Below are 144,179 nucleotides of genomic sequence, written 5' to 3'. Positions count from 1 at the left end.
AAGCAAAAAGTTCATAAAAAAGGGTGTTTGAGCTTTAAATGGGTAGTCATAAGTTATAATTACACTATGGGGTCCTATTTATCATACTGTGTAAATAATTAGCAGATAAAGTCCAATTGCCATTGTATTCATGATTTAAATATTTGATTGCAGCTCCCACTAAACTTGTCCACTTTGCAGGACTAACACATCGGCTTGATAGTAAACTCTGTGGAGGAGCGCAAATAACAGGGAAACTCCTGGTACAGAATTTCCAGTTACAGTATGTGAAGTGCTCAATGTAAGAGTGCTAATAGACAGTGTGTGTACAAGTGACCACACTACTAATCAAAGTTATTAAAAATTCTCACACAGAGCTACTAGTTTACACCCAAATGTTTCAGTCTCTCTTCTATTTTAATGGGAAGAGGGGTTATTTTACATACCTAGGTCCACTGCAGGCCTGCCATTTATTTTCATGGCTGCCATTTGATTTACTGGAAAATCAGCATACTGTAGATATTGGCAGTGTGTACTAAAATTGGTAAAGCAATAATTAGGTGGTGTTGGCAAAGATATTAAATAGTTGAATGTAGCATGTAGAAGGGTTATAGATTCCTCATGTTCATAGTGCTACTCTTATATACAATGAAATGGTATTCTGGAAAGAATGAGTAATTTTGGAGCCTGGGGTCCCTAGTGGTAAAGCCCAGAGCAATGGATATGCAGAAACCTAAAGGTTTTGAGTAAATGCTTATTTATTACTCAAGTGCCTGGATTATTGTAGTGCCAGTGGTTTCATTGTTTAGAAGTTTTCAGATGTTAAACTGTGGGCATATTCATTTAAAATCCAAATTGCAGCTTTACAACTCAAGTAATTATACACTACACTTTGAGTGGATTAGAGATCTAACATTAAACATTTAGTAATATACAGCAAAAAAGAATATGGCTTCACTTTCACTGGAAATGTAAAACCAGAATTTAGTTCTCCATCTGCAGTTAAACTGACACTCTTTATTTCCCCAATATACTCTTTGTAAACCTTCTCTTAGGGGGCCATTTATTAACATTTGGATTTTCATGGATTTAGAATTTAATTTTAAACCATGACTAAACTCATTTCCACGAATGTCCGAATGTCAGTCATTTATCAAAAGATTCAAATTAAAAAAGGAAGGGGGGCAGAAAGCTGCAAACAGAGCCCCCAACAACAATGTGATGTGATGGAACCATTTTCACTTACTCTTTGCTCAGAAACACTAGTGAGACTAGCAAGAAGCCCTGCCTGAATCCCTTTTCTATACGCTGAGTGACTGGTAGAAGTAATATTTGGCTACTATATGTAAATGGACCAAAAAGAAATCATGAGTTTGTCTAAGCCACATTATAGCATTGGCTAGTGTACAGGAATCCTCTCTCGGCTGGCTGGCCAGACTAGTAAGAAAGCTATCAGTGCTGCTCTTAATTCTTAGGCTCAATTCAAGTGCATTGCACCCCAGGTTTCCTCCTACACCAGTGATCCCCAACCAGTGCCTCAGGGGCAACATGTTGCTCTCAGTGCCCCCAAACCAGGTTATTTTTGAATTCCTGATTTAGGGGCAAGTTTTGATTGAATAAAAACAAGATTTATAGAGGCTGCCTAATAGCCAATCTTAGCCCTTATTTGGCTCCTCCATGAACTTTTATGGTGCTTGTGTTGCTCTCCAAGTATTTTTACATTTGACTGTGGCTCACGAGTAAGAAAGGTTGGGGACCCCTGTCCTACACTCTGCATGACCTTAAGTTTTGAAGTCCTTTGGAATGACAGTTAACTATGGGGATGAGATTGCTGTCTTTTCTCATGAGCATGAGTGGACTTCTATCCAGGGTGCCAAGAAACTGATGGAGAAACGTTTTTTGCCACCACCCTTACCCCCTCGCCACACTTACCTTTGGAGCATGGGAGGGTGTCTAGGGGGACTGCATCACTAGTGCAGAGTGTGCAATTGCTCTCCCTGCACTGGAAGAGCCAAATTTCTGGTATAAAAACCAGAAAATTGCCCCTGGTAAATGATGGGGTGCTGCAGCGTGAGGCATGTTTCTCAACTCTATTCATGGCAGCAGCGCCACTGTGGTTGACAGAACAATAATCTGACCCTTTCACTTGAGTCCATACTAATCATAAAAATTGTATTTCTCTCTTCCTTTCCTTTCCTTTTTTCCCTAGTTTATAAATTCAATTTATCCAAAGGTATAAAAGCACTTTTTAAATATATTTTGAGCTCCTGGTGTCTCAGAATGTAAATTAAAGGACATGTAAAGCCTACATTTGCCTACAATGTATACCAGTTGGGCATGTGTCCCCCACCCAAATGGCATTATTTGTACTGCATATACCCCCTCCATTTTCTAGCACCATCACATCTTCCTAAAGAAAATAGCAGCTTTCACATTTAAATCTGCAAACAGCATACACACACACAGACCCTTATTCAGCATATATTTCATCAAGAATACAGGCTCACACAGGCACAACTGTCTTTGACAAAAGTTCTGCTTTGTTTGAGCTGAGTTCAGGAGAGTTGGTTGGGAGAAAAAAATTGAAGCAGGCAGCTAGAGCTGAGTTTCTATGGGAACCAGCAATGCCATCTCTTCACTGGCTGCTAGACTGGAGGGCGTGTTTAATAATCTGAGCTTAGAACAACTGAGCATGCCCACAAGCCAACAGCCAAAGCAAATTCCTGAGGGTGGGGGCTGAGTGAGTTACAGGAGAAGAATCAAATCTAAGTGATTAAGGGGATGTTGCAGCCTTACTATTAACCTCTGGGCAACCAGTGTGGCAGGTATTGAAAGATTTCAAATAGGCTGTTCACTGATTACATTTTTGAGTGTGAGGTTTACATGTCCTTTTAAAGGATTTAAAAATAGGCATAAAAATAAAAAAGCCAGTTTGTTAGCAAAATTATTATTTGCTTTTAAATGGAAAATAGTTGAGGTAAGTATTAATTTAAAATATAAAGGCCACATTTATTTATGGAGCTTACAATCTAAAGTCCCTATCACATTGACACACAGCAGGGGCAATTTTATCAGGAACTAGTTAACCTGTCTGTATGTTTTTGTAGTTTGAGAGAAAACTGGAGTACCCTGAGGAAACCCACAAAGATACAGAGAGAACATACAAACTGCTTGCAAATACAGCCTTGGCTGGAATAAACAGCAGTGTTAGGTGAGAGGAGCATGTTAAGAACGATCTTATGATTTTTCATGGGATTTATAGAACAATAGTAATTCCAGTCATGTATGAGTAAAAATAAATCCTAAAATTACTAATCTTAAAAATATTCCAAGAAGAAGAAAAAGCAATAAATTGATAAACTTATGCAGAAGACCAGAAGCAACTGGTGTCGGTCACCAAAGAAACTTTGGTTTAATGTACAAGCTAATTGAGGCTACTGGCACATGGGGCAGTATTTCCACAGTGTATTTTAGCTGGCAGAGAAATGCTTAAAGCCACCCTAAATTATTGGGAGGTATATATAGACTAAAGTTTATAAGAGCACAAGTCACATGGCTGTGGAAAGTAAGGAAATGGCTAGCCCCATGTCAAATTTCAAGAAATTAAATATAAAGGAAATCACTTTGCTCTTTTAAAAAATGAAATTCAATGCAGGATTCTGCTGGAAAAGCACTATTAACTGATGGCATTTTGAAAAAAAAAACAAAACACATTTTCCCACAACAGTATTCCCTTAAATATTTACCTTAAGGTATAGAAATCCAAATTAAAAAAACACTCCCTATCCAGAATGACCCAGGTCCCAAGGATTCTGGATAACAGGTTCCATACCGCTAATATAAAACTTTCACTAGTGATCAAGATTTTTGGCTGTATAAATGGATACAGACAGCAAGAACATTATGAATAAAGCATTCATTCCTCAGAGTTAGTAATGGAATGCAGGGTTTAGTTACCTATGTTCATATACTATTGTCTACTTCAGAAGGAGACTTGTGAAAGTAATGAAAAAAAGACCTGTTTTAGAAAAAAAATTTGGGATGGTCACACATAGGTGCTAAATTACAGAAGTGCACATGCCAGTAGTAACCAATTACCAAGTTAGAAAATGAAAGAACATGCCTGATTGGTTGCTACTAGCCCCATACCTACACATTAGGGCTTATTTATGTAGACCAGCAAAATTCTTTCTAACTGTATCTGGCTGTACTCTCAGTACCTCTTATTGACCCTGATGCATCTGTTGCCGCTCCCTAACAAGTGGATAGGTGCATCTAAAGGACATTTAAGCTACGCCATGGGTGCCTTTCTTGCCCCTCATGGATACAGTGCTGCCAAACACAGACAGAGCTTTATATACAGTAGGTAGCCACAGGTTTCTGTGGAGCACACAATTTATTTAAGTTTAGAGTATTAAACATATAGTTAAAAGAAATAGGTTTATAACAGTTGCAAATGTACACATAGCTCTGGCTGAGATATTTAATGCCAGAGCTAGGTGTGGGTTAATCAAATTATATCCATTATGTTCATTATGTTGTATCAGATTTTGCAGTTCGCTCATTGCACTTGCTTTAGGAAACAAGCAGGTAATTAAGTGTAACCCAAAGTATACATTTCACATATCTACTCTGTTTTTCCATTTCACCTCTATTAAAGCTGATACAAGAAACCTTTTAATGCAAAGAACATTTTTTAATTGTGTATATGCTAATGAGAAAAAGGCATTTGCGTGTTAGTGCTCATTTATATGTTAACAAATTTATACTCTGTGAGTAATTTGCTTATTTACATTGCTAGGACTAATGTAATTTTGTATAAGCAAAAGTCATATGTGAGTGAAATTTAAACTTATTGTGTACATGGCCTCTTCTGCTGTCTGTTTTGAGATGTGCAAATTATTGGCTTCCAAATGAGGAAGGGCTGCCTTGCCGCCAGCATCTCTGAGCTCTGTGCCAGATTTTTAACCTGATGTGAGGTGCAGACTGAAACAAGTTCCCTTAGTGGTGTTGCATTAGTAAATGACTAGAGTAGGGTTAAAGGTCTTCCAAAAGAAAACTGAAATGTAAGTGGAATGGACATATACAGTGGCTTGCAAAAGTAATTGGCCCCCTTGAACTTTTCCATATTTTGTCACATTACAGCCACAAACATGAATCAATTTTATTGGAATTCCACGTGAAAGACCAATACAAAGTGGTGTACACGTGAGGAGTGGAACGAAAATCACCTGTGTGTAATCTAATGTCAGTACAAATACAGCTGCTCTGTGACGGCCTCAGAGGTTGTCTAAGAGAATATTGGGAGCAACAACACCATGAAGTCCAAAGAACACACCAGACAGGCCAGGGATAAAATTATTGAGAAATTTAAAGCAGGCTTAGGCTACAAAAAGATTTCCAAAGCCTTGAACATCCCACGGAGCACTGTTCCACCGATCATTCAGAAATGGAAGGAGTATGGCACAACTGTAAACCTACCAAGACAAGGCCATCCACCTAAACTCACAGGCCGAACAAGGAGAGCGCTGATCAGAAATGCAGCCAAGAGGCCCATGGTGACTCTGGACGAGCTTCAGAGATCTACAGCTCAGGTGGGGGAATCTGTCCATAGGACAACTATTAGTCGTGCACTGCACAAAGTTGGCCTTTATGGAAGAGTGGCAAGAAGAAAGCCATTGTTAACAGAAAACCATAAGAAGTCCCGTTTGCAGTTTGCCACAAGCCATGTGGGGGACACAGCAAACATGTGGAAGAAGGTGCTCTGGTCAGATGAGACCAAAATGGAACTTTTTGGCCAAAATGCAAAACGCTATGTGTGGCGGAAAACTAACACTGCACATCACTCTGAACACACCATCCCCACTGTCAAATATCGTGTTGGCAGCATCATGCTCTGGGGGTGCTTCTCTTCAGCAGGGACAGGGAAGCTGGTCAGAGTTGATGGGAAGATGGATGGAGCCAAATACAAGGCAATCTTGGAAGAAAACCTCTTGGAGTCTGCAAAAGACTTGAGACTGGGGTGGAGGTTCACCTTCCAGCAGGACAACGACCCTAAACATAAAGCCAGGGCAACAATGGAATGGTTTAAAACAAAACATATCCATGTGTTAGAATGGCCCAGTCAAAGTCCAGATCTAAATCCAATGGAGAATCTGTGGCAAGATCTGAAAACTGCTGTTCACAAACGCTGTCCATCTAATCTGACTGAGCTGGAGCTGTTTTGCAAAGAAGAATGGGCAAGGATTTCAGTCTCTAGATGTGCAAAGCTGGTAGAGACATACCCTAAAAGACTGGCAGCTGGAATTGCAGCAAAAGGTGGTTCTACAAAGTATTGACTCAGGGGGCTGAATAATTACTTACACCCCACTTTGCAGTTATTTATTTGTAAAAAATGTTTGGAATCATGTATGATTTTCGTTCCACTTCTCACGTGTACACCACTTTGTATTGGTCTTTCACGTGGAATTCCAATAAAATTGATTCATGTTTGTGGCTGTAATGTGACAAAATGTGGAAAAGTTCAAGGGGGCCGAATACTTTTGCAAGCCACTGTATTAGGATGTAATGTAAACTGAACCACCAACATTGCTCTTCACTGGTCCCCAGATGGGAAGCGAAGGAGAGGTCAGTCTAAAGTGTCATGGTGACATACAGTTGAGGCAGAACTCAAGAACTTGCAACAAACATGAGCCAAACTAACAAAAATTGCCAAAGAAAGAAAAAGGTGGAAATTCTTAGTTGCTACCTTGCATGCCAGTGGGTGATGAATTTGATTAGTAAATGGCATCACACCAAAGTAAATCAAGTAATTAAAGTTTGTCTCTGGCAAGCTTTATTAGTAAACCCTTGGGCTACTGAATATCCAGAGACCCTGCATTTGTCATTGCCCTAAAGCTACTGACTATGCGGCACATACCTCACCTTAGTATTCTCATATCATTTTGATAATTAGATGTGAAATCGTCACTAGGTTACTCTTACACCTTCTGCTACTGTTTTGAAAAATGCTATCTAAAAAAAAAATTAAATAATCTACATTATAAGCAGCTCCTGTTTTTTTTACTAATTCTCCACAATTTATAAAGCCATTTTCTGAATAAATGCAACACCAGTACGGAATAATTAGAACAGTGTCAGTAGCTGGAGTCATTATGTACTGATGCCAATTCCTTTCAACAACAGCGAAATCATTTAACAGAGAAATCCCCATAGGAACCAGAGATTTCCGCTCAGTAATCTATTAATTGCTCTGACAAATAAGGCAACAATATGAAAAAAAGGTTCTGTAACCGTCTGAAGTGAATGCAAGCACAACAACACAAATAACTAGCGTGCATTTTATGATTTCTGTTTTCGAGGGGTTAGTCATTCCCCCACTGCTCCAGCAGCTTTCTTTTCTTTCTTCATATTTTTCAGATTCCAGCTCATTTAATGCTCTTCTATAATTTGCCTTTTTGGTTTAAGAATTAAATTCTGTCAATACCTAGGAGGGGTTATAATATTTATCACACTACTTGTCATTCTGCTTGAAAAAGTTAATTACATTTTTTGGAAAGCTGTTACAATAGCTTTTTCTCTGTCATTTATTCAATGTAATTGATTGTTCTTCTCTTCAATGCATCAAAGTTGCAAATAGATGAACATCATTAAAGGGATAAAAACAAAAAAGGGGGTTTGTCTGTCCATCCATCTGGTTTTTTTAATCTCTCTAGGCACGCATAAACAGGGACAAATGAATTTAATTTTTCATAAATCATTAATTCATTGCACATCCTGTAACCTACTAGTGGATGACACAATGCCAGAAACATCTTACAATCTATCTACTGACCACTAAAAAGCCTGTTCATCACTGCAAAGCCTGATAATTTCATAAACACACATGAATAAACAAACTTCATAGCTATCACACATATGGCCAAATATTGCTGAAGTAGTACTGACCTAGGCAACACTGTAACCAGGAAAACCTTAAGGAAGCCCTTAAGTGTGCTTGCCTCTCTATTTATAATTACATATTTGCCCTGGAAAGCTTGTCCAGAGTCTAGAATTTCAGTCCAATCAACTTAGCCCTGCCTTCTTACTAAGTCTATAGCTAGGAGGGGTTTATCTTTATGCTATTTAGTCCTTAATAAATGGAACAGATGAGAAAATAATTGTTCTCTATCTGCTGGAGTTCAAAAGAACACTTTCAACAGTCCTAACATGGTGTTAACATTCCTTAAACACTCACTCTGGCCCACTTTTAGGCCTAATGGACGATAATGGTTGCATAATCAATTGCACTGGGGAACAGAACTACAATTACTGTTATTAACAGCTCTTTATAATTGAAGAGGTGTGGTAACGCTTCTGGATGTACTGATCAAAAACCCTACTTAGATACTAAATAAATGTTATGTAATGCATTTAATAATCAATAAGGGGTAGTGTTGATCACCTAATGACTAGAATAGATAATGATCCTCTAAGCACATTCATCTAGGTATTGTGTATGGGAATATTATCATCTTCATCATCATCTTTAAACATTGGAACCATAAGAGGGAACACAAAAGTGCACCTGGTTCTGTAAAACAAACTTTTGTTCTTTGACAATTATAAAATTAGAGCAATTATTGAAGCCAATGAATACAATAAAATGGCTTCCCATACCACTATGGATCCGCCAGAAAATGTAATGGTACATAATGCATTACTGAAAGCATGCTTTAGCTTTATCTAAGAATAAACATGTCCAGATCTAGAACAAAATTGGTAAAAGAGAACTCATATTAAGTTTATCATTAAGTAGATGATATTAAGTTTATGCACCTTTGTATCTTGTCCTTTGAGTGATGTCCAGACAGCAGTCCTAAAGCAGTAATAAACAGCTTTGTGACACTTACACTTGGGTGTGTGTGCCCTAAGGGACACAGATGGAATGACTGGAAAGTGCAGGTACTTGTAATTGGAGTTTTATTGACCACAATTCCTCAGTTAATTTTTTTGAATAATATAGTTTTTATGCAACATATGCGGACATTGCTGTGAACAAAGATTAGCAAGGTCTTTGGTAGACCAATGGTTTGTCAGCAATACAACATAATGCAGGGCCTGAATATATACAAGGCACAAAATCAGGTTATCAAAGAGTATCATGGCAGTGATGTTACATAGACCCCCCTTATGTAATAAAAGGCACTTAGATTGCCAAGTAGCAGTAACCCATAGCAACTAGTGATGAGCGAATCTGTCCCGGTTCACTTCGCCATAAAATTCATGAAATGGCAAGAAAATTCACGAACGCGACCAATTTCAATGCGACCGCGCCCAATTTTTATGGCTTTTTTTTTACGTGACCGCGCAACAAAAAAATTATGTGCAACATTTTCCTGCGGCGAATTTTCACAGAAGTTTTGTGAAACAATTCACCAATGGCGAAATGCGGAAATTCGCTGCGAATCCATGCCAGGTGAAAAAATTAGCTCATCACTAATTATAATAAAATGTTTGCTTTTAAACAGGTGACCAGTAAATTCTACCTGCTGATTGGTTACTGTGGGTTACTTCTCATGGGTAAACTTAGTACCGTTTTTTACATAACGCCAAGAGGGTTTAAGAAATGGGAGCAATAAAATGGCCCTTTCTCTATGTTGGCAGTTGTCTTAAAACTTTAGGGATACAAAAACATACAGTAGTGTCCAGGGGATTTTTGATTACTGTATTTCAGTCCTTTTTGAAAAATTCAATTATACATTGTTATCTTGTTTAATTCCCACTTATGATGACAGAATCTGAATGCATTTAAATGGTAAAAAGTATATAAGTGGTAAAGTGGTAAGAGAACAGGAAAAATCTCTTTTTAAAACTTTTAAACCTTGGAATTTGAGATTCATATTCATTTAACTCGATTGATTAACTTGAAAGGTTTCATTTTTATTAAGCTGTACAGAACACAGGACCTGGGCTCGATGCCAGACACTCGTCAGCAGCTCTTTTAATCATTTTATATTGTAAGGAAAGTTTCTAAAAATTAAACACTTTACTTATCAATATATTAATAAATAAAAATCACATTTTACATATACTACTGCAAAATATTACTAGGGATGGCACAGCAGAAATTGTAATGTTTAATAGTTGCTAAGCAAATGTGCTAGTTACTAAGAAACGTGTTGTACTTTTATGGGTTTCATTAAAAAAAAATCAGAGCACTTTTTCATGACTTTTCTATTTGAATAAACTACAGTATATATATAAATGAATCATAATCATCTAGTTGAGAACATTATGCAATGAAGCGACTTCAAGTAAGAGCACTACATTTGTATATAGAGATGCCTCTCTGCATGCCATTATCACGGCTGAGTACTTCTTAAGACTTTATTGCCTATGTTATATATGAAGGGGATTACAGATTTGCCCTTCTTGCAAGCCTTTGCTAGATTAATATTTTCTATATTTGACCATGATGACGCTTTTAATTTTTCTCCTTCTCTTTAATGTTTAATTAGCATATCAGATTTTCAAGGTAATGGCAAATTATGTGCAAATGAGAAAAACTTTAGAAATATGCACTTTTAGTTGCTGTACTGAACTAAACACAGGCTTTTTCACACTGAGAAAGTTAATATTTTATTCATTTTATTTTTTTTACAATTATGAAATTAGCAACCAAATAAGATAAGGCAAAACTTGTAAACTAATATAATTCTCCAACAAAATAGGGGGGTCAGGAGACTCTTATCCCAAGAGATACAAACATGCAGGGAAGTGCTGGCCTATGAAAAAATATGAAAGTAGGTTAATAGTAGCGATAAGCACATTTTTTCGCCAGAAATGGATTGGCTTGAAATAAAAATTGGCTGCAAAAAAATTTGTAAAGTGACGAAAGTCATGGGGCGTCAAAAAAGTAAGTCACAGTTGCATTAAATAAGTTGCGGTCACAGCATTTCAAGAATTTTTCAGCAGTTTCACAATCTTTTTGGTAATATAAAACGGAACAGTTAAAGGGATTCTGTCATGATTTTTATGGTGTACTTTTTATTTAAATTACACTGTTTACATAGCAAATTATTGACTCTACCATTTAAAATCGTGTTCTTAAACCAACAAATGTATTTTTTTAGTTAGTAATATTGGTGTAGGCAGCCATCTCAGTGCATTGTGCCTGAGTCTGAGCTTTCAAAGGGAGCCAGCGCTACACATTAGAACTGCTTTCAGGTAACCTATTGTTTCTCCCCCTCCCATGTAACTGGAGGAGTCACAAGCCGGACTTGGATTTCTTACTATTGCTATTACTAGTGCTATTCTTAACTCTACTGGGAGCTGCTATCTTGCTCCCTTCCCATTGTGTGACTGAAGGTTATCAGAGCACAGGTCACATGGCTGTGGCACCCTGGGAAATGAAGAATATGACTAGTCTCATGTGAAATTTCAAAATTAAATATAAAAAAATCTGTTTGTGTTTTTGAAAAATAGATATCAGGATTGCAGGATTCTGCTGGAGAAGCTCTATTAACGGATGTGTTTTGAAATAATTTTTTTTTCCCATTCCTTTAATAGATATGACCACCAAATGGGGTTTTCTTAGACATGGTATGGAGGCTTTCCAGTTTAATGATCATAACTTTGTAACTAAAACCCCTTTTTAAAAGTATATGCACTTGCATAGATACTAAATTACTAATGAAACTGGGATCAGGGAATGCGCATTAATCAACCCCCCTCTATTGTATGCTTGTAACATAATTCCTAAAATACTAGTGCTATAGGCCTCTTTAATTAATTGGGATAGTGTTTAAAAATAACTGAACAATACATTAAATCGTTAAATCAAGTTGTGTTGAAGAACAAACTAACTATTGCACTATTAAAATATATAACTGTATATATGCCTGAATATCTATGCGACAGAGTAAAACAAGTAGCATTAGCTGTCCTTTTAAGCAGAAAAATAAGTTAAACTAGAACACAAAGTGAACTTTACCTTTGAAGGGCTATGAACACATTTTTTCATACAATGTGGTTTAAAATGTTGAACTAAAACCCAATACATTCCATTTGTAAAATGTACTTTCTCCTATAACAGTAATGAGCTACAAGGTGATAAGCAGAGACTTTAAGTTTTGCTATTTAGAAATATTTTGAACCACACAAGACTGAATATGATAATGGTTCGTGTTTTGCAGGACCTACAAGTTAATTAATGCTTTTGGAGGTCTTGTTTACGAGAAAGAATGTAGCTTGAGCATAAAGCACACTAATTATCACACAATCCCTGTTTCCCATGGAGAACCTTGTATGTATATAGAACAACACTTATATTTATGGGTAATATTTGTGCAACATGCAACAATCATGCTGTTGTAGGATATAAAACATTTCTTTTAGGGTATATATATATGTATATATATACTGTATATATATATATATACACACAGTATATATATATATATATATATATTTATATAGTCTACATTTCAGTTAGTATTTGTAACCTTTCTTAAAACTGAAAATATGTTTTAAATATAGCTAACACAAATGCATTATGTTTCCACTACATGAAAATGGTTTAGTATTTACCTTACACATTTAAATTTAACACAAAATACATGTCAGGTTTCTAACACAAACTAGTTAAATGCATGGTTCACAGGTGCTGACAGATTTGGAGAAAAGAAAGGAAAGTGCATCAGCCTAATGGGGACAAGACAAAATAGAAGGTAGGACTCACCATTTACCCAGAGCAGTTCTGTCAGTCCATGTGAACAATTGCATTAAAACCAATGTACCACATTACAGATAGATTACAGCTTTACAATTCACATCTCCACATAGGGGCTGTCACATGATCAATTGCTATGTATTTATGTATTTAAAAGGAATTAACCTATATGCCATCTCTAGAGTTTTGCTGATGTTTAATCCTGATAAGCTGTACTAATAGCAGATCTATGTGCATCTATCCTAAATCTTAACATTAAGTTAACACAGGAAAAAGAACAAATAGAAAAGGAGTCACAGTACAAGTAATTTTTCTTTTGAATTTTTGATATGTTTGTTGGTGCACACAACTGTTACATGGAGACAAATTAGCTAATATGGCAAATAAAGGATATTTATCTGATCAAAGCTCAGTACAAGACTTACATGTGTATCATTAAACTGGGTCACTTTTGATCAGCAAATTATGAAAATATTGTCCTCTATTATATCCCAACAAAGGAGGATCAGGACACATTTTAGCGAATTTTCCATTAGCAGTAATGATTTTCCAGTTGCTGTGTATAATTCAATGAAACCTCTCAAATGCCTCATTATATTTAGATGTTAATATTAAAGGGTCCATTTGGATTGCTCATACATTATGGACTCTGGCTTGGTGTAAACGCAATTCAAGTCCTGTTGATTACATTCTCATAAGAAAAATCTCTCTTGCTTATCAAGTAATAGTTCTTTACAAGTTTATTTAGGTATTCCATGCATTCAGGCAATTGCTCTTTAATATAAAAAAAAACAAAAACCTGTGTGCAGAAATTTAAAATTTATTCCAGTGCTGCACAGATGGAGCAGTAGCCGAGAGGTCTGTCAGATGCAGAGACATATTAATGTTTATCATTCTGTTCATAAAATGTAAAACACATAGATTTTTAAAAAAGTAAGTATTATTCTCTACAATTTATTAGACTAGTCATATTTTATTTTAAGTTTGCTGTTACCAAAGCTAAATAAGCACAATCTACTACATTGATACTTATAAAACAGCAGCACCCCAAAAATCAGACTATTTCCCTGAGTTCAGCAGGAAAAGGACAAGAATCAATACAGAAACTTTTAATAATGATAAAGAGCCAAAAAAGGAATACTATGGGGCACATTCATCAAAGTACAATTGTTTTTGAATACAAAAAATTTCAAATACAAAAAAGTTTTCGTAATGTGCGAATTTTTGCAACTTTTTTGTTAATTTGCGCAACTTTTTCGTACTTTGCGACAATTTGTGCGACATCGCATTTGTCGCAACGAGTACGAAAGTTTCGGATTCATTCAAGCTTCGTTATCGTGACTTTCCTTGGGCCAGGTTGGAGCTGCAGAATGCCATTGAGTCCTATGGGAGACTTTCCTTGGGCCAGGTTGGAGCTGCAGAGTGCCATTGAGCCCTATGGGAGACTTTCCTTGGGCCAGGTTGGAGCTGCAGAGTGCCATTGAGTCCTATGGGAGAGCTTTCTTGGGCCAGGTTGGAGCTGCAGAGTGCCATTGAGTCCTATGGGAGGCTTCCAAAAAAATGCACAGAAGGATCAAAGTCAGAACGTTCGGATACGAAAATTGTGACTTTTGGAACGCCATTACGATATTATCGTGACTATTATGATTTTTTCGTAAGCATTTTCGTGACATTTCCAATCATCAGAAATTATCGTATTTAATCTGAATTTTACCCATTTTGGGATTCGAACTTGTACTTTGATAAATCTGCCCCTATATGTATATAGAGTTTGGGACACAGTAATAAAACTGTCTCTGCAAGGGCCAATCAGATATTTTCTGCTTGAAACTGTGATTTTGTACACAGTTTATAAATGTTTTGGTTTTGTTCTGAATGGAGATTTAAAAACTGGCTTGTTAAATAAGAAATACAAAATGTTGATTATTTTTAATTATACTAGTCTTTGTCCCAGAAAAATGTAAACTATTGTAGTATTGGCAGGCTTCTGGTTACGGTTTGTTGATGACCCCCAAGTCACAGAAGAATTTTATATAATTGGTCAGATTTTCTTAGCAGCCCTTGGATATATCCCCTGTGTTTGTTTTGTCAGAAACCTCTGTTGAATCACATATTTTCAGCTTATATTTCAATTCAATTTATAGCATTTTCTCAAATCATTCAAATTCTAAAGAATCCATATAAATTGGTGTTAATTGTCCTTGAGTTATTAAAGGGGAACTCCACCCAAACACAACTTTAGGTTTTTGAAAAGGAAACAATTTCAAGCAACTTTGCAATATACATCAATTAAATATGCAGCCTTTTATGACTTTTAATGTAATAATATGGTTTGGAACAGTTACCAAAGCCTGGACCCTGTTCTGCTGCTGATCTGGCTGGCTAGTTTGAGACTTAAATAAATAAAATAAGAAAACTGTTTAGAAAGTAAGGTTGCTTTTGTTATTTGTGTCATTCTCTGTGCAATCCTTGGTTTGCTCAATATGCTTTCCACCTTCCAAAATATACCTCTGACAATGACTGTGTAGAGATGTGACCTCTGCCTGCTTTAGTACCATTTCATTACTAGAACATCTAACCCTAAGGATTTGCTTTATTGTAGCCTCAATAGTTATTCTTCTCCATGGTCAGTTTTATCCAGAGTGTTCCTTCTGCAAATACATTTTACTTGAACCTGCGCTTTCTCAGATAATTGCAAGCAGACACATTCGTCTTCAAATCTTCTGTTGAAGTTGCACAAGGGAAAAAAAACTGCTAATGTAAATTTTCAAAATGGAATCAAACACCTTGGGGAATTCTACATTGGAAATCTTTTATACATAAAATGAGCAACATAAGCCTGGACATGACTGCATGAGGATAGTTCTTTTGTGTCCCAGTGCCTGCACATACCAGTGTGAATTGATTTGTGCAATGAAGACAATTGATTGATCAGTAGAGAGGTTTTCTAAAGCAATATGGCACTATTTGTATTTCTGCTAATTGCAGCCAAGCATAAGCATCACCAATGAGAAGGAGAAAGAAAAGGCCATACTATTTCACAGCAGTCAAGCGAAAATGTTTGTAAAGATTTTGAGGTCAGTAGTGGGGTAAGTGGTGATATTTATGAAGGAAATTACATAATGATTTTGACAGTTAACAAAAATGTTGCACTATATGAGAAATTACTGCCTCAGACATTGGAATTACTTTTTATTTGGTCTGGCAAGTAATGTTAAGGATACATTATAAAACTGGAACCTTGATAAAATAAACAGCAAGAGGTCCTCTGGACGCATTATCAATATATACCGGATATTCAGGATAAGACATTCTGTGCATTAAGCTATAAAAATAGCATAAACAGGGATTGTTTGTCCATATATTGCAATGTACTTCAAGATGGCAAACTATGTAAAAATCATCTCCCGTCTGGCCAGTACTACACTCACTTGTATCTGCTTCACTGAGAATTCCACTGCTTCAACATACATTTAACAAAGGGACAGAATGTCATAATGTCCTATATATATTTATAATGGGCAAGTGCAGAGCATCTCTTGTTGTTGTCTGTATGTATTTTGTGGTCACAGCCTCATTGCACCCCTGCCTAATGGTTTCAAATTTTGTGGTGAGCACAACTTTCCCTTTCCTTAATAAAATAAGTCATGTTCCTTTACTCAGTGAAAAGGATAGCAAAGGAACCCTTATTTACAACACTTGCTGGTAGCATTAGTGGGCCTGGGACTCATGTTGGGGCTAGAAGATTTGATTATGGAGGTGGTAGTGAGTGTGATGTATAAATAATTGTATTTATGCATGTCTTTAATGTATGTATGCAGTCAAATGACAGAATTATCTTATCTATAAGATTTGTGTCTAAAGTCTAAAAGTTTTTGGCTGCTGTGAAAAAAATCAAGAGTTTTAGTTATTTGTAAATGTAATTGCTTTTGAAAGCAGCATCTGTCCCTGCTATTCCCTGCACCAGTGCACCAGACTAGATGTACCATTGAAACAATGTACCAAGGAAGTGGAATGTATTGGAAGTGACATCATGTGCAGATAAGCACGTGGCGTCACTTCCGCCACCTGGGGGACTGTCACGTCTGGGGCCTAGGGTGGCACCTAAATACAGCCCTGGTTTTATGAGCAACTCATTGAGAGGAAATATGCAAGTTGATCACTGCCTCTGCAGACGTTAAATGAGCATGCCCTTATGTGTATCAGTAATTTGCCCAGTGCATTTTGCTTCCTAATCATAACTGTATATTGATTCTACTGATTCTTTAACTGTACTTCATTCACAACTTTGTTACTCTCCTTCAGATACTCAAATATTTCCATCCCATCTTCCGCTTTATCTGCAAAACAATACCCATTAGCCATATGAGCTTTTCACACTGAGATTTATGTTTTAAGCTGAATATTTGCAATCATGAAAATTCAGAGTTTCATAAATTCTTACTGAACAGCAAGTCCTCTTTAAGTCTGCTCAGTGGACTAATTAATAGCATATAATCACACTAAGCTCTGCAATCTGGTGTCACCTTCACTTTTACAGAAAAGGGACTTTTCACTGAGTGCTAATGCATTCACATTAGTGTGTGGGAACTTCATCTTCCAAATGATAACACATAACTTGATTAATTTCCCTTTCCTAACTTTGGAAGTGTTTTTTTGAAGGAAAAATGATACCAAGAATATAATTATAGAGGAAGTCTGGTTTGTTCATATGTTATTACTTCATCACATATGGAAGGTAATAGCTGAACCCTTCAGCATCTCATAGCTGAACTTTTTTTCAGTAATCTCAATAATTTGTTCTCACACATCTCTTCTTATATTTATGATTACAGATTTCAATGTCACTATACTTTCATGCTGAGCTAAACTGAGGCACCCCATGCTATCCGTTATAAGGTGCTTGCTGACAATTCATTGCCATGTGAAACAGCCTTAACGTAGCAGAAAATGGTTGTGTGTCAAATCAAGAGTCTGTATTTCTGAAGAGTGAGGCTGTCTCTTGTATATTTTTTAATATTGTATCTTGGATGGATGTTACTTACAGTATATTAGCAATGCTTACTATAGCACACACATTAATCTGAAGTTTAGGAAAAGAAAAACAAATGTAAAAAGCAATGAATGAATAAGTGATTCAGAAAAGCACTAAAATAAAAGTAGACACGTTATAAATGAGCTATGAATACACATTTGGTAACACACTATTAGAACTAGAGGTGTGTTCCTTTGGCAAAATGATCCAAAAAGTAAATAATCAATATTGCTATAGTTCTGAAGAATAGTACTGAAGAATACAGTTCCAAAGAACATTTAGTAACACAGTGTAACACCTATTTGGCCTATTTAAGGACAAATCCAGGCTAGTAGCATAATGGAGAGCATGGGTTACATGCGACACTTAATACAAAGGAGTGAGCCTCCGCTAAATGGGAGAATTAGGATGGAGCGAGGGTGTAGTTGAACTACAACTAGCTGAGGTGTGTGGTGCGACTAGTAAAAGATGGACGCCAGAGGATTCTTTATAGTTAACTATAGTACAAGTTTATTGGACAAGGCACAACTTAATAGTGCAGCAGGGATTATACTCACAGACACAGCAGATGTAATGGTCACAGAGAATAACAGCAGATGTGACACTTTAGGAACAGTATAACCCACTTGAAGGATATGCAGAGTATTAGTTGTGAGCCCAGGAATGGATGCCCTTTACTGGAACGGATCCCCTCCAGCCAACTATGGTTCAGGGTAAGGTACTGCCTGAAACCTACGTCTTAACTGTGGTCCCTCCAGCAAGGCATACAAAGCCTGGGTTAGACTAAACCCTTACAGTCTCCTTTGATGGGGCTAGTGCTGCCCTTACTAAATAAGCTGACTATGCTCACCACTCCTAGAGGGTGCTATTAAGTATAACTGACTGTGCTGGCTTGATCTCATTCACGGGGCCCTGTCCCCGACTTACAAATTGGCAGGTTCTCCTTACTGGGGCCTAATGCCTCAGGCTCAGTGACGTGAAGCCTTGAGACAACAGCAGCCAAAGAGGAAGACACTTCCTTGTGCAAGACACTATATAGTCTGCCAAGGGGAGTGGTCAACCTGGCTAAACCTATAGGGGGTAGCCTAAGAACTGTAATCTGAGTGTAGAGGGCTCTGCCCTATAACAGCACAGATAAGGGAAAGATAAGGGATAACACCATAGGGAGCTTAACCCTATGGGTCCCTACAACAGTGATTTTATGTCCTTTTGCAGCTGGTTTGGTGCACTTGTTTGTTTTTCAGTAATACAGTAGTTCCTGTCCTTGTTCCTTTCAATGATATGACTTGCATCAGTATCCTACATATAAGGAGAGGTTTTGTTCTTTAAAAATCAATTTTACCCACTCCTCTAGGCCAGCATCACTGGGATTCACTGATACACATAAGTGTATAATAGCTCACTGGCTTATAAGAGAGTAGTGCCAGTGTGTAAAAGGGGATACCCTTGTATTTTTTATCTGCTACTTTCCCAACTGCAAAGTACCATTTTTTTTTAAATTTCCTAAGAGATCAGATCCGTACCCCATTGTGGCTTGCATTGTTTGCTATTCCCTAACAGGAAATTGGGGGGTAGATAGGGGGATGCCTATGTGCCACCTCCCTCCTGCCCCTTGTGAATACAGTAGGGAGTATTAATCAAATCCCTGAGCATAAGTGCAAGACCATTAAGGGGTGCAAGAGCCTGAATGCCTCACCACACCCACCCTTCTTGAATTGAGTGCTGCATAAAACAAGCAGTACTGAATTTAAGATGCATGCCACAGGTCTCTGCTCTCCGAAGTGGAGTGCAGTAATCTACGGCTATCTGCATAATGCCCTATGCAGTGGGCAAAGTGTGAAAAAAGCCTGACTGCTGCTTTTTTTGCACACTTCATGTGCCATTGTAAATGGCCCCTAGAACACAGGCAGCATTGTATTCATGGAGATTGTTGCAGGTCTCTGCCACTTTTTTGCATTTTTTTACTGCCATTCTGATAATAAATGACCCCTTGGGCCTATAAAAACCCCAGTAAACAGACAGCCCAATGGCTGGTCTGTTTTCTTTGTTTATGTTTAACTTATTATAATATCCGGAAATAAATAAAAATAAAATAATAACCGTCTGACTTATTAATACTCCTGCTTCAATTCCCAAATGACAAGATTCTGTGCAGCAATTGATCAAGCTTTGTTTAATAGGTTGTTTTAAATACTGGGAACATTTTCAACATAGTTATAATTAGAAAACATTCTTTATACAGATCTCAGATTTGCAATTTGCTGCAGGTCTTACATAAAGTCTGCTATATTTAAGTTGTAATTTATTTCATTGCTTCATATGCACCTGTACAAAATTCTAAGAAAAAGAATATTTCTGTCTCTGATACATTTTGCAGATAAGGAAAAAAAACCTGAGAATTACCATTGGTATTGACTTCTACATGTCTACAGAAAATATGCTGCAGATTAAGTTCAAAGAAAATGAGATGCAAAACAGAATTGTGGATTTATATCCAACGTATAGCTGACGTGGAGATGTTACAGTGCAACAGCACAAAATACGGGGAGGATGAGTTTGCAAAGGCAGAAAGGAGATTATGAAGGTGATAGAGGTATAGATGTCTGAATTCTGAAATACAGTCCATAACAGTGCTGCAGATAGAAAAAGATGAGCTGATATTCACCCAAGCCAGTCTGTGGGACATCTCAGCTTGAGTCCCAACCACCATGCTTCTGCCATACAAAAGGGTAGGTCGCCTTTAACTTAGTATGATGTAGTGATAGTCTTACAATTTGTCATTGGTCTTAATTTTTTATGTTTTCTGATTAATTTAACATTTGTTCACCAGCTCTTTCGCTGGTTACTAGGATGCCACTTCAGAGTGCAGTCAGCATTTTAATATGGAAAAATTTTAGAATATTTTGTGAAAACGATAACAGATACTACATTTGGGACTAACTAAACCCCAAATCATTAACAGGAGTAGGTTTACTGGTATTTCACCAACCTAGTTAGGGATAGGGCTGGTATTATAAACTTACCAGCAATGTACTTGCCAGTTAATTTGTAATTACAACTCCTTCCCTGACCTGCTCCGACACCCAACTTGCTAATTTATGGCCAACATCTTACTTCTTTAACATGAAGTTCACCACCTGTCCCAAACTGCCCTTTCTTGTCAGATACTTATTTAACATTTTGGATGATACTGTTGAGGTGACATTCAGTGAAGCATTATTTTATTCACAACTTGCTAATGTTAAAAGCACAACTGCCAATTCACATGCCAAAACCAGTGAGAAAGTGGCTGTTACCACTATTGGGGTAATGTAGTAAAACATCTAGACATTTGCCGACAACTAATACCCCATAGCAGTGAATATAACTATTTTCAAACAGCTGACTAGTAACTGCTGCCTACTGATAGAGACACTGTTAAGTTAACTTTTTCACAGCATAGGTGTATAAAACAAATAAAAACATATGCCACAGAAAGTTTGCTTTTGTAACCAAATCACCCAATCAGATTATGCATACTGCACTATACATTTAAAATCTAATGGAAAGGTTTCTGAAATAATCACCAATTAAAATTTTAATGAACTCTTCCTTGATTTAAATCATAAAAAGCTTATAATACATTTAACAACTGAACTGAATCAACTGCTAGAAGCAGTCTATGGGCTGTTATCTTTTGAGCTTGGGAAAACACTGACAGTATTTGTGCTCAAGACTATCCTGATGAAGAGATGGCTGGAATGTGTGATTGCAGAGACATTATAAGAATTTTACAGGCATGCTGGCCCAGGCTAAATCCTATGTCTGCCACAGCTGCATGAAATGGTCATGTAACTCAATTAATAAGAATTCATTGTTAAGTTGGTGAAATCATTCTTATTCATTTTATCTACTGTATATTGAGTTAGGCATTGTTAGTACTGTCTCTTTTTTGGTAATAATAAATTGTGCAAATAGAATCAGTTAAGATGTCCTACACAGTGAAAACAGCTTCTTGTAGCTCCAGGTGTATGCTGTACCCTCTGCCTGGGTAGGTAAGTACAAAATCATGTTCTGCTGTTTTCATCATTTTGATAATAAATTGTGCAAAACTAAGTTACATGCAATATGCTGCCACTTTGCAGAACAATCTGACTAAACTGGAAAGCAACAAACTGATAAATGTGTTTCAATGTTGATAAGTGCAAGGTTATGCTTTTTGGTAGAATTAACATAAATGGAGTAATACAAATGGTAGTGGGTTGAGGGTATCTTTAATTGAGGTAGATGTGGGGATTTTTGTGGATAACAAGCTGTGTAACTCTAGTTAGGTGTCATTCAGTGGCTACTAAAATATAGCACTGTCTTGCATAAAAAGTATATTATGAAAACTGAATTTTGCATTTTTATAGGTCCCTCATAACCCCTCATCTTGAATTTGCAGTGCAGTTTTGGGTTTGCGTCCTTAAGACGGATATAAATAATCTATAACGAGTGCAGAAATGCTCAACTAGACTAGTAAAAGGAATGAAAGGTTTTATGTACGAGGGTAGACTGCCAAGGTTGGGGGAAATTATTACTCTTTACAAGTACATTAGTGGGGTATCTGTTTTTCCATAGAAAAGATCAACACACCAGGGGCCACCCCTTTAGACTACAGGAATAAAACCTTCATTTGAAACAGCATTGGTGCTTATTCTGTCAGTGGAATGCTCTACTGGGTGGTTTAATAGCAGATTCTATTAATGCCTTTAAGTGGGGCTTGGATGATTTCTTGAACAAGCATAGTATCCAAGGCTATTGTGATCTCAGTTAGTATAGGTATTGAAATATATATATATAGTTTAATTATGTGAGTCTATAGAAATGTCTATATAAATGTACACTGGGGTTTATTTGGAGGGGTTGAATTGTTGGAGTTTAGTCTTTTCAACCCATGTTAAAAACGTAACCAATATTTAGTAAATAAGTCTTTACTTAGGAATTAAATATCATACTGACTATACTGGATGATAGGAATTATGCTTTATAGCTGATTTGAACTCCTTAAATTTATCTCTTCAAACAAATAATTTTAAAAAATATAAATAACATAATACCTAGAAGCACTTCTAAGGTCATATCACTATCATATTGCTTCTTTCAGGGTAAAACAGCACACAGCATATTAACAAATCAAATCAAATAATCATCCTTATTTACAACATCGTTGAATGTCAAGGCTAGATGCATTTTTAAATCGATCTACAAGTAAATTGCAGAGTGGGCCATAAATGTGTTGTGGGGGTTGTGGTAACATAAGAAACATTTTTAGAAAAAGAAAAATACACACAAAGCCTTGAATCTAGGGTTCAACCTACAGCAAAAATAAAAGCACACAGAAACTGACACAGACATCTCTAAACTAGCGACAGCAGTGGATTCTTGACATTTGCATATCTATGAGTTCAGCTCTCAGCATAATCAGTGTCAAAGCAAAGCAGATCCCAAAGGCATTGCACCAGATTCATTACTAACCTATGCCTGGAGAACACAGAGCACAGTGTACAGGGAAGTGCTACAGGCTTGATATATCTGCATCCAGGAATGTTTTTATGCAAGGGTAATTTTGTAGATTGTTCCTATCATACTAGGATAATGTACTGTTACCTTTCACTGGTACATACAGCATGTTTGCTTTACAAGTCTAAAGGTAGAGTTTAAATAAATGAGCTAAATTCAACGTGTTTTTTATCCACTTTCAAAAGATTTGTGAAACGGCAAAATTGTCGTGCGAACCAAAAAAAATATTTTTTTTTTACGCATCATTTCTTTGCTTGCGCGCCAAATTTTTCAGTCCCAAATTTTGGCACCCGTTGCACAAAAAATCCGCCAGTGGCAAAACATGGAAATTTGCCACAAATCCATGCCTGGCAACAAATTTTGCCCATCACTAGCAAGAACCCTTTAGACAGTAGATCACTAGTTTTTTTTTACAGTATTTTTAAATGTTGTACACATATGGGACTTGTTATCCAGAATGCTTGGAAGATGGCGTTTTCAGGATAAGGGATCATTCCATAATTTGTATCGCCATACCTTGTCTACTAAAATATAATTTAAACATTAATGTAACCAATATGATTGGTTTGCCTCCAATTAGGATTAATTATATTTTAGTTGGAATTAAGTACTGTAATGTGTTATTATAGAAAAAAATGAAATTACAGAGAAAAATGTAATTTGTGCTTAAAAAAAATTTCAATTATTTGATTAAAATAGATTCTATGGGAAATGGGCTTCCTGTAATTCGGAGCTTTCTGGAAAATGTGTTTTCGGATACCAGGTCCCATACTTGTATATATTTTTATATTTATATATATTTATAATAAATGTACATCTTGAATGGTTTAAATCCACCTTAAACCAAATTAATGAATGCTTTCCACCAACAACAAAAATCTGGATGTCTGTATAAGTTATTATTGATATACTGTTTAAAATGGCCTTTGGTGATAGACTGGATCAGTAAATAAGATGGCAATAATATTTTACTTGAGGACAAGTGATACCCACACGGAAAAAATAATTTTCAAAATATGAATGTACATGAGAAGTTCCCTATAGTTCATGTTGATACATTTTTTACTGATAGGGCTGCTTTTGTAAAAAAAAATTGTTACTTGAAATCCCTAAACCTGACTGTTTTGCCAGCCTGACTGTCCCTTCTCAGCCTGTCAGTTACAGCTTCTAATGCTAACAGCCTACTGCTGCACAAATATGGCAGCCCCTTCATAGAGGGACACGGGGGATCAGATAAGGAATGTAAAAGCATCAGGAAGTACTTGTGTGGCAAAATAAATAGTTAATGTTAATTAAAAAGTTAACATTAAAAAGTTAATGCAAAGACAATGTAATGATATATTTAAAAGCAGTTTAATTTCAGGTGCCACTATCACTTTAAGGTTGCACCCTATAGGCCAGGGGTTGGGAACCTATGGCTCATGAGCCAGATGTGGCTCTTTTGATGGCTGCATCTGGCTCGCTGCCAAATCTTTAATAAAAAAATAACGGGGGGCGTGACCTGCGCTCGGCGCATAGAAGACGTGTTCTAAGACTTAGAACACGTCCTCTATCTGCCGAGTGCAGGCCACGCCCTCCTCCACATCACATCTGCATCTGGCATCCTAGGGACCCACCCTACCTTACCCCTGCACTCGGCAGATAGAAGACGTGTTCTAAGCCTTAGAACGAGTCTTCCATCTGCCGAGCACAGGCCACGCCCTCCTCTGCATCGCATCCGCATCCTTGGGACCCACCCTACCTTGCCCCGCAGCATCCATGGCCAAACATATTGTATGGCTCTCATGGAATTACATTTTAAAATATGTGGTGTTTATGGCTCTCTCAGCCAAAATGGTTCCCGACCCCTGCTATAGGCAGTTCTTAATGGAGCATCTCTCCATTTCTGATGAGCGTGTTTGTCGATAAACAAAAGACATACGTGTCATGAACGAGTGTTTACATATGTTCTCCCCCATCATTAATCTTAATGTAATTATAAAGGCATAGAAACCTGGTTAGGGGCAGGCATTCTGCTGCTACTGTTTCTTAATTACAATTGTAATTTAGGTTCTTGAAAACAACTATGTAGTGGTGCAATGTATTTTAAAGGGGTTGTTCACCTTTAAATTAATTTTTATAGAATGTTTGTTATAGAATGTCCTATTCCTAGCAACTTTATAATTGGTCTTCATTGTTTGTTTTTTATAGTTTTTGAATAATTTGCTTTCGTCTTCAACAACGTTCCAGCTTTCAAATGGGGGTCACTGACCTCAGCGGCCAAAAACTATTGATTTGTGAGCTTACAATTTTATTACTACTTTTTATTTCTTATATTTCTATTAGCTTTCAGGCTCTCTCCTATTCATATTCCAGTCTCACATGCAAACCGCTGCCTGGGTGCTAAGGTAGACAAGACCCTAGCAACCAGATAGCTCCTGAAATTGCTAACGGGAGAGCTTCTGAATAGTGATGAGCGAATCTGTCCCATTTACCTTTGCAGTAAAATTAGAGAAACTATGGAACAATTTGCGTAACAGTGGAAAATTTGCGAAACACGGGTGTCACACTATCTTTTTGACGGAACTGTACCCATTCTGAGGTGCACACCACATTTTTCCGCTGTGAATTTTCCCTGAAGTTCCCTAAACAATTCGCTAATGTCGAAATGCGGAAATTCGCTGCAAATCTATGCCTGACGAAAAAAAAATTGCTCATCCCTACTGCTGAACAAAAAGCTAAATAATTGAACACAAATACAAAAAATATAAAATGAAGACCAACTGCAAGTTGTGTCAGAGTATCATTGTCCACTTCATACTGTACTTAAAGGTAGTTTTTAAAGAGAAACAACCTCTTTAACTGTACAGCACTAGGCAAGGGAGGGCTTATTTACCAAAGCACTGGATTGCAAATTTTGGATGAACATGTACAATGTAACTGTCTATAGAGTATTAATCATTGTGAAACGCACATTTTTTATTTATACATTTGTTCCCCTTTTATTACATTTATCCCCAAAAGTCTTTATTCCTTCAACACATGATGCAGCACAACACATGAATTTAGAATTTCAACAGAGAAAGTTCAAGCTATACTTATCACTGAATCCCGGAGTCGGTTCGGGATTTGACCGAATCTCCGTTTTTTTTTTCCCGGCCAAACTGAATCTGAATTCTAATTAGCATATGCTAATTATAATTCGGAAAGGGTTCAATGGGCAGTGAAAAAAAATCACTGCGCATGCTGATTTTTAACCCCTTCCGATCCTAATCAGCATATGCTAATTAGGATTCCGATTCGGTTCGGGATTCGCCGGAATCCTGCTGGGTGGGTTTGGGCGAACCCAAAAAAGTGGGTCTGGTGTATCCCTAATACTTATTAACTAAAATGCTTCACACTGTATGGTTCCAGAACTGCACTGGAATCTGGCTGAAAGCAAGCAGCAATAAGGACCCCAGTGCATATTTGTCTAAAGGGAAGCTCAATGCCCCCCATATTCAATTTCCCAACCTACCAGGTTCAGTAAAGAATGGGGGCTCTGGTACCAGTACTGCTTGCTTATGTTCTGATGGGTTTGTCTTACAGCATGCAGTTAGTCTGCATAAGGAATAGCTTGCAAAGATAAAAAAGTCAAACTGAATTTGTCATTTGTCTGTTTAATGGCTGTTTAATACGTGTACCAGAAATGTAATTTAAAAAGGTGCATTCTTTCAGTGCATGCTAATAGGCATTTGCTGCCTTTGGTGGTGTGCTCTAAACATAAGTTTAGATAGCAATTATGGAGAGTTATAGAAAAAGAACATAAGGCTCATTAATGAACACAGTGGCTCCAATTGTTGAGTTTGTCGATACTATTTATTAAAGGTCCTGCGCCTAAACAGGCTCCTCCCACTTGTGTGTCTCTACAACACCTTGAAGGTGTCAGTAATTAAACGGTTTCCACTACAGGCTGCCTCAATAGGTGCAGCACACTTGTGCCAAAAGAATCATATGCAAACATCACTTTAAAGCCAAGCACTGGAAATGATGTAATCATCACAAAAAAAACAAAACAAAAAAAAAACACACAAGCACAATTGCATATGTTGTAATGCATCAGACAGAATTACACTGAGTACATATCAGCACACAGATGCAACAATTCTGGAATTGCAGGAAAAACTGCATTATGGGTACAAAACATGGTGCATTGCATCCAAAATTGCACTTTGCACACTGCACTTGACTTTGTAAATGAGCCCTCTTAATTAATTCCAAAAGTTGCTTAATTCTTGCTACCAAAATCTTCTGCTCAAGTACTCAAACAATAACCTTGCTGTTAGAAAAAAAACTCTGATGACCTATACTAGTTCTAATGGTTTCAATATTCCACTAAAAGGTATTCACACATAGGTATGAATGTTTATTTCAAAGAAAAATCCAAAGCTTTGAGTGACCTCTAGTGATCATTTGATTGCAATGCATATCTGTAAAACCAGCAAAATCTGCTTTGCGGTCAAATTAAAGTGACTATCTGGGAGATCCTCCTTTTAAGGTAATAAACGTTAAGTGTTGGTATACATGATATTTAAATGTCACAGTCTAGAAGCTTTTACTTTACATATATTTCCATGGTAGTCTGTAGCTACCGACATATAAAGTTCAAATGTGTAAATATAGCTCACTTGGAAAGAATTTTTGTATATATATATATAGATGGCAATAGAATAGATATTTCTAAATGAAAATGTTTATTCAGAAAAAGTTTTAATTATTACTTTTTTTTTGGTATGTAAGAGTGGTCATATACAGTGCCCCATGCAGTTTGCAAAGGCCCCTAAGGGCAGGGCTAAGCTGTGCATCCTGATGCTAAGCACCACATTTTTCATCTGGTGTCAAGTGCAGAGCGCAGTGTCAAGTGCGGCCATTAGTGCTCTTGCACCTTCCTGGTGTCTTTGTTTTGCAGAATTGATGCTTATATACCCTACGAATACTACTGACTGGGTGTCAGGACTGGCCACTGGTGAGTGACCAGCAGGTTGGAGCACATGTGCTGAATAACCCCAGAAACACTTAAAAGGTTGAAGAGTGAGCAAAGGCCAAGTGAGATGAAGCAAATAGATTTAATGGGCCAATAAGGAAAATAAAAAACAGATCAGAAGTGGAACAAAAATAAGATTCAAGATACAGGCCTGTGGTGAGGCAAAGATAAAACGGAGTCCGGTAACAGGCAAGGGAATCCACAGAAGACAGGTATTAGGTGGGGACAGGAGAACGGGAACAAGGAACAAGGCAGGGAACACAGGAATCATGGGAAAACAGGCTCAGGAACAACGATGATCAAGCAACTGTCTGTTGTAAAGAGCTAGCTTATAAAGCCCCTTAATTGCTCGACCAACACTTGTGATTAACAAGATGGGTGGAGACATGAGAGAAACAGGTAGAGATGCCGAATGCACATCAGGGCAACATGCCAAGCTCTGCTCAAAAAGCCTCCTGAGGCTCAGTAGGTTAATGCAGACACAAAGTTCTATTTCCCACAGATCCTGACACTGGGTAATTTATCATTTGATGTTCCATTGTGTTATCTGAAGGGGTTATGTATAAAGGATTTCCAGCAGAACCTCAGTTGTTAGAGTAAAAGTTACAGATATCCATGTGGGTATATAATATAAGTCTAGATCTGTCCCTAGCAGCAGGTCTCTGTGTTCCAAAATGGCCTGCAGCTATTTGCGCACACCCAAACACAGTTTGCAAAGCGCAACAGAATGGCAGATTGTGGCCTTTTTTTGCAGGATGCATTTAGGTTTGCAAATGAGTCCCCTTATCTCTAGGATTCAGTAGAGATAAAGATATTAGCAGTAACTGAGGAGTTAAGTGACCTGTATAAAAGCACAAGGCCGCAGGGGGTACACTATTCATTATAATCAGTTAAATGTATATAGGTCAAACCAACTTTCTCTCTTAGATATAGAATTATGGTAGCTACAAATATAGCATATAGCATCATTTTCCATGTGCTGTCACTCACTGTGGGTGAAGTCTGTTACAATTTGTTCTTTTAACTGTACCCTAATGCAGTTGTTGCAATCACATCCTGTCTTTAGAGCTGTCTGCTATTAAAGGAACAGTAACACCAAAAAATGAAAGTGTATAAAAGTAACTAAAATATAATGTGCTGCTGCCCTGCACTGGTAAAAGTTGTGTGTTTACTTCAGAAAGTCTACTATAATTTATATAAATAAGCTGCTGTGTAGCCATGGGGGCAGCCATTCAAAGGAGAAAAGGCACAGGCACATAGCAGATAACAGATAAAACACTATTGTATTCTACACAACTTATCTGTTATCTGCTATGTAACCTGTGCCTTTTCTCCTTTTTTCCAGCTTGAATGGCTGCCCCCATGGCTACACAGCAGCCTATTATATAAATTATAGTAGTGTTACTGTAGCAAACACACCAGTTTTACCAGTGCAGGGCAACAGTGCATTATATTTTTATTACTTTAAAGCTCTTTTATTTTTTGGTGTTACTGTTCCTTTAAACCTCTGTCACATTATTTTTTCATACCAAGAACACTAGGGGGCACATTTACTTATTCACGAACGTCCGAAAATCGTCCGAATGCGTTTTTTTCGTAATGATCGGTATTTTGCAATTTTTTCGTAAATTGCCGCGGCTTTTTCGTAGCGTTACGACTTGCGCGAATTGTCGCGACTTTTTCGTAGCCGAGTACGAAAGTTTCGGATTCATTCAAGCTTCAGTATCGTGACTTTCCTTGGGCCAGGTTGGAGCTGCAGAGTGCCATTGAGTCCTATGGGAGGCTTCCAAAATCATGCAAAGTCTGAAAGTTTTGCCCGCCGTTTACGAGCGCTCAATACGAAAAAGTTACAATTCGCGCAAGTCGTAACGGCGACGAAAAAGTCGCGATAATTTACGAAAAAGTCGTAACGGCGATGAAAAAATCGCAAAAAATATGAAAAGGTCGCAAAACGTTAGTTTCCAATTCGAATTTTTCCCATTCGGATTCGTGGATTAGTAAATGTGCCCCTTGCTGTCGTCTCGCACCAGTTTGTCTTGCACTCGCACAGTTAAATAACTTTATTTTTTTCTGTCACATGCTAAAGCAGGAGGGGTGGGCGCACTGGGGAAGGAAGTGATGCTGGATAGAAAGCATCAATACATTGGGAAAGGAAGTTGGGTGAGACATGCAGAGACATGGATGTGTGTCTTTTTATGTTATAAATGTCAGAACGGGCAGTTCATAAGGATATCATTTACTGTTTGGTCCCATAGGGAAATGATCAAACTGTAGATTACATATATATGATACTGGAAGAGAAACTGAAGGATTGAACAGTCTTTTTTCCAGCTCAGATTAACTATGTAATTATTACATTATTACATTATTACTATTTTTCACTTAAATGTGCAGTAAATATTATTTTTCTATAACGACAGACTGAAATATAGTCATGCAAATAATGAGTATTGGGAGATTTTTATTACCAAAAAGCTTGTGCAGACATATCAACTGATGATGATGGGTACCTAATTTTTTCCTATTTCAATAAAATGATCTATTCAAGCCCTGTTCTTACTGTTTCTCAGCATTTATTTATCCTTCTGTACATAGGCAGACTTTTGAATTCTATTTTTATGCCACTATTCAATCACAGTCATGATCTGTTTGTAACATTCATCATATTTATGTCGTTTCTGTAGAAAAATGTATTTGGTTTTCATTGTCACATTTATGCAATAAAGGTTTCATTTTCCCCTCTGGACTCGTAATAATTACCATACTTGCTTATTTCTCCAAGGCAATAGTAAAATCGTCTCTGTGCAACATGTTCACGCCTTAAAATGAAAATGTGTCCAAATTCATGCTGTGTCAAAGTATTATTTTGTTAAATTAGAAACACTGACGTGGTTTAGTTTTTTTAACAACTTTTTATGCAGTCAAAGCATAAAGGGTTAAATCAATATATGCAGGACACGGTGCATGTTTTTTGCACTTTTGCACCATGTCCTGCAAATTGTACCATAGCTGCAGGTCTCTGTGCTCCGGGTGTAGGGAGCCCTGTACTTACTGTCTGCCATATGGAGTACAGGTATGGGACCTGTTATCCAGAATGCTTGGGACCTGGGGTTTTGCGGATAAGGGATCTTTCCATGATTTGGAATTTAAGTCTTCTAAAAATCATTTAAATACTGAATAAACCCAATAGGGCTGTTCTGCCCCCAATAAGGATTAATTATATCTTAGTTGGGATCAAGTACAAGGTACTGTTTATTACAGAGAAAAAGGAAATAATTTTTAAAAATTAGAATTATTTGCTTATAATGGATTCTATGGGAGATGGTCTTTCCATAGTTCAGAACTTTCTGGACAAGGGGTTTCTGCATAAGGGATCCCATACCTGTACAAATGATTCTACAATGATCAAAGTTAATTGAATTTCAAAGCTTGAGATGTATCACCTCTGTACAAAAAAAGTTGGCACAAGAATACCTGTGTTGTTAACATGATGAGATGGTACAAATTACTATTACTATAAATACTCAATCTATTACCCAGAAATTATCTATAGTGTGGAGACCCAAGTTTAACTCTGTCAAATATTTAAACATAGCAAAATCCCAATCCCCAAAGAGAAAAAAGCAAGAGCAGACTGCACACCACTGACAGTCTTTTGTTGGCTCTAAACGCCAGCCATGATTCCAGCACCCTTTGCTCCCAAGCCAAAGCTTTACTTTTTACTTTCAAGAAACAAGGCTGTTTGTTGACCTTCAAATTAACTTTCAGGATGTTGTAGAGAGTACTATTCTGAAACACTTTGCAATTGGTCTTTTTTTCCCCCATGCTTTTTAATAATTTAGCTTATATATTCAGCAACTCTCCAGTTTGGAGTTTCAGCAGCTGTATGGTTGTTAGGGTCCAACTAGACAACTAGACCAGATAACTAGATAACTAGACCAGAAACTGGACTATGGATAGGAGAGAGTTTGAATAGAAAGTACTTTGCTAAAAAAAAAGTAACAATAACAATAAATTGTAGCCTCAAGAACAATAGTTTTTTTGGCTGCTGTGATCAGCGACCCCCTTTTGATAGCTGGAAAGAGTCAGAAGAAAAAGAAAAAATGAAGATCAGTTGAAAAGTTGCTAAGAACTAGCCATTCCATAGCATACTAAAAGTTAAAGCGGACCTGTCACCTTAAGAAATAATTTCAAATTGTTTTCTGTTGTGTTTGGCAAGCAAAATAAACTTTACTTACACTGTATAAATTATTTTAATTTTATTTTCTTCATCCTTGGAATTCACAGCAATTGCAGCAAGCAGGCAGGGGCCATTTTGTGGACACTGTTATCAAAGCAGGCATTGCATCCTGCCGAAATCTTGTTTCTGTGCCAGTATGGGGGGACCTGATGCCCATGTCCATGCACTGGTTACACAATTACATGGTGAGGAGGGAGGGGCAATGTGTGGAGGGCAACAACATCTAAGAAGTTCTGAATTGAAAGTGAAAGTAACTGTCTGCCCCACCTCTATGCCTAAGGCATAGAGGCTGGGCAGGCATTATATGATTGACAGCTGGGATTTTAAAATGCTTTTATAATGGGTATGGATGTGGTAATAAAAAAATTATTTTGGGTTTCATGTTTAATTTGAAAAGGACTTTTATTATACAACTTTTTATGTCTGGGTGACAGGTCCACTTTAACTTACTGTAAAAGTGAACCACCCCTTTAAATTACTCTCTTCCAACAGTATGGTGTCAATGGCATTAACCTCTGCATAAAACAAAATAAATGCTTTATTATGACCTGTGAAGGATCTATTCCCCCCTTGCTGTAATAAACTGTTACTTCTGTAGATGCACAAATAAAGAATGCAGCCCTCTGTATTTTTGTTGTATTTCCACAGTGTTGTTGGAGAGACTGCCCAAATCTGATGTAGACTTCTCACATGTAGAATTACTAACAGAGGTTCTCTCACCAAGTACAAGACTCCCAGTGCACATACAGAGTCAGCAGCAGTTTAACTTATCTTAACTTGTGCTGAAAAAGCAAGTAAAAGGTAGAAATAAAATGTATATCAACCTAAATTGAGGTTGTGTGTGCTGGGTTTACTTGGAAGGGTTGAACTTGATGGACTCTGGTCTTTTTTCAACCCTATGTAACTATGTAAATTAATACTCATTAATTTTGACATAACTATTTTTTTAACCACCATTGCTTACAAATCTAATGAGCAGTTAAAGGCAGTATGCTTTTCTACGGGAGAAACTGGCAATCAGCAGGCTGTATCGCGGCTTACTCTCAGGCTTAAATCTCAGGATTTTAAAGGCTTCTAAAAGGAAAAAGATTCTAAAAATCTTTTTAGCAGTAATTTATTTTCAGTGTTATGGAGTAAACATGTTTTCTGGCTGGAGTACTTTTAGTATGTTCCCCTCTTTACCAGGCATAATCTGATAATGGATAGTACCCAATACCTCATTAATAAATATCTAAGATGATGATTCCTGACAGAAAATCAATTCTTTCATTTATGTGTGCACTGAGCTCACACATATTAAGCAATCAATATTGCTGCATAAAAATGTATGTGACATTTTTGTCTATTCCCTAAGCAATATATATTTGAAGGTACATCAGAAACTTCTGTCTTATTTCATCTCTGCATTCCCAAACTCATCAGATTTTATGAATGTTCAAACTTGGCATTTTTCTTTGAACAGCCTCATTCTTTCACCAAGAAGCCTGATATTTAACCAATGCTAAAGGAACAGTAACACCAAAAAGTGTTTTAAAGTAATTAAAATATAATGTACTGTTGCACTGCACTGGTAAAAGTTATACATTTGCCTCAGAAATACTGCTAAAGTTTATTTAGAAATAAGCTGCTGTGTAGTCATGGGGGTCCATTCAAGCTACATACATTTTCATTCATTGGTGTTACTGTTTCTTTAAACTACTTGTTGGTCCTTTACACAAAGAGACATATTGGAAGTTGGGGCTTAAGTAGAGGAGCGCATCCACTTAACAAGGGCCCTGCAGTTTACACAGTATAAAGAGTGCCCGATGACGCTCCTCTCTTCTTTGGTACCGCGTCCAAAATAGTGGCGCCATTGATGTGGGTCCTATGCCCGAATTTAGAACTTTTCCCGTAAGTTCCTTGGTGCATCCTAAAATTGATTTCCTGGTTCCTGACTTTCCTGCTTGATTCTGACTACTCTGAATGCTGCCTGCCTCGGCTAAAGCCTGAACTTCAACCACAGCTTTTAACACTTTGGATACCGTGTATTGAACTATTCTTGTTGCCTCAACGCTGCTTCCTCCTTGGTTCTGACTTCAACACCGGTAAGGGCCGACCAGGCCTTAACACAGTATGTTCCTTTAAATTGAAATAACTATCCTATATGGAGATTAAATAAATATGTATATATATAAATATGAATATATATATATAAACTTTTTCCCTTCAATTTAACTGCCTGACCATGGATAAACAGGGCCCATAATGTATCAATCTGGCTGGCTATTGTTTCAATAAACTGTTAAATGTAAATACATTTTTTGACTAAAATCTTGTTTCTGGAAAAAGGGGATGAGGGAACCATTTTTGTGAAGTTCTAAAATCCATAACATTAGGGCCATTTGGGGGCTCCTGAACTTTTTAAAAAAAACTGAAGCCGCAATAACTGCAATTTTGTAGTAAATGTAAATGATGTGGTGCTTATCAGTTATCAGCTAAATGACTATACAGGTATGGGATCTATTCAGAATGCCTGGGACCTGGGGATCTTTTCATATTCTGAACCAGCAAATCTTTAGTCTGCTAAACAAAAATTTGAACATCAAACCCAATAGGATGTTTTGCCACCAATATGGATTCATGCAGCTTAGTTGGGATCAAGTGTAAGCTACTATTTTATCATTACACAGAAAAAGATCTTTTTTAAAAATTTTAATTATTTGCTTTAGATGGACAGTGTGGGAGATGGCCTTCCTGTAATTTGGATCTTTCTGAATAACAGGTTTCCAAATATCAGATCCCATACCTTACATAGGGTTAAAAAAAGAACAGTCGATCAAGTTCTACCCTTCCAAGTGAACCCAGCATACACAAACTTATACTGATACATATTCATATATACCAACATCAATACTAACTGAAGATTTTAGTATCACAATAGCCTGGGATATTATGTTTGTTCAATAACTTATCTAAGCCCCTCTTTTAGGCATTAACAGAATCTGCCATTACAACATCACTAGGAAAGGCATTCCCCAACCTCACTGTGAAAAACCACCTACGCTGCTTCAAATGAAAGATCTGTTCCTCTAATACAGGGATCCCCAACTTTTCTTTCTTGTGAGCCACAGTCAAATGTAAAAAGACTTGGGGAGCAACACAAGCATCATAAAAGTTCATGGAGGAGCCAAATAAGGGCTAAGATTGGCTATTAGGTATCTCTATGCACACTATCTACTATTTGGTAGTAAATCTTGTTTTTATTTAACCAAAACTTGCCACCAAGTCTGGAATAAAAAAATAATGAGCATGAGGTTCAGATCAATCTAAAATTGCTTTTGGTGGTTAATAATTTTCTGTCTTTAGGAGGGAAATATTTTTCAAATAACAAGCTGAACATGACAATTTCTCCACTTCAATTAACTACTGTATGTTTATCCCCTTACTGATTCTAATGCATACCCAATAAGCTTGAGCATATATTTCATGTATTGATTATAAAACCCTGTAAGCATAAAACATGGCAATCAATGGTTCTTGCAATATGCACTCCAAAAATACCTTTTAATATTTGCTAAATACTCATAACAATAAATACAATTTGACAAAATATAAGGTTTTCTATTTTTATGGAAGTACTGATTACTTTACACCGTAGATAATATTTCACTAGCTGAGTCTTTGCCTTTTTTGCTCTCGGCCTGGTCGATATCAATTACATGAACTGTTCCCGATTTTAAGATTAAATCTTCAGCATCAGCTTGGCTTCTGCAATCGTCAACCTCTATATATTTTCCTTTCGTCTTCTGTGTTGCCTTTGTAATTGCTTCTTTTAAATGTTGTTTGAGATCATTGTCCGGACAATAGATATAGTCATAAACAGTTGCAGCACAGACTGCTCCAATGATTGGTCCAACCCAATAAATCTAAAATTGATAAAAAGTTAAAAAACAGTAAGCTACCAATGAAATGCTAATAAGTGGATGTGCACAAACAATGTGGGTGTTTAAATGTATATATACATATATCCTTAGGATATATTTACATTTTCACCTGAAAATTTTAAAGCACTTTAGACTCTAATGACCGGTCTCACAAGCTCCTCCCTTCAGGCTTTTGACTTAGCACTTGCTTTTAAATCTATGGGGCAGATTTATCAAAACACAAGTTCGAATCCCGAATGGGAAAAATTCGGATTGGAAACGAAAATTTCTAAAGATGGCAAATATCACGAAAATGCTTACGAAATAATTCTATTAGTCACGATAATATCGTATTGGTGATCCGAAAGTAACAAAATTTTCATACCAAACGATTGTAAGCAGCGGCAGAACCGATCCGATAAAAATACGTAAAAGTCGCGGAAGCGTTGTAAAAGTCGTGAAAGCGGCGAAAAAGTCGTCCAAGCATCGGAAAAGTCGCGCAAGGTACAAAAAAGTCGCGCAAGCGTTGAAAAAGTAGCGAAAGTCGCGCAAGCGCCGGAAAAGTTGCGGAAGATGCGATTGGACCAATCGAACGAACGCTCGGAGCGTTTGTGGATAAGTAAATGTGCCCCATAATCTCATCCAAGATGAGCTTCTTTTTTTGAAACTAGAACTACAGCTTCCCTTAGCCCCCCCCACCCCCTCCATCACCAAGGCAGGGCTTGCAACTCCTATGGAAGCCGCACTTAGCAAGCATTCATGAAGTCATCACTGGGAGAAAGAAAAAGTCTATGATATGCAGCAGGTGAAATGAAGCCATTGATCCAAAAAACTTCATCACCATGTATATTTAAAAGTAAAACCAATATGTTTCTACTAAAAAACTAAAATTGGCATTTTCTAACTTTCACTTCTCTCATATTAATGCAGTATAATAAATGAATAAATACCCAGTGACTTTTCCAGTTCCAGAGAATAACAGCAGGTCCGAGAGATCTTGCAGGGTTCATGCTGGCTCCTGTGTAGTTTATCTATAAAAAATGAATAACCCCTTACTATGTGGATGTGCAGGGCTCAAATACCAAAAAGGTGCAAATTTGTACCAGTCCAACTGCAAGTTGCAACCAGCAATTAGTTTTAATCAGTCTAATACAAGTTCTGAAGTAAAAGAATGGAGCTGATTGGTAGCTATGGGCTACTGAATAGGTGCTATTAAGCACCCATGTTTATAAATTAGCATATCATGACATTTTAGACATTCTGCTAGGGTGTTTGAATAATGTATGGCTGAGCATAACCTGCAGGTAAAATCCTGAACAGATAATTAAAGTGCTGAAACATTCACATAAGAAGCCTAACTTATGACTACATCAACAATTTTGGATGCTAAATGGCTTGGTTTTTGGCCCACAATGCAGCATTTTTTTGCGGATTAGCTGCGTTCACTTCATGTGGCAAAACCGAATTAGGTTCAAGTTGCAGTTAACATTTTCCGAGTTGGGATTTCATAATATCTGACTTTAATGTGTGATTCTTTTAGTTCAGCTGCTGTGGGAACCCTGGAATTACTGCTACATTCAGGGTGGTGGTAGCTCCAGGATTCCCCAGTGTCAATAGATGTCAATAAGCGCAATGCACGCCATTCATCACAGCAGACTGGGTTGGCCCATTGGTGTTTAGTGCAATTATACAGACATGTTTGGACACAAATACCTTAAATGTGTTACAGCTTTAGAACGTAATCCATACACCAAGTATATATATATATATATATATAACACACACTCATCGATACCATGAACAGGCAAAAAAGAAAATACCTTTATTGCAAAAGCATGTTAGGTACAAATGCCCTATGCACTATAGTGCACTTAATCACAGGCTTTGTAGAATATAACAACTTGGGCATATTTATTTATAAGACTGTGTGTCCACCACAGCAAGGCAATGTCAAGCAATAATACACAGACCCAAGCCCCATCATTATGTCTGTCCTGATCTTATCAATACATTTGTGGCAAGAAATTGATTTTGTAGGTCTAACGAAAAATGTGAATATGCCCAACTGCAGGAGAGTGATAAATCTGTACAACGGGCTATACAAAAGAAGTGTCAGACGAATCTCGTTGAGGAATTGATGGGTTGGAGCCCATATGCTGGATAACTCTGGTAGAATGGACAAGTGGAAGGCTACGGCAAAATCCAGAACATACGCAAGTGGACTAGGCACAGGGCAGAATCCAATTTACAAGCCACAGGTCTGGACTTATAGCAGCAAGTGTGCTTTGTCAAATCAGGTGGGTGCAGAGAGAGCTTGTAAAACAGCAAGTAGATCCAGAATGCCCACTAGGTAAGCTAAACCAGTTAACGTGAGACACCAGAAGCTGAGTCTGGGTTCAATCAAAAATAGAATGCTATTGTTATTTTAACAGCTAATACAAAGGACCCTGGCACCTCGCCAACTTGAAATTTGGGAAGATCCCCAAAGCACGAAACAAATGCATTTTAGGAGAGGAGCTGATTATTTTAGGTTTAAAGATTATATACATTAATAGAAATGTAAAGTTTAGGTGGATATTTAATATAAAGATCCTATATCCCTTTTCACCTATTTAGGGGTTTGCCCTTAGAAATAAAAAACTTCACCCATTCCCCACTGGATAGTTTTGTAAATTCAGCCTGAAATCTGGCATTGTCTACATAAGTGTGAAGGTTTAAATATGGTTATACCATCAATATCCAGTTCAGTTTTATTCATTACATTTCAAGGAGCATACTAAATAATCATTCCTAAGTTCAATCACAATGAAAATATGCTACTTTTTAACACCAAAAGAGCATTTTTATATAATTAATAACATAATAACATAATTAATCGATTGCAAGCCCTTTGTGGAAGGGATCGCATTCTAATTATGCTTTGAAAATCATAGCACTTTATTATTATTATTTGTATCCTTGTTTGTGTACACCCCTTGTAAAGAAATGTGTATATTGGTAATGTTATATACATACAATACAGTACAATACAATATTTTCATATATAAGCCTCTAAGTCATAAAATCTATCAAGCTCATTATATTAATACTTACTGCAAACAGGTGTCCTATTATAACTGAAATGCCAATTGCTATAGGAGGGTATTTGTCTTTGTATTTTGGATCACAACTTGCGCTAATGCAAAATACCAGCTGGAATGTAATTAAAATTTCTACAAGAAGTCCATGACCAAGTGATAGTCTTTCATTAACCTAAGAAAATGAAATACACTTGCATGTAATAAGTATATAAATACAATATCCTGCATGCAGAACTTACACCTATAACATATCACTGTAATAACATGAACAACATAAAATGCAAGAAAAAGGAGCTTTGCTTACAAATGAATCAAAGACTGAGATACACTGATTTCGTACTAAGCAGAAGTAAAGTAGCGATCCTGCAGATAATGTCATCAATATAGTGAGGGAGAACTTATGAACTGATTGAAAAATGATTTTATTCAGAGATGTGCAACTTAAATGGAGAAAGGCATGGAACTATCAAAATATGAGTCTCCACTGTTAAGGTCGGGGTAGTCTTCTCTAAAGAAAAGGAGCTTGCAAGGAGACATGATTATTCTCTATGTATATTCTTCATGTATATAGAGATCACCCTTTAGGCCTTTAGAGCTAAAATTTCATTTGAAGCAGCATAGGGGGTTCCTCATGGTGAGGGCAGTGAGGTTGTGGAATGCCCTTCCAATGATGTGATTGTAGATTCTATTAAATGCCTTTAAGAATGGCTTTGGTTACTTCTTGGACAAGTACAATATCCAAAGCTATGGACTTTTTAATTTAGTATAGGTTTTATTTATGTAAGTGGTAGGCCTATATATATGTGCCCTCAAGCAAGGGAAGCAGAATACCCAAGCCAAAGTGGGCCTTGGAAGTGGATATGTTTTAATAACAAAATAGGAAAACAAAAAAAGTGAAAATTCACTCTTTTATAAGGAATTTATGTTGTGCTTTTCCATGGGATTATAATAGGGAGCTCCCATTTCATAAGGATTTTTCAGTCAAAAGTTTTAGCAGATGAAAACTGTGATGGTGGGCACCTTGTATTGGAAAAGGCAAATGCCCCTTTTGCCTTGAGTTTATGATGTGGAAGATAACTTGTAGACTAAACTAGCAATATCTCTTTTGTTAACAATTTGATGAACTTTTGTAACAACACCCTATGTTCTTGCATATGCAATATCTATTATTTTTACATCACAACTGATTAAAGGAGAACTAAAGCTGAACTAAAGAAATAGGCTAGAAATGTTTTACATTATGCTTTGGGCTTCTGTACAAGCTCAAGACAACCACAGCCCTTTAGCAGGGAAGATCTGTGCTCCCAAAGTGTCCCAGTAGCTCCCCATCTTCTTTTTTTTTGCTGATTCACTGCACATGCTCTGTGCTGCTGTCACTTACTGAGCTTAGGGACCAAATCACATTATACTGCATAAATAGAGTATAAATGTAACAGTATAAGGCTGATTAGTAATTCATTCAGATTCACAGTACATGACAGATCTAAAACCAGGGCAATTGCATCAGAATTGAATTATCAGCCCTGTAGCATCAGTTTATGACAGGCCTGTCTAAAGGTCCCCATACACGGGCCGACTATAGCTGCCGATATCGGTCCCTTGGACCGATTCGGCAGCTAATCGGCCCGTGTATGGGGAGAGCAGAGCGGCCTGGCCGACCGAGATCTGGCCTGAAATTGGCCAGATCTCGATCGGCCAGGTTAGAAAATCTGGTCGGATCGGGGACCGCATCGGCTCGTTGATGCGGTCCCCGATCCGACTGCCCCATTGCCGCCCACATAATCCCTGGGGCCAAACGATCGGATTATTTTTTTTTTTAACCTAAATGCTCCCCGATATCGCCCACCCGTAGGTGGGGATATCGGGGGAAGATCCGCTCGCTTGGCGACATCGCCAAGCGAGCGGATCTGCTCGTGTATGCCCACCTTTTTTTCCTGCTTGATAATTTGCAATGACCCCAAAGCTTATCTTCTGAGCAGCTGTTTAGAGCCCACTGAGCATGGGCACTGTCCCAGTTAGTTCTAACAGAATCCAAGATGAGAAGCTCCTGTGACAACTGTAAAGACCTATTTCATTACTACTAGAGAGATGCTAAAACTTTAAGCCAGTGCAGTCAGTTTATTATATAAATTATAGCATTTCTAGCCATATTCATTTTTAGGGTTTAGTTCTCCTTTAACAGATCAACAAAACTAATGATTGCTTCATAATAAAACTAATTTGCCAAAATTAACAAAACATAATAGTTACCATTGTCACTCCTAAGTTTCCAATCAAATTGAAAGGTGTAATTATGTATAGAAGTCCTGCCCCTGAGATGGCTCCCAGGCATTGTGCTATGATGTAGAATAATGATTTGGCAAGAGTAATTCTTCTGGTGCACACAAATGCAATTGTGACAGCTGGATTAAGATGGGCACCACTGATGTGTCCAAAACAATGCACCATTGTGACAATGCTTAAGCCAAAACAAAGTGAAATGCGTAAAAGATCTGCAGGCTGAGGGCTGTCCCCTACCCCCCAGCTGATCGTTGAACCAAGTCCAAGAAGAACAAAAATAAGCATGGCTATAAATTCACCAGAGACAGATCTCCAAAATGGTTGGGTCCAAACTCCCTTAAATGCTACCATGGTGATTTTCTATTTCTTTATTTCCTGGCAAAAAGAAAATTAGACATTACTGAGAAGCACAGTTCTAACATTTTAACTGGTAACATCTGTTAAAAAGTGAAAAACTCAATTGCGTCAAGCTTATCAGTTAATAGATATATTAATAACATTGCTTAAATTCCACAGAATCACTGTAGGTCCAGAACATCAGTATAGTCTCTTCATAGAAATGTGCTGCCCATGCATGGAATTCAAAAGAAATGTTTGCACTGTTTTTTTGACAGTGCTTAACTTTCTATATTTACAAACAGAAGGTATAAGAAAAATCAAAAGGGCACATGTATGTCCACAAGTGAAGTAACCATGATGCCATGATGCCTCATTAAGCTTGCAAGAAGATGATGCACTTGGCATAATTGTGCTGCATCTACCTCACCAGATCCACCAAAATTATACCAACTACATGCACATTTCAGTTTCATGAAAATCTGCCTGATGTCATTTCTGGTGTTTGGCTTGCGAGTTAAATCTCTGCCTAATGCTTCAGGTACAAGTGAGCTGCACCAATTGACACTGGCTTGACCACTGCGAACCCTGGAGCTACCTTCTGGTCAGGAGGTTGTGGTGGCTCCGGGGTTCCCTGTGTCATTAGGCACATCGAGATTTAGATTCAGAAAGAAAGATAGGAAGAACTGAGTGGTGGAGCGTGAAACTATATGGGTATTTCATGGGCCAAAGCAAGCCCTTCTCTATTTTTTTTTTTATCTGAGTGCAAGGAAAACCACACAAACTATCATGGAAGCCCATCTGTCTAGTGTACTCTACATGATGGCAAAAGGGTCCTCCCCAAATCCCTCTGTGATTTTCCTTGCTGTCAGCTAATAAATGGAAGGGAATCTCAACCAACAATGATTTTATGTGGTCCATCTTCTTTGTAGTACTCTAGATAGTATTTGCATCAAAATCACTTCATAGTGAATGTGAACAGTGAGCACAGGAAATTATTGGGATGTATGCTGGGGAGCTCCAGAATTTTGCAGATAAGGGGTATTCAGGTCTGGAACTAGAGGTAGGGAAAAGAGACACATACCTAGGGCACAAGTTGGGGGGGGTGCTAGGATCCTAGGCATGTAACTCTGCTGCCTTGCCTAACTCCAGCTCTGCAAAGCAGAATCTACAGGCAAGTGGCTGGCAGGGGGCAAAGTTGCCAGTGAAGTGAGAGAGGTTGGAGAGTTGCAGAGCAGGGCAAGATGATTGCAAACAAACAGGTAGAGCGTAGTGAACAGTGAGCACAAGGGGGGTGGCAGATGGCGCAATGCGCAGCATGGATGACAGCTGGGGCTCACCTAGGATGCACTGAGGTTTTGGCCCTGGCTCTGGGGGCACTCATCACCATATCTTAAAGGACTTGTAAAGTATGTTTTCCTGTGGGGGTGCCCAGTATGCGCAGAATGCCATGTGCCAAGCAATACGAAAGTAAGGTAGATGCTGGCGTGGCGCTCAGAGAGTTTTTTCCCACAGGCTGGTGCGGTTCTCTCCTAACAGGAGCACCATTCTGGGAAAAAAGTAGCAATCTATTTCGCTGGGGAGTGCTTAACATATTTGTACACATATTTTAATAGAATTAAACAAAAATCATTCATTTGCTTAAAATGGACTTTATAAGAGACGGCTTTCTTGTAATTTGGAGATTTTTGGATATTGGGTTTCTGGACAAGTGATCCCATACCCGTATTAACTTTCCCAGCATGACCACTGTGATAATGTATCCTCTATGCTAACGTGCCTTGCTCATCATAATATATTTCTATAAAATGACTCTAGTCACTATTTCTGGCATCTAAAACATTATTTTAGATGAATTACCTACATTATTGTTCAACATATATTTATGTATTTACTTTGCTTTTGTTTTTAACACTTAAATATTCAAATTATTACCATACAGTACAAAGTATAAATTAGCCCCAAATGTTTTGTAATTAATCGGGATTCTTAATTATTTTACACAAATTATTGTTTGTTATTTAGAAAAGCATTCCTCAGTTTCAAAACAGTTTTACTAAGTACTCAACACATACTACAATTTCAACCTGCCATTTACTAATAATACATCAAAACCTAGCTAAGCTAGATTTAAATCACAATTTTACATTAAAAGGATTCAGTATTTTATTAATTTACTAGATGGTGACAGTTTATAACTCAAACAAAAGTAAGGCTGTTGAGATATTTACCGTGTATCTTCTGAATGTCTCGTCCATTAAAAAATCATCTCTGCTTTCTAATAATACAAATGAAAACACTGTCATATTATGCCATGGTCCCTCCCACTGGTGATCCAAGCAACTGCTGTCATTAACTCCACTTCTACCTTCCGCCCAAGCTCCATAACTCACATTCCTAGTAACTGATCTCGATACCCTGAATGGCCCAGGGCAAAGTTACTACCTGTTACTGTTTCATGTTTAGCATTTTTTTTAATTTAAGTGAGCAGAATTTAATATAAAGAACACATGTTATTGCCTTGTACAATTGAGCATCTTAGCATGACTGGTTTCCTCTGGTTACTATGGAAGATGACTTGTATAGGAACTGACAGGCTCCCCATGGAATACATAGCTATAATTATTTCAGCAAAGGTAAAAACAGGTAGCAGCTATTACATATGCAGTTACCTTTGCATTTCTCATCTACAGGCAATAGAGGAAGCTTAAAAAATAGAAAGAAATGACTTAATAGAAAGGTTTAGCAGTAAGGTGGGATGGAAACAATGCTTAGGTTGTAATATTCTTTTTAGTTTTAGCTATTTGCACTACTAAACATAACAAATATTTGCACTACTAAGCAAAACAGCTTTGTCTGTGATGAACAGACATGTCACATGTTTTGTCTATAATGGTACATAATCTTTATTATCTGGAAGGTACAGTACCTTTTTAGGTAGGGTTTCAGCACTTTTCCTATTCACCCAAGTCTCTCTGCATTTAGTACCACATCAGCAATCTCAATTTTAGTCATTACACAAAGTTTCTTGTAACCTGCAAAATTTCTAGAAATAGAACCAGTTGGCACCTATAGCAGCCAATCAGCAGATACTTTACCCAGGTTGTAACAGTTAGTTAAGAAAGCAAATAGCACCATATACTATTTATCATTGCCTACAAACTGATGGTGATTTCTCATTTTTAACATCCAAAAATAAAATACCTAATGAAATAAGCAGTTAGAAAAGTCAGAACCAGTAGTACAGAACCATATTTTTGAATTATGATTTCTCAGGACTTAAGGGGTTGTTCACCTTTGCGTATGATGTACTAACTTTCAGTATGATGTAGAGAGTAATATTCTGTGACAATTTCAAATTGGTCTTCATTTATTATCTGTAGTTTTTTAATTATTTCACTTTTTCTTCTTTTGTTTTCGAGTTTAGAGTTTCTGCAGCTATCTGGTTGCTAGGGTTTAAATGACCTTAGAAACTAGCTAGTGGCTTGAATGAGAAACTAATATACGAATAACAGAAGACCTGAATAGAAAAATAAGTAGCAATAACAATACAATTGTAGTCTCAGCAAGTAATAGCTTTTTAACTGCTGGGTCAGTGAGCCCCATTTGAAAGCTAAAAAGAGTCAGAAGAATAAGGCAAATAATTAAAAATGAATTACAAATTAAAATATGCAACAGATTGGGTGATATCAGCACCTTCTTTTCTGAGAGACCATTCCCTGCGACATTGTTGTACTGTAGAGAATGCAATCAGTGGGCTGTCCACACCCTTATAAGTGTGGGGGGGAGGCACAAGCGCAAAAGGGGGTTGCAAAGAAACATGGGCGTTTCTTGCCTGTTTACACTTCCAAGACATAAGATAATGGATGAGACCATAGGGGTGATTAATTATTGCTCAATACATTTTACCAACAATTTGTTCTATAGCAGCATATAAAGGATTTATTTGACTTAAAGGAGAATGCAAGTCAAATTTTAAAAAGCATACTGCCCAATAGTCCTCCTATTGTTTAGTAAAAACGCCACACTTTTGGCTCACCTAATCAAATATTTACTCAGTCACACTTACTTCACATTTTCTAGAACAGGCAGCCATCTCTAAAAAGGTATTCTCCCTTCCTTTCCCTCCTTGCTTCTTACTGCACATGTGTTTCATTCCCTCCCCCCCTCCCCTCTGCCAGATATGCTTCTGATTGGCTGGTGGGCATGTGTAGCTCAGAACAGCAGACAGGATCAAGTTACACACATGCTCAGAGAATAGGAAGGCTGCCGCTGGCACTTACAGGAAGGGGAGAGAGATTTCAGTGATGTCACTGTAGTCTTCACACTGCTGTAGGCTGCCAGCACCATATCTCAGAGAAGCAAGCAGGGATCTGGGAATTTAGATATGCAGTAAGTACTTAAACAGAATGCCTTTAAACTTACTTTTAATTTGTACTAACCTTTTATTGTCCTTTAAAGGGGACCTGTCACTCTAAGAAATAATTCCTAATGCTTTTTTTTAACATGTAAGGTAAGCAAAATAACCTTTGCTTACACTATACAAATTATTTATATTTTGTTTCCTTCCCTCCTGGAATTCACAATCACAGCAAGCAGGCAGTCGCCATTTTTTGGGTACTGGTATTAAAGGAGAAGGAAAGGCAAAATCTATTAAGCACACTATTAAAAAGTACTACTATTGCTGTGTAAAATCGCTATATTCCTGGCTTGCCTAATGAAAGATTTACAAAGATACACATGCTAGAACTTACATGCTTGTTTCAGTGAACGACGCCGCCATCTTATCCAGCATGTCTGAATGGGCTGAAAAGTACAAGCCGGCTCCCTGCTCCTGTTAGAAAGTTTCTGCAGCTCCACAAATTCCCCCTCCATAAACAATCTCCCTGGCAGCAGCCCGCCCTCCCCCCTGCTTGTGAGGAAAAAAAAAAAAACGGAGCTCTCTGCTGTGCACTGAGCATGTCTGTGTCCGGGACAATCTGTGTTCAGTGAGACAGGAAGCTGCACAGGCTTAGAGCAGGTACTGTATTTACTGACAAGACTTTTCCATGTCAGAGCTAGATTAAGCAACAGCACGGTGAGTTCAGGAAATATGTTAAGGACTGTGTTAAGGCTAAGTTATTGAGCTCATGTTGTTTTTAGACTTTCCTTCTCCTTTAAGGCAAGTTTTGTATCAAGCCAAAATCATGTGTATGCACCAGAATGGGGGACCCAAACCCAAGCTACACAATTATATAGCATGAGCAGGAAAGGGAAATGCGAGGAAGTGCTGAATGACTTCCTCGCATAGAAGAATAGAAATAAAAATGTTGTAATAGAAATAAAAATGTTGTACATTCTTATTGTCTATGGATCATTGTTGTATAAATGAGACTAGCAATAAACATTAGAATATCCAAGTCAGGCCATGACTCCTCCAATTACACTAAGTAGGAGAAACAATTGCTTATCTGAAAGCAGGTCTATAGTGTAGTGCTGGCCCTTTCTGAAAGCACAGAATCAGGCTCAATGACCTGAGATGGCTGCCTACACACCAATAAACAACAATAAATGATTTAATAATACAGTTTTAAAAAGTAGAATTTTTAATGTACACAGTGTAATTTAATAAAATATACTATAACATAGAAATCATTTCAATTTCCTTTAAGGACCACTTAATGTTTTTATCAAACTATGACAGAATATCTTCCTAGGGTGTATCTTTTGGTCTCTTAAAATGTGGTGAGCCAGTATACATGTGCTTCTAGGCTTACCTGATAGATACCCACATTAGTATACACTCTCAAAAATGTCTATGCAGATTCTCATTCATCTGGGTCATGATATACAGTATCTAGTAGAATTCTAAAAACAACTGGACTTTTCTGAGTTTTTTTCCTTGAAAACGTTTCACCACTCATCAAATGACATTTATCATTTGAACTGAAGAAGCCACTCGGATGAGTGGTGAAACATTTTCAAGGAAAAAACTTTTAATTCTACTAGATACTCTCAAAAATACGAACAATTCTGCAACTATAGCAAAAACAGTCCTAAAATTAGAGGTTCTGTCAGGATCAACCAGGACTCGTACACTAGCTCGTGTGTTTCTGGCTATGTGCATCTACTTTCTGAGCCACTGGAAGCGCTTTGGGCTAGCCCTGACCAATTCTCCTGTCACTCTTCTTGTATTCTCTCTGCCTGTTCCCTTTCCTCTGCCCACCTCATTATCCTCATGTGCTTCCCATCTCGCAATCACGAACCTTTATAAGCCTGTCCCTGACCATTGTACCTTGCTTGGTCATTGAGTTTCTTAACCTGTTTCTGTTACCTTGCCTGATTACCATGCTCCTTGTTCCTGAATTATTGATCTTGTGACCCCCTTCTGGTTCCAAGCTCCTGATTCCGTGTCCTTTTCAAGCTCCCTGCCTTGTTCCAGTTCTCTGGTGCTTTTCCTTGTCCTCTTCTCAGATTTCCAGGTTCTGACCCTTGGCCTGTCCTCGACTCCGTTTGTTGCTGCCTGCACAGACTTTTGGCCTGATTCTGGATGGTGTCTCTGCCTGCTGTTTTCAACTATTCAAGTCTGTATATCCATAGTTTGCACTGTTACTTGTTTTCACTTCATTACAGTTATTATAAGTTTTCTTTCATCGATCATCATGGCCTCTGACATCAGTTCCGCGAATATGGTTACACTCCGGGTTACCCAGTCTTTAGGCTCCCAACTTCCAGGTACTCCACAGCATCTCCTCAGGGAGATTGTGACAGGTTCCTCTATATAAGATCTTACATTTTTGGGTAACTTTGTAACCTATTTCCATCTATAGTAAATGTTTATCTTTAGTCTGAGTCACTTCATCCCCAAGTCTTGATTTTTTCTGCTCACTTTTTATTCCTCATAGTTCTGCCACAGTTGTATTCCTAGGCACAACCCACTCAGTCTTTCTCAGTTTTGGTCCTTAATTTTCTGCTTTCCTAAGATTCTACCTGGTCTTTTGAGTTTTAGCTATTTTTTGTACTAATACTTTGTATTAGTCTGATGCTACTCTGCACGCCATGGATGATAAACCTTAGTGACGCTGTCACTTCACTTGTGCCTGAAGCCTTGTTGCTACCCTCAAAAGATAAGGTGCAACTGTAGTTAAAAAGCAATAGAGGAAGGGTAACAGTTTCAGATGGGTGACAGCATGTTTCTTCTCTTTTAAATGTAACAATAAAATCAAATAGGTCAAAGAACTGCTTTAGGGCTTTGGCACACGGGGAGATTAATCGCCCGCGACAAATCTCCCTGGTCACGGGCGACTAATCTCCCTGAACTACCATCCCACCGGCAAACATGTAAGTCGCCGGTGGGATGGTACACGCTGCGCAGGCGATTTCGGCAAATTCGCGAAGTTGCCTCGCGAGGCATTTTCGCCGATTTGCCGAAATCGTGCCAAATCAAATAGGTCAAAGAACTGCTTTAGGGCTTTGGCACACGGGGAGATTAGTCGCCCACGACAAATCTCCCTGGTCACGGGTGACTAATCTCCCCGAACTACCATCCCACCGGCGAACATGTAAGTCGCCGGTGGGATGGTACACGTTGCGCAGGAGATTTCGGCAAATCGCCTGCGTTGCCTCGCGAGGCATTTTCGGCGATTTGCCGAAATCGCGCCGCCGTGTGTGCCATCCCACCGGCGACTTACATGTTCGCCGGTGGGATGGCAAGTCGGGGAGATTAGTCGCCCGCGAACAGGGAGATTTGTCGCGGGCGACTTATCTCCCCGTGTGCCAGAGCCCTTAAAGGAGAAGGAAAGGCAAAATCTATTAAGCACACTATTAAAAAGTACTACTATTGCTGTGTAAAAATGCTATATTCCTGGCTTGCCTAATGAAAGATTTACAGAGATACACATACTAGAACTTACATGCTTGTTTCAGTGAACGGCGCCACCATCTTGTCCAGCGTGTCTCTATGGGCTGAAAAGCACAAGCCAGCTCCCCGCTCCTGTTACAAAGATTCCGCAGCTCCACAAACCCCCCAGCTCCTCCCCGCTCCTGCCACAAACCCCCCCAAGCTCCACAAACCCCCGCTCCTGCCACAAACAATCGCCGCTCGCAGCACCTGCCCGCCCCCCCCATTCCCCCTCCTGCTTGTCACAGAACTCGGCGACGCTGCGTCGCCATGGCAACCTGACGCTTCTGCCCTCTGCGCATGCGCCGCCTGCAGTAACAAGTCGCTAAGTCTTGGGAGAGCGATGCATTATGGGAATCTTCTCTACCCAGCTCAGCGTTTTTTTTCTCTGTTTGGCTTCTGATTTTCTGAACGGGTGAAGTATGGGGAGACTTAAGGGCAGAGAGAACTGAAGGTAAGCCTGCAGCTTGGGATTAAATCTATATTAGCCTTTCCTTCTCCTTTAAAATAAGTATGTGTGTGTGCATATATGTACTGAAGAGTACACACACACATATAAGAATTTTAAGGATACAGTTAAGGTGATTCATGCAGGATTGAGGATGAAGATGTTTTAAAGAATGCACAAATTGGTCTCAAAGGTTGGAACTGTCTTTCTCTAAATGCTCATTAATATAATCAGACTAATACAAGCAACCACACAATTATTTACCTATATAGCCCCAACAAGTTAAGTAGCACTTTACACTAAGATTGTAAAAAAAAATTGAAAAAAAAAAAACTATGGCCACCTCTTCTAGAACACAGTCCAATTAGATCTTTTGCCATGGTTTACATTTTAAATGGGCCTTAATGTGTTGGAAATTTTTATTTTTAGCTCGAGTAAAACCCAGCTTAAGAAACTGACTATGCAGGAAAATTGCCATTAAAGAAATAGAAGAGTTGCAGCTGGAGAGTGATGGAAGGGAAATGTTGTTAGATTCTTCTTATGTGTAAAAAATTATATCCCTTAGTACAATATTATTGTTAAAGTAGTGGATACAGGGGGTAATGTTCAGATTTAAAAAAGATACATGAGGAAAGTGAGACATTAATAGTAGCACTAGACAGTGGAAATCCATTTGTCCGTTCTGCATAAAGAGGCTTGTAAACATTTTCTGCAAAGCAGGGAACCTCCTTATGAGCATCAGAAGAAATGTGAGATTATTGGATTTTCCCAACATAATACTTTCTTTATATGCGACAAAAATGTTATCTCCAGATTTGAGAGACCGCAATGCCTTATCCATCAACTATGTAGAACTGCATATGGGACAGAGAGGATTAACAGATGTATTTGAAAGAATTGCAGGATTAGGAATGGTGGAGGTGGCAATATGGGGGATGAGATACAGTATGTAATTAATGTTTTGTGGAAAAAATCAGAATAATAGTTGATGTAAAAAGTCATACAACAAATAAAAGATGTATTATATTCTTTTGTGAAATAAATTTTAACTTAAAATAATGTACATTTTGTCAAAGCAAAGCAGTTATTTGTATGACCACAGAATTCATACCCTGACTCTTAACTAATTTTTCCATCTTTCCTTCCCTGATTTGACATTTCATGTAGTGCCAAAGAGTGTCACAAGATGTCACCTCTGAGTTGGTTTTGTCTCTTGCTCTCTAAAATCATCTTATTTTCAAGCTACAATGTATTCTTTTCCTCTGCCTTGTTGGGAGCCAGGATATATTGAATTTACAACTGAAGATTATTATTTAAAAAAAATTGTTAGTAATGCAGGCAGGGTGTACATGCATCAGATTTTGGCAATGTGAATGCCAATCACAGTTGAAGGCACTGCAGAGTTGAAAGCTCAATATAAGTGGTGTAATTAATGTCCCCATCAACTCATTAGTGTTGCGCTGTCCAGTTCTGTAAGGACTGCTGGTTTCAAATGTCAAAAAGTAGAGTAAATCCTTGGCTTGATCTCACTCCTAAATAGTTACAGTAAAATTAACTAGTAAACACAGCTTATGTTTAACCGAAAAAAGGTTTGTTTGAAATGTAAAAACATTGAAACTCTGGTAATCAACATGATTTACCATTTTAAATACCTGGCCTGTACCACAGACCATGGTTTGTGTTCTTTAAAAAGCAGCCTGTCCAGAAAACAACAATTTAAGGGCTTGAAGGCTTCCCTTTGCACCTCTCTCTAGTCACAAATTAGACAAAATATGGCACAAAACCAAAAGCCATGTTTACATGCAATGAGCATTATCACCATAATCTGCTTATGTACCCTTGCATGTTTCAGTAACACATCTATATGTGCTCACAGTAAGAAATATGATTTGCCAGATTTGGGCCTGCCAACAGTGCAAAAGTGTGCCAAGTGGTGAAGAGAATACAAAATCCAAAACCTTAGTCCTTTCAAAATGTGGCATTAGGCAGGGATTTGGCAACACTGAGGCTTATGCACAGTGGCTATTGGATGAAAGAAAAATGCATTTGGTTGTAATGTAACCATTAGTGCTGGTACCATTCAAAACTGTTAAAACCCTGCCTGCAACAACCAATGCTGTTTGCCATTGACTAGTCAGACCCTCAATAGCAATGACAGGAAATTTAGGCCTGAACCGCACATCATGATGGTAGAACACCAGTGTGTCAATATATATTATCGCAGATGCAGTAAATGTGCGTGTATTTATATACATTGTATTAACTCACTTGTTGTGAGTACTGAATGTGCAAAGGTTTGGGATTGTCCTGTCTTCATAGCTTTTGGACTTCCTATTTCCCAAAAATTGCAGATTTTTCCTAGTATCTGTATATGGCCTATATCTGTATCTTGACCCCAGAAATGCATAGCTTTCACTTTTACATGACGATACAACCAATCTTTCTTTGGCCAATGCCTAAAATAAGGTCAAATTAACCATCCCTAAAGTTGGCCAGCATACAAAAGGTAAGGCTTAAGGCATGAAGGCATAGCTTTGTATCCTTGTGTACATTACATTGTGTACATTACATCGCATTTCCAGGTTCAATTCTAGGTCTTACTTGATAAGTTCCAGGGTGCACTTTATACTATATCTTAATTCAGTGCCGTCGTTGTTTCATGTAGCGAGCCAGTTATATCTCATACAGCATACTGGAGGGCGTAATTAAATTAAAATACGAATGCCATGTAGTAAAGTCTTTGAAGCCTCTGAGCAGACAGGGGCCATACAAATTCGTTGGAGGGCCACATCCAGTCTGTAGGCCTCCATTTTGACAGGCCTGTCTGTATTTATTCACTACTAGTCTGTTTCTGGCTATGCCTGCCCTGATTTGTGCCTAAACTTTGATGACAAATTTGCTTATCACTTTTGATTTCAGGAAAGGCTAATAAAGTGTTAATCCCAAGCTACAGGCATACCTTCAGTTCTCTCAATAGTGCCCTTAAGGCTCCCCATATTTCACCTGTTCAGATGATCAGAAGCTTCTTAGGAAAAAAAAACAATGAGTTCTGTAAATAAAATTCCCATAATGCCATGCTTCTGCACCAAGACCCCTGTACATGCGCAGTTTGTAAGACTATGAGGAAGCTTCCTGCTGTATAGCTCAGACCACACATTTCTAAGGGGGGGAAGGGAGTTCTTAGCATTCTTATGGGAGGGGGGAGCAGGAGAGGGAAGAGAGGAGAAAACTGTGCAGACTGTGGCACAGGGAAAAAGGAGACAAGAAATCCTGTGTTCCTTTTGATAGAGAAGTCAGTGCAGCGTTTCGGTAAGTGCATATGGCTGTGTTTACATAGACCTTTCTGACAAAGCTTACTTAGTTTTTACCTTTCCTTTGCCTTTAATGTAACAGAGCAGAGTCTACTGTTGCACAGTTGTTAGAATTGCTGCCTTGTAGCCCTGGGGTCCTGTAAATAATGTTTAATTTCTGTAAAGAACTGTGCAAAATGTCCCACTTTTTTGGCATTTCACCACATTCCCAAATTTTTACAAATTATTTGGGCATATGTAAATCAGGGTAAGTAATGGGGGAAATATTCATTCTCCTTAAACATGTAACCTAAGGTAATGCCCCACGTAGTTTTTTGGAGCAAATCAGCTACATGTACCTGCACCCAAGGATATTTAATGCTTCCCAGTGCAGGCACAAGCTGAAGTTTTTTCAAGTGAAGGGGTGTAGCCTCGACAAGTGAATTTTGGCTTGCCAAAAATACGCTATGGGGCACATTTATCAAAGTACGATTGAATCTGAATACAAAAAATGCGTATGTTTTCTAATTTATAGAACTGTATGTATTTTCTGCGATTTTTTCATTAAGCTGCACGACTTTTTCATACTTTGTGACAAAATTTACGCGACAAAATCATATTTGTTGCAACAAGTTCAAAAGTTTCGGATTCATTTAAGCTTCGATATCGTGACTTTCCTTGGGCCGGGTTGGAGCTGCAGAGTGCCATTGAGCCCTATGGGAGACTTTCCTTGGGCCGGGTTGGAGCTGCAGAGTGCCATTGAGCCCTATGGGAGACTTTCCTTGGGCCAGGTTGGAGCTGCAGAGTGCCATTGAGCCCTATGGGAGGCTTTCCTTGGGCCGGGTTGGAGCTGCAGAGTGCCATTGAGCCCTATGGGAGACTTTCCTTGGGCCGGGTTGGAGCTGCAGAGTGCCATTGAGCCCTATGGGAGACTTTCCTTGGGCCAGGTTGGAGCTGCAGAGTGCCATTGAGCCCTATGGGAGACTTTCCTTGGGCCAGGTTGGAGCTGCAGAGTGCCATTGAGCCCTATGGGAGACTTTCCTTGGGCCAGGTTGGAGCTGCAGAGTGCCATTGAGCCCTATGGGAGGCTTTCCTTGGGCCAGGTTGGAGCGGCAGAGTGCCATTGAGCCCTGTGGGAGGCTTTAAAAATCATGCACAGAAGGATCAAAGTCAGTAAGGTTTTCCTGCCATTTACAACCTTTCGGATACAAAAATTTTGTGACTTTCGGATCGCCAATACAATATCATCGTGACTATTGGGATTTTTATGTAAGCATTTTCCCATCATCAGAAATTATCGTATCTAATCCGAACTCTACCCATTTCGGGATTCGAACTCGTACTTTGATGAATCGGCCCTATGTGTGGCATTAGCTTTAAGGAATGTGATTTTAAAGGTTTTGGGTTTAGTTTGGCCAGGCACTTGGATTTTGGCCAAATCCCAATGAAAAAGACTCGCAACTGGCCGAATCCCACACATCCCTACTAGTCTTCATGGATTTTATAGTCCCTAATCTCTATACATGGTTCAGTGCTCTATGACCTATATAACACTGATCCTAATGAAAGCAGAGTTAAAGGAGACATATCCTATAAAAATTATGAATGTACCAGTGAATTATACTCCTCTAGATATAGAAGGATTGTGCTTAAAAAAGTTGTGTTTCTGACTGATTTATTGAGAAATTCCACCAAAACCCCACTAGCCCCGCCCATCTGTTCCACTTCCTGCTGGCTGAAATCTCTGGATGAGCTGGGGAGCCGGCGGCCCTCCGTACCCTGCACTGTGGGATAGGAACCAGCAGCTAGGCTGACCTGATAGGGAACTGAAGCCTGTCTTTGCTTGTGTGCCTGCAGGGCTGTGATTGGCTCTCCCCCTCCTACTGTGCTTCTGGCAGGGACTGTTAGGACACGCCCACTCTTCATTTCACACTTGATGGAGAAGTGAGAGGATCTATAGGGAGCTCCAATAAAGGGGCCATGTTTACAGAGAGGATTCATTTTTAGCCCAAAGGGAAACCAGCACCGGATATTATTCATAATTGCCTACAAAATAGGCGTTTTTCCCCATTTATCCAATATGTCTCCTTTAAGAAAGTCAGACCATATGCTGGGTGCCAACGTGGTAGTCTCCACTTCCTACTTTACAGTAAAATGTCAATACATTTGGTAGGTCCTGGCCTGCTTCAAATCATGAATTAAGTCCTTTACACACAACCTGAAGCCAAATGCTGGTGATCAGTCTTCTTTCTAGAGTATTTGACTAGAGTGGGGTATGAGGCAGAGCTGGCTCCATTCTCAACTGCTGTTCAGCCTGTCTATCAAGCCACTGGCCATACACATTAGGTCATGTACCACAACTGAGGGGTTCTAGCTACACGTGTAATAATTTCAAGTAGGGATCAGATTTTACATTTTAAGACACCATGGGTTCCTTGTCACCTGGTGGCATGCTGGGTGGGGTTATGACATCATTGAGAGGTTATTCAGTCACTAAAATGCAGTTGACTGGATTTCTGTCCAGTTTTCTAAATGTTTTAAACCTGGCAGATAATTTTTAATCCAGTTCAAAACAGGACAGGTGCCAACCCTAACTGTACTTGATAATTACTAAGCCATGTTCATAGAAAAATTCCCAGTGAGTATCTTTAAAAAATGCTTTTAATTTATTGGCTGACTATTGTTTGGGTTTTGCAAGGCAGAGAACTGAACAGATAGTTGAGATCCGAACAAGCCTAAGAAAAAGTGAACGTGTCAACCCTTGCCAGGGGGCACCCTGCATTCTTGGAAGCACAGCGCTGAGCTGCATGCCCCTCCCAGAAGCGCAACTTCCAATGGGCAGGAAGCAAAGTGAAAAGGGCAACTCTTACAAACCAATCTCCCATCTTTTTTTCCACACAAAATGTATTTTTTCCCCGCAGCCCATGAGGATATGTAGCACTTATTATTACATTATTTCTGAATTCACCACATGGGTTCATTTACCAACGTTGGCCATACTTTCAGCTGAGCAGTAAGCCGCAGCCCCTGACCAGATAGAAGAAAATCAAACTTTTTCACAGGCTGCCACAAGCTGCTGTTCAGGTGCTATCTCGCCCGGTGTTTATAAAAGTGCTAAATAATTAACTCTCTGCTATGCTTTCCGCCATCTCCGAGGAAGAATGCCCTTACGTCTATTTCACTTTTCCGTTAATCATTTGGGTATATTATCTTTTGTACCAGCCAAAAGAGTAACATAGCTCCACTCTGACTAACAAGGTGACTAAACAAACCATCTCTCCACGCCTAATCCGAGAAATGGGCGCGGAGCCTGTCCCTCAGTGACGCCACGCCCGCTGGCCCCGCCCCCCGCATTCTATCCCCGTTTTCCCTTGGAATCCCTAACTCTCGCGAGATAGTGGTTCGCTCTCGCGATGTTTGAGCCGCCGCCGGAAACAGGCAGCCTGTGGGATGCTGAGTCGTCAACAACAACAACAAAAACAAGAGGATCTTCCTGACAGCTAAGGAGACAGCAGGCGGGTATGACAGCTCTGCGGATGGGTGGGTGTCAGGGCAAGGTGTTAGCAAGTCATACGCTCAGCACTTGCTTGTCATGATGGAAGTGTAGAAAGGGTCTTTCTGATTAGCAGGCGACTCCTCCCCCGGCCTATGAACGTGAGGCCACTGGCAGATGCTCTGTAGGAATGTCCCTGTGTGTCACTCACTTTACATTTCAGCATGTCGCCTCCGGAGATAAACACCTGACTGACAGCAATGGAGCCCCCTTGTTATATTCTGTGATGGAAACCTGCCAACATGGCATATGACAGGGCATTGCACAAGTGTACAGGCTGTGACAGGGCATCCCACAGCTGTGTGTGGCCCTTTTATTCCACAGACCTTAGCAGTGGCGCCACATGGCACCTATAGAATTCACAATGGTTTGTGCCCCATAAATATTAAACCTTTAGGTCCATGTGTTCCCAGCTTCACTTTCAACTTGTCCAGCTCCACTTTATTGCTACTTGTTTCTCTTAGTCAGCCCATCTGTTTTCTTATGGGTCATGTCATTAGGGAGCTAACATTTAGTCTGCTCATATGGGAAACCTTATTTCATTTTATCATTTAGAGCCAATAACATTTTACAAGATCCAACTCTGGATCACTATTACATTTCTGGTATCATTGCTTTCATGTTAAGGACATTCAGTGTACCAGAAAACTGTAGGGAAATGGTTAGTCCTGAGTTTTGATCACCTATAGATATTTGCCATGTATGATATGTATGTTCATTATTGCTATAATAATATCAGTATATGCCTGATGCTTTTTTGATTTGCCTGGCAAAAGCCATGATTCCAGGGTAGTACCAAAATTCCAAAACTCCAGAGAAAAAAACCAATAATGCTAGTGTCCAGAACAGTAACAAAACTATTCTAGTCACTCATTAATACTACAGACAGAATGCCAGAGATCTAGAGCCTTCTCCTGGATATAGGTCTAAATAGTGTATATAACAAGAGCCAGGCTTAGTTTCGGTGATAATCTCCACACTCTACTATATGGAAACAATTTTAACTGGTACAGGTAGGGGACCTGTTATCCATAATGCTCGGGACCCGGGGTATTCTGGATAAGGGATCTTTCCATAATTTTGATCTCCATGACTTAAGTCTGCTTAAAATGATTTAAATATTGGAATAAACCCATTAGGCTTGTTTTGCCTCCAATAAGGATTGTTTACATCTTAGTGGGATCAAGTACAAGGTTCTGTTTTATAATTACAGAGAAAAACGAAATCATCTTATAATGGAGTCTAGGGGAGATGGCCTTTCCGTAATTCAGAACTTTCTGGATAACGGGTTTCCGGATAAGGGATCCCATACCTGTAGTGCCATATTAAATTATGCCTGTTAAGGATGTTTTTGCCAATTACATCGTATTTGGTTTTTGGATGACAGTCTTAGGTTAAGGACTTTATTACAGCATTTTATTGATATAATATATTGTGGTTACTCCTCAAACTTATTTGTTCTTAATATTTTTGTATGTCTAATGTTTCTAAATATACTACCAGAAAAATAAAGCTTAAGCAACTTAAAACTTTGTTTTCTGGGAATACCTATCACTAACTGTCAGTGTAACTGACCAGTCGAAATTTGTGGTGTTTTTAACTTTGCTTCTTAGTGTCATCTATCCCTTATATGTCATAACCCTTAGAGCTCATTGGACTATTATTTAAACCCCTGTTAATGACTGTGGTTGATCAGAATCTGTAGAATTTAGAATCAGTCAGAATCTGTCGTGGATAGTTTTCTGTTCTAATCAGTCATAATTAGGTGCCCAACTTGAATATGTCCATATACTTTACATTATGGTCTGGAATTGTTTCTGTGTGAAATTCAATGTGATAATTAATTCTAGAGACAATGGTACCTGTGATCTATAGTCACTGTTTATTTCCACTGATTACATTTGAAAGCATTTTAACCCCCCACTTCAGATTTTGCCCCTGAACATTTTCTAAGAATAGGTTAGTCAACCAATTTCACCAGTACTGCTACACATTTGATTAAAAGATCTTTACCAACAAACTTTTAATTTATCCTGGGGTTTCATAAATTACAAATATATTGTTTAAATGTTCTATTGTAATATGTATTTTTGGTGCAACATCCTACAGCTTGCCCGGAGTTATCATTGTTTCATTAGCATGTTATGACTAAGATGAAAATGTCATTCGTAAATTTTTAACACAGTTTAGTGCATAGTGCTTTTATTCTCCAGGGTTAGGTTGCATCTGAATGCATTAAAATGGCATTGTGTATTTTTTTAATTTTGTCCTCACTCCCATTATTGGCACAGAGTAGTAGAAAGTAAAATTATGGTACAGGTATGGGATCTGTTATCCAGAATGCTCGGGACCTGGGGTCTTCCGGATAAGGGATCTTTCCATAATTTGGATCTCCATGATTTAAGTTTACTAAAAAATCATTAAAACATTAAATAAACCCAATAAAATTGTTTTGCTTCCAATAAGGATTAATTACCGGTACATCTAAATTTGGATCAAGTACAAGGTACGGTTTTATTATTACAGAGAACAAGGATTTCATTTCTAAAAATTAGAATTATTTGTTTAAAATGGAGTCAATGGGAGATGGCCTTTCCTTAATTCAGAACTTTCTGGAAAACGGGTTTGCAGATAAGGGATCCTATACCTGTACAGGTATAGTCTACTAAATATCATTTATACATTAAAATAATTTTTTGCCTGATGAAATAAAACATTGTTCTATGCAACTTTTCAATATGAATTTATTACCATGTTTTAGTGCTTTAAAAGTTATTTGCAAATGTAATTGCTATTGAAAGCAGCATTTGCTTAACTCCTGTTATGACTTTTTAAACAAATGTTGCAAAGGTCAGCCTCCTCCATCAAGACAGATCTGTCAGTTTGCTGGTTTGTGTTACATTGTTTCAAAAGTCAGAGCCACCAGGGCAGAGAATAGAAAAGGACAGACAACACTGCTTTTATTAGCAATTAGATATACAAATAACTTAAACACCATAACAAATTTGTAATGAAGGTATATTGCAAAGTCGCTTAGAATTATGTTTTCTTTTTGGGTTGAAATACACTTTTTAAATAAACCCAATAGGATTGTTTTGCCTCCAGTAAGGATTCATTATTAATCTTAGTTAAAACAATTCCTTATACTTGATTTCATTATTACAGGGGAAAATAAAATCCTATTTAAAAATCTGAATTATTTGATTAAAATGGCATCTATGAGATGGCCTTCCCATAATTCAGAGCTTTCTAGATAGTGGGTTTCCGTAAAGCAGATGCCTTTGCCCATGCCCATGCCTATATATAGACTGGTACAACCCACAATCTTCATGATGTCTTAAAGGTTACTTTGAAGCAAGAAATGTAAAAAGAGAATGTGAAGCTTGTATGTTTTTGTAATGTTACTCAAATAGCACAGGTCATGTTTAGTATACAGGTATGGGATCTGTACCTTGTATTTGATGGCGACTAAGCTGCACGAATCCTTATTGGTGGCAAAACAATCCTATTTAATTAATTTAATGTTTAAATATTTTAGGCTAAGGTGGTTCAAACCTAGTTCCCAAATAATAGATCCAATAGATAGATATTTGTTTTATTGTGTTTATTTATGTTTACAGATTATTTTGGGTGAGTAATTTATAAGGAATTCTGTATATGTTCCTAAAGTTCATTAGTGGCTCAGTCATGCTTGCTGATCCATATGAGCTAAAGAGCATGCTATGCACACCTAATTATGCTAATTATACAGGGCATGACATAATTAATGACGCACAATATTTTGTAGGAATATGCAGAACAGGCCTCAGTAAGAGTTTATTGCAATATTATTAATATACTTAAAGGAAAACTATACCCCCAAACAATGTAGGTCTCTGTGAAAATATATTGAAGAAACCAGCTCATGTGTAAAACACTGCTTCACCTAAATTAACCATTTTCATAAAAATATACTTTTTTAGTAATATGCGCTATTGGATACTCCTACATAAAAAACTGCCATTTGAAGAATAAAGGCTACCTCCTGTGATCTTCGTATTCACAGTGCACACAAACATGCTAGGCCCCATCAGCCATACATGCTAGGCCCCATCAGCCAATTTTAGTGTAATACAGAGTGCTATGGGTATGGGATATACAGGTATGCAACCTGTTGTCAAGAAAGCTTGGGAACTGGGGTTTTGTGGATAAGGAATTATTCCGTAATGTGGATCTCCATAAGTCTACTAAACAATCATGTAAGCATTAAATAAACTCAATAGGATTGTAGGATATGATTAATTATATCTTAGTTGGGGTCAAGTACAAGATACTTATCATATTTCTACTGAGAAAAATGAAATCCTTTTTTAAAAATTTGAATTCTTTGATTACAATGGAGTCTATGGGAGATGGTCCTCCTGTAATTTGGAACTTTCTGGGTTACAGGTTCCTGGATAACAGATCCCAACAATATCCCATACATTAGATAATGTTCTTGGATGCTAGGCTTTTCTTCATAGGAATAATGTGTAGCACTAAGTTTTAAAGCTACTTTAAAGCTGCTAAAAAAATAAAAAAAACTTTTTAAAAATATTGAATTATAGTGCCATCAACATGGATTAACCGATATTTAAGTTCAGGGTATCAGTGCCAATAAACTGATACACACTTATTCACAGACTTAGGACTAGATTTACTAAAACTCTAACGTTTCTTTTTTTCCACAAATGTTTGATATTTACTAAAAAGTCTGAACTGGAAATAGTATGTGTGGGAAAAGTCACAGAAAAGTCTAGAATTTTTTCAATTGTCACACCTAAACCTCTACTTTTTAATTGTTGCACAAAAAAACAGCATCAAAAATCCGAAAACCCCTAAAGTTTCAAAGCAAACAAGGATCATTTAGGGAAGGGACATCTGCCATTGACTTCTACATAATCTTGACAAGTTTTAACTGGTGATTTGTCAGATTTGCATTTGTAGCAGTTTTATCACATAGTAGATTGTGAACTTTTTTCTTTTTGTGGGTTTTAACGCTAAAAAAATCTGAAATGGAAAAAAATTAAACTGTTAGTAAATGGGCCCCTGTGAATTTCAGTTGACTTGTCCACCTAAGGTATTGCATTAAAATATATATCATCAATTCGTTTGAAAGTCGTAATGCTTCTATGGATTTGTATATTACAAGACCTGAACAGAGCAGCTCCAAGGCATCTGACATAAATGTATAATATATGCACATTAATATAGAAATTAGTTATTACTTTTTATGTGTGCTTTCTAACAATGTTGTTTTTATTTATTTTCAGTCTCTAAATGAGCACAGCAAAGTTAAAAGCAAGATCTAGAGGACCTTAAACCAGTCATCATGAAGTTGTATGTTTTCCTGGTGAACACTGGAACAACCCTGACTTTTGACACCGAGCTAGCAGTGCAGACGTAAGAAAATGAATTGTCTTTTTTTGTGTTGTAAAAAACATTTTCGGAGCCCTGTGAAACAAGTCTGGATATTTATTAATCTCTTGGCTTTTAGGGCCCTTTGACTTTTCTAAACAACACACATTGTGGCATATATGAAACAGCAGTTTGTAAACTATGGCAGCTGCTGCCAAGAACCAGGCTGCCAGATCTTAGGACCTACATTGGTAAAGTGCTGATTTTCAAAAATTAAATTGCCAATAACATGTTTGTTTGTAGCAGTGCAATAAATTACATTTGACACCCATTTATCAGCACTTATGCACTTAGCCAGTCTATCCTGATATGCAGAGAGCTTTGTGACAAGCCCATAGCTGCACAGAAGCTCATTTATTTAAACTATATAAAACTAATGGCACACAGCACTTTCTGCTCACCTCTTTAATAAGGCTAAATTCACTGATCTGCAGGAAATGTTGTGCCTAAAACACAAGTGGCAGCAATCGGGACCTCCAATCAGATGGTTTTGAAACAGGCTTGCATGAAAAACATTGTTTTCCATCTAATAATGTTGTAATCAAATGCCCTGTGGATCATTTATAAACTCTGGCAAATTTTACACCTGGGCAGTAACACATAGCAATCAGTCAGTGATTCGTTTTTTAGCCAACTGCAGGTAGAACAAAAAAAGGCAAATATCTTATTTTTTACCATGGGTTACTGCCCAGATGCTAATTTACCCAGTGTTTATAAATAACTACCCCATCTGCTTTAAAGCTAACTATATAGGGTAACATTATATCTAAATTCACACAAAACTCTTTTAATTTTTGGTGTTACTGGCCCTCTGTATAAACAAGCCTCACTGCTCACCCATTATTATGATTTTTTTGGCTCACGGATGAGCAGAGTGTTTATTTGTGCACTGGTAATAGAATGATTTACCTTGCAAGAACCAAACATGAGTAGCTTTAGTTTCCCTGTTTAACTCAAGAAATTAAAAACAACGATAGGCAAAATATTTCATGCTTGGGAGTTGTCACACCTCTGCATAATATAGTACTAATTGTGACCCTGATTCCCTGCCTAAGTCCATTACCCTCAACTTTCTCAGGACTTTGTTTAACATTCTTTTGTGTAACATGTTTCATATGTTGGGGATTTTAGGTGTGATCTTGCAGTGTAGTTTTTAGCGTAGTGTTGGAGCTGGGTCCATAGCATTAGGGATTTTCAAAAATGTTTTACTATTTAAGCAAACTGAAAGGGGCCTTGTAAAAATGTAATGTGGAAGTCTGTAACATTGATTTATTATGGCTAGTTGCCTCTATTTTGGTTTAAAGTGTTAAACCTATTCTAGGATTTTTTTCAGATGGGTATAATTATTTTAAATGGCTTTTGAGTTATTACCGTATATACTCGAGTATAAGCCGACCCGAATATAAGCCGAGGTACCTAATTTTACCTAAGAAAACTGGAAAAACTTATTGACTCGAGTATAAGCCTAGGGTGTCACCTGTAGGGCTGGTGCGAGCGAGCCAGAACACGAAGCACAAGAAGTACAGCAGGATAATCTTGTTACACGATATTGCTTGAGAACTGATAATAGATAACTGACATAGATCCCCCCATTCTCAGCAGAAAGCATATTGACATTAACCTATTGCTGCTGTCTGTATACCCGAGTTTTCACAAAGTCCACACTTAAATAGAGATGACCCAGTTGTTACCATATACTCAAAAGTCCAGTCCAACCCTGGAACTCATTTGCACTTTATACATACTATATATAGATATAAATCCTTATGGCAAGTACCTTGTTTGGAACATGCTGTGTGCCTGCTACTATTTACAGTTATTATCCTTAATAATAGGGCAGCTATTATTTATATTATTATTATGTATATTTCCATTTACAGCCCTGACTTTGGATATACAAACCCCAAAGATGCAGCCTCCTCCTGATACCATCTTGCCTCAGGATACACACGTTATAGTTACAGCCCATCCCTCTAATACCATCTTGCCTTACTCTAAAGCCCCACACGCTGCATGGACAAAAACTCCTGCAAAAGTCGCAGTATTACTTACCAGCACCTGCGACTTAAAGTTCCCTCAGTCCCGCACTCTTCCTATGCCAGCTTCCCAGAACCGCCATCCTGCTGGGCGCTCTTCTGCTGTGCTGGGCGCTCTTCTGCTGTGCTGGGCACACTTCTACTGTGCTGGGAGCGCTTCTGCTCTGCTGGGCGCTGCAGTCGCGCCAGTGACGTCACGCGCCCCCTTCAGTTACTCATGGCCTTATCTTACAAGGTGTAAGATAAGACCATGAGTAACTGAAGGGGGCGCGTAACTGAAGGGGGCGCGTGACGTCACTGGCGCGACTGCGGCGCCCAGCAGAGCAGAAGCGCGCCCAGCACAGTACAAGCGCGCCCAGCACAGCAGAAGAGCGCACAGTTAGCAGGATGGCGGTTCTGGGAAGCTGGCATAGGCAGAGAGCGGGACTGAGGGAACTTAAAGTCGCAGGTGCCGGTATGTAATACTGCGACTTTTGCAGGAGTTTTTGTCCGTGCAGTGTGGGGCTTTTAGAGTTGGTTGAGGGTAGGCTGTCATGTTGGCGGGGGCAGCGGGAATCACCAGCAGGGGGTCAGGAGGGTCCGTGACTCGAGTATAAGCCGAGGGTTAATTTTTCAGCACATTTTGCGTGCTGAAAAACTCGGCTTATACTCGAGTATATACGGTAACCTTCTTATTCTGGATCTTTCCATCACACAGCTGAAAAACTGGAAATGCTGTCTGTCACTGAGCGAGGCTACATAAACTGACCAAAGAAAATTAAATTTAATATAGTTCTTACTTTCTTATTTTTTTAAGCGCTTAAATATTCATCTCATGTTTTGATTTTAAAACCAGTCCTCTGGGTACTAGGATAATTTAAGCAGTTGCAGCCAGATAACTGTTGATATATATAATCCAGGGCAATATATATATGAGTTTTTCCTCATTTGGCAGATTATCACCCAAAAAGATTCCCACACAGCACCTGGTATCAGAAACCAACATAACTGTATCAAGTTTATTGCAGCTAGCCACATGTAACAAGGTATTTGGCCATATAGATTGTTGCGGTTTAATTAAAATCTGTAGTTATTACTATACTATAGTACTTATTTCAATAATATAGTCTCTAAAAAGTCCTTTTAATTATAACTGTTTTCTTGCCTTTTTAGTGTGACTGATCTTAAGCATGCTATCCAAACAAAGTACAAAATTGCAGTCCATCATCAGATACTTGTTGTCAATGGAGGGGAATGTATGGCATCTGATAGAAGGGTCTGTAGCTACAGCGCTGGTACTGTAAGTACACATTGTCTACTGTATATTTAAGTATTAATAGACATAATAACAGGGATTAAATGGGGTGGTTCATCTTTAAGATAACTTGATATGTTGTGGAATTGCCAATTCTAAGCAACTTTGCAATTTTTTATATTTTTCAAATTATTTTCCTTTTTTTCTAACTCTTTGCTGCTTTCAAACAGGTGTCACTGACCCCAGCTGCCAAAAAACTATTGTTCTGTGATGCTACAGTTTTATTATTATTGTTACTTATTACTTATCTTTCTATTTAAAGAAAACTATACCTCTGAACAATGTAAGTCTCTTTAAAAATATATTGCATAAACAAGCTCATGTGTAAAACCCTGCTTCATCTACATAACCCATTTTCTTAAAAATATACTTTTAAGTAGTATGTGTTATTGGGTATTCCTAAATAGAAAACTGACATTTTAAAAATTAAGGGCCACCTCCTGGGATCATGGGATTCACAGTGCACACAAACAAGCCAAGGCACGCATGCATGCTAGGCCCCATCAACCAAATAATGGACAGAATTCTGTCTTTTTCTTCCACACTTCTTCCTGGTACAGTTAGAGCTGCATTATTTCTGGTCATTGTGATCTCTGAGGGAGCACACAGCCCATCACTAAATGGTGGCTCAAGGGAAAGGATGTTAAAGGGCAATATAAAAAATATATATAAAATATATTCCAGTTTGGTGAGATTGTTTATTAGGTCAATTAACATAATATAAACTGTCTGTTGATTACATTTTCATTCTGGGGGTATAGTTTTCCTTTCAGGTCCTCTTCTATTCATACACCAGTCTCTTATGCAAACCCCTACCTGGTTGCTAAGGTAATTTTAAACTTAGCAACCAGATTGCTGCTGAAACTCCAAGCTGAACAGCTGATAAAAAAAGAAATGAAATCATTAAAAAATTTAAAATAATAAAAATTGAAAACCAAATGCAGATTGTCTCATCATACTATACTACATCATACTAAAATTTAACTCAAAGGTGAACAACTCCATTAAAAGTCGTAATGAAGACATTTTTACAGGTGTGTTTTATGATTTGTGATACTACAGTGCTACCATACTATAGTACTATACTGTAGTGCTAACTACTATATAGTATATAGTTGTTAAGACTAAAAAAATGTACCCACACACGGGTATGTGAACAAAACTACAATGATATAATGAATGAAGGACCAGCATTCTAAGGCTTCATGATCCAAAAGTTGGCACAGTTGTATGTAATAAAAAAAACACTGGCGTGGTGCAGTTTTTGAGCACTCAAAAGACTCACAAAAATTTTAATTAATTGTTTCAACACTAACCCGATAAATTCGGTGTTGGTATATTGGGTAGAGTGCACCATTCAATACATAACACTTCAGATATGAGTAAGTCAAACTGCAACTAGTCAAAATTCATTCAAAAGAGAGGCTATAATTTGGAGTACTGGAGTTTATATTAGCACAGTGTTATTAAAGCTTAGCTAAATCAAATGCTAACGTAATAAAAGGGGATAAATGCAACATGATCATTTTGTCAATTTTCATTTAAGGGCCATGGCCCACTGGGAGATTAGTCGCCTGCAGGTAATCTCCGCTACTGTATCTTTGCTAAATGCCTTCCCACCAACAAGTGAACCACCAGTGGGAGGGCATACACGTTGCTTAATTTTCTGAGGTTGTGCAAAGTTTCCTGCGATACATATGCCTTCCCACCAGTGATTCCCTTTTTTGCCAGTGGGAAAGCATTTCAGGGAGATTAATTGCCTGTGAAAGCCAAGATAGACAAGATTTTCCATAGGTGACTATTCTCCCTGTGGGCAGTGGTACTAAGTGCCCTTTTGCTAATGTAAACAATCCAAGTTGGGTCACTAATCTGTCCAATGATTGGAATTATATTATTTAATGGAACATTAAAGAACCGCTAGCGTACAAAGACCTTATGGCAGTTCCCCAGCACACACATTTTTCAGAATTTTGACAACTGCAGTCTTTCCTAATTCTATGTTCCCTACTTTGTTTTCTTGGACCTAGTGCCCTTCTGATGTGCACACTGGGATCACTTTAACATGTAAATAAATTACCAGCCAGGCATAGTGATAAAGATGGGAAGACCCCTGCACCTTTATTACACCATTAATTGACATTTTAGGGGTACACCACTTTATTAGTTATACACATAGATTTGTGTTAAAGATTTAGGGGCAGATTTATTATTGCTTGAGCAATCATAAAGGAACCCCTGCGTGAGTTAAGGAACATACGCTGGGTTTCAGGGGGAAAAAACTTATTTGACGTATTTTTCCCTGAGCAGGTTTTCTTAAATAAGAAAATAATCAGCAGCTGCCCCTTAGTGTCATTAAAGTTTTCCATTGCAAGTTAGTCTATTGTTAGCTTATTTTCTAAACTATGCCATGACAGACTAGTGCAATTTATTTCAGATATCCATGGAAAGGAAAGAAAGAGACTGGTACTTTTTTTGATGGCTTCTTGGAGTTTCTGTGTCCTTTACTCAAATTTACAGATTTGCCCCATTTTCAAAACCCAGTATCTTGCCAGTGAAGTAATTGTAGTGTAGGATTTATTCAGCATTTAATGTGAATTGTTTCAGGGAATATTGTAAATATCCATTGGGCTTGTGTAATTTATATATGTTATAATATGGTAGCTGCATTCCCAGAGATTATGTAGTTGATGGTAATGTTTAATATTGATTCCCAGTAGGGATGCACCGAATCCACTGTTTTCAGATTCAGCCCAACCCCAAATCCTTCGTAAAAGACTTTTCAACTTCTGTGTTTAAAAATTTGCAATTTGTCATTAGTGAGAAGATGAACTTTTGTGTTTATTGTTCAACGTAGATGTTTAAGGTGATGCGGGTTATGTGATTGTTCAAGATATCTTCTTTTATAAAGGCCAGTGTTTCTTTTAAAATCTAAAAATGAATTGATTTAGGGGCAGATTTACCAAAATGTGAGATTATTTCTTGCTACGGAAGAACTCTCCCACATTCTCTTCATTCCTATGGGACTTTTAGAAGCGTATTTATCAAATGGTGATGGGCAGCCACTATGACAACTCTTAACTTTCACTTATTAATAAATACATTATTTAATATTTTATAGTAATGAATAGAAAGTGGGTGAATTTTTCTGTGGTAAGAAAACACACATTTTATCACATTTTGATAAATCTGCCCCTAAGAGATTTCTCTTAACTCTTAATTTTGTTTCCCTCTTAGGACACAAATCCAATTTTTCTATTCAATAAGGAAATGATACTCTGTGAACGTCCGCCAGTGATTCCCAGGACAACATTTTCAGCAGAGAATGAAATGGAGTTAAAAGTTGAAGAGTCACTTATGATGCCTGCAGTATTTCACACAGTCGCCTCTAGGACACAGCTTGCAGTGGTGGGTTTTTCTGTTTTTGTGTGTCCTTTATCTGCTTCCTCCATCAGGTATATCTGAATTCTGAAGCAATAATACACCTGTCTTTTAAGTTAGAAAAGGACATTTATAACTACAATTGCAATGTGCACAGTGCAATTTTGGAAAAAAATCCACAATGCAGAGGTTTTTTCCATGCAGCTGCTCAAAGAGTTGTGCCTGCCGCATATGTGACTATGCTTTAATAAATGTAATTGTGCGAGCATTTGGTATTTGGATGCAAGTTGAAGCTAACATTTGTTGCATCACTTGCAGAGCTTGGTGTTAAAATGATATTAGTGTGTGATTGGTTTTGTGCAAGTCTGCCTTGCCTATTGAAGCAACCTGCTGTTGGAACTCAGGTTCAGGGTGGTAGTAGCTTCAGGGTTCTTTAGTAGGCTCACTTGCTAACTAAGCTAGCAATTTGCTCCTTTGATGGATGCTAGTTTTGTGACTTCTTTTCTATTATTTAAGCTCTTTACAATATTGTTATTCTTAATACAGGCTGGGATCCCTTATCCAGAAATCCATTATGTAGAATGCTATGAATAATGAGAAGGTCATCTCCCATATAGAGTCAATTTTAAGAAAATTTTATTAAATCAAGATCACATGAAAACTCAATGGGAAAATTCAGAATTGATTGAGATTAAATTAAAGAAATACCACTTATCCACAAATTCTCAGGTCCCAAACATTGTGAAATAGAGATCCAATACCTGTGCATCCTCAATAGCACAGACACTCACCACAACACAACAGAGGAATAATCAATAAATAGTATTTTAAAGATATAAAGTGACAGCTTTCAGGTTGAAGGATTCTTTTTTGTAATTTTTTTTTTTTTGGCCTGGCGTTGGTAACATTTCCCACCAATTGATGGGCAGGGTCCACATTTGTTAAAGAGACTTAGACTTCATAATTATTTTTTAAAATGTAATATCACCTAAATTAACAATTGCACCCCAAAAACATCCTAAATGAAGTCAGTGCTCAATATTATTTATTCATTTTAGTTAAAGCCAAGTATAGGTGGCACAGGCAGAATCAGATGCTTCTTAGCAAACTTCCTGTGTTCCATCAGCTTTAGAATTCAATCATTTCAACTGTTTGTTTTTTTTATTGCAGGAAATGTATGAAGTCGCCAAGAAGCTATGCTCTTTTTGTGAAGGTCTGGTCCATGATGAACATCTTCAGCATCAAGGATGGGCAGCCATTATGGCAAATTTAGAAGACTGTACGCATTCATACCAAAAGCTGCTTTTTAAATTTGAAAATGCATATACAAAGTATATACAGTCTATAGATGACATTAAGGTGAAATTAACAAAGTAAGTGTTCAACAGTTGTATTTGTTTTGTTGCTATGTTTTCTTTTATTTGTTTTATTGATTGACTACTAAGGACCAGTAGCATGGGGTTGGCTAAAGTTGGCCATACTCTGTAAGATCCGCTCATTTGGCAACGGAGCAGATCTTCTCCCGATATGCCCACAAATGGGAGGGCAATATCGGGCTCACTAGGGCCAAACTATCAAAGTAAAATGGCGGGCATAGGCAACAAGGTCCCCGATCCAACAGAAAAATCAGACCAGATGTTGGTCGGTGAAGTCTGTCATACATGGGCAGATAACCTGCCAAATCGGTCTAAAGAACCAATATCTACAGCTGAAATCGGACTGTGTGTGGCCACCTTTACAGTAATTAAACTACTATGCTGGCAGATGTATAAAAAAAACAATACATCACTTAACAAAGGTTTCCACGGGATTATCGAAATGACAGTAATCTGAAAGGTGCTAGCTGTAGATTTCTGATGTAACATGCAGCTAAAGGTGGTCATACACAGGCAGATTTAAGCTGCCAATTCGAAATCTTATTTGCCCATGTGTGAGGCCCACTGACAATCCTCCCCGAGATGTCAATCTGTAAGGCTTTATTTTCCAGTCGAACCAATGACCTAATCGGCTCATTGATGTGGTCCTCGCTCCAACAGCTCCTATTTCCTAAGGCCAAATGATTAAAGCAGCCCAATATTGCCCACCTTAGGTGGTCGTATCGGGAGAAAGATCCCCTCATTTGGCAAGGTCTTTGAAGTATGGTCACCTATATTCAGACAGCAAACCACTCAACACTTGTATTATATGTCTGTGTACCAATGTATATGGCTATATGTATGTAGATGTTTGTACATTTGTCTTTGTATTTGTATCTTTGTATCAACATATGTTTAGATCTGTAGCTCTGTAAATGTGCCCACTGCATCAGACTACATGTATTCTTATGTGTAGACGTGTCTGCTTGTGTGAATCTTTGTGTGTGTTTTTATTCATTTATCCACCTAGCATGTGTGTGTGTGATCATTTTTGTCCCCAAGATGTCTTATTGACTTTGTTTATATGTGAATATATGTTTGTTTGCATGCTTATCCTTCTATATTATGTTACGTTATTTGTAAGTCTCTTTATTTCCTTGTTTGTGCCAGCGTCGCCATAGTTATTTTCAGTTAATATGTCAGGCTATATATGTCACAGCCTACTGACGTAGGCCCCTTAGGGTGAAGCACTCTAATGGAGTGTTCCATCAAACAGTATATTAATTTGCAGTCAAACTCATGCTAGTTGATTTCAGTAAAAACAAAAATAACATAAAAATACAAAGAGTATCTTGAAGCTGTCATTTGCATAGAATACAAGGACCCCTTATGGGTATTCTGAACTAAAATGAGAGCACTTTTCAGTTGCAGTGAGGGTGATGTGTCATGACTGAGAGAAAAACAACCACAATGCAATATATCGGTGTTTTAGAGGGTAATGTGGGTATTTAAAAGGATGGTATTTATTAATGTTGTAATGTTAATAAGAAGTTTATTTTAATTGCATACTATTTATATTTGATTTCTTTATTGTTTGTTATATCACAAACCTTTTTATTAGTTCTGCATTTGCTAAGATGGCCAATTATATTCCATGGCCAAAGAGTTGCGAAACATGATTTGTTCAGCTAATGTCACACTGACATTAGCTCTCCACATGGAGTAAGTTATACAAGAAATGTTAGAAAGAATGTTCCCTTGCCAACTCCTCTGCATGAATCTTCTTGGTGACAGCCCTAATTGCCTCCGCTCAATGCACCTACAGACTGTGCAAAGAGCCGATCATTCAGACAATGAGAATATGTACTTTATATTTTGTATTTGCTTCATAAATGTTGATTCAAATTTTTTGCCCATGTTACTACATAACCCCCCCCAAAAAAAAATAAAAAAAGTGCTCCAAGGGCCTTAAGCTGGACAGCTCTACCTTAAAGGAAGTACAGGTATAGGACCCCGTAATTCTGAGCTTCCTAGATAATGGGTTTTAAGGATAACAGATCCTATACCTGCATATAGTTCTTTTTTAATTTTAGTTCTCTTTTTATTCTTCATTTAACAAATCCAGTAAGTATAATAATAGCTCATGTTCCTTTTTAAAAGCCACATTTTTCATGCTTGAAAAAAGGTAGGCTTTTGTATGTAATAGACTAGTACTGGTATACTGTAAACATTGTATATTAAGGGAGAAAGCTCAGCAAGTGCCTTTAGCCTACATTTGTGTAGGCATTCTGTTTCAATTGCTGTTTCAGGAGCTTTTCCCCTGAATTTTATCATTGATTTTTCTCTACAAAATGCAGAATCTATTAAGAAAGGTTAATACAAATAATAATACAAATACATTTGTTAAGTGTAAATAAATATATATATAAAATTTTAAATAGCATGAAGAAAAATATTTTCATGTTATTTTCATATAGCATTTCTCCCTTTGTGACTGCTTATTTGGTGACCATTATAATAAAGCCAGTAATTTATACATCTACCCATCCCCCATCCCCCCCCCCCCCCCCCAAAAAAAAAAAAAAAAAGATGCCAGCAGACTTAGGGCTCATTAATTAAGGTAGCTATCTGAAAGTATAGTTGTTTGTAGTATTGCATAGAAGTGCTTAACACTTTGCCTGCCAGTAACCTGGGTGCGATGTTACTGGGTTTAAGATTATGCTATGGGAAAAAATGCATTGTCTAGCAACACACTTTGTCTTAATTGTCCTTAAGCCATCAGGAAAAATTGTAATGTTTCTTTATTTACATCAGCCCTATGCAAGGCCCCCTTTTCTGTGTTTAATACCTGTTCCTTTATTGGTGGCCTGCCCATTAATATGGGGATGACAGAAGAATATACAATTATTATTTTGCTTGTTTCGCCAGTAGAAACAATGTGCCAGTGCTAAATATATTTTATTTCTCTGTTTAGTTTAGGAACAGCTGTTTCTGTCATGGCCAAGATCCCGCTGCTTGAGTGCCTAACAAGACATAGCTATAGGATGTGTTTAGATAGACTAACATCTACTGAGGTTTATACTGAAGAAATGGAGAATGCAAAAGTAGACAATGTGGTGCAATATGATGAAGAAGCAAAACTGAAAAATGTGGCATTGCTAGCCTCACTTTCCATGTCTGTGGAAGAGCAGCTAAAGGAAGTAACAGGAAAGGACACTGGGCAAGAGAACAACAAATCTTCTACACAAAACATGGAACTTTCAGAACCAAATGACTCTGAAAATCTCCCTTCCTTTAACGTTTCATTATTGGACTGGATAAATGTACAAGATCGGCCAAATGATGTTGAGTCGTTGGTTAGAAAATGTTTTGATTCAATGAGCAGAGTAAGTAATTGCTTTACTTTATGTAATCATTGGATCGCCATCAGTAACTGGCCAGGCATTTTGCATTAATATAAAACTGATCATCTCTAGAGCAACAATGTCTAGTTTATGAATTTCACAGTTCAAGTTTAAAAGAGAGCTACACTTCTAAAGTATCCCTGATAAATGGTTTTAAGTGATGCATGATCCATATTAATGAGGCTCATGTTAGTTGTAGTTTTAGATAAAGTAGATAATTTCCAACTTTAACAGTATAAAGTCAATACTTTATATTTACAATTATATTATATTTATATTATATTATATTATATTTATAAATACATTTTACATTTATTAGACAAAACCTTAAAGGAACAGTAACACCAAAAAATGAAAGAGCTTTAAAGTAATAAACATATAATGCACTGTTGTCCTGCACTGGTAAAACTGGTGTGTTTGCTACAGTAACACTACTATAATTTATATAATAAGCTGCTGTGTAGCCACGGGGGGGGCAGCCATTCAAGCTGGAAAACAGGAGAAAAGGCACAGGTTACATAGCAGATAACAGATAAGTTCTGTAGAATACAATAGTGTTTTATCTGTTATCTGCTATGTGCCTTTTCTCTTTTAAATGGCTGCCCCCATGGCTACACAGCAGCTTATTTATATACATTATAGTAGACTTTCTGAAGTAAACACACAGCTTTTACCAGTGCAGGGCAGCAGCACAATATATTTTAGTTACTTTTATACACTTTCATTTTTTGGTGTTACTGTTCCTTTAATTTGTGGGTTTACATCCCTTTTTAAAAAAGCTTATGCCTGTGGTAACCTAAATTGCCAGAAAATCCAGCATATCTCTTGCTGAGTTACATTAGCCTGAAGTAAGCAGAATCTTTACCTTGTTATTCTCCTGTTTTAAGCAATTAAACAAATCTCACTCCCTGGTAACCTGGGATTCAAAGGGAACCTAGCACATTTTTATACACAAACAGTGAGATATAAGTTAGGCACCTAACAGTGAGATATGTTAGGCAACTAACAGTGAGATATGTTAGGCAACTAACAGTGAAATATAACTTAGGCAGCTAACAGTTTTTTAAAACGTTATTTACACTTCTTGAGGGGCATTGAATGTTTAATGTTTAACACCATACCACTAACAATAATAATTACTATTCTTTGTAAGGCACCAATATTTTCTTCAGCTCCTTGCATAGAAGTTAGTTTTTCTTATATCTTATAACTATTTGTATTATAGTATCTTGCATGCTGGCAAGAGATGATTTTTTTTTTTTGGACTATTGAAAGAAAAGAGTGCCAGGAAAAAACCCTGGCAGACATGGGTAGAACCTACAGACCCTGCAGAAATAGTGTTGTGGTCATAATTACCAAAGAGCTGTAAGACAGCAGTGCTGACCACTTTACTACTGTGCTGCTTTTATCTGTTTTAAAATGTTACAATTCACTACATAAAACCAGCTCACAGCAATGAGCAAAAGCTAAAAATGCTGCCAGCTATTTTCATCTTTAAGTAATACAAGAGTATTCTCATCATTGTATTCAAAATGTGTTGTGCATATATAGTATAGAGTTATATAGAGTGAAAAATCACACAAAAGACTCCAATACATTTTCACCAACATAGATATCCGTTCAGTAAAGGCAATCTTTATTAGTATCAGTACTGCCAAAATGTACAGTACAAAAATATATTAAAAACATTTAAAACCACAGGTGCTCTATACTGCTGCAGTAATCCATTCCATCAAAAACCACCCCATTCAGCATACCAAATATCAATAATATCAGTTTATCAAACAAAATGTTAAATTCTCAAAGTGCACTTGTTACACTTTGAACATATGGAGTCTGTTGTATAGTTTTGCATTTTTATTTTTTAAACTGCCGTTCGTAGTTACTGAACATAATTTTATAACTGATGTTCAGCCAACTTTGACAGAGCTTAAAATTTGTTAAGTTCATCTCAATTATGTTGCATCTTTACAATGTTTGAAATAGTAGAGCAAAATAATAGCTATTCTAAAATTAAATGTAGAAGTGCCATTAGTTACATCTGGCCTTCTGCTTTATTTTTTGTTTTGTACAATTGTGTGGCTACACCTAGCACTGGACATTTTTTCCAGGTATCATAGATAATCTATCTTAAAGTGGAAGGAAAGCTACTGAGGCAATTATTGCCAATTAATTAGTCGCAATAGTGTAAGATAGAATGCTATATTTATTCTGTAGCATGCTTTACTATACCTGAGTAAACAGCCCTAGTTCTCCCTGTTTATGGCGGCATCTGCCATATTAGCTTGGTGTGCTGTCTCTTCCCTGTGTGCATCCTTCCTGCTGCCTTGTAGCTCTGGGCTCAGATTACAGCAGGGAGGGGAGAAGTGCAGGGGAGAGAGGAGCAAGCTGAATAGTCTCTTGCCCAGGGTCCGGGAGGTTTGTGCAGAGAGACGGGAATCCGATACTGAAGCCTATATGTACTGAATGGAAAATAAATGCTGTGGTTCTTTTGACCGAGGACTCGGAGCAGCAGAGTGTATATTCGTGTATATGCATAGACCTTTCTGATAAAGCTTAATTAGTTTTAACACTTCCTTCTCCTTGTAGTGTAATTCTAAGCAACTTTAGAATATACATTCACTGAAGATGTTCTGTGGTTTTAAAGTTATATGTATATGCTATTAAAATCAGTGTTTGCTTATCCCTTTTTGTTCTCTGGCTCTAAAAACAATGTAACAGGAGTCAGCTGACAAGCAACATAGTTTCCAGAGTCAGAGCCAGGAGTGCAAAGAATGTAAACAGATATATATTTCTTTTAATAGCAATTACATTTTCAACTAACTTTGTAGTGTTAAATTGGAACGTTGCTTAGAATTACTTTACAAAAAAGAAAAAAAGATTTTGGTGGAGGACCCCTTGCCATCAATATGGAGGTATAATGCACTGGTGGTAACTAATTATTACAGACTAAAGTTGACCAGCTCCTTTAAGAATGCTGTTGCTAAGACTATTCTTCCTATTTAATTAGGGGTAACGTCCCAAAATAGTTTGAAAACCAGTGTAGTGTAATTAAAGGAATACTGTCATAGGAATTTTTTTTTTTTTTTTTTTTTAAATGCATCAATTGATTGTGGTTCTCCTGCAGAATCTTGATTTTTTTTTTTTGATCAGATTTTTTTAATATTTAATTTTAACATTTCATGTGGGGCTAGCCATATTCTTCATTTCCAAGGTTGCCACAGCCATGTTACCTGTGCTCTGATAAACTTCAGTCACACTTTACTGCTGAGCTGCAAGGAGTGATATCACCCCCCTCCCAGCAGCCGATCAGCAGAACAATGGGAAAGGGAGCAAGATAGCAGCTCCCAGTAGATATCAGAATAGCAGTCAATAATAAGAAATCCAAGTCCGGCTTGTGATTCGCCCAGTTACATGGGAGTAGGGGAAACAACAGGTTATCTGAAAGCAGTTCTAATGTATAGCTTTGGCTCTTTCTGAAAGCTCAGACTCAGGCACAATGCACTGAGATGGCGCTTACACACCAGTTTTACAGCTAAAAAAAATACATTTCTTGGTTCAAGAATAACATTTTAAAATGGTAGAAAGCATTATTTGATATGTAATAAAAAGTATACCATAAAAATCATGACAGAAATCCTTTAAAAAAAAAAGTTTAGTAAAATAAATTAGGTTATTCTCTAGAAGGTGGAACAGCCATGATTTTTCAGGCAAGGAAAGCTTATTTTTATTCAGGTAATGTAAAAAAGTTCAATTTTTTTTTCAGAAATTTCAGCAGCTGTTTGGTTGCTAGGGTCCACTTTACCCTAACAATAAGGCAATGGTTTGAATGGGAAACTGGAAGATGGATAGGAGTGGGTCTGATTAGAAAGATAAATAAAAATAACAATAAAGCTGTAGCCTCACAGAGTAATGGTGTTTTGACTTCTGGGATCAGGTAAAGCTGGAAAATAAGAGAAGAAGAAAAACAATTGAGAAACTATATAAATAAACTACAGGGACCTTTAAAAAGTTGCTAAGAATAGGCAATTCTGTAACATACTAAAAGTTAACTTAAAGGGGAACTACATGAACACAGAAAAAGCCCCTCTTTTGTAATAATAGAATGTCTGTATTGTGTATTTATTTACAGTACACATTTACAGTGACATGGGCAAATCAAATTATTAAAGATAAAGTAAACATAAATTAAATCACTAAGCCATCATTTTCAAGTTAAAGGAGAAGGAAAGGCTAATAAAGAGTTAATTTCAAGCTGCAGGCATACCTTCAGTTGTCTCAATAGTGCCCTTAAGTCTCCCCATATTTTACCTGTTCAGAAGATCTGAAGCCAAACAGGAAGAAAAAAACGCTGAGCTGTGTAAAGAAAGTTCCCATAATGCCTCACTCCTACACAGACATGCAGACCAAACTGAACATGCTCAGTTAGTTAGACTGTGAGTCAGCTTCCTGCTGATTGGCTCAGATCCACATTCCTAAGGGGGAGGAGAGTGAGTTCTTAGCATTCTTGAGGGAGGGGGGGAGCAGGAGAGAGCAGAGAACAGAAAGCTGCATGTCTCTGGCACAGAAATTACAGACACAACTAATCTTTTTTTCAGAGAAGTCAGTGCAGCGTTTCTGTGAGTGCTTAATGGCTGTATTTTCATAGACCTTTCTGATAGTTTTTACCTTTCTTTAAATCCTTTAAACATGAGAAGACAATGCAGCTTTTTGTGGTTTCAGAATTAAGGTAATCTTATTAATGCCATTTTATATATTAACCAGTATGAGAACACAGCTTCATTAATTCTTTGCATTTTAGCATTTGTGGTAGCTGCCATTTTGGCATGACTCAAACAGTCTACATGGGCTAAAGTAGAAAGTCTGTGGAGAAAGTCGATGCCTTGGCAGAGACAAATAGAGTGTCAGATATTTGTACCAATGAAAAAATACAGATGGTAATCCTACTTTGTAAGCTGTACCCATAACTGCCTAGGATCAAATGTTTGAAAGTTAAAAACTACTGATACACTGAGCATTATATTTTAGAATGTTCATTTTACTTAACTGTAATTTACAATAATTTATTTTTCTGATATTCTAGCTTGATCCACGAATTATTCAGCCATTTCTGGCAGAATGTCGTCAAACTGTTGCCAAATTGGATAATCAAAATATGAAAGCCATCAAGGGGCTTGAAGATAGACTGTATGCTCTTGATCAAATGATTGCTAGCTGCAGCAGACTGGTTAATGAACAAAAAGAACTTGCTCAGGTGAGTGGCATGTGTTTGTAACAGATCCTAAGGAGGGCAGCTGTGTGTGTGTGTGTGTGTGTGTGTGTGTATGTATATATTCACAGGAATTTATTCATTCACTGTGCATTCCACGAATGAATAAATAGGAGAATTGCTGTGAAATAGTTTGCTGGTCCTGTTCATATATATATTGTTTGTAGCGGAACAACACAACACAAAAAATACTGGAAACAATGACTAAATCATATCTTACTCCACACAGAGATCCTCAAAGGGAGGGGACGAATTTAGTAGCACCATTTAGAAGTTGTTAAAAAAAGCAAAAAGCCGCTTAGTAGCACCATTTAGAAGTTGTAAAAAAAAGCGAAAAGCCAAATTTCCACAATTGCACTCTTTGCAATAGCGTTGCAGCCCCCTCCGGCGCATTAAAAATAAGCACTGGGGGCAGAGGGGGCGGCATCGGGAAAGCTGCCTCAGGCGGCACTAGGCCTAGAAATGCCGCTAGCAGTATAGTGTATGTATAGACAATTAACAGAAAGTGGTGATTATCCTTGGAGAAACATGAAAGGGGAGTAAATCATTTTAGAATTAATGCATGATGTGGTTCCAATTTTACACAGTTATTACCTTATAATAAAGTTAATGCAGAAAAAATGGGTCGCACTACCAGATGCTAAAAAATGTTGTATTATAAATAATTGTAAAAGCAATATATTATTGTAAGTTCAACAGAGCGATTTGACAAAATTAGATAACTGGGCAGCAAACTGGAAAATGAGGTTCAATGTTGATAAGTGCAAAGTTATGCACTTTGGTAGAAATAATATAAACGCAAGCTATCTACTGAATGGTAGTGTGTTGGGGGTTTCCTTAATGGAGAAGGATCTGGGGGTTTTTGTTGATAACAAGTTGTCTAATTCCAGGCAGTGTCATTCTGTGGCTACTAAAGCAAATAAAGTGCTGTCTTGTATAAAAAGGGCATTGACTCAAGGGATGAGAACATAATTTTGCCCCTTTATAGGTCCCTGGTAAGGCCTCACCTTGAGTATGCAGTGCAGTTTTGGGCTCCAGTCCTTAAGAAGGATATTAATGAGCTGGAGAAAGTGCAGAGACGTGCAACTAAACTGGTTAAGGGGATGGAAGATTTAAACTGTGAGGTGAGACTGTCGAGGTTGGGGTTGTTTTCTCTGGAAAAGAGGCGCTTGCGAGGGGACATGATTACTCTGTACAAGTACATTAGAGGGGATTATAGGCAGTTGGGGGATGTTCTTTTTTCCCATAAAAACAATCAACGCACCAGAGGTCACCCCTTTAGATTAGAGGAAAGGAGCTTCCATTTGAAGCAGCGTAGGTGGTTTTTTCACGGTGAGGGCAGTGAGGTTATGGAATGCCCTTCCTAGTGATGTGGTAATGGCAGATTCTGTTAATGCCTTTAAGAGGGGCCTGGATGAGTTCTTGATCAATCAGAATATCCAAGGCTATTGTGATACTAATATCTACAGTTAGTATTAGTGGTTGTATTTATAGTTTATGTATGTGAGTGTATAGATTGGTAGGTGTGGGTTAGGTGTGCTGGGTTTACTCGGATAGGTTGAACTTGATGGACACTGGTCTTTTTTCAACCCTATGTAACTATGTAACTAACTATGTAACTATGTATTAGTTCACTTTCCCAGCACATGGTATGCAACTGCCTATCAAATACACCATACTACAAAGCCACTATAAAGCATGGAATATGTAACATATCATTATGTAGACCTGCAAGGCAACTGTTAGATTTAACACGTAGGCCTGCAAGGTACTATTTTAGGAATGCTAAATAATGAATGAGTAATGTGAATGTAACTAGAATATTCTAAATAGTATTAGCATTCATAATGGAAACACACAGATTGATCAGTATGGCATAATTCCTTTTTCATCATTGTAAACACATTTGCACATTTTTCAGTCCATGTATAGCTAAAACCTTATCCAGTATTATAATAAACATCAGAGACTCATATGTTGTCATGGATACTGTGTTAAAGAACCTCTCAAGTGCGTTAAAACACACTTGATTATAAACAGCATCCATGGTATATGTAACTCATTCATTTCTGTGCTCATTATTCAATCCATTCTGCCAACCCAATGTGAATATAGTTGTTATCTGATAGGTATGGGACCTTTTATCCAAAATGGTTGGGGCTTTGTATGATGTATAAGAGTTTTCTACCCCCATTCTTCAGTGACAGCTTGACATGTTAAATAGATTGAGTTAAAGAGGGGTTATTTTATTTATCATGCTGTGTAAAAAAAAAAAAAAACAGCAGACATCACAGCACAAAACTGGTGTATTTATCAATCTGTTGTAATGATTTTTAGTGATTTCATTACTTCTAGGTAAAAATCCATTGTAAAAAAAGCAGCTGTTTTTTTTCGTGGTTTTTTTCCCCCTCTGGAAACATATTTTCCCCTTTAAATTTTATGGATTTCGCAAGGCTGAAGTGGTGTAAAATAATGGCATCAAATCCACCGTTCAGGCAGCGTAATGTTAAAAACACATCTTAATAAATTTATTTTACACAGCTTTTTATACTGTTTTGCTGGTAATTGTTTGAGACAGTATAATAGAATAGGCCCATATATATATATATATATATATATATATATATATATATATATATATAATATATGGAATTGCCCTTGTGGAGAAAGAGAGAAAGTGTGTGTGTGCATGTTTATTTTTTATTTTGTGACATAAATGTTAGACCTCAGATTTATATCCATTCAATATGTTTTGTCTAGACCAGCTAGAATCCTTGAGAAATGTAGAATTTAATATGTTAGCCAGTGGTAATGGAAGAATGTTTGATGCTGCTTCTCAAGCCCTTGCTGGTGACGTCAAGTGATGATATGTGACTCACATAAAAAGTATTACTTGTATATAACCAATTTATAGCTGGAACCTGAGACTGAAAATCATTTTTTATTTTCATTGACGTTAAATGTTTTATCTTTGTTTATTCTTCTCTGCCTCTGTTAGAATGCTAGCAGATAAGTCTAATAACTGCCCTTTGCTGCATTCCTTATTGCAGCGAGTGGAAACAAGGTTCTATAGAAATTATTAATGAAGCAAATCACGCACCTTGTATTAAAGTGTATCTATAAATAAAATGTTATCCTTTAAGTTTTAAAGCAGAAAGAGGTATTTTAATAGGTCACCTGTTTCATATTGAGCCAGTTTGTTGAAAAATATGTTTTGACTGCTGATCCTTATTCCTGGGATTAACTATTTTGTGTCAATTTCTGTACTTCTCTCAGGTATTATAGGGTTGATAAAAAATTGTTTGCAACTATTTATCTGGGTTATGTAATGAAAGCTGCTAAATGTGCCCTGGTTCAGGAACCCAATTCAAGATTAAGACATCATTATCAATCCCTGCACCAGTAAAGCTTACACTTTACGGCCCCTGCCATGCATGTTCTCTTACACACTATAGGCAGTTTTATTAGGCGCCAGATTACCTACCTGTATTTTTGTGGAGTGTGGGCCTTTTTGTGTTTTTGGCATATGCCTTCTCTTTACTAACTTGCCTAGAACCAGTTGCTAATTGTAAGTGGCCTTGTATCACTGTATGTGCTTTTTATTTGTTTAAAGTATACAGTATAACTGCAACCTCATTAAAGTTGCATGCTGTTCATTTCTCTTGTATATATTATTTGTGAATGAGAAACAGTGCAGCACGGGGGGTTTTAAAGATGTACACTTCTAAATACATAATGTTGAAAATTTTAGGCTGTAGGCAGAAGTTTCTCGTATTTGATTGGATGAAGTCCAGATTAGTAAGACTAACTACAGTGCTTGATACTTTTCCTTATTAAAATAACCCGCCTAATCATGTAGCCCAAGATAAACAAGAGCCCCAGATTTATATAGGACTGTACAAAATAAACCTTTATTGGGGTTCTTGTCAGCATTTAAATTAAGTGGTTAAGGAGACTTCGCATTCTTTTTTCAGAAACACAGAAGACTTTGGATAGCCAGTCACAGCTCTGTCCTCTTACAGAGTAAAATATTCTGCAGTTCTCGGTCAAGTCCACTGTTTTTGTGGCTACCCACCCACGAGATGGAGATTGTACTGTAGGATGCCAGCCAAAGAGCTGAGTGCTTCCTAGTCTCCTGAACAGTCCATAAAAGCAGCCAGCAGAAAAGGAATGGCTCTTTCGGGCAATTTCATTTAAACTAGCACACAATGTATCATAATGTATCACAATGTATTTAAATGATACAGTTCAGTTTTTTGTTTTTTTTTTTAATTTGAGCTTTTACTGTAAAAAAGTGGATGATGATTTTCTTCTATACAGAAAGGGGGACTATAGGTGAAGACAATCTTGTGTTATGATTGCTGCAACGTACTCTATTAGTTGAGTACATAATTTTTTTAAAACTAATTCTGTGTTGGCCATTTGTTACTATTTTAAATGATTTAGAACTGTGTGACTTTACAGTGATTTACGGCTGTTTGATCTTTTGGCTTCCCTAAGGATGGCAGATCACAAGTGGAAAATATTTAAATTATTTTCCATGAAGAGTAATATGGTCATTTTCCAGTACTAGAAAACATTTGTAAACATTTTGCACTTACAACTTATCTCCATTAGGACCACCTATCCCCCTATTTCATGCTACTAATGTAGTGGGAAACCTTTAATTAAATCTATTATTATTTACTGACCAACAACATGAACAACCCTTTGGTATAGATAGGTGACATAAGCCTGGGGGGTCATTCCAGCTTTGACTAGTCAATGAGAGTGTGGAGTGTGTAAATAAAACTTTTGCTGGCATTATCGATCCTGCCATGAGCACCCACTTTTTCTTTTTTTGTTTATTTATACATTTCCCAAAATGTGGATCAGACTAGGGGTGCTCCCACTCATTGATGGAATCTCATAGGTAGGGTACCTTGAAAAATATTTTCATTGGTCATAATCCTAACCCTTACTAGGGTCGATGTATAATGCTTTAGCCATACTGTTGACTCCTCCACCCTTAGACGCAATTCAAAGGTCAGTACTGACCACAGTTTTTTGGCAAGTTATTCCTTACCCCACAGGGTATGTAGAAGGGGTATCTGATTGACCCATTTTGTTAAGTACCATACATTAGCCTAGGTTCCACCCCGATTAAGGCACAAAGACATGGAAATAATTATAACCCACTAGCTACTTATCTACTCGCCTAAGGCTAAAAGAGTAATCTAGTGGAAATAAAATGGCTTTTGCCATTTTAAAGAGATAATGTATATGTTAGTCAATTTAGCAATTTAGTGTATGGTTTATCCTATAGGCTTTTAACCACAGTGACGCTATGGAGTTACCTTGGCATTAAATTAAATGTCAACTGAAAAGAACAAAAATGAAATTGGAAAATTACAAATAATGTTTTATGGTCTCTAATAACATCCTGATCATGTTTTGCTGTATAATATGTTAGGGTTACATTCATTAAAAAAAACGTTTACAAAATCCATTGCTTTCTTCTCAGGGATTTTTAGCGAATCAAAAGCGTGCTGAAAACTTGAAGGACCCCTCTGTGTTACCTGATTTGTGCTTAAGTCATGCAAATCAATTGATGATCATGCTGACAAATCACAGAAAACTGTTGGATATCAAACAGAAATGTACTACTGCCAAACAGGAGCTTGCTAATAATTTGCAAGTTCGTTTAAAGTAAGTATATTATACTGAACATATTTTTCTTTCAAATAGGATGAACTAGAATAAACACATAAGAATTGAAATCTTGCTTTGTTTAAGCCAAAAAGAGAAACCCATTTGTCTTACAAAATTCTGCATTTGCATTTTTACAATTGCACGTACAATATAAATCAGGATTTTATAATTGCAATGAATCATATTTTTTTTTATTTGCTTAGTTATTTATTTACAGAGGAGTTGGCCAAATGCCAAACCAAACTAATATTTTAAGTAGCATAGTTAAAGGTTTTAGAGAAGAGTTTAGAGGAATCTGAAACTTGTGAAAAGTGCTTCTTATATTGACAGTGTTATTGCTTTGGTGGTAAACACAGAGCACGCCAAGGAGGAGATTATACCTTATTTTAAAATCTCTACGATCACCATTGTTGTTTAATGTAGTTTAATTGTTAGATGAAGCTAGTAGGTATATGAGCCTGTCAGCAACATTTATTATGAAGTGGAGTGGTGACTGGCTGTTAGATTAGTCAGTAAATGAGAAAAGAGTGAAATACAGTTTTGATGGTATTTGTGTGATAAACAGCATTAGGAACAGATGTATTAATATTGGAGGTTGCAATTTTGCCATGATTGGTGATTATTGTTTTGTTTTTATGACCATTATTTTTTTAACACAATCAGAAAAATGTAGTAAAATTTAAAAATAATATTCAATAAGGACTGTCTTTAGTATTCAAAGAAGATGATAATTCCCATCCCCCCCATAATTGAACAAAAAAAAATCTGCTCATTTTGTTTGATTAAATTTGAGGGGGGAATAAAAGATTACCACAAGGCCAAAAGTCTTTATAGGGTCAGAGGTCTTGATAGTTGAGCTGTAATAAAGATTTTTGGGGATGTTATAGGTGTTGGAAATGAAAAAGATTATTTTTTTTTTTTTACCACATAGTGGTAGTCTTCATTAGTCTAAGAAACCATAGTAATTGATTAATTAGAAAAGGGAGGGAAAGGCAATTACAGGCCTAGGACAGAACCTTTAAGGGTCTTCCACAGAACAAGGTAAGGGAGCAGATGATGCCCCCATTGTAGGTGACAATTAAAGAGGTTGTGTAAATATTCTGAACTGATATTCTTCCCACAAATCCCAAGACAGCGGAGAAGGTGATCAAGAATGTCAAAAGATGCTGAACAATCAAAGAGTATAAATAAAGTGGTTTTCGTTTTCTGTAGTAGATATTTGTGAGCCTTATTAAAACAGTCTTTGTGGAATACTGAGGACAAAATCTAGATTATAGAAGGTCAAGCAGACCATGATTAGAGAGAAATCAGATCAGAGACCTGAGGAGCTTGCAGGTAAATAGTGGTAGGCAGACAAGAAAGAGGCAAGTGAGGGGATGTTTTTCAATAAAGAGACAATTTGTCTTTGTTTTAATAGGAAAGATTCCAGTTTAGGCAGGAATAAAAGGGCTAGAACTGTGATTAAAGAGGTAGTGAAATTGTGTTTATGTTTAGAAGATCAAGAGGGCAGGTAATAAGATAGGAGTTATTATATATTGTTTTCAACTACAAAAACATTAAGAACATTCTACAAAACAGATTTTTCTTTACCTGTCAACTTGTTTTGAAGGTGGTGCTGTTTTGTAATGCTCCATGCTGACCAAGATGGTGAAAAACTACAGGCTCTATTCCGACTCTTAACAGAGCTTGTAGAACGAATCAAGATTGTGGAGGCTCTTAGTACTGTTCCTCAAATGTACTGCTTAGCAGTAGTTGAAGTGGTGAGAAGGAAAATGTTCATAAAACACTACAGAGAGGTAAGAATGTTAACCATGGATTATTGCATTTTTTTTTCATTTTTATTTAGATTTAACAAACAGTCCAATTATTAACAACAGAGTTACTCATTCACATTCAAAATCATAGTAGTATATTATATCATAGTATAATTTCAGCAAGTTATATAGATTACAAAAGAAAAGCTAGTCTCTCAGCTATCAGTGGGTCACAGTCTTTGAATTTATTTTAGGGAAGGGGAAGAGGGTTCCAGGCAGAGAATGTCTGCGCATAGTAGTCTGGAATAAAGGAAAAGTGAAAGAGAAAAGTTACTATCAGTGCGGTCTGTTTAACAAGAACACATGATGTATATCATCAACTGCGAGTCAAAACATTGGATAGTGAAACCAAAAACGTGGTTTGGCAGATTCCCCTCAAATTTAGTGTATTAACCTTTTTTTACTTAAATCATAATGTTACAGTTTCAATATATATGAAAGCTAGGTAGCCCAGTGGTTCCTCTTTGCTTTTTAAAGGAAAAGTAACGCTAAAAATATTTAACTAAAAAATCTATTCTACCCTCCCCCAATTATTGCCCTATCCTGAAAACTATTTGTTATTTATAATGCTTTAGAAGAAAATACCTGTAAAAAAACTTGGCTTCCGGTCATTTCAACAAAGGCGATATGGCGACACAGGGAAAGTTTCAGGGGAAGCGTTCACTATGCGGCGATGGACTGATCGAGTCTAGCCTTCCTTCTGTATAGGAAGGAGTCAGGCTAGACTCGATCAATCGATCACCGCATAGTTAAACTTCACCCGATACTTTCTCCTGCATGGCCATATAGGCTTTGTTGAAATGACCGGAAGCCAAGTTTTTTTACAGGTATTTTCTTCTAAAGCATTATAAATAACAAATAGTTTTCAGGATAGGGCAATTATTGGGGGAGGGTAGAATAGATTTTTTAGTTAAAAATGTTTAGTGTTACTTTTCCTTTAAGAGTCAGTATGTAGTTTCTCAAATGTGCGAGTGTCCTCCATTTCTGAGATCCATTCAGGGAGTGTGGGCAGCGATGTGGATTTCAGTTTGCAGAAAATTAAAAGTTTAGGCGCATTGAGGGCCTATTGAGTTAATGATTTCTTGTAGAAAGGAGTAGAGTAGGGTCATTGCAAGGTCTTCATCAATCCTTATTTGTAATTTGTTATTGCAAGTATCTATTATTTCAGTCCAGAATTTTGTACATTCCCAAAATATGTGTAACAACGACCCAGGAGACAATCCACGTGACCAACATTTGTTTCCTGGGAAGATTTTGCTCAGTTTAGTGGGAGTGTTATACCATCCAGTTATGATTTTGTAGTTATTTTCCAATATTCTGCAGCTCCTCTATGGATTGTTGCATTTTGAACGACAATGATAGTAGATACAACTCTAAGGAATAAGGAAACTAGAACCAACCTTTAACACAAGTAAGTAAGGGAAACACTGCTGAATTGTAAGCCCCATTTTTTTAGAACATCCTATGTTGCAGCACTGATCTCTTCAAATCTATCACAAATCAGCCTTGTAGGTATGAATGTTATAGCTTTTGAATGTTATAGTTTTTAATGTCATTTCAGATTGTAAGTCTCTTTTCAGCACTGGAGAGTTTAATTGCAGCTCACAATTTGTTTGAAGTGTTGATTCTCCTTTCAACTTATACTGGGGATTAGCAATTCAGAGTGGGTTCAAAGATACATGCTGCCACAAAGCTCTAACACCCCAAAGAAAAGAATGTTCAGACCACATTCTAACAGAATGATCTGGTTTGAATAAATGTGGCAGTTTGTTAAAACAACTTCCTGATAAAATGGGAACTACTTGAATTGTAATGCCTTTAAGAGTGGCTTGCATGACTTCTTGAACAATCATAATATACAAGGCTATTGTGATCTTAAGACTTACAGATAGTACAGGTATGGGATCCCTTATCCGGAAACCCATTATCCAGAAAGTTCCGAATTACAGAAAGGCTATCTCCCATAGACACCATTATAAGCAAATAATTCTAATTTTTAAAAAGGATTTCCTTTTTCTCTCTTATAATAAAACAGTACAGGTATAGGACCCATTATCCAGAATGCTCGGGACCAAGGGCATTCCGGATAAGGGGTCTTTCCGTAATTTGGATCTTCATACCTTGAGTCTATAAAAAAAAAACAATAAAACGTTAATTAAGCCCAATAGGATTATATTGCCTCCAATAAGGATTCATTATATCTTAGATGGAATCAAGTACAAGGTACTGATTTACTATTACAGAGAAAAAGGAAATCGGTTTTAAAAAATCTAAATTATTTTATTAATATGGAGTCTATAGTAGACGGGCTTTCTGTAATTAGGAGCTTTCTGGATAATGGGTTTCCGAATAACTGATCCCATACCTGTACCTTGTAGTTGATCCCAACTAAGATATAATTAATCCTTATTGGAGGCAAAACAAGCCTATTGAGTTTATTCAATATTTAAATGGTTTTTAACAGACCTTATTACGGAAAGATCCCTTATCTGGAAAACCCCAAGTCCCGAGGATTCTGAGATACAGGATACATTCTAACTATATATATATATATATATATATATATATATATATATATATATATATATATATACAGGTCCCATACCTGTATATATAGTTAAAATGCAAGGGTGACGGAACATAAGGAGCTGAATAGTCAAGGTTATTATTCAAACAATATAGTGAGGTTTATTAATCCAACATTTCAGTTTTTTACTGGATTCTTCATTATGGAAAAAAATATATATAGTTATATATGTACATGTATGGATAGATCTGTATACAGTAGCTTGCAAAAGTATTCGGCCCCCTTGAACTTTTCCACATTTTGCCACATTACAGCCACAAACATGAATCAATTTTATTGGAATTCCACGTGAAAGACCAATACAAAGTGGTGTACACGTGAGAAGTGGAACGAAAATCATACATGATTCCAAACATTTTTTACAAATAAATAACTGCAAAGTGGGGTGTGCGTAATTATTCAGCCCCCTGAGTCAATACTTTGTAGAACCACCTTTTGCTGCAATTACAGCTGCCAGTCTTTTAGGGTATGTCTCTACCAGCTTTGCACATCTAGAGACTGAAATCCTTGCCCATTCTTCTTTGCAAAACAGCTCCAGCTCAGTCAGATTAGATGGACAGCTTTTGGGAACAGCAGTTTTCAGATCTTGCCACAGATTCTCGATTGGATTTAGATCTGGACTTTGACTGGGCCATTCTAACACATGGATATGTTTTGTTTTAAACCATTTCATTGTTGCCCTGGCTTTATGTTTAGGGTCGTTGTCCTGCTGGAAGGTGAACCTCTGCCCCAGTCTCAAGTCTTTTGCAGACTCCAAGAGGTTTTTTTCCAAGATTGCCCTGTATTTGGCTCCATCCATCTTCCCATCAACTCTGACCAGCTTCCCTGTCCCTACTGAAGAGAAGCACCCCCAGAGCATGATGCTGCCACCACCATATTTGACAGTGGGGATGGTGTGTTCAGAGTGATGGGCAGTGTTAGTTTTCTGCCACACATAGCGTTTTGCATTTTGGCCAAAAAGTTCCATTTTGGTCTCATCTGACCAGAGCACCTTTTTCCACATGTTTGCTGTGTCCCCCACATGGATTGTGGCAAACTGCAAACGGGACTTCTTATGGTTTTCTGTTAACAATGGCTTTCTTCTCTTCCATAAAGGCCAACTTTGTTCAGTGCACGACTAATAGTTGTCCTATGGACAGATTTCCCCACCTGAGCTGTAGATCTCTGCAGCTCGTCCAGAGTCACCATGGGCCTCTTGGCTGCATTTCTGATCTGCGCTCTCCTTGTTCGGCCTGTGAGTTTAGGTGGACGGCCTTGCCTTGGTAGGCTTACAGTTGTGCCATACTTCTTCCATTTCTGAATGATCGCTTGAAGAGTGCTCCGTGGGATGTTCAAGGCTTTGGAAATCTTTTTGTAGCCTAAGCCTGCTTTAAATTTCTCAATAACTTTATCCCTGACCTGTCTGGTGTGTTCTTTGGACTTCATGGTGTTGTTGCTCCGCGTAGGGCTGATTTTTTGAATGCAAAGTCTTGCGTTTTCATGCGTATATCGGCTACATGTGCCTGCACCCGAGCGTATCCCATTCATTCGGCTGCAGGCTCAAGTAGCAGGTGTAGGGCTGAATTTTCGAAAATTTCAGCCCTACGCCTCGTGTGGCATCAGCCTTAGACAACCTCTGAGGCCGTCACAGAGCAGCTGTATTTGTACTGACATTAGATTACACACAGGTGCACTCTATTTAGTTATTAGCACTCATCAGGCAATGTCTATGGGCACCTGACTGCACTCAGACCAAAGGGGGCTGAATAATTACGCACACCCCACTTTGCAGTTATTTATTTGTAAAAAATGTTTGGAATCATGTATGATTTTCGTTCCACTTCTCACATGTACACCACTTTGTATTGGTCTTTCACGTGGAATTCCAATAAAATTGATTCATGTTTGTGGCTGTAATTTGACAAAATGCGGAAAAGTTCAAGGGTGCCGAATACTTTTGCAAGCCACTGTACATACACTCACCAAAAGGATTATTAGGAACACCTGTTCAATTTCTCATTAATGCAATTATCTAATCAACCAATCACATGGCAGTTGCTTCAATGCATTTAGGGGTGTGATCCTGGTCAAGACAATCTCCTGAACTCCAAACTGAATGTCAGAATGGGAAAGAAAGGTGATTTAAGCAATTTTGAGCGTGGCATGGTTGTTGGTGCCAGAAAGGCCGGTCTGAGTATTTCACAATCTGCTCAGTTAGTGGGATTTTCACGCACAACCATTTCTAGGGTTTACAAGGAATGGTGTGAAAAGGGAAAAACATCCAGTATGCGGCAGTCCTGTGGGCGAAAATGCCTTGTTGATGCTAGAGGTCAGAGGAGAATGGGCCGACTGATTCAAGCTGATAGAAGAGCAACTTTGACTGAAATAACCACTCGTTACAACCGAGGTATGCAGCAAAGCATTTGTGAAGCCACAACACGCACAACCCTGAGGCGGATGGGCTACAACAGCAGAAGACCCCACCGGGTACCACTCATCTCCACTACAAATAGGAAAAAGAGGCTACAATTTGCACGAGCTCACCAAAATTGGACAGTTGAAGACTGGAAAAATGTTGCCTGGTCTGATGAGTCTCGATTTCTGTTGAGACATTCAAATGGTAGAGTCAGAATTTGGCATAAACAGAATGAGAACATGGATCCATCATGCCTTGTGACCACTGTGCAGCCTGGTGGTGGTGGTGTAATGGTGTGGGGGATGTTTTCTTGGCACACTTTAGGCCCCTTAGTGCCAATTGGGCATCGTTTGAATGCCACGGCCTACCTGAGCATTGTTTCTGACCATGTCCATCCCTTTATGACCACCATGTACCCATCCTCTGATGGCTACTTCCAGCAGGATAATGCACCATGGCACAAAGCTCGAATCATTTCAAATTGGTTTCTTGAACATGACAATGAGTTCACTGTACTAAAATGGCCCCCACAGTCACCAGATCTCAACCCAATAGAGCATCTTTGGGATGTGGTGGAATGGGAGCTTCGTGCCCTGGATGTGCATCCCACAAATCTCCATCAACTGCAAGATGCTATCCTATCAATATGGACCAACATTTCTAAAGAATGCTTTCAGCACCTTGTTGAATCAATGCCACGTAGAATTAAGGCAGTTCTGAAGGCGAAAGGGGGTCAAACACCGTATTAGTATGGTGTTCCTAATAATCCTTTTGCTGTGTGTATATGCACTTGTTGTCATTTGGATAGGTTGAAGTTGATGAACTTTTTTTAACCCAAATTAAATTGTGTAATTACCCTAAAAATGAGAATTTAATGAGGTTCATCTCATGGAAACAAGTTTTTTAAGTGTAATTAATTAAAGATTCTGTTTAATTTCTGAATAAGGTTAATCTTTACTATCCCCATCTCAGGAGTATGTCTCTATACATGCAGGAGCTGGAGGTAAATTCTGTTTGCCTACACAATTTATTAGCACTAACTGTTTCAAGGTAACTGACTGAGACATACCTGCATAAAGGCAGAGAGACTTCTGATAATTAACAATAATTTACTTATTTCAGAAACGGGACGGAAAGTAAACAGAAAGTTTATTTTCATGTGATCAATCCTATATTAAATTTACATTTTTGTGATAATTGCCCTTTAAAGGGGCAGTATACCCTTAGTTGCAGTGGGAAGGCTTTGTATTGAACATACTTTTTTCCTGAAAATCTACGGCTTTTGTTATTTGTAAGGATAAATAGGCCAGACAGGGACATTGAAGAAACTCCATGTTTGGACCTTGTGAGGTAGATAATTGGTAGAGAATTTATACTTTCCTAGCCATATGTGTAGATGTGTTTATTGATGCATTATTGATAAACATTTATTCTTCTTCATTATCATTTTATCATAACAGTTACTATGACTTATGGTGCGCTGGCCAGTTTTTCCATATTTTGACCATAGGAGAAATACCCAAATCTGCTCATGCTGCCTCCCATTGACTTAAAAGGAAACATCTAATACAATAGCGCATATTTTGAACATTTTCAAGTCTATAACCACCTGTACTAGCAGTGGCAGGTGGTTTCTTTTAAAGTCAGTGGGAAGCAGAACGTTCAGTTTTAAAATGTAGCTGTCTGAGAAACTGCCCAGCAGCCATTTTACTAATTTTTAAAATTACATCTCACTTTTTTTCTTTAACAGTGGACAAATTCATTAGTAAAAGATGGAAAATCTCTTTATGAAACAGAGAAGATTAAAAGGGAATCTTTTGGAAAGCTTTTTAGTAAGTATTATTCTTAGTGAATCCCTAATTATACTTTACTTGGCATTGGTAAGCTGTTCTTGGCATTTGGTCGGCTAGGCATTTAAAAGCTCAGTGGGTTGTTTAAAAAAAACAAACAAAAAAACAGCAGTTGCCTGCAATGTCGGCACACCTGTGTGTCAGGCAGTTGCCGCTTGTTTCTCCATGTTAGTACACCTGTCAGAATTGTTACACGGCATTGTCTTAATAATGCTGTTTGTGGATTGAGTATTAAAGATATTCAATATACTGCAAAACAAAAACACTATTGCTGTTTTAAAAGTAAATGCAGATTAAAAAACTCTCTTTGTTCACATTACATTTTCCATTCAGAGACAATGGAATTGTAGCAGTCTAAATATTTTTTTGACATTTTAATGTAAAATTCATTTGAAAAAGCTATTGTATCTTTCGTTTCTTTGTTTCTTTGTGTACCACACCTCAGTTGAATCTAAAGAAAGCCTGGATATCTATCTATCTATATATATATATATATATATATATATATATATATATATATATATATATATATATATACCGTACATAGGACACAGCTATAGAAATAACACAGTAAAAAAAAGTAAATGATAGGATGAAGCTGAAAAGTGGATAAGTAGAGGGTGGTAAAATATAGTATATCATTTATACTATCCTTTTTTTGAGACTACAGTTTTGCCTCTTTTCATTTTTTGATAAGTCTGTTGCCATATTAGCCTGATCATCATTCTTATGCATTTTTAGATGATTGTATGGGTTAGTCCACAGCAAACAATTCACAAAGGTGCTTAAACCCGTATGTACTCATTTTAACTTGCTAACTGTAAAAGTAGTTCATCCTACAATTAACGTTCTCTCTGAGCAGGCAGTATATCCAGGGCCCCTTTCACGTGTTGTGCTTCTGCTGAGAGGAGCTGAGTAACAAGAAGGCTCCTATTTTCTATTCCAATAGGAAGAAAGGTGGTTCCATCTAAATATCCAGAAAGTGGTTTTTCGAGTGGAGCCGTAAATTTGTGGAACTCTCTCCCTGAATCCATCGTACTGGCAGATACATTAGATAGTTTCAAGAAGGCAATATTTGGCAATTTAGTCATGAGTTAGTCATCTCTTATTATATCATCTCTCATATTATCTAGTACGGTTTACCCTTCACCAGTCCTAATTTATCATAGAAGTGTGCTCCACACCAATATAGTATAACCTATCTATTGCCCCATATGTTAGATTTTTTAAAAAATGCTCACAGTTGAAGAATATGTAATTGTATGTCCCACACGCACAGTACCCTTTCACTTTACAGGTTTATTTTGCTCTCATTTTGCATATACAATTATTGGTCCCATTATTCAGAAAGTTCCGAATTAAGGAAAGGCCATCTCCCATAGACTCCATTATAAGAAAATATTTCTAATTTTTAAAAATTATTTCCTTTTTCTCTGTTATAATAAAACCGTACCTTGTACTTGATCCCAACTAAGATATAATTAATCCTTTTTGGCGGCAAAACAATCCTATTGGGTTTAATTACTGTTCAAATTTTTTTTTTTTTTTTGGCAAATTCAAGGTAGGATATCTGAATTACGGAAAGACCCCTTATCCGGAAAACCCAAGGTCCCGAGCATTCTGGATAACGGGTCCCATACCTGTGCTAAATGTTTAACACTTTAAAAGTAAAGCATATCATTCATAATTGAAACACAAATGTATATTTTTCATAATTTAACTGGACTTCTTTTTTTTTTTTTTTGTTCTAGGGAAATCTTATTTACGAAATAGGCTCTTTAGAGGACTTGACTCTTGGCCACCATCATTCTGTGTATGTTCAACATTGTCTTCTTTAAAATCCCTTCTAAGGAGTAATGGATTAAAAAAATAAATCAGACAAAACCTGAAGCAACAAAATATTTTCCCCACCATTGTCCAACTTCAAAAGTTATGTTCATAGTTAAAAATGCTTGTAAATTAATGTAATGTTTTGATTTACTATCTGAGCACTTACTGCACTATACAGAAGAATGACAGAAAGTTGTTATAAAGGGGTAAAACATTAGACTGCTGGGAATTTTTATATTTTCCTGTATATATGTTTAGCTTACTTTACTTTAAAATGCAATAGTGTATATATGCTGCATAACATGTACCTCACTGTGTAGATAATGAAAATTATTCAAACATCTGTTTTCCTCCTTTTATAGACTCGTAAGCCAAGGAGATTTGACAGTGAACTTCCTGATATCTCTGTAAATGACCTTCGGTTTTTGCAGTGTATTTGCCCTCCAGAAGTCCAGCTTTTCCTCAGGTATATATTTTTTCTTCTAGGAAAGCTTTAGCTTATTGGGTTTCCAAGGCTGGCAGTTGTGCAAAGTAGTGCAAAGAGGCCAAAAGCCTTGGGTCAGGAATCTTTCTTTCACCCCACTTGGCTCATACCTGACTGAACACTGTAGGTCCTACATAATCTTACTGTAGTGTATATGCTACTACCATTGCCTTCAGTGATTTTAATTGCTTACCTGATACCTGTTAGCAGAAAACAGCTCAAGACCCGAGTACTTCTCAGCAACCTCCATGTAGCTGCTCCAGGCCAAAGCGTGCGCAGTAGAGTTAAAAAGTTGTTTTTTTGCTTAAACTTTAGCTGTTCACATTACTGCAGATGCACGCCTGACACTAAAAAGGCAAAGGCAGAAAGATGAATGCTCCATGGTGCTCACTCAGAAGTACCGTGGACCAGTGTAATTTTCTGCTAACAGGAGCATCGGCCTAGGGTATAAGGTAAGAGATTATTATTACTGGGGAGTGTTTAACATTTGGCGCCCCCAGTGATTTAATCTTTCCTTCTCCATTAAAGGACAATGAAAGGTTAATATAAATTAAAAGTAAATCTAAAGGCATTCTTTTTAAGTACTTACTGCATATCTAAATTCCCAGATCCCTGCTTGCTTCTCTGAGATATGGTGCTGGCAGCCTACAGCAGTGTGAAGACTACAGTGACATCACTGAAATCTCTCTCCCCTTCCTGTAGGCTGCCAGCGGCAGCCTTCCTATTCTCTGAGCATGTGTGTAACTTGATCCTGTCCCCTGTTCTGAGCTACACATGCCCACCAGCCAATCAGAAGCAGAGCTGGCAGAGGGGAGGGGGGGAGGGAATGAAACACATGTGCAGTATGAAGCAAGGAGGGAAAGGAAGGGAGAATACCTTTTTAGAGATGGCTGCCTGTTCTAGAAAATGTGAAGTAAGTGTGACTGAGTAAATATTTGATTAGGTGAGCCAAAAGTGTGGCGTTTTTACTAAACAATAGGAGGGCTATTGGACAGTATGCTTTTTAAATTTTGACTTGCATTCTCCTTTAAATCTGCTTAAATAATGTGAATATCGAATAACTACGTACCTCATGGAATGCTACATTTAGGCAAATACTTCAACACATGTTACTATAGCGGAACTTTTTCCATCTTATAATGGCCTTTGCATTCCATAAGTTTATAAATTTGTTGAATACATTAATTACAAATGGAAATTGAGCTATTATTGTACTAAAAATAAATAGACAAAATATATTTATGTTGAAGAGATTATCACATATTCATTAGGATAGAAAACTTTTTTTAAAGTGTTCAATCCGTTGCTTAAATATGATTCCAATGAATTATAAATTCAGCAAGATTCTACTAAATTTTTTTGTTAAATGTTTATTTCACTCTTTTCCATTATGTACTTTTTTTTAACCTTTACTTATTTACTTTCTAAGGGTTCCCTTGCTTTGTGATTTTGAGCCTCTACACCAGCATGTGCGTGCTCTACACAATTTAGTGAAAGCAGCACAAAGTTTGGATGAGATGTCTCAGACCATCACTGATCTGTTAAATGAACAAAAGGTACAGTTAATGTGGTTACCACATTTTGTTTATTCATACAATAATCCCATGTATTTGAACTTTAACTCTTACTTAAATATAAATGTGTTTTGTATATGCATTTTACTGACAGCCCACAAAAAGTAAAATACTTTTGGGCTTTTGAAGCTTTACTGATATGGGTCTAAAAAAAAGTTTTCTGAGACAGTAAAGCACAAAATATATCTGCATTGCTTGTATGTTTTTTTTCTAATTCAAAATATATGTCATTATATACTGTATTACATTATTTCCACAGTTTTATCAATACAGAGCGATGTCAACTGTAACCAAAATGTCTTATTTTTTTATCAAATTTGTAGTAATTTTTGTACGAATTCATTGTTTGAAATGTAGTAGTTATCTAGTAGAGATAGCATCTAAGCTTTTGTCATATCTGTTTTTTTACAGGCATCTAATAGTCAGCTGTCCCCACAATGTATAACTACGCAAAGGATAGACAGTGCAACAGAAGCTACAACTACTACCTCATCCAAAACTCCTTTATCACTCAGTCTTCAGGGACCCATTTGTCCTGCTGTTAATGCTCCCGGGCCTTTGGAAGAGCTGTCTCCAGACAGCATTGATGCTCATACGTTTGATTTTGAAACGATTCCACATCCTGGCACTGAACAATCACTTAAACAGGGTTCTTTGGACATGGACTCTTTGGCAGATAGTCCTGAATCTGATTTTATGTCTGCAGTCAATGAGTTTGTTATTGAAGAAAATCCTATTTCACCAAATATAAGTGATACACAAAGTCCAGAAATGATGGTCGAGTCCCTATATTCATCTGTTATTAATGCAATTGACAATAGAAGAATGCAAGATACAAAAAGCAAAGTAAAGGATGAAAACATATCTTCCAGAGTTTGTCTGGAAAAATGTAAAATTCTTGCACATGAATCTCAAACCAGTTTGCGTAATTTTAAGGAGGATCTTTCTTACTTAAAAATACTTGTGCAAAGAGAGCAAAAGAACTTTGCCAGTGCTATAAAATCAGTTTCTGCAAATATTTATGATACAGTTGATAAAGTGAAACTGTCTATTGAAACAGCATTAAAGGAAAAACATTTAGAAGAACTTCAGGTATTAGAACAATCTTATCAGAAAAGACTGCAGCTTTCAAAGGAACAATTTGATGAAAATGAGAAACAACTGAAAAGTGACCTTGCAAAACTAAAAGAACATTTGAAAAATAGAGATAATGAATTTGCATTGATCAGGAATGAAAATGAAACTTTTCTATGTTTACAGAGTGAGCATAATGAGAAAATCATAAGTCTAGAAAATACAATGAAGGAGCAAGCATGTGAAATTCAGCAACTAAGACAATATCGGGAAGCCGCTCTAGAGGATATTAGAAAACTTCATGCTGAAAATGAAGAAAAGCTCAGGCTTCTTAAGGAAGATCTTATGATATTAGAGCAAACGCATTTAAAAGAGCTTGAAGATAATTTAAAACTCAGGCATGCACAAGAGATGGAAAGTTTGACATCTGACCATAACCATTCTCAAGAAAGGGTCAAACAAGATCATAAACGTATGGTTGACCAGTTGGTAGAATCTTATAATACAACAATTCATGAAAAAGACAGTAGGCTACAAGAAAAAGACCTTAGAGTTTCTGAACTTTCTGACAATAGATGTAAATTAGAAGTTGAACTGGCATTAAAAGAAGCAGAAATCGATGAAATAAAATTATTACTAGAAGAATGCAAAGCACAACAGCAGGAAGTCATGAAATGTCAAATTAATAAGAAAACCGAAACTTTGGAAAAGGAGATATTGAGGTTGAATAGCTTGATTCGGGTGCAGGATGATAAACAAGAACAGGGACTAGTGGAACTTGAAGCATTGTTGTCAGCTGAAAAAAATCTGTGCATTTCAGAACTTTTAAATAGACATGAAACTGAGACCAGTCTATTTCAGGAAGAAATCAGTAGTCTGACACGTGCACATAAGCAAGCATTAGAAACAGAGTGTGGACTATGTCAGCAAGTTAATGAATTAAGAAGTAGATTAGATGAAAATGTAAAAGCGCTTGAGAAACAAACAGAACTCCAAGAAAAGACTTTAAATGAGCAGAAAATGAAATATGAGACTGCTATTCAGAAGCTTGAAGAAGAGCAAGAACAAATTTTGCTTGCACAAAAACAAGAAAAGGAGTTGCTCCTTCAAACATTTGCACATGAGAAAGAGGAAGCTGTTAAAAAGTTTAAGGCTATTGAACAAGAACTATTAGAAAAAGTATGTCAAGTTGAACAGCAAGTAAACCAGAGGTAGGCTGCAATATTCATGGCCACATCTTATAACCTGTACCATTAATGTTTTTATTTAAGTGATCATTTTATTCCAAGACATTAGGAATTGCAAGACCAAAATTTCTTCATACGATATTGCTTTAACTTGAAATATCTCCACTAACTACAAGCATGAAACATTTCACCAGATAAATTGGTCCCTAAAATTCTTTCTTTTTTTGGATTTAATAATGGATTGTCTGCTTGAGGAACAAAGTGAAATGCTGACTTTAAATACTTTTATTTAAATGGTACATGAGATAATACCCTTTAACTATGTTTTGCCAAATCTATGCACTTCTATTTCTCTGTAAAACTTACCAGTTCCTATCAGAAACTGACTAGTAATTGGTTTTTCTTACATTTTTTTTTTCATACATTTCCAAATCAAGGCTGTTTAAAGCAAAAGGCAGAATTTTGTCTTCAATATGTTCTGGTATTCAGGTTCACATGCAAACTAAAGCCTTTACTGCATACAGGGGGTTAAACAACGGCCTCCTACAAAAATGCTTATCAATACAGGTATGGGATCCCTTATACGGAAACCCCTTATCCAGAAAGTTCCGAAATACTGAAAGACCAACTCCCATAGACTCCATTATAAGCAAATAATTCAAATTTTTAATAATGATTTCCTTTTTCTCTGTAATAATAAAACAGAACATTGTACTTCATCCCAACTAAGGAATAATTAGTCCTTACTGGAGGCAAAACAATCCTGTTGGGTTTATTCAGTATTTAAATTATTTTTAGCAGACTTAAGTTATGGAGATCCAAATTATGGAAAGATCCCTCATCCGAAAAACCCCAGGTCCCAAGCATTCTGGAGAACAGGTCCCATACCTGTATATAATTATTCTGTCTGCCTTTTTCTTTATTTTTACTTATACTTTAAGGTACATTATATTCTGTTTCTCTGGGGTTCCAAAATGTAAGACACACCCCCAGTGAAATAGATTGCTAAGTTTTTTCCCCAGGCTGGTGCTCCTGTTAGGGGAGAACTACAGCAGCCTGTGAAAAAATTGAGCACTGTGTCACCATTTTGCTTACCTTTCTACAGGCGTCCCAGGCATCCCCTGCGCACATTTCTGTTTGCGCAGGCACAGTAGATTATACTCTACTGCACGTGTGCAGAATATAAGGTGCCTAAAATAGACTTTAATTATCCTTTGAACTAAACAGTTTAACTACCAGTTATGTCATCCCTTTCATTGTTACAGTTCTTAATAGTTGTTGGAGGTTATTTATCAACATTGGGCAGTAACCTATTGCACCAAATTTAGTTTCTACTTTCATTGTTACTGGCAAGTAAAAAAAATAAATAAATAATTGCTATGGGTTACTGCTGAGATGCAGATTTCCCCCATGTTCTAGTAAGCCCTACTCTGCATTTTAGTGCCCAAAATGTATTCTTCTTACATGTTTTTATTCTTCTAAATTAAAAAAAAAAGAGAGAAAAACAGGTCATGCCTCGCCATTAATTATGGTAAATTTGATTAAAGGGTTAGTAACACATTTTTGTGTCTATACATTATTGGGTAAACATTTAAAGGGATTCTGTCATGCTTTTTATGGTGAACTTTTTATTTCTAAATTACACTGTTTACATTGAAAATTAATCACGTTACCATTTAAAGTTGTATTCTTAAACCTACAAATGTATTTTTATTAGTTGTAATATCGGTGTGTAGGCAGGCCAGGCACATTGTGCCTGATTCTGAGCTTTCGGAAGGGGCAAGCACTACACAATATAACTGTTTTCAGATAAGCTATTGTTTCTCCTACTCAGTGTAACTGGGAGGAGTCATGACTTGACTGAGTTAGACTTGCTTTTTATTAATGAGTGCTATTCTGGTATCTACAGCTTGGTGGGGCATGGGGGCTATATCACGCGCATCACAGCAGTAAAGAGTGTCTGAAGTTTATCAGAGCATAAGTCACATGGCTGAGGGCTCCTCGGAAACTATCTGTTTGTTCATTTAAAAAACAAATTGCAGTGCAGAATTCGGAAAATTCAGTGCTGGAGGAGCACTATTAACTGATGTGTTTTGTAAAAAATTAATTTCTTGTCATATAGTTTCAGTTCATTTCCTAAATGAATAAACCCTTCCGAAGTTATGTAGCAACTATATAGTATATTTAAAGGCATCAGTTAACATTCCCATCAACTTGTGACGACCAATTTTTTGGTGTCATGACAACTATAATTTACATTCAATACTTCCTCGAAAACCTTGTTCCTTTATATATATAGTTTGGATAGATTAATAAGGAAGTTCCACTTGTTCTGATACAAATTATGACCTATTAAGATCCATTACTTAATATTCCTTAATTTTGCACCAGTTTGAGCCATGTTAATGGGATACCTTTTTTTTTGTCCTTATAAAGTAATGGCCACAATCACAACTTAAAAGCGCATGTGCTATTTTATTTCCCTTATTTAAAATCTGTTGTGACAATTAAGGAAACTCTCTCGCTTATCAGCAAAAAAAGGAAAACATGCTCCACAGCCATTCACTTTCCTTAAGTGTGGGAAAAACTGTGTGTGGAGGGGGGTTGTATAACATATATGCTTTTTGCATAGTTGAAATTGCATAATTTCAGTAAAACATAAAAACTGATCAGATGTTTGTAGTAGGGATGCACTGAATCCCGAATTCGGTTCAGGATTCTGTCTGCATTTTTTAAGGATTCGGTTTCGGCCGAATCAGCGGTCCCGGCCGAACCAAATCCCAATTAGCATAAATTTGCATATGCTAATTAGCGTTCGGGAAGGGTTAAATGGTCAGGTGAAAAAAAATTTCTGCACACGTTAACCCCTTACGATCCTAATTACCACATGTTAATTCGGATTTGGTTCGGGATTCAGCCGGATCCTTCAGAATGGGTGCGGGGGTTCGATGCATCTCAAACTCAACATTGATGTAGATATCTTATAACCAAAGAGAGCTGCATTTTACAGGACTGTGCATGGATATACCTAGTTGCTGTGTTCCGTATCCTGAAGGAGCTCAAGCTAAACTAAAGCTTATGCATTACAATAATAATGATATTCTGTAAAACCTTATTCTCTATTTAATAACATGACTGCTCTTAAGATAAATTTTTCTTGAATAAATAATAACAATATTAACTGTTGTTTTTGTCATGTGAGATTTATTTTTTAGGACCTGCAAAGTGTACTGGATGGTTAGTTATGTCCTGTCATCTTCTCTATCATTTTTCCAACACACCATTGTATACTTTTAAGGTTGAACACTAATGCACCGCTGTTAACTTCTAATTCTTATATTCTAATTCTTCTAATTCTTATATTATTCTTATATTAACCATGGGGGGGGATGTTATCCTTTAAAGGAAAAGTAACACTAAAAATTTTTAAGTAAAAAATCTATTCTACCCTGCACCAATAATTGCCCTCTCCGGCAAACCACTTAGTATTTTGAATGCTTTATTAGAAAATACCTGCTAAAACTTGGCTTCCGGTCATTTAAAAAAAGGCGATATGGCGAAGGAAGGAGCAGCATCCACTATGCGATGATTGATTGATCGAGCCTAGCCTGACTCCTTCCTATACAGAAGGAAGGCTAGGCTTGATTAATCAATTGTCGCATAGGGGATGCTGCTCCTTCCTTCGCCGTGTCGCCTTACTTCAAAGGACCAGAAGCCAAGTTTTTGGTCAATCATTTTCTCCTAATTTAAAGGGGTGGTTCACCTTTTGGTATGTTGCAGAATAGCTAATTCTAAACAACTGTTTTTTTTTGTTTTTTTTTAATAGTTTTTGAACTGTTTGCCTTCTTCTAACTCTGCAGCTTTCAGCTTGGCTGCCGGGGGTTACTGACCCCAGCAGCCAAATAAACTGTTGCTCTGTGAGACTACAGTTTTATTGTTATTGTTACTTTTTACCACTTCTTTTTCTATTTAGGTCCTTTCCTATTCATGTACCAGCCTCTCATTAAACCACTCCCTGATTGCTAAGGTAATTTGGACCCTAGCAACCAGATAGCTGCTGAAACTCTGAACTGAAGAGCTGCTGAACAAAAAGTGAAATAACTAAAAAAAAATACAAATAATAAAAAATAAAGACCAATTGCATATTGTCTGAGACTATTACTCTCTACATCACACTAAAAGTTAACTCACAGATGAATAACCCCTTTAAAGGGTTGGTTCAGCTTGAAATCTGCTTTTATTATTAACTTTTATTATGATGTAGATGCATTTTAAGTTTACTGTTTATATTTTTGATATCCTTTTGCTAAAAACATTTGAACCCAATAGAATTGTAATGCTACCAATATGTATTTATGCAGATTAGTTACCATCAAGTACAAGCTACTGTTTTATTATTTCAGAGAAAAAGGAAATAATTTAAAAAAACTAAATGATTTATTTAAAATTGGCTTAATGAGACATGGCCTTCCCATAATATGAAGATTTCTGGATAACAACTTTACACATAAGGAATCCCATACTTGTTGATAATGGATTAATCTTTTTAAGCCAAAAAGAGGGCTATTTTGTTTACTTTTTATTATTTACATATAAAACCTTTCTGGCTTGTATGAGGCCCTATTGTCACCCACAAACCAAGAACACAAACACGCTAGGTTATACCAACCAATGTATCTAGAGATCATTGTCTTTTACTCCTTCAGTACTTCCTGTTACAATTATTAATTGCTTTATTTCCTGTCAGGTGATCAGGGAAAGAGAACAAATAATATCACAAAATAGTGTCACATCCTATCACCCGAGGAAGGGATATGGGTACATAACTCCTCTGAAACACTGTGTGGTGTTGATAAGGTGTCATGCTGAAGCTTTGCTAATAAATGGACACTTTTTTCAAGTGGAACTACATTTTTCTCATGGATGTACTGAGTTGGAGGCTCTAGAGTTCCCACTTATCCCCCTGCTATATATTCTTGAAAGTCACTACTCATTTTTATTTCTAATCTCTTTATTTAATTTATCAGTACATTTATTTAATTTACAGTTTTATATTATATTTATATGATAAGAAGGTTACTATGCTAACATTGCTGATCTGTGTTTAGTCCATATGAATGTCTATGGTGGCAGAGTCTTAAAATAATATTTAGTTTATTAGAAAGGGGTGGTACTTTACCACTGGGCCATGCCCCTGGAAACCTCATGTAATGGCTTCCTTTAACACAAGGGATTTCAGAAGTAAATAGGTTAATTTAAACCAGGTGCAGATAATAGCTGCTTAGGTAAGACAATTATACAATTAAGTTTTAGAACTTGCACCTTAAAAAACAAAGGAAAAGTGAAAGTTGTCCTTTCAGAATGTTTGTATTTATATATATTTTTTTTACCAGTATGCAGTGTTAATCAATCAAACTCTTCTATCCTTTTGACCTCTCTTAAGCTCTACTGAATTTGCAGTGCCAGAAAATGCCCCTAGCTTGGTCTATAAGCTTCAAGAACAGCTTCAAAAAGAGAAGCAGTCCTTCACAGAGCAGCTTGAACACCAGGAAAGGAAAAGGAATGAGGAGATGCAAAGTCTTAAGATTTCACTGATTGCAGAACAACAGGTAATTATCTAAATATTTTATATATCTTGCATGTTTGACCCTGTTATTTGTCATGGGAACACACAGTATCTTTTTGAAATCTTAAACCTTCTCACAGTATTTTAGATCATCTCAAAGAGAGCCTTCTCATGTTAAAACTTTGCTTTTTGCTTTTGTCTTATGAAATATTTACAAACAAGTTCATTCAGGTTTGGGGGTCTTGTAAACTTATGAACAGCCATGCAAGTCAGAACTCTTCCTTGGATTTCCAGGTATCATTTAGCTTTTATTAGTACAGGATCACTGTCCTGCTGAAAAATGAATCCTCCTAAAGCTAGAGGGGATGGATTGCCTTTTGTAACATAGGTGAAACCACTGTATTTGACAGTAGGGTTATGCAAAACTACTTTACCCCCTTTTCTCCTCATAACCATTGTGATTGCAACCGTAAACTTCAAAGTTTGATGAATCTAATTTGAAAACAATTTTTAATAGTAAAATGTTGGTGATTTGGAAAGCTAACACCTACCGGGTATTTTATAGAAGAGATGGTATGGAAACTGCTTCTCTCCTGTGATGGCTACTGTTTTTCAACTTTCCTTTACTAATAGACATAGGGCACTCTATTTGTTTCGCGCAAATAAATGATATTATGCAGATGGCTTCATAAATCCAGTCTTCAGATGTTATTGAGGCAAGCTTTGTATCATCCTAAAATCTTGTGTATGCACCAGAATAGGGGAACGAATGCCCAGGCTACACAATTATAGACAGTGAATGTGAGGAGTGAAGTGACAGCTGGGAAAGTGAATGAAAAGTGAAAACAATTGACTACTTTTAGGGCCAGGAACTGCCCTTAAGGCCTACGAAACAGGTCAAGCTATAATATATAACTACCGTAATGCTTCTGCAAAATGTAATTGATTCCACACAGTGTATGTGAGTGTATAGATAGGTCAGTATGGGTTTATGTATGTGAGTGTATAGACAGGTCAGTATGGGTCTGTATGTGAGTGGATAGATAGGTCAGTATGGGTCTGTATGTGAGTGGATAGATAGGTCAGTATGGGTCTGTATGTGAGTGGATAGATCAGTATGGGTCTGTATGCGAGTGTATAGATAGGTCAGTATGGGTCTGTATGTGAGTGTATAGATAGGTCAGTATGGGTCTGTATGTGAGTGGATAGATAGGTCAGTATGGGTCTGTATGTGAGTGGATAGATAGGTCAGTATGGGTCTGTATGTGAGTGGATAGATCAGTATGGGTCTGTATGCGAGTGTATAGATAGGTCAGTATGGGTCTGTATGTGAGTGTATAGATAGGTCAGTATGGGTCTGTATGTGAGTGTATAGATAGGTCAGTGTGGGTCTGTATGTGAGTGTATAGATAGGTCAGTGTGGGTCTGTATGTGAGTGTATAGATAGGTCAGTATGGGTCTGTATGTGAGTATATAGATAGGTCAGTATGGGTTTATGTATGTGAGTGGATAGATAGGTCAGTATGGGTCTGTATGTGAGTGGATAGATAGTTCAGTATGGGTCTGTATGTGAGTGGATAGATAGGTCAGTATGGGTCTGTATGTGAGTGGATAGATAGGTCAGTATGGGTCTGTATGTGAGTGGATAGATCAGTATGGGTCTGTATGCGAGTGTATAGATAGGTCAGTATGGGTCTGTATGTGAGTGGATAGATAGCTCAGTATGGGTCTGTATGTGAGTGGATAGATAGCTCAGTATGGGTCTGTATGTGAGTATATAGATAGGTCAGTATGGGTTTATGTATGTGAGTGGATAGATAGGTCAGTATGGGTCTGTATGTGAGTGGATAGATAGTTCAGTATGGGTCTGTATGCGAGTGTATAGATAGGTCAGTATGGGTCTGTATGCGAGTGGATAGATAGCTCAGTATGGGTCTGTATGTGAGTGTATAGATAGCTCAGTATGGGTCTGTATGTGAGTATATAGATAGGTCAGTATGGGTTTATGTATGTGAGTGGATAGATAGGTCAGTATGGGTCTGTATGTGAGTGTATAGATAGGTGAGTATGGGTCTGTATGTGAGTGTATAGATAGGTCAGTATGGGTCTGTATGTGAGTGTATAGATAGGTCAGTATGGGTCTGTATGTGAGTGTATATATAGGTCAGTGTGGGTCTGTATGTGAGTATATAGATAGGTCAGTATGGGTTTATGTATGTGAGTGGATAGATAGGTCAGTATGGGTTTATGTATGTGAGTGGATAGATAGGTCAGTATGGGTCTGTATGTGAGTGGATAGATAGGTCAGTATGGGTCTGTATGCGAGTGGATAGATAGGTCAGTATGGGTCTGTATGTGAGTGGATAGATAGGTCAGTATGGGTCTGTATGTGAGTGGATAGATAGGTCAGTATGGGTTTGTATGTGAGTGGATAGATAGGTCAGTATGGGTTTGTATGTGAGTGGATAGATAGGTCAGTATGGGTTTGTATGTGAGTGTATAGATAGGTCAGTATGGGTCTGTATGTGAGTGGATAGATAGGTCAGTATGGGTCTGTATGTGTATAGATAGGTCAGTATGGGTCTGTATGTGAGTGTATAGATAGGTCAGTATGGGTTTGTATGTGAGTGTATAGATAGGTCAGTATGGGTCTGTATGTGAGTGTATAGATAGGTCAGTATGGGTCTGTATGTGAGTGGATAGATAGGTCAGTATGGGTCTGTATGTGTATAGATAGGTTAGTATGGGTCTGTATGTGAGTGGATAGATAGGTCAGTATGGGTCTGTATGTGAGTGGATAGATAGGTCAGTATGGGTCTGTATGTGAGTGTATAGATAGTTCAGTATGGGTCTGTGTGTGCTGGGTTCACTTGGAAGGGTTGAACATGATGGACTCTGGTCTTATTTTCAACCCTATGTAACTATGAAAAAGGGAAGTGCCAAATACTAACCCCTTGGCTATAGATTTATCCTTGCAACCAGTCATAAAAAACTACTGCTTGTTTTAATCAAGGTCAAATAAAATGCTTGGCTGCTGTACATAATTAAAATATGTTAATTATATTTGTGTAAGGGTATAAAATCATGAGACTTCCTTCTCTGATTGAACATTATGAGGGTCTCCAGGTGTAGTGATTTCCCTGGAATTCCACCAGACTTCTTACTGGCCTGCCTTTATGCCTCAGGCAATATATAACTGATAGCTCAGATTTTTTAATACATTGCAGGTATGGATGTCTAAAAAAGGAATTTCGGCTTCATGTTTGATATGTTCATATTTATCTGATTGACAGCTTATGTTTAAAAAAAATAATACATTTGGGATTCATGTTTAATTTGAAAAGGACTTTTATTTATGCAGGTTTTTATGTGTGGATGACAAGTCCCCTTTAAGGGGTTAATTGTGTTTGCTAACCCTCTCCTAAAACGTCTACTTTACATGTAATCACTAACTAAATATTTTCCTATCAAAAAGAGAAGTGTTATCGTAAACATGAACCTGATGTCTTTTTATGAGGTGTCTTTACAGGCATGGAGAGGAACCATAGTGCACCTGAGTTGTGTTTGTAATGTCTGACCAGGAGCTGTAGTTACATTTTTTACCTAAATTAAAACCCAGAACTTTAGATTTTCAGTACATAACATTTCACACATTATTTGCATTTTTCCACTTGCAGCATTCTACTAGGCAGTCACATATAGCTTGCTTGTTACCTTATGTAAGCACCTTACCACTAGTGGGAAAATATCAGCATTAAATTGAATTTATCATCTTTATTTTACTGAAAGATTACATTTCTTTTTTCTGCAGACAAACTTTAACACAGTTTTGACAAGAGAAAGAGTGAAGAAAGAAAACATTATTAGTGAGATCAATGAGAAATTAAAGATGGTTACACAACAGCAGGACAGAGATAAAGGTAAGAAAATTAATAAAAACTTCTTTAATGATGCACAAATTTATTAAAATGCAAAATGGGTTTTTTTTCCCCCAATTTTCCTCTTTTAAATTATTTTGACATTTGCTAAAGATTCCCATAGATTTTAATGGTAAAAAAAGTATAGGATTCTTATCAACTCTTGGGAATGCTTGAGCAAAATTTTTTGTCCAAAAATAAAAACACTGATAAACATTAAAAAACCTCCATCTGTGGGAGAGAATCATAGTCTTCTAGAATATTTTATTGCATTTGACATTTGATAATTTGGCCATTTAGTGTTTACATATGTACGGTTATGGGATCCCTTATCTGGAAATCTGTTATCTAGCCCTATAGACTCCATATTACACAAATAATTCTAATTTTGTTAATTTTTTTTCCCTTATCTCTGTAATACTGAAACAGTAGCTTGTACTTGATCCTTACTAAGCTGCATGAATTCATATTGGTGGCAAATTGTGGGCAAGATTCAGTTTGATAAGAAAAAAAGTCACATTAATCTCATGAAAGTGCACGAAAAGTTTATTGGGAAATTTGAAATGTTATTAGGAGATATGTTTTTATTATCAGATCTGGCCTGTTATTTCTTAAAGGACCATTGACATCAAAATCTGCACATATGGTAGCAAAAAAGTAGCCTCATCCTACTGCCCGAGGACTTGGAATCACTTCACCCAAAATGAAACTTAGAAAATTAATTTCCTACCTTGGCAGAAATTTCCTCATCTTAAATCAGGCAGCCTCCCTGTGCATGCTGGCTTCTGTTGTAAACTGGAAGTCGGAGGTCAGAACTCTTAGCAGCCTGTACAGAGAAAATTTATGTTTGTATTGAAAAGATGTGTAACAGACCACAAACATAAATTTACTCAGCAGACGCTAATTATCAAAGCACCTATGCACAGGGCTGCCATCAGGGGGGCACAGGGGGGACTGTTGTACCGGGCCCAGACAATATCTTCGCTTTAAAGGGGGCCTGGCCGTGTTACAGTTTTTTTTTTTAGCTCAAGCCCCTTTAAAGAACTATGGGCTCTGTCATTGGTGGGCAGTGGGAAATTTGATTGGTTGCGCCCCGTGCATCCGTATGCGCGGGGAGCAACCATATAAAATGTGCAGATGCAGTGGGGAGCACAGATCTAGAGGACACAGCTAGAGGAAGTCGCTGGTGGGGGAGCTGGAGGATGCTGGAGGAAGCCGCAGGGGAGCCGGAGGGAGTCGCTGGGTGGTGGGGGGAGCTGAGGGGAGCCGGAGAAAGTTGCTAGGTGGGAGCTGGAGGATAGTGGGAAGGATGCTGGGGGGAGCTGGAGGATGCTGAGGGGGAGGAGCTGGAGAACAAGGGAGGAGGGGTAACTGGAGGAGATGCTGGGGAGATGCTGGCTACCAATATTTTACGGGGGCCCTGGCTACCAATGTTTTAGGGGGTCCTGGCTACCAATGTCTGTGTGTCCTTTGTACTGATGGGAGGGGCCATTGGGGGGGCAGGGTGTGGGAGGAGGGAGGCCCAGAAAATTTTGTTGTAAGGGGCCCCGTGACTTCTGATGGCAGCCCTGCCTATGCAATAAAACTTTGAAGATGGTTGACTTCTGGTTGAAACCACGTTGAGTCGTGCATATTGTCCGGTGCCTGGTCGCCTTTTAAGTATGAGTTTACATCCACATGAAGTAATTTGTTTTAGTCAGCGTATTTAGCTGTATGCTTTTGTTCTTATTTAGAGATAGCTTTAACTTTAGTGGCAAAACGTGGCAGGCTCCAACAACAGGATATCACACATCCAGACAGGTTTGTTGATATTGACCGCCCTGTATCACATAAGCCATATAACACCCCCTTCATCTTCCCTGTATATGGCTTGATAATTTGATTTAAAAACTGTAATTTAGTCAACAGTTGCTATGATAGGACACGATGACTGTGTGGGGCAACAATTGTGTTTTTTATACTATTATTGAAGAAAAGGATGAGGTCTCTGCACTCCATGGCTTAAGTTAAAAAAAAAAATACCGAGCACAGCAAAAACAGCGTTCGTTAATTGCCTGATGCATTTCGGGCGCATCCGCTCCTTAAAGGATATTGGATAAATGGGAAAAACCCTAATTTTGTAGGCAATTATGAATAATATATGTTGCTGGTTTCCCTTTGAACTAAACATTAATCCTTGCTGTAACAATGGCCCCTATATTGGAGCTCCCTATAGATCCTATTACTTCTCTGTCCGAGTTTGAAATGAAGAGTGGGCGTGTCTTAACGATCCCAGCCAGAAAGACAGCAGGAGGGGGAGAGCCAATCATAGCCCTGCAGTCACACAAGCACAGACAGGCTTCAGTTCCCTATCAGGTCAGCTTAGCTGTTGATTGTTTCCTATCCTACAGTGCAGTGTAGTGAGAGCCGGCGGCTCCCCAGCTCATCCAGAGAATTCAGCCAGCAGGAAGTGGAACAGATGGGCGGGGCTAGTGGGGTTTTGGTGGAATTTCTCAATAAATCAGTTCGAAACCCAACTTTTTTAAGCACAATCCTTCTATATTTAGAGGAGTACAATTCACTAGTACATTCATAATTTTTATATGATATGTCTCCTTTAATCATATACAGTGTCAAAAGATATAGAGAGAACATTTTGGCAGTTGGGATATACTAGATTGTGATTCTGATTTTGCAAGTTAGTTGTTAATCTCTGCTAAAATATTTATAGCTAAACAGCTATGGGACCTGTAATAAGGAATGCCAAGACCTTGGTTTTCCGGATAAGGGGTCTTCCTGTAATTTGTATCTCCATATCTTAAATCTGCAGAAAAATCATTTAAACATTAATTAAACCCAATAAGATTGTTTTGCCTCCAGTAGGGATTAATTATATCTTGATTGGGATCAAATACAAGGTTCTGTTTTATTATTACAGAGAAAAAGGAAATTATTTTAAAAATGTAAAAAAAAAATTTATTGCCTATGATTGAGTCTATGGGAGATAGTCTTTCATTTCTGCAAGTGGCAATTCTGACAAAGGAAGTTACTTCTCTGTATTAAATCACAGTAGTTGCTTTTGTAGCAACTCTGAGGTATTCTGTCAGGCACGAACATGATATCTGTTAGAAAAATGAGGGATCTATTAAAATAGGGAGAATAAATACCGTATATACTCGAATATAAGCTGAGTTTTCCAGCTCAAAAAATGTGCTAAAAAAGGAGCCCTCGGTTTATACTCGAGTAATTGTGTCCCACGAAGCAAAGACTCTTCGCCTGTTTCTCTCCTTATCAAGGCTGCAGCCTTGCAGGTGGGGGGGGGGTGCTCGGCGCACGCAGGCGGCGGGGGGGGTGCTCGGCGCACACAGGCAGGAGAAAGTGCGCTGAGGCACGGGGGGGGTCCTTTCATTAGAATTACCAGAAAGAAACAGATATGAGGAGTTATTTAGAGCCTGCAGGGCCGAGTACAGGTAGAAAAATGGATCACAGCAACCTGTGTTTGCCCCATAAATACAGTCCTCCTGAATTTGAAGTGATTCCCCCTCCAGTCCCCTATCTTGTGTGTCATTTAGATGCATTTAGGGAGTACCAGCAGTCACTTGTTACACGCAGGCTCGGCGCACATAGGCACAGGGGGGGGTCCTTTAATTAAATATTTGATTATTGAGACTTGGCAGTAGCGGCTGCATTTCCCACCCTAGGCTTATACTCGAGTCAATAAATTTTTCCAGTTTTCTTAGGTAAAATTAGGTACCTCGGCTTATACTCGGATTGGCTTATACTCGAGTATAAATACGGTAGTTCAAATATAACACTAAAGCTTTTATGAAACAGATACTTGTTGCAAAATATCTTTATTCTGGGGGACATTTTATTTTTACTGCTTATTTATTTTGCTCTTGGAATGATCTCTGTGAAATATTTGCTTTAGATTTAATTGAAACACTGTCTGAAGACCGAGCTCGTTTGCTTGAAGAAAAGAAAAAACTTGAGGAAGAAGTTGCCAGGCTACACAGTTCTAATGTTGCCATGTTAGCTCAGGTGACTGTGGCCTCTGAACCTAGTGGAGCCTCTGCACCTGACTTTCCCTCTGAAATCGATAGACCAAACTTTGATGCCACAGTCTTTGAGGAAGAGAAATTGGAACCTAGTATTGAAACCAGCATGATGGCTGTTCAGTAAGTACAAACTCGCTGATTGTAGTGTGTTCTAGGAGAAGGGATTTACAACATGGTGTACTTAATGTAATTCTTTATTCTTCTTGCTCTGGCTTATTGAAAAGTCCATACACTGACTTTTCCAGGTAATGTCAAAGTTTGTACTGAAAGGACTCAGTCAGTGGAGGCACCATAAAATGGCCTACCTTAAAGGACATGTAAACCCCTCACAAAAAATCTAATCAGTGAACAGCCTTTTTAAAGTCTTTAAATACCTGCCACTCCTGTTATTTAAAAGGTTAATAGGCTGCAGCATCGCCTTAATCACTTGGGATTCCTTTTCCTCCTCTAACCCCCTACTTTAGGAATTGACTTTTGCTCTTGGCTAACTGAGCATGCTCAGTTCTTCTCGGCTCAGATTACCAGACACACACTTCAGTCTAGCAGCCAATGAGGAGATGGCACTGCTAGGTTCTATAGAAACGCTATTCTAGCTGTGCACTCTGCTGGAGAAACGTGTTTTTTTCGACAAACCTCTTGTCCTGAGCTCAGTTTAACAGTTACAGGGCACAATCCAAGCAGAAGGTTAGTTCTGTCTGTGTAAGCCTGCATTTTTCATTGCATGAACTTTACTGAACACATGTGCTTTTTGCAGATGTAAATGTCACTGAAGATGTGTGAGAGGGAAAATGACTGCTGGGTGAAAGCTTCTATGTGTTTTAGAAAAATGTGATGGTGCTGTTGAAGGGACGGGATATATGCAGTACAAATGGTGGGGTTTGGGTGGGAGAGATGTGCCCAATTTATATACATAGTAGGAAAATGTAGGGTTTACATGTCCTTTAAACTGTAGGCTACCTAAAACTGTATGACCAGCTTTAGACTTTCATGTCCACTTATATCAGGAGATGTTATTTATTTAGAGGTAGAATATTGTAATATCTGAATCAAATGTATTTCATATGCAAGTGAATTAAACTTTAAATATTTTCAATCCATTATTATTAGTTGGGTGTAAAACTGGGTGTAAATTTTCTGTTAAGATGGCAACCTCCAAGACCAGATGTTTTCATTTATACAACTTTAATAGCTTTGCACGTGTGTAGCAATAAAACTTTGATACATTTCCTTCAAAACATATGGTATAATTCCAGACTACTTTTCACGCTATTATAATGTTAATTATAGAACAAAATCTAAACGCTGGCATTCATGCCCCTTTTTAGGACACGAATACATGCTCATACCATGGATGCCTTAACTTACAAGTGCGAGCTTTGCTAATATTTAGAACGCTCTATTGTATTTAACAGGAAAAAATGTTTTATTTTGATATATATTTCATATTTTCTTGTTCTTTAATTGTTTTAAATTAATGATAACTCCCGTTTTTTTCAGTGATCTTACATTGTCAGAAGAAAAGCAGAAGATAATGCAGCTTGAAAGAGTATGTAGAATTTTTCTTGATTTATTCCCAGTTGTTTAGAACATTTTATTAGGGCTTATTTATCACAGGGAAGGCTGTGGGCAAAATGCAAAAATGGCACAATATTACTTATTTTTTCCACTTTGCACGCATTTTCCTGGGTAAATTAACTGCTGCAAGTTTTTTGCTCCAGAGCCACATCCATGAATATATTGCTGCTTTTTTTGGCAGTGTTGTGTAAATTCGGGTGGGGGACCTAGACATCCCCCCCTCCTGACATAGGGGGCAGCAAAGAGGCCCTGTACTTAACTGCACTAAATCCATAGAACTTGGGGACTAGATATACCATTTTTCCAATTTAGTATGAGTAATCCATTACAGTGTGCAATTTAAGAAAAATAACAGTTTTAATACTCTATTGCAGACTTTGCAGCTAAAAGAAGAAGAAAATAAACGTTTGAATCAAAGATTGGTAAGAGCCCTATTGAAGATTAATAACATACCCACTCATGTTTACAATCCTGTTTTTGGATAACCAAACCTCCTAAAGTTAGTAAGACAATCAGTTAGTTGCAATCACTTTACAAGAAAGACAGCCTAAAAATATAGCTTCAAATCAGTGGAAGCAGGAAAAAACAGTTGTTGTTTTTTTAGAGTTCAGTGCTAAAGGTGCGGGGGCTAATTGTCCAGGTAATAGAGAATTAACTGTAAAGAATAGTTTTAGAACTGATCACTTCCCTAGCCTATGTCAAGCAATTTAATAGTAACTTCATGTCTGAAAGCATTACCCTCCATTATTGGTTCTTTGGATTTCGGACATATCTTTGTATGGATTGTGTAAATTAAGCTTAAATTATTTGAGAAAGGGCTGGATTGAAGCCCAAAACGTTGCCTTTGGCACTTGAGTAAAGTTTCCCATTTTTTTAAAACAACCGGAGTGCTGCTGTTTTCATCATTTTTGTACTGTGTTCACCCGGGGCTACAAGAAGCTATTTTCACTGTGTAAGCACATGTTAACTGATTCAATTAGGAGTAAAATGTTCCTGTTTTCAGGAGTGTTGGCAAGTAGGGGTCCTGTTTGTTGTTGTTTTATTTTTCTCCTTGTTTGAGTTATTAGCTAAATAAATGACACAATTTATGATTCCTTTTAGCAGACTGTCACAGAAGCATGGAAAAGTAGTAAATATAATAACACTCCCCTTTGTGCAACCTGGGAAATATAGTTGGGATTTTGTTATAAAAAATCATAATTGCACTGATTTCAGGATTTATCCCTCACACTCACCATGGATAATAATAAGATTGATTTGGTTAGCTAATCACTTAGTCATGTGACATGAAAGGACAAGGAAACATATAAGGAGACATATATGATAAATGAAAAAACCTCTACTCTTGTAGGCAATTATAAATAATAATAACGTCCCCCATAATGATGACATAGGAAAGGGAAAGATGTTGGCCAGGCACGAGCGGACACATAGAAAGTTTAACAGATGAGCACTGAATGATAATAGCAGCATTTTTAAAAACAAGTTAGCGATCTAATTCAGCAAGGGGGGCCATCTTATATACTGCAATAGTGAGATCATGGGTTTCCTTGTCCTTTAATGTATTGATAGGGAAACTGTGGGATGAAGGAGTCCAAACTGAAGAAAAGTTGGGCTGAGGGGAATGCATGACCACTGTTCAAAGGGTAATAAGGGTAACATATGGGATAAAAGTATTTGATGTTTGAGATTTTCTTGGATGTATCAACCCTTATTCACATTAAAGGATAAAAGTCTGACAAAATACTACAAAGCAAAGAGGGACACAAACCCAAATATACAGCACAGTAGGTATCTCATTTAGAACTGTGGAACATGGCATTCCAGTTTTCAAACTTTTTTTAGGTCCTATTCTAATTGGGGTTTTAATTTAACTAATTTTAAAATAAGACATATCTAATATAGTTTAAATATAGAAAGAAGAAAGAGAAGGAAAATCAGTTTGGCATTTATTGTCAACAGATTAGTCACAATAGTGCAAGCTAGAACACTATATTTATTCTGCAGAAAGCTTTACCATACCTGAGTAAACAGCCCTAGAAGCTCCCTCTGTATGTTTAAGATAGCAGCTGCCATTTTAGCTTGGTCTAAGTAGCTTACATGCTGCACCTCTGGCTGCTGATAGCTTAGATTACACAGCACAGTTGGAAGGGGAAGAGGGATGATATTGGAGGGGGGGGGTGAGGAAGAGAGGAGCAAGCTGAGCAGACTTGTGCCATGCCTTGAATGATTTTTCTGAGAACAAAAAGTCTGACACAGAAGAACATGTTCAAAAGAAGATAAGAAATTTTGTGTCTTTTGATAAAGGACTCAGTGCACTTTGAGTGCTTATGGCTGTATTTACATAGACCTTTCTGATAAAGCTTTCTTAGTTCTTTACCTTTACTTCTCCTTTAAATCAGAACTAGTAGAAACAGAATCACTTATGTAAAGAAAAAAACCAGAAACACACACCCAACTCTCTCAGTACAGTCTCCATTCCAGAAATGAAATACTTCTAGGCTTGTGGTATTGAGAGATTTGTATACGTGTGGGTGTTTTGTGCCATGATGTGGAACTAATAGTTATGACAGAAGCCAATGAGCAATTTTAAACAATGGAAATAAATATGAATTCCCAACAATATAAAGACTCTGCAGCTCTTTCTCATTCATTTGATTGGGAAATGTGTTTGTGACACAAAAGGAAGCAACCGCAGGCAGGGCATGGTGCTTAGAATGCAATGATTCTCCCATACAAAAGTGAAGCATTCAAATAAGCCATGCGCCATTATCCCAAAGATAAATTCATGGGATAGATTTCCTTATAAAACCATTTATATATAAAACCACTCACCCACCCACTGAATGTAACTACAGTTCGTAACAGATTACTTTAACTTGTAGAGTTCTAATATATGCTGTCTTTTTCCCTAGATGTCTCAAAGCATGTCTTCAGTATCTTCAAGACATTCAGAAAAAATTGCTATTCGAGAGTAAGTACATTTTTCACAAACAAACTCTTGCAGCAAACGTATGCTATGCTCTAATTTTTATTTTATATTGTTAAAGGGCCACTAAAAGTGAAAATTATTATATAAATAAAACAGGTACAGGTATCAGACCCCTTATCCGGAAACCCATTATCCAGAAAGTTCTGAAGTACAGAAAGGCCATCTCCCATAGACTCCATTTTAATCAAATAATTCACGTTTTTAAAAATGATTACCTTTTTCTCTGTAATAATAAAACAGTAGCTTGTACTTGATCCCAACTAAGATATAATTAATCCTTATTGGGTTCAATTACTATTGGGTTTAATTACTGTTTAAATAATTTTATTAGCAGCCTCAAGGTAGGAGATCCGAATTACGGAAAGACCCCTTATCTGGAAAACCCCAGGTCCCGCGCATTCTGGATAACGGGTCCCATATCTGTACTACTATTTAGCCTGTCATTTTTGTGTAAGCATCTTTTCTTAAGCAGAAGTTGTTGTTTGTTGCCATATGTTTGCTATCGGGGTTCTGTGTGCAGCCATCTTTTTTCATTTGTTTCAACAAAGCCCCGCCCATTATTTTAAATGTAGCAAAGCTTTAGGAGCACATTGTTCCTGCTTTTGGAGTGCTATTATATTTCATAAACATGGTTGATGTGGAGTTATGTTGTCTGGATATAATTTATTATTATATATAATAATGATCTTTCCAGACTTGAGTTTTTAATGTTATGTATTGGAGGAATAGCATTTATGTATACACATAATGAATAATGACATGCATCCCTGCTTGGTGGAGGTCTCCAGAAAGCTGCTTGGCTCTGACTGATATAGTTGTACTCTGTGTCCCATAGACTGCCAAGCTATTTTATAGTTGTTTAAATTTTTGTACTGTGTGTTTTCTTGAAGACAACACAGTTATGGGCTATTAAGCTCACAGCTCAAAGTGAAGTCATTTGTACAAGTTGAGCACATTGTGGTAGTTGGAACATACTGAAACATAGGTGTTGTGATGAGCAGTTAAAAAAGAATTATATATGCAGTCATGTCTACATTCCAGTTCAATAAATATACCATTAAACTGCATTCAACTTCTGAAGTTTTTATTAGCAAATATTAATTACTTGTATAGCCAAGAGCATTGTGCAGACACTAAAAAGGGTACATGCTGAAACTCACTAATACTAAAATTTATATGCTTTTTGTATTGTATTTACTTAAATTCTGTATTGTATCCTTATTCCAAGACTAAGGGGCAGATTTATCAAAACCCGAGTTCGAATCCCGAATGGGAAAAATTCGGATTGGAAACGAAAATTTCTGAAGATCGCAAATATCCCGAAAATGCTAACGAAAAAATCGTATTAGTCACGAAAAAATCGTATTAGTCACGAAAAAATCGTATTAGTCACGAAAAAATCGTAGTAGTCACGAAAAAATCGTAGTAGTCACGAAAAAATCGTATTGGCGATCCAAAAGTCACGTAATTTTCGTATCAAACCATTGCAAACAGCGGCAGTCTTTCCGAATTTTTCGCGCGGGCGCACGACTTTTCGCACGACTTTTTCGTGCGCGAATCCGCTCGGGTCTTAATAAATCTCCCCCTAAGACACCAGCATAATCTGGTAGTCGGCGCAGATATTATATGTCCATTAAATCTGGAAATACATAGCTCAAAACAATGAAGAAGCATTTTAATTTTCGGGCAAAATAAGGGCTGCACCTAATCCATAAATTTTGGATCCTTTTTAAAGAGGACCTGGCACCCTAAGAAATAATTAAAAATCCTATTTTGTTTTGCTAGTCGGGCAAAATAAACTTACCCTAAAAAAAAAAAATATTTAAGGTATATTTATTTTCTTCTTTTGGAATTCACAATCACAGCAAGCAGATGGCAGCCATTTTGTGGAAGCAGTTATCATGGCACAGTTTGTAACATCCCAAAATCACGTGTATGTGCCAGAAGGAGGACCTGACACATGTTCCCATGCACAGGCCACAGTGGGAAGGGATAGGGGAATGTGACCAGATAAATTACATCTAGGAAGTGCAGAAATGAAAGTAAAAGTGATTGCTATACCTGAGGTATAGAGGCAAGGCAGGCAACATATGATTGACAGCTGGGATGCATTTATAACAGAAATGGGATGTTTTATAAAATATTAGAATTTGAGTTTCATGTTTCACTTGCAAATTACTTTAATTGTACAGATTTTTTATCTCTAGGTGACAGATCCCCTTTAACAAACCACTTTAATATTAAATCTGAAATAGTGAAATTGTAGAGAGCAAAGCAAATCACCATCGAAATTTTGAAATTAATTTCAGCTGTGCAGCAATTCAGTGCCTTTTATCGTACTTTTTGTTTCATAATGCACCAAATGTTTCCAGTAAGTGACGGGTTGGATCTACAGGCAGCCAGTGTAGCACCCACCTGGATTCTGTTACTAAGGAGCCATGCTGGTAAAATGTGCAAAATGCGGCTTGGCGTTGTCTTGCTGAAATAAGCAAGGCCTTCCCTGAAAAGATGTCATCTGGATGGCAGTACATGTTGCTCCAAAACCTGTATATATAATTTAGTATTAATGGTACCTTCCCAGATGTGCAATCTCCCCATGCCATGTACACTAATGCATCTCTATACCATCACAGATGCTGGTTTTCAACTGTATGCTGTTAGCAAGCCGTATGGTATTTCTCTTTAACACAAAGGATGCAGCCTCCATGTTTTGTAAGAAGGATTACATATTTTGATTGGTCCATCTTAGATGAGCTTAGGCCCAGAGAAGTGTTTCTGGATCATATTTATATATGGTTTCTTCTTTGCATGGTAGAATTGTAATTTGCATTTGTGGATGCAGGAACAAACTGTTTTTGTATTTTGGAAGTATTCCTGAGCCCATTTAATGATTACCACTACAGAATTGTGTCTTTTTTTTAATGCAGTGCCCCTTGATAACTTGGAGACCACAGCCATGTAATATTGGCTTTTGGCTTTGTTCCTTGCGTACAGAGATTTTTCCATATTATCTGAATACTTTACTAATACAGGTATAGGACCCATTATCCAGAATGCTCGGGACCAAGGGCATTCCGGATAAGGGGTCTTTCCGTAATTTGAATCTCCATACCTTAAGTCTACTAAAAAAACAATAAAACATGAATTAAACCCAATAGGATTGTTTTGCATTCATTATGGATTATTTATATCTTAGTTGGGATCAGTTACAAGGTACAGTTTTATTAATACAGAGAAAAAGATAATCAGTTTTAAAATTCTGAATTATTTGATTATAATGGAGTCTATGGGAGACAGGCTTTCCGTAATTCTGAGCTTTCTGGATAATGGGTTTCCGGATAAGGGATCCCATACCTGTAATTTGCACTGTAGATGACAAAATCCCCAAATTCTTTACAGTTTTACACTCAGGAATGTTACAGTATTTGTTGCAATATTTGCCCTTGCAGTATTTCACACAGAGGGGTTCCCCTCCATAACCCTGCCTCTCTGCAATCTACTCTTTCTTTAGCCAATCATATTATTGGCCTGTTGCCAATTGGTGAGACATTCCACCAAGTGTTTTGCAAATCATCCTATTCTCTTTTTATCTACATTTTACATTGCCACAATTTTTTTGGAAACAGAATTGTAGATAAGTTGGTTTTAAGGCAGTGTTTCAAACAAATGGTAACTTTGTCTTCATATACTTGGTAAGGAGCATAGACATTGGCAAAGTGCAATTGCCCAGTGTACAGTACAGCTTTATAACAAAATTGTCGAAATATGCATTTGTACTCTGTATATCTAAGGCTAAGCCTCTCTGTTTCTATTATGTCTTTTTGCAGCTTCCAGGTTGGAGACTTAGTACTTATTATCTTGGATGAGCGTCATGATAATTATGTGTTGTTTACTGTCAGCCCAACTTTGTACTTCTTGCATTCGGAATCTCTTTCTTCACTAGATCTTAAACCAGGTGAGTATGGTTTAAATCAATCATAATCATTTTTTTTAAGGGTCTCTCTTGAGCATTTTGCAATTTACTTACAAGTGGTTACTAAGTGCTTTCTAAGATATGAGCAGTTTTAGGAAGGTTTAGAATGCTAATAGCAGGCTTGGCTCAACAGATCTTTTTAAAGGCCCAGAGTTTCATTGACCTTAATGGTCTATGCACTTTCTGTGTTCAGTTGACCCTCAGGTTGTTGACTTTCAGTTGAAGCAAAAGCTTTCTATTGGCAGTGTAGGAACAAAAATATCTCCAAAAGTGTTCAAAAAAGCACCCTAAAATTTACGTCAATTCATTATATATTTGGATCCTCTTTAAAGGAGAAGGAAAGGCTAATAAAGAGTTAATCTCAAGCTGCAGGCATACCTTCAGTTGTCTCAATAGTGCCCTTAAGTCTCCCCATATTTCTCCCATTCAGATGATCAGAACCCAAACAGGAAGAAAAAACGCTGAGCTGTGTAAAGAAAGTTCCCATAATGCCTCACTCCTGCACAGACACCCAGACCAAGTGAACATGCTCAGTTAGTAAGACTATAGAGCAGATTTACTAATCCATGAATCCAAATCCCGAAAGGGAAAAAATCATTTTGGAAACGAAAATTTTGCGACTTTTTCATTGCCATCGCGATTTTTCATATTTTCACGAAATTTTCAGTTAATTAGCTTTTTGTTTAGCAACTCTCCAATTGGGATTTTTAGCAGCTATCTGGTTGCTAGGGCTTGTTTACCTTAGCAACCATGCAGTTGTGTGAATGAGAGACTGGAATATGAACAGAATAAGGATTAAACAGAAAGATAAAATTTAACAATTAAAAATGAAATTGTAGCCTCCAAGAGCATTAGATTTTTGGCTGGTGGGGTCGGTGACCCCGATGTGAAAGCTAGAGAGATGTAGACGAAGAAGGCAAATAATTAAAACACTTTAGCAAAGTTGCTAGAAATAGTACATTCTCTAACCTACTCAAAATTAACTTAAAGGTGAACCACCCCTTTAAACTGCCGGTAATAGGCAATAAAGCAACAGTTTGTTTGTACAGAGCTTTCCTTCTCGGCACAATAATATCCCTTATATTATAATGCCAGTTTTCCTGAAGTACTGTATATACTCGAGTATAAGCCTAGTTTTTTAGCACCCAAAATGTGCTGAAAAAGTCACCCTCGGCTTATACTGGAGTCGGGTGCTATGGGTCCCTCCATACTAGCACCCTCTTTTGTGTCCTTTGTGTGCAAATTAGGCCACCCACAACCAGACCCACCAGTGCCCTGGCCTAGGCTCCCACTAGCAATACTTATTTCCCCTTGCATCCCTCCGGGACTGGGTCTGCTGCCAATGACTGGGTCAGTTTGCCAATGTGCAATGAGCGTGGGGTAGTACTCATATTGTTTTTGTTGACCTTCTTCTCCGCTTACAGAGCTAGTTTACTGTTTTTCTTTTAAATAAATATTGAAAAACATATACCCCACTGATGCCTCAATTAATGTAATTTTATTGGTATTTATTTTGATTATTGAAACTTAGCAGTAGCGGCTGCATTTCCCACCCTAGGCTTATACTCGAGTCAATATGTTTTTCCAGTTTTCTTAGGTAAAATTAGGTACCTCGGCTTATATTCGGATCAGCTTATACTCAAGTATATACGGTAACTACAGCAGATTGCCCTCCAATAAAAGCACAATTTGTCAAACAGATAACCACAAAATATTATTTGTCAGTATATCATAATGGGATAGTGATAAGAGAATCTCTCTAATATATAGTATACAGAAAATGTTCATTCCCTTCCTTAACATAATACATTTTTCATAAATGCACATAGATATTCACGTGGATATTCATGTGTTCTGCACATCTTTTAGGTTCTTATGATGTTTTTTTAAATATCTTAATATAGATGTGCTTTAGAAACAAAGGATACACTGTATTACTACATAATAAATGATTTGATTCTAGATATCTCAATGAGAAAAATGTTCCTGTGCACGTTAATTGAACATCATGAGTTGGCCAGTCTTTATTTTCACAAAGTGTAGGTTTGTACTTGTATTTTTAAAGGACAGTATGGAAAACTCATTAGACTTCACAGTAATATGATTTTTTTTCATCATTTATTTAAATTTCTCATATTAGAGGAAACTGTGGTATCAGCTTATTTATTGCTGGAAATATTAGCCTTTGGGGTATATTTATATTTATAATGCTGTGTAAAAAGTGGAGTAAAACATTACTGGTGATGTTGTTCATAGCAGCCAATCAGATGCTTTGCTTTGGTTTTCTAACTGTTGAAATCTAATTGCTGATTGGTAGCCCTGGGCAACAACACCGGTAATGCTTCCACTTTTTACACAGCATGATACAAGTACCCCTTAAAATAACAAATGGCACATATCCAATTAGCTTTCATGAAAATGAGAATAAACAGTGACTAATTGTAGGGTTATGCAGGTGGAAGTCTCTCCTAATGAAAAAGTTTATGCACCAGAAGGTACATGTGGGTGCTAACGTTCCACTGTTGGTTCTATAGCTGCCCTCTGCAGCAGCATTAACAACCCTATCGTACTGCTGTCCCCTGAGATGCCTCTTTATAAATAAACCCAACCTTTCCCCTAGTTACCAGCCTGTAATCTTGTTTATACAGAGGCTTCTCAGTGGGCTACTGGTTTGTTTGACTTTCATTTGGATCAGGAAGTAGAATGTGATAAAAACCATTAATACTTCCTAATTAGAAGAATAGGCAAAAGGTATGTTCAGCACAAGCCCTATTCATTGCACCAATGTTGAAAAGGGGGGTATACTGTCCCCTTAAGGTGCTAAATTATCAGTACTTATTTTCATTTTGGAGTAGCAATAATAAAAAGAAAGCCTCTTGATTCTTCAAAAAAGAAATCTTGATGGCATTTTATAAAATGGATTTCGCCTCTTATAATAAAGCTTGTACACTGTCATTGATAATGAAATCCAGTGAATGCAGGGTTTTGTATTCTTGCTCACAGCTTTTTTTCTTAAAGTGATACTGACAGCCAATTAAACATTTTTTTTACACCTGCTGCTGTGTTTTAATTTGTATCAGCTTTAAATTCCTTATAAACTAAATCTGCAAAGTTTTTTCGCTTCATAATTATGGTAGCACGAATTACAGACTCACGGAGCAGCCATGTTTGTTCCCCTCTTCCGGGTTTTAATTGAAATGCCTCCCAAGTGAATAAATATGCCCAATCACAAACCTGCAACACCCTTTCTGCTTTCAGCTGGTGTGTGGCAAGCTCAGCTCCATTGTCTATGTGTAATGGGGATGGGCGGAGGGAGCGCCCTTAGAAGCAGACACAGGAAAGCTTAAGATGGCCTGCTATTTAATTCTCTGTTGGAAGAGCAGAGAGGGGGTACAGCCCTTTGAAGCAGACAGGCAATGGAAGGATCAAGTCTGCCTGCTATCTAGTTCACAACGCCATGCAATGCTATGCGAGGGAGCGAGGGGGAACTCTTTGAAGCAAACTGCAAGCTGAATCCTCCCAGTTTATGAGGTAGTCCTTTTGACAGATTAAGAAGCTACAGTTGGGCTGCCAGACTGTCGGGTTCAGGATCTTCAGTAGGATTTATGTAGAGAAACAGGACTTTTAGGAAAAAACAGTCAGCATGAAGTAGGTTCATATTTTTAATATTCATAAAAAAATCATTTTTTTTTTGTTCTTAAGCTGTAACTGACCAGACAGTTTTCAGCTGAAATTTGTCACAAAACAAAAATGTTGTTAGTTTTAAATAAGTGCAGAATTCCCTGACCTTTATAGACCTTGCTGATTGGGATTGAAACAAGATCATAGTTGTTGATGTTGCAAAGAATGTATTCTGCTTCAAATGCAATCAGTTTACCTTAGATTTCATTGGCATTCCTAATATGTAAGGACATAACCAATCTCTGCACCTACAGATATGATTTCTCCTTTGAAACAGTGCACTGCTGTGCAGCTTTCTAATACTCTAGAATTGCACTGTTGAAGTTCAGCACCTATAACCACCTCTAGGTGCTTATTTTGTCCTTGGCCACAATCACCTGCTGAGTAGTTTTCAGCGCCATTGGTTATGTGTGTGATTTTGGTGTAAACCTTAAAAAACCCCTAGGTGCAGTTTTTGTCCATTGCAACAATGCACTGCTGATAGTAGTTCTAAAATATTAAGGAATTAGGCAGTCTAGCTTGTTAGCTGCACAGGGGGTTAATTTTGGGGGAAATGGATGGCAGAATAAAGCTCAGCACCTTTTTATACCCCTAGGTACACGTTTTGTTGCATTGGACCAAACAACAAGTAGTCATTAACTTTTCCTAGATGTGAGAATGGTCTCCTGAAAAGTTTTGTTGTATTGCATGTCCATTTGAATAATATGTGGTAACATGAAATAACACATGAGACAGTGGCTTGAGATCTGCACGGTATTGTACATAGAGGCCCTATTAACAGTAAATTACCTGTCGACATCCACATGGATGAGGGATGGTCCCTGCCACATTTCATTGTACTCGGTCACACTGTCTCTGATAAAGAACACCCACTGAAGATTTTCTAATATATTTTATTATAATGACCATATAAAAGTTACTCAGATTGTGAAGCAAAGCTCAGCAACTGTTGGCAGGGGGGACAAAATATTTAGCACTGGTGGGTTGCTGATTTCCAAGGCTCTATCTACATAGATCACTATGTAAACTGTGTCTGCAGCCTCACATCAGCTCCTGCCCAGCTTGCATGGGGAATATACTGTGGTTAATCAGCACCAGGCAAATCCTTGGCTGCACTGAAGGTAAAAGCATTTCAAAGCAAAAGGTCCACACTAATGACATTTTAGTTATAAAGGGTCAGGGTCTTTACCCGCCTGCAGCATTACCAGATTGCTGTGTTGTTTCAGCCTCCTTGATCTGCTTTGTGAACGAGGCAGATAGCGAAGAGCAGCCTAATCCTCGAGATTTGAATGTATAGCATTTAATCAGCCAGAACCTCATTTAAGAGTCAGCAGTGATTTCATGAGGGCACATCTGCCGACCTGCATTCCACAACTGCAGTCCAACTGATGATTATTACTAGCTAATCATATGATAACCTCTTACACACACAAGCATTCATTTAAAAGAACCATTTAATAGTAACATTCCAGCTGTTTTTTAGTTCTTACTAGCTTAGTAAGGTTCTCACAGGTTACCAGTGTTAATAAATCAAGGACTAACAAAATAAATATTTACATGATTTGGGGTTAAACATTTATTAACCCGCATTAGTAAAATACACTAGAGGAACTGCATTTACATTAGGTATATATATCTATGAGACCATGGCAAATAAGTATGCTTGATATCTGGACTCTTGTATACATTTAAAGATTTCTTTAAATGGATACAAGAGTGCATTTCAAGAATCAAGTGCATTTGGTATTTTTTAATTTAGTTTAAATGTAGTTTCTTTAGATATGATAGAATAATCTGCTGACAGTATTAGGTTTCATTTTGACCATTATCTTACATGGCCGAGAGATGCTTTTTATTGGTGAAGCCTACTTCTTCTCTGATCTTGAAAGCACAATAGTAAAATTCAACCATGCAAACTAGGGGACAGATATGTTAATGGTCATTATGTGGCGATCTTTGAACGGTACTTATGCTTTTTGTTTACGAGTAGCACTGTTAATAGGTGATGGAGATTGGCGAAACATTGTCACAAAGGCAGGGAAATATTTACACATATTCTTAATTGTAATTATTACAGCTTCTGGCTCATCAAGAAGACCCTGGGTTTTGGGAAAAGTAATGGAAAAGGAGTATTGTCAGGCAAAAAAGGTAAACCAACAACATTCTGCTGTTTTATATTTCCTTTTAATGGAAATGTTGGGAAATCTTTTATTAGGTTGAAATTTGAAATTTTTATTTAAATCTGTGTATGGGGGCATTACTTAACCATATGGATAAAGAAAAACTCACCAGCACACCCTGGCTCCTCCAAAATAAGTTTCGCCTGGTGCACAGTATCAAGAGGGAACGACACCCTCCAATCCAAATTCAAACAACATAGATGCTGGCACAGCAAGGCAGTTATAAGCAGGAAAACCTGCGCGTTTATTTAGTGCAACACAGTTATATACATTATACAAGTATGGGATCTATTATCTAGATAAAGGAACTTTCTGATATTTGGATCACCATACTTGCTAAAGTGTATTTAAACATTAAATAAAGCCAATAGGATTGTTTGTCCACCAATATTGATTCATGCAGCTTAGTTACCAGCAAGTACAAGCTACTGTTTTATTATAACAGAGAAAAGGGAAATTATTTGCTTATTTTGCTTTTAAGGGAGCTGGCCTTCCTGTAATATGGCACTTTCTGGATAATGGGTTTCTGGACAGAGGATTCCATACCTTTATATGAATCCACGTATTACTCACCATATAAGAAAAATATGTGTATGCACGTCATACTTGGATAATGAATTAATTATGACATGTAACAGTGCTTTGTTGTGTTCTTAGACTGTACCCAAAACCACTCTTCTCCTTTATACAGTGTTAGTTATGAAGTCTCAAAAATACAGAAATCCTAATTAACCAGTTTTTCATTGTTGACTCGCTTCTTCTTTTTCTCTGTAATAATAAGATAGTGCCTTGTACTTGAGGCTAACAAAGCTGACATAAAGTCTTTTAATGACAAAACAGTTTTATTGATTTATTTGTGTATCCTTAAGGCATGGTTCTCCACATTACAGAAAACCCCAGCTCCCCGACATGGTCATTAAATTAACATGAACACAAATAATGAAGACCAGTTGAACTTCATAGTCTTTAGTTCTTTCATTAAATAAAGTCATGGTATTGCTAAGTATTTTTTAAGGAGCTTACATATAGTAAAGGGGGTTTGTTCCAAAGACAGGGAAAGAATGACATTTGGATTAGAAAAATGAGAGATGAGGTAAGAGACGTTTAAAACTGACAAACAGGGACAGACTAAGGATCAGCTTAGAGAGGTAGAACAGACAAATTCCTTGGAGATGAATATTGGAATATAGGAACATAGTGAACAGTGTGTGGTTAGGGTATTACTTTATAATTCATCTATGGCTTTAAATTTATAACAGCAGTGAAACATGAGACTGTAGAATGGGAAATCCTAATTGTAGAGGATAATTAGCCTCAGCAGTCATCTGTACGAGGCATTGCTCCATGGAAACCTTGAGGTTTTTATTGGTCAGAACTGAATGGGCATAGAAAAGCTTACACATTTTGATAATAGTCCAGTGTCTAAATGGGTGCCTTGGGGTGGGGGGGTGTAAGTCAATGAATAATAATTGTCCGAGGCAAAATCTTTTTCATACCGTTGAACATACTTTGCATCTGATTGACTGACTTTTTTTTCTTTGTTTTAGGCGCAAAACAGATTTAAAGTACCCCTGGGTACTAAGTTTTACCGGGTCAAAGCAGTGCCATGGAACAAGAAAGTATAACCATTCTACAGTTAATATATCTCTGCTATCAATTCTCTGGCCACAGTACCTGTTCAGAAGGCCAAACAGCAGGTCTCCTTTTGATACTAAGGTTGGAATAGCAGTTAGTCCTCACTGGTGTTGTAAATTTACTTTTTTTAAGGTTCATGTTGTAGAAATGTAAATCAAATCAGAGGATTCTGCATATCTGCCCCAGTTTTTTAACCCAAAGTACTTTGAAATGTGGACCAAGAGGAGTTGATTTTTCCAAAGGGTATATATGGTGTTCATGCTGACTTTTAACATGCTTCCTGCCTGTTAACTATAAATTAGCTTGTACTTAAATGTTGAATGTTAGTTACTATAATTACCAGCATTTGTCTTTTTGTGAAACATTTATCTAAAGTACTTGCATTCTTCAACTCTTCCTTTATAATCTGTATAAATCTGACAGCTATTTAAAATAAGGACTGTTTATGGCATGCTGATAATCATCATTTAATTTAATATGAATTTGCCTCAAGACAAAAAAAAGAATAGATATCCAACAGAACTCATTTCATTTCTTTTCAAAGGCTTGTTAATGTTTATAAACCATTTGACAGGCTGGTCACTGCAGTTTTCCAATGCACTTTCAACTGATTTCTTGTGGACATACTCAAGGGAAGAATGTATACAGCACCAAGTATATAGGCTGTGCTAAAGCATTCCCAACGATACAGAAGTCTTTTATTATGTTAAAGAAATCATATTGATAAATTGTATTTTATGGTTGAGTTTCATGCAAAAAAAGGTTCATTGTACATTAACCCTACCGAAGTAACAAATTATTGTATTGCAAAAGACATGTAGACTTTTAAAACAATAAAGATTTAAACCTGTAAATGTTTGAAAATTTGTGTTTTACAAACAGGAACCTGAACTGTATATATGAAAAGTCAAAGGATCCTGCATAATTTACTTCATGCATCTAAGTTATGTGAAAAGTATGTTATGGTAATGTTTTCCAATAAAATAAGGGAAATTTGTGTACTTGAGTTTACTTAATGTAAGTGGATACCTCAGTCCCTCTGTTGTTGTTTTTTTTGTCCAAATTGAATGGGGGGCTGATATACTATTGCTTGTAGCGTAAAATGGGGATTCCTGTTCCATGGAAATGCAGTTTGTCAGCAAGTGCATCTCGATCAAAGGCCTTCAATTATGTAGGTTACCGGGCGGCTGAGCCACCTAACAGGGTCTTCAGAGTCAGGAAATGAATCACAGGGCCCCTTAGTCCTATGGGATCAACAGTGTTCTAGGGAAGTTTAATAAACAGCTGCCAGTGTTTTGAGGGCATTAAAATAAATTATATTCAGATTTATATTGTTACAAAACATGTTAGGCCTGAGCTGCTTCCTGCCCACGCATGTTTTTAATGTGAGTAAATAAAGATAATCAATTTTATGGATAAAGATTTTTCCATCTGCCAGGTTGAAATGGCTTCTGCTATGCCAATAATCATTATATATAGGCATTAAAATAAATAGGAGTGATCCTAAGGGAACACCTTCCAAATGTTCATAGTAAGTTATTCCATTGCCATATGGATCCTCTGGTTTTAAAATGGTTGGTGTTGTGGTGGAGATTACAAGAATTACTCCCATTTTAAAGTCCAGTGGAAATAGGGCTACAGCTAAGCCTTCTGTTTGGAAAGGTTTATTTGGATTCAGCAGTTAGATAAGGAATGTTTATTCTTCTACTTCTTAATAGAAGGGGGTTTTTAAATGTGCTAATATAGAATTAAGTTTAGCTTCACCATTCTATACATATGGCTCTAAGTTCTCCAAGTCTGCTATAGAGTGTTAGGCCACATACCATTATGTATCCTTTCTTTAAACACAGTTTAATAGTTAATGTTGTTCAGCAAAAGAGGCCCTTAGATCTGAACAAAATACTCTTGGTGTGGTCTGACTAAAATCTGTAAAACCATTGAAGAATCTATGAAATTAAATCTCAGGAGATTAAAGGAAATGCAAGAAGCTGGGAATTAAAAGAAACCAGCATCATGTAACAGAAAGGTCTTAACAGAGAACTAGGAACAAAAACAAATAAAAAAAAATGTCAGCTGACACATTAATGCTGCCTTTCTGTTGCAAATGCACATACATGGGAAACTTTCCCTGTGCCATGTTAGAACAAATCGCAACCATAAAAAATAGCAAAAGGACAAGGCTGGGAACCTGCAGTGCAATATCCCACACCAAAGGTAAATACCATGTGCCAGCCTAGAGTGCGTGTGTGAATCCCGCAATGTGCACGCATCACAGCATGTGATCAGGTGGCAGCTGCAGACCTCAGTCCAGGGCTTCAATCAGTTGCCTACAAAGTAATTGCATTTTGATTTTTTTTTCATCCCATTGCATTTATCTGGCCTCTAGTGTTATAAGTGCTGTCACATCTTGTGTTTATGGCATTGTGTAATCCTTTAGTAATTACTGACTGCTCTGAACTTTCCTTATCTCTCATGGCCCTCCTGTAGTTCCATAAACCATTTCCATGAAAAGATTAGGGGGCTTAGTTCACTAAAAGTGGCTATACATGTACCAATTACGATATTTTGTTTAGGTTGTCTCGTTGATCGGGCCGAAGTAAATCTGCATTTAGGGATGAAACATCAGGTGGAGGTAGAATCCTTATTGTTTCTACCTCCATATCTGACGATTCAGCCGTGACGCAGATTTTCTTCGGCTCGATCGCCAAGACGACCGAAACAAAATATCGTAATTGGTACATTTACAACCGATATCCGAAGCTTTTGCGATATCACACAATGTTGTCTTGTCAATCTGCCATACAAACAGAATATCGTACAAAATGACGTTTTGTACAATAATAATAATATGGGTGCGTGTATGGCCGGCTTAAGGGTCGGGGTCTGAATATTTTGGGGCATAGTCTAAGACAAAAGGCTAAACGGGGATTTCTAAAAACTGAAGGGCAGAACAACATTCACATTTTGATTACAATGTTTTTCCAAAGAAACTTGCTACCTATCATTTTTAATCAGTTGCCAAATTTTTAATTAATTTTAAAAACTCAAAGCAGAAGAAAAAGGTAAAATCAATGGGAGGTACCAAAAGTTAGGCAGCCCCCAATGATAGTATTTGCTCACCTCATACCCTGGGCTTCTGTTAGCAGAAAACTGCCCTGGCCTGGGTTCTTCTCAATAAGCACCACAGAACGGTCCTCTTTTTCCACTTCGTCTTTCTTCACTACCTTGGGGCTGACACATGCACAGTAAAATGAAAAAAGCCACTATTGGACTGTATATAGAGATATAAAATAGTGTACTTTGAGCTTTAAGAAGTGGCAGAATTTTAAAGACATGGGGTTCATTTATAAAGCAACTGCAATTTTAATACCCTCAACCATGCTTTGTACCCACAATCCAGCATTATTTCCCAGTGTAATTGCAAATAATTAAGTGGCGTGGTGCAGCGATACCACTGACTGGATACAATGTTAGAGTGCAATTTAGTATGTGTAAGTCATGTTGCATGTGTAGGTACAAAATGAAAGGAAGCACTGGAGGTAACACCTCAGCGGTGGTGCAATGAATTTATGTCCTTGTTTTGCATGCATCAATATAGGTGTAAAATCCGGCAACTGGCAGATATGGCAACTTCTGGCCATGCAGTGCAGAGAGTGCAATCCAATTTAAAAGATGGCTCTTATAGCTGCCTTGAGCTCTTAAGGTAGCCTGGATTTTAACTTGCCACACGGCAGCGATGCCACTGACTGGATACTATGTTAGAGTGCAATTTAGTATGTGTAAGTCATGTTGCATGTGTGAGTTCAAAATGCAAAGGAAGCCCTGGAGGTAACACCTCAGCTCCTGGGCTCCCTTGCAATCAAGAAAGCAACACAGCTGCCAAATTGGTGTAAACAGTTTCATGGATGCAATGTCGCAATTTGTATAGTTGGTCTTTTCAGTTACAGTCTTTTCAGTTGTCCACTAATGAGCAGAATGGCACCAAAATTTACTCCATCCTCTTTTGATATATCTCCCCCACAGGGTTATATAATCCAGTGCAGCATAGCCTGTCCTGCCATGAATGGAGGTTACTAAAGGACAAGTGTTCTGCTCTGCGGTATGCTGGATGTCTGGATGCCTTCCTTTTCTAAGCTCTTATACCAGCTGGTGACTTCACACATATGAACTATAAAAGTCTTAGCAGAGTAATGATATATCACTTACATAGAGATAATGTAATCTTTAACATAAAGTATTTTGTAGGCATTTTCTGCAAGACTAAAGGTTAAAAGTATAGGCATGGGATCCATTATCCAGAAACCCCTTATTTTAGTTCCAAATTACAGGAAGATCTTCTCCCATAGACTACATTTTAATCAAAAATTTTAAAGCATATTTCCATTTCCTCTGTAATAGAAAACAGTAGGGCTGATTCACTAAAGTGTGTTAAAACGTGTGTTATTTATAGCATGTGTTAAAAATTTTATCGTGTCAACGCACGATTCTTTAAAAATATATTTGCGTTAATTTACATGCTGCTTGCGTTATTTTAGTCGCGGAGACTATTTTCGTACGGTATTTGACGGAACGAGCGCTAATCAACGCACCGCATACAAATATTTGCCGCATGCAAAAAAACGCACGCCATGTTAGCCATACACGCCAATACTTTTGGAAAATTACTGTACTGAAAATGACCATTTCCCTGCAAACTGGAGGATGCATCACTCTAGGGCCAACACAGACTTGAATAAATCCCACTGCAAAGTCCATATTGTGTTGCCAAAAGCTCATGAACTGTACTTTTTTATAATTACCGCCTGCCCCAAGTAGGGGTTAATTTTCACACAGACTAATGTGATATTTAGCGCGTCTAAATGTTTGTGAATCATGTGTTAGTGTTATTTCGGCGCGCAAATTAACTCAGTAGGTGGCAATTTTATCACTATGGTTACATGTATATTATAATGACTTGTGCAATGATGCTGCACGTTTTCATGAGAACTAGGTCTTCTCAGCTGTGGTAAATTTACTAAAGTAGAAATAACACAGCATTAAATAATCCCAGGTAAATATTATTCTGTGTAATTTTCATATTTTTAGAACTAATCAGAACCAGGGATTAAGACTAAAGCAAAGGCTAAGGGATACTCAAAAGTCGATCTAACAAGATCCAAGATGGTGAGCTCCTGTTGACTGTTTTTAAGACCTAGATCATTTCTGTTATATGGGTGCATAGCCTCTTGGCTGGTACAGTAAATTCAGTATATAAAACACATCAATTCCAGACAATAATCATTTGTAGGCTTTAGTTCTCCTTAAAGGACAATGAAAGGTTAATATAAATTAAAAGTAAGTCTAAAGGCATTCTTTTTAAGTACTTACTGCATATCTAAATTCCCAGATCCCTGCTTGCTTCTTTGAGATATGGTGCTGGCAGCCTACAGCAGTGTGAAGGCTACAGTGACATCACTGAAATCTCTCTCCCCTTCCTGTAGGTGCCAGCGGCAGCCTTCCTATTCTCTGAGCATGTGTGTAACTTGATCCTGTCTCCTGTTCTGAACTACACATGCCCACCAGCCAATCAGAAGCGGATCTGGTAGAGGGGAGGGTGGGGGGGAATGAAACACGTGCAGTATGAAGCAAGGAGGGAAAGGAAGGGAGAATACCTTTTTAGAGATGGCTGCCTGTTCTAGAAAATGTGAAGTAAGTGTGACTGAGTAAATATTTGATTAGGTGAGCCAAAAGTGTGGCGTTTTTACTAAACAATAGGAGGACTATTGGGCAGTATGCTTTTGAAATTTGGACTTGCATTCTCCTTTAAAAGAGATTCTGTCACAGGAAATTGTGTTTTTTTTTTGTTTGTTTTTTTTTTTTTTTTAAATACATCAGATAATACACTTCTCCAGCTGTATCCTGCATTAAAATCCATTTTTCAAAAGAGCAAACAGATTTTAGGTCTAGACAAATTCTTAGTTTTCAGTCTCCTTTTACTGCTGGCACCTGCATTGCTAAAAATGCTCCACATAGTGGAAAGAACAGAAGTCAATAGTAAAAATCCAAGTCTGGCCATAACTCCTTCAGTTACATTAAGCAGGAGAAACAATCTGAAAGCAGTTGTATTGTGACATGGCTGCCTGCACACCAATATTAAAAAGTATAAAACTTTAAATGGTAGAATGAATAAATTACAATTTAAACAGTGTAACTTAGAAATAAAAACTACACCATAATAACATGACAGAGTCCCTTTAAGAAATAAGAAGTCTTCCCCATAATCCTATTTCAAACAGTTCCCCAGTTACCAGTTTACATTGTGAACTGACCGCCAAGCAGAAAAATGTGCAGTGAAAGCTGATATTACCCTAGATTCCACTGCACGTGCACCTGGGTAAAAAAAACAGACTATTTCACATCACACTGGCACAAGTATTTTTCAGGTGATTTCATTTGTTAACGTATGGGGCTGGTTTAGCTGCTTGTAGGATATTTAAAAAACAGTGTAAAAAATACCCATCTGACTTTACTGTAAGGCCTGCCTGATCGAGAACTATAAGACTGTACATTTGTACCTGATAAATAGAAATGCAGCTATAACTTCCCAGTACTACTCTCTTTTACCAAACCAGGTATTTTGTTTTAAAGCAAAATTAACACTTTTTATATTCATAATAATTTCCCTTTAAAAGAATACTATACACCCAGAAAGAAGACTTGTCCAACAGATAGTTAATATAATATTAAGTGACCTATTAAAGACTCTTGCCAAACTGGAATATCAGTAAACCTTGCCCTTGACCAAAAATAATGCAACAACTCTAACTGTAACAGGAAGGAAGCAGTTTGAAAGTAAAAGACAGGACTCTGTCCATTAATTGGCTGATCAAGCATGTATGTGTGCCTTTGGTATGTGTGTGTGCACTATGATCCCAGGGGGCGGCCCTTAGCACTTAAATTGGCAATTTTCTATTTAGGAGTACCTAATAGCACATACTACTAAAAAATATATTTTAATGAAAATGCTTATTTAGATGAAGCAGGGTTTTCACACATGAGCTGTTTAATATGATATAAATTTATAAAGACCTACACTGTTTGTGGGTATAGTTTTCCTTTAAACAATACCCTCCTTAGATCCTAGTTACAGTGTCTGAATATGAAAACTTTAAGAGTTTTTAAGAATTTTAATCTGATGAATCCTTTGCTCTTTATTGGCCCAAATAAAATTATGTTACAATGAAGGGTCAAGAAAAGTCAGAGAGATATGAATCTGATTAATTACAAATGGATATGACATATCATATGATATAAAGAAATCCCCAAAGTTTCAAAACAGTTTTACAATAAATGCTGAGTATTTCCACCATGAAATCACTATTTATCATTGTACGAGGCTCATCTCTTCAGAATGAAAACAAATGACATGAACTGGTTTTATTTGAGATCATTGGCCATACATTTCGTTTCCTAACCTTTGTATATTTAAAAGAAAAAAGATTTCAAACAAAGCTATTACACGTTCGTAAGAAGCCTAAAATGTCATTGAGGAGAAATGTGGTTTACATACTTTCTTGGTGGCTCAGATTTCCGAAACCTTTGAAAAGAACATCATGTTCCATCTTACTGTCTCTAACTCCCCTTGGCGACAATTTGAATGAAATATATTTCATAAGCTAGCGACACACAGAAATGGGCAACTCTTGGCATATACTTTCTTATGGAACAGGGATGGGAACTGACTTGAAATTACAGGGCTTGATTTACTAAAATTTGTTTTTTTCTGGCCTTCAAAGTCCTATAAACTCAACATGGTATAAATCTGAATTTAACTCGCTCATTCTTGTATTTAGAAAATGTCATGATAATGCTGTTATCGCTTGTACGAAAATGTTTGCGAAAATTTAGCCAAAAGTATCATTAAAACTCGAAAAATTCTATATTTTGCCTAGAAAAATTAGAGTTTAAATAGACATTCGTTTCCATGAATCCTCTTTATTTTTCCCAAACAGGAATTGCTCTAGCAGCCATAGAAGAATTGGCGCTCATTCTTAGAACACAATATTGTTTCACTTGAAACTGTGTGAAATAGAAAACAAAGATGGGAAAAACTTCCCCTTGGAAGTGTGTGAAATAGCAAACAATGATGGGATTAACTTCCCCTTGAAAATGTGTCAAGGACAGGCTGTCACTGACTATTCTATTCCTCTACTATTCTAAGCCTCCATAGGACTCAATGGCACTTGACAAAAAAAAAACTCATTTTTTTTAGAGAACAAATACTGGAAAAATTGAGTACTGGTGAAAACAAGTTAAAAAATTTGACCTTTTTTCCAAATTGCTTAGTAAATGTGCCCCTAAAAGTTAAATTAAAAGTTTCTATTGGTCTCGGAACTGGCAGTTGAATCTGAACCCCCTCTGTTCATGTGATTTTAATAGTGAGGGACAACGGAAGGAAAATCATTTTGCTTACTTCATTAGGATACAATGGTGCTTGGTTTGGCAAAACTATATGGAGGTTCAAAGAGTGTGTTTACATGCAGGTTGCATTAATTAACAGTGTTAATAAAAGCATCATTTGCACCCAGTTTAGCAAGGCTGCACTTGCAACTACTTTCATAAATGACCATATAGGCTGTGAGATCACCCTTTTGATAAGTAGTGTCAACTCTGAAGATGTATCCCTTTTCCCTTAGGACTGAAATATAACCAGTTAACTCAGCAATGTACACTCCAAGCCAAAAGAAGCCTTTAAAAAATGATTGCTAAAAGCAGGTTGAGTGTAGTGCTCTATAGGGTTAATATCCCCTATAGCTTGGAAATCCCCTATTTAATATTCCCTCTATTCCTAAGTATTCCCCATTGACCCAGGAATATCCTAGATTTCCTGTAAGCTTTAATTGATATAGAATGTACTAAGTGATTCGTACATTCTGGATTTTTGTCATTGGCCTCCATCTTCTGATAGAGGCAAATGTCTGCTGGGGAGCCTGGGTTCAACAAGGCCCCTGTAAAGAATTTTAGCACTAAGGGAGCCAATGCCATATAGAAGGGACCCCATGGATGAGGCTTAGACAGCAATAGGATAGCTTTGTCATAACACATTTTAGGAACATGAGTAAGGCAGTTTAGCTGGAAAGATTAGCCTTGTGCTTCAGTTATAGCTGGAGGCAGCTCTCTCTAGGCATAAGTGGTCTTAAAGGAACAGTAACACCAAAAAATGAAAGTGTATAAAAGTAATTACAATATAATGTACTGTTGCTACAACTGGTGTGTTTGCCTCAGAAAGACTACTATAGTTTATATAAGTAAGCTGCTGTGTAGCCATGAGGGCAGCCATTCAAAGGAGAAAAGGCACAGGTTACTTAGCAGATAACAGATAAACCCCCATTATATGGGGCTTATCTACTAGTTATCTGCTATGTAACCTGTGCCTTTTCTCCTTTTTTCCAGCTTGAATGGCTGCCCCCATGGCTACACAGCAGCTTATTTATATAGTAGCTTTTCTGTAGCAACAACACCAGTTTTTTTGCAGAGCAACAGCACATTATATTTTAATTACTTTAAAACACTTTAATTTTTTGATGTTACTGTTCCTTTAAAGTGAAGGGACCACAGTAAGAACTAGGATTCAGGCTAGTGTTTACTCCCGAAACATTTTTACTAGACAGGATCCAGAAAGTGGTCTGGTAGCCTTAAGTTTTACAATCTGCCAGACTTTCTTTGCAATGGTGCTATTGTTGTAAGCTCTGAATTTGGTTACTGCTGTCATTCATCTACATCAGTGCTGTCCAACTTCTGCGGTGCCGAGGGCCGGAATTTCTTGTGCATACATGGTGGAGGGCCGCTAATGGAAGCCACTCCCCCTTTTAAACCACACCCACTTCAAACCACACCCATTTTATCAGTACATAATTACACACCTTAGGGACCATTTACTGGCTATTTCCAACTGCTAACAAACTCCCAGAACAAACCCCTGCCAGGTTCCCCTCCCACAGGCAGCATAGGGTATCACTCTGCCTGCCCTACACTCCCTGTGTGTGCCATACTCTGACTGCCCCATGATGCCTGTGTCTGCCATATGCTGCCTGTGTGTGCCATACTCTGCCCTACCCTGCCTGTGTGTGCCATACTCTGCCTGCCATATGCTGCCTGTGTGTGCCATACTCTGCCCTACCCTTCCTGTGTGTTCAATACCCTCCCTGTCCTATGCTGCCTGTTTGTGCCATACCCTCCCTGCCCCATGCTGCCTATGTGCCATACTCTGCCTACCCTATGCTGCCTACACACAGGCCTGAGGTGTGAACAGTTGAACAATATGGGTGATTACAGCCTGAGCCTGAGGTGTGAACACTGCAGGGGGTGAACAATGCAGAGATTAAAAGGTGTGAACAGTACAGGGGATTACACGTTTAAACAATACAGAGGGATTACAGCCTGAATCTGAGGTGAGAACCATGCAGGGGGCCAGTTAATCTCAGTACTGATACCATTTAAAGCTTACACAAGGTAAACCATCAAAGCAGCCAGACAGGTGGGGGGCCACACAGAGGGGGGTCGTGGGCCGCCAGTTGGACAGCACTGATCTACATAAATGGATCAGATTGTGAGTATAACCCCATAGAGTGTTGTAAATAAATCTTTTGTTCCTGTTTAGGAGCCTCTGTCATCCTTACAACTAATTGCAACAGCTGAGAGGTGCAGTCATACAAATACTCTTTCTTCCTCCTACACCGTTGTGAGGGCCCAGCTCAATAAGCTAAATACTGTCTGTATTCTTGGCCAAGATAGATGAATTTTAAAAAAACATACATGGCAACATACTGATTCATTTGGTATAAAAATGCATGCAATCAGTAAAGAGAGATTTGTAATTCCTTAAAGGTAACACATGTGAAAATCAACTTCCTCTCCAAAGGCAGCACCATAGTTGTATGTCAGATAACACATCTGAGAAGGAATCCAAGCTAAAAATGAAATGTTAAAAAAGGCAAATGTTAATGTTAGCATTGTATGGGCGTCCATTCTGTAGCACAGGCTCAATGTTGAGGTGCTTTTGCTGTAAACAGGATTTCAGTTATAACATTTAATTCTTTTTCAGACCAAGACACAAGATATGACTGTAAAAGAGGTACTTTGCCATTGACAGGTAAGGCATCAAAACAATATGCTTTATAGAACCTAAAACTCTACCTCTAATGGACTGAAGTTCTTTTTTCCTCTTCGGATACCACCAAGACACTACCAGCATAACACCAGTCATGAAAAATGGTCTTCCAAAAACATTGCCTTGATGTATATTTAATAATGGCCACTTACTAAATCTGTACAACTTCATCATTTATTGCACTTATTTTAGTTCACCATTTTTAAAAAGATTATAGTATTTTCATTTTTCAAGTCAATACTTGCTTTAAAAATGCTTTTAATAACAATGCTTCAAAAATAACTCTTATAAATAAGTGGTCAGACTTCCTTTCTCTCAGGATGGGCAACTCAAAGTTTACCAAGGTTTAACAAAAACAGTATGTATGTATGTATATCTTTATTTATAAAGCACTACTTATGTACGCAGCGCTGTACAGTAGAATACATTAATACAAACAGGGGGTTAAAGAAAATGGATAAATACAAAGTACAACAATAAATACAAATAAATACAAGGTACAGTTGCAATAAGAGTCAGAAACACAAGATGAATGAGGTCCCTGCCTACCTAACAGACACAAATGGGCAAATGTAAGTGCCATAGGTCACAGTGGGTGACATTACAGTATAAGTGCCCAGTAGGAAACAAACTTCTCCCAACTAAAATCTTCTCTTAGACTCTAGCAGAGAATGGAATTAATTAAAGGGGATGTTCTTCTTCAGACAATAGTGTGAATTTGAAGATCCCCTGTCAGAAAAAAAACATTTTTGTATATAATCTTTATTATTTAAAGGAAAGCTATACCCCCCAAACAATGTAGGTCTCTATAAAAATATATTGTATAAACAAGCTCATATGTAAAACCTTGCTTTATCTAAACAAACCATTTTCATAAAAATATATTTTTTAGTAGTATTTGCCATTGGGTTCTCCTAAATAGAAAATTCCCATTTTAAGAATTAAGGGCCGCCCCCTGGGATCATAGGATTCACAGTGCACACAAACAAGCCAAGGCACACATACATGCTAGGCCCCATCAGCCAATTAATTAGACAAAGTTCTGCCTTTTGCTCCCACACTACTTCCTGTTACAGTTAGAGCTGCATTATTTCCTGTCAGGTGATCTCTGAGGGAGCACACAGCCCATCACTAAATGGTGGATCCAGGGAAGGATGTAAAAGGCAATATTTACTGATATATATTCCAGTTTGGCGAGATTCTTTAATAATTTACATAATATTATGTGGCCTATCAGTTGGTTAAGTATTCTGGGATATAGTTTTCGTACAAATCTCTGCAATCACCACTGCAAAGGACAGAAAACCGTAGTAGTAGTTCATTGAATAAGGCTTGTGTTGAAAATGCTTTCTGCCTATTGTTTTAATTTAGAGAGATGTATGGTGTTTGTTATTTCTTGCACTAAACAGGGCAAATTCCAATACCAAAACTAAAATTAGCAGTCCACTGGCCCTCTGTATAAACAATCCCTTCCATTCCCTTGGCTTTTGTTTAAGGAACCAATTATTATTATTATTGCTGTTATTAATAATACCAATAGTAATAATAATAATGTGCAATGCAAACAACAGCCGTGTCCCATGTGACAGATCTTTATCATGTATCTAAATTGCCCGTGCATGTCTTTGTAAGTCTTGTGAGTTTCTGTATCTTGCTGTATATCATCGTTCATTTTTAGTCCAATTAGTTTAGAACTTTACAAGCAAAGACTTTCAGGACTCTAAAATCAATGATTGCTTTGGTAGCATACAAAACAGACAAACAATTTCCAGGAAAAACAACCTGAAAAATGAAAATTATAGATCTGGATTTTATCTTGCTCGGTTTTGAACGCTGGCAACTAGTGCTCTTAATAAATGTGTTATTTAAACAACAAAAAAATGAAGCTATTTGGGTCAATTCGAAAAACATAGTTAGATACATTCATGCCTAGTGGCCATGTTTAACCCTGATAAATACTAATTACATTATTTGTGTCTAATGCTGAATATATACTCAAAGCTACAGTATGAAAGGTATAAGCCAATAAGTCCATTAAAAGAAAAGGCTATAATTTGATTTTCTACGTTTTAAATTTATGTTAAGACCCATATGAAGCCATTATGGGATCGTCCCCAAAATGAAATGAAAACTTTTGAATCATATCCTTCTAGCAGTCAGACAGATAGCAAAGTCCTGGAGCCCCCTTCTATAAATGATGCTATGTTTAAAAACAAGATTGGATTTTCACCAGCGAGAAGCTAACCATTATAGCTACAGATAGATTCAAAGTGCTCAAATAGTATAACAACCATGGATAATAAACAGGCAGTGTGGGACTGGCCCACCAGGATTCCATGAAAACTCCCAGTGGGCCCTCTTGCTCCTAACTATTTTGCCAATTGCATGGTCATTCCCTGTTTCTGTATGGGAAAAAGGTGAAAGTATAGAGAAAACAGACTTGGGTAATAAGGAGGTTGAGGGAGGAGAGAAGGAATAATAGTTTAGTAAGTAGGCCTTTGGTCTAAGATTTTCTGGTGGGCCCCTGACATCTCAGTCCAACACTGTATAAACAGAACGCTACCTACCTGCCTTCCTACACTGTAACAGGGTATGTACTGCCTAGATATAGTGAAAGATGAACAGGTCTATATCAACTGCTTATGCTCCATTAGTTAAGTTTACTCTTGATTTTTATCTTAGGCTTTAGGATATTTCATTTACTCTTCCTTTATTACGCTTTTCTTTAGTTACTGTTGTGATGGAACATTATTGATTCATGAAGAATGATACACAAACACAACAAAAACAAGCTTGCTGAATGATAATTATATTGCAAAAATGTCATTGTTCTTCTGAAACCTTTTAAAAATAAAACTATTAAAATCTCCAGTCCCAGTCTTTAAATGGTCTTAAATACTGAATAGTTCCCATCAGCAAGAAATGAATTAGTGTTGGGCATGGCTGCAGCAATGTGGTCCAGGGTTTGAGTGTGCCTGTGGGAAAGGGTAAGCCAGTTACACCATGCAGGCATATCCACTTGGGCTTTCCCTGACAAATTTGACAGGTTGTGGGGTAGAGTTGTAAAAAACAATGTTTTAGGGTCAGTTTTTACTGGAAAAAAAAGTGTGCAAACATGTTGTAACCCATTGAAAAAGCTTTAGTCAAATGTATATCCCTTATACAAGTAACTATGGAAACCCTGACCATTGTAGTGTTACACTGTGATAACCTATCATTTGTTTTTGTATATGACTCCTTATATCCTATATTCACCTTATTTGTATCCTTCTTGAGCATAGTTTTTACCTACTGATTTTGCATATGGTAGATATTACCAGACGTTTCTATCAGAGCAATCTTTATATTAAGCTGCCAGCACAGCTTCATTGTTACTTGCCTGCTGCAAAGGTAGTCAAAATATTTCAGTTGACAAACTGTTCAGTTCAACTCTAATGTACAAGGACTATTTTTATTACATAATTTATTATGGTATCACATTAACCATACCAATTTCATTCCAGCAGTGGTTTAACGTTACTTGTTTACATCTGCACTTC

The 144,179-nt window shown here is 37.4% G+C and overlaps 2 protein-coding genes across 3 annotated transcripts; one reads left to right on the top strand and one right to left on the bottom strand.

Annotated features, from left to right (window-relative positions):
• Positions 1–36,135: 36,135 nt before the first annotated feature.
• On the bottom strand, positions 36,136–42,132 carry LOC100487834 (aquaporin-4). Its single transcript, XM_018094938.2, has 4 exons — positions 41,742–42,132; positions 39,505–39,663; positions 37,362–37,442; positions 36,136–36,414 (listed from the first exon to the last, which is right to left on the bottom strand). Exons 1-4 carry the CDS (start codon positions 42,120–42,122, stop codon positions 36,136–36,138), a joined length of 900 nt encoding a protein of 299 aa, XP_017950427.1. The 5' UTR covers positions 42,123–42,132.
• A 14,983-nt stretch (positions 42,133–57,115) lies between these two features.
• Positions 57,116–130,492, top strand: rb1cc1 (RB1 inducible coiled-coil 1). Of its 2 annotated transcripts, none has more exons than XM_012965289.3 (23): positions 57,116–57,243; positions 62,569–62,698; positions 65,902–66,028; positions 69,278–69,448; positions 70,592–70,794; positions 73,751–74,162; positions 79,264–79,434; positions 84,953–85,137; positions 86,750–86,936; positions 93,687–93,768; positions 95,538–95,599; positions 95,979–96,082; positions 97,530–97,656; positions 98,086–99,959; positions 105,379–105,544; positions 109,313–109,421; positions 113,329–113,575; positions 114,953–115,001; positions 115,405–115,452; positions 117,946–118,004; positions 121,850–121,977; positions 127,754–127,824; positions 129,404–130,492. In XM_012965289.3, exons 2-23 carry the CDS (start codon positions 62,628–62,630, stop codon positions 129,479–129,481), a joined length of 4,731 nt encoding a protein of 1,576 aa, XP_012820743.2. In that variant the 5' UTR covers positions 57,116–57,243; positions 62,569–62,627; the 3' UTR covers positions 129,482–130,492. The 2 variants fall into 2 exon arrangements, with proteins under 2 accessions (XP_012820743.2, XP_002934149.2); XM_002934103.4 differs by having other exon boundaries at positions 57,116–57,264; positions 129,404–129,719.
• Positions 130,493–144,179: the final 13,687 nt, after the last annotated feature.

Source organism: Xenopus tropicalis, chromosome 6 (genome assembly GCF_000004195.4).
Source record: "Xenopus tropicalis strain Nigerian chromosome 6, UCB_Xtro_10.0, whole genome shotgun sequence".
In the NCBI taxonomy this organism is placed as follows: domain Eukaryota; kingdom Metazoa; phylum Chordata; class Amphibia; order Anura; family Pipidae; genus Xenopus; species Xenopus tropicalis.
The sequence above is the reverse complement of the archived record's forward strand: the minus strand, read 5'-3'. Positions and strand labels throughout refer to the sequence as shown.

What these genes read in the sequence shown, in the direction of transcription:
- LOC100487834 (XM_018094938.2), bottom strand. Translation starts at nt 42,122, where the DNA reads ATGGTAGCATTTAAGGGAGTTTGGACCCAACCATTTTGGAGATCTGTC. An exon ending in TAATAGGACACCTGTTTGCA is followed by an intron (nt 37,443 to 39,504) that starts GTAAGTATTAAT and finishes CATTTTTTATAG; the next exon opens with ATAAACTACACAGGAGCCAG. An exon ending in GGAACTGGAAAAGTCACTGG is followed by an intron (nt 36,415 to 37,361) that starts GTATTTATTCAT and finishes TATCAATTTTAG; the next exon opens with ATTTATTGGGTTGGACCAAT.
- rb1cc1 (XM_012965289.3), top strand. Translation starts at nt 62,628, where the DNA reads ATGAAGTTGTATGTTTTCCTGGTGAACACTGGAACAACCCTGACTTTT. An exon ending in AATTTGCAAGTTCGTTTAAA is followed by an intron (nt 85,138 to 86,749) that starts GTAAGTATATTA and finishes CTTGTTTTGAAG; the next exon opens with GTGGTGCTGTTTTGTAATGC. An exon ending in TTCACTAGATCTTAAACCAG is followed by an intron (nt 121,978 to 127,753) that starts GTGAGTATGGTT and finishes TAATTATTACAG; the next exon opens with CTTCTGGCTCATCAAGAAGA.